The sequence below is a fragment of the Lepidochelys kempii genome, chromosome 1 (assembly GCF_965140265.1).
Source record: "Lepidochelys kempii isolate rLepKem1 chromosome 1, rLepKem1.hap2, whole genome shotgun sequence".
Taxonomy (NCBI): Eukaryota; Metazoa; Chordata; order Testudines; family Cheloniidae; genus Lepidochelys; species Lepidochelys kempii.
Genome location: NC_133256.1, coordinates 38555255 through 38699433, shown reverse-complemented (window position 1 = coordinate 38699433; position 144179 = coordinate 38555255). Strand labels below are relative to the sequence as shown.

The 144179-nt window shown below is 41.3% G+C and overlaps 1 protein-coding gene across 9 annotated transcripts; it reads left to right on the top strand.

The window, feature by feature from the left end:
* Positions 1-32365: 32365 nt before the first annotated feature.
* Positions 32366-141758, top strand: PSPC1 (paraspeckle component 1). Of its 9 annotated transcripts, XR_012158309.1 has the most exons (11): positions 32366-32860; positions 35389-35690; positions 37980-38075; positions 39095-39291; positions 45047-45131; positions 46421-46529; positions 75597-75654; positions 79051-79220; positions 115787-115906; positions 124752-125810; positions 140397-141758. XR_012158309.1 is itself a non-coding variant. In XM_073339445.1 (9 exons), exons 1-9 carry the CDS (start codon positions 32498-32500, stop codon positions 115814-115816), a joined length of 1410 nt encoding a protein of 469 aa, XP_073195546.1. In that variant the 5' UTR covers positions 32366-32497; the 3' UTR covers positions 115817-124651. The 9 variants fall into 9 exon arrangements, 5 of the variants coding, with proteins under 5 accessions (XP_073195546.1, XP_073195530.1, XP_073195556.1 ...); XR_012158308.1 differs by lacking the exon at positions 140397-141758 and having other exon boundaries at positions 124752-126146; XR_012158310.1 differs by lacking the exons at positions 75597-75654; positions 79051-79220; positions 140397-141758 and adding an exon at positions 61378-61725 and having other exon boundaries at positions 124752-126146.
* Positions 141759-144179: the final 2421 nt, after the last annotated feature.

Below are 144179 nucleotides of genomic sequence, written 5' to 3'. Positions count from 1 at the left end.
TGAGTCACATAGGTGTCTATCTTAAGCCTAGGTTGGTAGTTATCTGGGGCCTGTCCCCCTGCCCACCAATGTTCTGGGGTTCTCATAGGTCGTCCCATCATTGTTTCAAATGGGGTAAAGCTGTGAGACGCTATCATTGACCTGATGGCCATGAGTACGAGGGGAAGCCTTACATCCCAGTCTTTTCCCTGGAGAGAGATGACCTTCCTTAATGTGGATTTGAGAGTTCTGTTTGTTCTTTCGACTGAACCAGAGCTTTGAAAATGGCCTGGAATATGGAGGTGCTGTTTTATTCCTAAAGCCTGACATAGCACTTGAGTGATTTCGTTGGTGAAATGTGGACATTGGTCCGAGTCCATTTTGAGAGGCAATCTGAACCTGGAGAAAGTCTCTTCCAGGAGAACCTTAGTGGTTGTTTTTGCTGTGCAATTTTTAGTTGGGTAAGCTTCCACCCATTTAGTGAAAATATCAATGATCACTAGACAATATCTGTGGCCTCTGCCAGTGCAGGGGAGAGGGCCAATATAGTCAATTTGGATTCTACACCAAAGACCTTCTGTGAGATGGTGCTGCAGGGGTCCTTTTGCAATTCTTGGTGTTGCGTTGTTTTCTGCGCACTTTAAAAAGGATTGAATGTGCAAGGTAATGTCCTTCCACATTCCTGGCCACCAAGCCACAGGTGTTATGCGTGCCGTAGTCTTTTTGGGACAAAAATGGCCTTGCTGGTGGGCCAAATTGACTAACTCTTTTCTTAAACAACTGAGCATTACCAGCACTGGAAGCGCGTTATCATTTTTTCTGAGAGCTAGGATAAGCACATGCTTATCTAGTGTGACAAAGTTCCTCCTCTACCTTGGTGGGTCTTGTGCTTATTGGCGGATTTGCTCACCTTGGAGCTTCACAGCAGCCCTCAGCTTGGCCGTTTTTCTGAACCCACAGTCCAGGTCAACTCCTCCTGTGTCTGACCAGGAGTTGGGAGGTTTGGGGGGAACCTGGGCCCGCCCTCTACTCCGGGTTCCAGCCCAGGGCCCACCCTCTACTCCGGGTTCCAGCCCAGGGCCCACCCTCTACTCCGGGTTCCAGCCCAGGGCCTTGTGGAATGCAGCTGTCTAGAGTACCTCCTGGAAGGAGCTGTGCGACAGCTACAACTCCCTGGGCTACTTCCCCATGGCCTTCTTTATTCTCACCATAGGACTTTCCTCCTGGTGTCTGATAATGCTTGTACTGCTCAGTCCTCCAACAGTCCGCATTCTCACTCTCAGCTCTTAATGCCTCTTGCTCCCAGCTCCTCACACGTGCACCACAAACTGAAGTGAGCTCCTTTTTAAACCCAGGTGCCCTGATTAGCCTGCCTTAATTGATTCTAACAGCTTCTGGATTGGCTGCAGGTGTTCTAATCAGCCTGTCTTAATTGTCTCCAGAAGGTTCCTGATTGTTCTGGAACCTTCCCTGTTACCTTACTCAGGGGAAAGGGATCTATTTAACCTGGGGCTAATATATCTGCCTTCTATTACTCTCCTGTAGCCCTCTGGCCTGGAGGGAGAAGGAGGGAGAGGGCTGCTGCTGCTCCCACTGCTGATACTGCTGCTGCTAGGCCCTGGGCTCTCTCTGCTGCTGCTCCTGCTGCTCCAGCCGCTCCCCTGGCTGGGCCAGACACCACCCCCCTTCTTTGCTACCTGGTTGCTGGCCGGCTGCTGGACCACCCCCCACCCTCAGGTGCTGATACGGCTCCAACTGCAGCCCCTTGCCACTGCTGCTGTGGACACCACCACCACCACCTAAGAAGGGTCCTTTCTGCCTACCCGGACCACCACCTGGAGTTCCTAGAGCTGCTGCTGCAGAGTTTGCTGCCTGGAGCTGCTGAAGCCCCAAGGAGAAGAAGAGGACCATCTACCAGTGGGGGAGCACCTAGGGACTTTGCAGACCACCGTGGAGGGGGCCTTTCGAACTGAGTAACTTTCAAACTGTGCTCTTGTGGTGAAAGGGGGTTTTGACTGTCTTTGTAGGGACACGGGGTGTGGCGTGGAGCTGCCCCCCGATCCATCTGTGTGTCCCCCAACCCCCCCCACACCACCACCGCTGCCCCCTCCACCACCTCCACTGGCTGTTTACCATCTGCCTCTGGACTTAGCTGCTTGCTTGGTTTGCCACGCCCTGATTCCACATTTGGGCCAGAAGGAGCAGCCAGCCTAAACAGACTCTTTGTGCAAGCGCACGTGGGCGCACATGCCCCCCCCGGACTGCCCACCTCACCGCTTTGCCCCTTGCTACCTGCCCCATTTGCCCTTTGCAGCCTTTTGCCCCCCTTTTACCCCAGCCTCCTTACTAGCTTCAGTTTGTTTGCATGCCCTGCCCATTTCCCTCTGCAGCCTTTGTTTGCCCCACCCCAGCCTCTGAAGCTAGCCCCTTGGTTTCCCTGTCCTACCTCCAGCCCGCTTAGCCCCTTCCTCCGTGCACCCATGCCCCCTCCCATGCACTTGTGCCATTCCCCTTTTTAGTTTAAACCCTCTTCACTGCACTCCCAATGCTGTTGTATCCCACACTCTCCTAGTGCAGCTAGAGGAGCTGGAATCCCACTCAGTGTTGGTTATTGCCCCTAACCCCTGATTGCCCCCCTGTCCAACCCACCCCCTTTGGCGCCCTCCTCCTCTGCCTGGGGCCTAGCGGGGAGGAGTGGTCGACCTGCTTCCCCTTTCCCCTCCCCGTTCTGGTGTCTCCCCTTCCCTCCCTGCTCATGATGGCAGGGGCCAAGATGGGTGGGGCTGCTCCAGAAAACCCCACTGCACCCCCTCACCTGCCACCCCGATGCCCCTCTAAGCCTCTACCTCTGCTGCCGCAGCCAAACCACCTGCTACTGCCCCCACTGGGGCACCGGCAGCAGTGGACACCAGGGTGACCTCCGCTGCTGCCACGTTCCTCACCCCCTCCGACCCTGGGGAAGCCCCCCCAGCCAGTGGGAAGGGCCAGGGAAAAAAGAAGGGTAAGGGCCCTGCAAAAAGGACCATGCCCTCCATGGCAGTCACTGCCCTCACTACCGCAGCCCTGACATTGGTCGCGGCGTCCCTCCACGCTCTTCCCTCCACCAGCTCTGCGGGTGTCCCTCCCCCGGCCCCCAGGACATATGCCCAGGTGGCGGCAGCCCCCCTCGCCTGCCACTATGTTATCTCTCCTGCCCACCGCCCCTGCTACCATCTATAGCGGCTGGGGCCCCTTTCCGACCTTGACCAGGAAGCACGGCGTCCGTTGCCTCCTGGTGCCCGCTTCACCCCATGTGGAGACCTATGTGCGGGTGTTGGCGAGGGTGGTGGGTCCCATGGCCATTGCGGTGGCCTCCAAAATGTACGGAAAGATTGTCGTCTTTTTAGCATCAGAGGTCGCCACCCAGGAGGCGGTGGAGAAGGGCCTGGCGGTGGGTGGCGTGTTTGTCCCCCTAGAGCCGTTGGAGGACCTGGGCGTCCGTCTGGTCCTGACCTTTGTCCCTCCCTTTCTTCCCAATGCTGCCCTGTTACCTGCCCTCTCAACCCTGTGGAAACCCATCTCCATTGTGAGCCCTCTCACTGGGCTGCAAAGACCCCATCCTCCGTCATGTCCTCTCCTTCCACCAGCAGGTGCAGCTTCAACTGCCGCCAGTGGCGCGTGGTGGAGAGGCGCTCGAGGGGTCATTTCCGGTCCCCTACCAGGGGGCCCATTACCAGGTGTACTACTCCACAGGGGAGACCCGGTGCTACCTCTGCTGGGCAATGTGGCATGTCCAGAGGGACTGCCCGTTGGCCCGGCAAGGAGGGGCATCCGGGACCCCCGAGCCCCAGCAGGGTGCCGGCCCCGTCATCGCCGGCGCCCCTGGCTGCCTGGCCCCCGAAGCCACCCCTCCTCCTTCCCAGTCCACCACTGCTCCCACTGTGCCCAGATGAGCAGGAGAGCCCCGCCTCCACCACACACAATCTGGCGGGGCCTGTGGAGGAGGATGCAGCAGGGATGTTGCCAGGAATGGGAGAGGGTCCACCCCAGGAGGAATCTTCCCTCGTGCTGCCCCACCATTACTCCCCCCGAGTCCCTGAGCCATCGCCCCTGCCCCCTGACTCAACCCCTGTTAGCCAGCCCCCAGATGATGCCATGGAGGGCTGAGCACTAGTACAGGGGAAGCGGGGCAAGCGGAAGGCTTGAGCTCCGCTCCTCCCATCTGATGTAGAGGCCACCCGGAAAACCAGAAAGGTGGGCACCGATGCCAAGCCTTCCGCTTTGCCCACGGGTGCGTTCCATCCATTGGTGCTGGCTGGGAAAGACGTGGCAGCAGCGGAAGGTAGTATCTCCTCTCCACGGGAGTCCCTCCCCTCCAAGGCCCCCGAGGGAGCCCCTCCTCCCCTGGTACCATCTGAAGCCCCTGTGAGCCCCGAGGCGACCGTCGCTTCGGGTGCCAGCGGGAAGAACCCCAGGGTGGCAGAAAGCAATCTCCCCTCCATATATGAGGAGATCGAGGCCCTGGGTCTGACCCCGGTCACCCAGGGGGAGGACGACCCTTTGCCAGCGGGCCTCAATCTGGGGGACCTCACTCCAGCCCCCCTTTTCCCATGCTCCCTCCCCCTAACCGTTCTTTCCACTCCCACCTCCGAGGAGCCCCTGGACTCCTCCATCAATCCAGCCACAGAAGGCACCCTGCTGACAGCTGCCAAACCTGTTGAGGCAGAAAGGTAAACACCAAGATAGAGCAGCGGACCCGCGCTCCACAGGATGGCCTGAAGTGCAGGTGGGAGGGAGCTCGCCTGCCAGCCGTCCCCGACCACCAGGACAGAGCTCTTGACCCAGCTGACCAGGGCGGAGGAGGCTGCCGAATAGATGGCCTGGCAAGCCTGCACCCGTGCCAAGTCGCCCGGGTCCTGGACCACAAGGAGCACGTCGTTGGCGAACGCCGACAGGACCAGCCCCAGCTCCAGCTCCTGCAGCACCAACCCTGTCAACCTCCTGCGGAGGAGATAGAGGAAGGGCTTGATCGCCAGAGCGTACAGCTGGCCCGAGAGGGGGCACCCCTGCTGTACTCCTCATCCGAAGCTGACCGGTTTGGTCAGGGTCCAGTTGAGCCTGACCAGACACTCTGCGGAAGCGTACAGCACCCGGAGAAAACCCACAAACTAGGGTCTGAAGCCAAACGCTTGCAGAGTGTTAAGGAGATACCCGTGGTCCACCCTGTCGAACGCCTTCTCCTGATACAAGGACAGGAGGGCGAACAACAGACCATCCCTACACCCGAGTTCCAAAAGATCCCGGACCAGATATAGGTTGTCAAAGATGCTGTGGCCCAGGATGGTGTAGGGCTTGCATAGAAGGCTCTCGCCCTCCTGCACATCTCCACCAGATCCGTGAGGGGGGTGCCGTCTTCTGCCAGACGCCTCTCCAGCTCTAAGACCTCCCATTCCAACTGCTCTATCGCTGCATCCCTCCGTTGGCTGGCGCCCCGGGTGTAGTTACAGCAGAAGAGCCGGGCGTGTACCTTCCCCAGGTCCCACCACCGCCGTGCCGAGGGATAGGCATGCTAATGCCCACGCCAGGCCAGCCAGAACTCCCAGAAGGATGCCATAAAGCCCACATCCTCCAACAAGCTGTTGTTGAAATGCCAATAGGCCGGCCCCGGCCTCTCTGCGCAGAGGGAGGCCATCACAGTGGCTAAATGATGGTCAGAGAATGGGGCCAGTGGGATGCTGGAGAAGTGGACTCGTGAAAGGTGGAAGTGTGATAAATAAATATGGTCCAACCAGGAGTGGCGCGACTGATGGGCCTCCACGTGGACAAAGGTGAACGTGGAAATGTCATCCGGGTGGTGGTCACGCCAGACGTCCACCAGGGAGTGATGTTCTACTATCTCCCGGAGGACATCCACAGCGGCCGGGCACTGCTCGGTCCCCGAGCGGTCCCGCTCCTCAAGGGTGGTGTTGAAGTCCCCGCCCAGGACCAGGCACTCGTGAGGATCCAAGGTGCTGAAGAAGGCGGACGCCTGCTGATAGAATCACAGCCGCTTCGGTCCCCGCCCCTTCACTGTGAGCCGGCTGCACAAGCTGCAGCCAGTCTGCTTCCAGACCATGCCAAGGAAACATCTACGCTTTACGCCCTCACCCTTGCGTCCTGCCCCAATACAAAATGGCAGGACCTCCTGCCACCTTTGGAGGGTGAGGAGCCCTGGTGGACCAGCCTATATTCCACCTTGGTCCCGAGGCCTGCTGGGGATATCAGTTGGCAGCTCCTTCACGGAGCCGTGAACATGGGCGTGTACTTGGCGTGGTTCACCCCTATCCCAGACACCTGCCCCTTTTGCGGCTTGAGGAAAACCCCGGATGACATATATTTGGAGTGTGCCAGGCTGCAGCCCCTATTCCGGCTCCTCACGAATATTTTATTATGCTTTTGGTTGCACTTTTCCTCTCACCGTCTTATTTATACACTCCCTATCCACGGCCCTACAAAGTCACGGGATCTCCTGGTCAACCTACTCCTGGCCCTAGCTAAAATGGCCATCTATAAAACCAGAGTGAGGAGGTAGGTTGATGGAGTCTCCTGTGACTGTGCGGCCTATTTCCGATCCTCCATCCATTCACGTATCTGGGCAGAGTTCCTCTGGGCGGCATCCACTGACTCCCTTGACGCCTTTGAGGAGCAGTGGGCACTATCCGCGGTTCTCTGCTCGGTGTCCCTTCGTTTGACCCTTTGACCACACTCCTGTCCCTGTTATTTCATTAGTTGTCCCCCGCATTTATTTGGTGTCCAGATCCTGTGGATCCCTCTCTTAGGCTAAGGGGGGATCTTTTAGCAGTGGATCCTCCCCAGCCTAAGAGGGGGATCCACAGGACCTGAAGGGGATCCTTTAGACCACTTCCCGGATCCCAATAGGATTACTCTCCTGTAGCCATCTGGCCCGACCCTGTCACACTAGGTAGACAGAATAACCTTTACACTCCTTCTTTTCCAGCAGACTTTTGATTTGCTGGTCTTGCTGCTGAAGTTGCTTGATGTCAAACTGACTGTTTGCATTAGGATTTGATGGATGGACCTTAGAGACAGGTGGTGACGTGTGTATCCAGAGATGATCTTCGTTGAGAAGTGCAGCTTCCTTTGCTAGAAGGTCCACTTGATGATTCAGCTTTGACACTTCTGTGTGGTCCTTGCTGTGGGCTTTTACTTTACACAGGTAAGTTTGTCCCAACCTGTTGGATGCCAGATCCCAGGCATGCTGAAGGTAATTAGCATACCATATGGGTTTTCTGTCCACCGAGTGCATCTGACGCTGAATCCACACAGGCATCCAGTCACTTAGGGCTCAGATCACCCAATCTGAATCAGAGCAGATGCAAATATCTTCTTCCTGTTTTTCTTCACATAGGACAGCCATAACTGCCTCTATCTCAGCTGCCTGAGCTGAATATGGCCTGACCGTAGTATCCTTTTCGAGGTTGGCTGTACAGCAGCATAGCCGGCGTGGGTTTGGTCATCCCGGTGGTAACAACTACGATCTACAACCCACACAGTTAGCTCCATCTCTTTTCCCTTTATGAAGCTATTCTCAGCTTGAAGGGAGACTCAATCACTGGAATCGATGGTGGCAAGGGCACTCGTGATCTTGACCCTCCAAGAGTAATGCATACAGAATAATACTGAACTGGGGTGACTTGTGAACCTTGATGTCCCAGTTTACTAAACTTAGAGTCCAGGTAGCTAGTAAGGGGGATGACACTTGCCCTTCCTTGATTTTTCCCGACACCACGTACTTAATTGGAGTGTGCGTTGTTCTCAGGACGACTGGAGCCAACCCCATTAATTACTCCCAGTAACTAATCGCCCATACCAGCGCCAGGACCTCCTTCTCACAGGGACTGAATGTACGTTCCACCTGAGTAAGAACCCTTGACCCATAGGCAACTGGGCATAGTCCATTGCCTTGGTCCTGTAGTAACAGCGCACTGATCCCTTCTCCATCAGTAGCCAGTTGCAGGTGAAAGGGATTCTCAGGCTTAGGAAAAGCTAAAGCCGGAGCCTTTGCCAATGCTTGCTTTAAGGTGTGGAATGCGGTTGTAGTGGGCTGGTCACCCGCTCCAGCCCTGAAGGGCTTGAAATCAGCCCTGGAAGAGGGCTGAGACTGCGAGATGACTGCTGCTAGGAAAGCAGCAAGCCTCAGCTGATTGGGGAAACAGCCACAGCCAAAGCCACGCCCCAGTCAGACCCCAGCTGGCTTGCAGAAAAAGGCTGTGAGCCAGAGGCCCAAAGAGTCTCTCTCCAGGCTGGGAGAGAGCAGGCCCTGGGTGCCTACCTGACAGGGTACTGAGAGTGGTGCAGTGCTGGGGAAGGAGCAGGCTGAGCGGGGGTGCTCCAGGCTGGCAACTCCCCAGGCTGTAGGGCCTGGTCCAAGGCCCACAGAGGTACTGGGAGGCAGAGGAAGGCAAGAGGTCTGAACCCCCTTGCCTATGATGAGTGGCCTTTACACTGCAGTCTGCCCCAGGGAGTGGGGGCTTGGTGATGACTGGCAGTAGCCCAGACTGAGGCAAGGTGGGGATAGTGGGTTGGGGGTTCCCCAGGAAGGGGAGACCCCGGGGCAGAGTGTGGGGGTACTGCCAGGAGGCAGAACCCCAGAGAAAGGGGTACTGGGGTCTGTGAGGGTCTGACGGGGCCAGAGCTGTGCGAATCACCGGCCTGCAGAGGGTGCTCCAGGCTGTAAAAGAGCTAATTCCCAAGGACGACCAGCAGGAGGCACCGCAGGGGTGAGTCTGCTCCTTTGTGGCGGTTGATGAGTATCTTCCACCTCCATTCTCCGCCTTTCTGGAACAATCTATAGAGGGGTTTGGCGATGGTGGCATAGTACTCTATAAATTCTCGGGAGAATCCCTTGAGGCCCAAGAATGATCGCAATGCTGAGATGTCTCTGTGTATTGGTAGCTTACAGATTAGCTCAACTCTTTGCCTATCCGGCTGCTTCCCATTTGGGGACAAATGGATGCCCAGATATGTTACTTCAGTTTGTACCAGCTGAGCTTTTGCTGAGTTGACCAGGAAGCCAGTGGAGTGGATTTTCTCCAAAACTGTTTCTAGAATTCGCTGATTCTTGTAGGATTCATACGGGGTTCATGCACTTGGCAACATTCAGGGCACACACGGCTCCTCTCAAGGGCATGAACCTTGGAATCTCGCCCAGATTACATGAACCGTGGGAAGCCTCCCAGGACTGGGCTCAAGGCCCAAGAGCAAGGAATGTGGTAGATAGATATTGGTAAATAAGAATATTATACAAAGCCAGTGTATTCCTTTTATCTGTTGGAGTATGTAATGCGCGGGGGGAGAGAGAGAAATAAAAAAGAGGGTGAAAAGCTGACAGGCAGACCAGCCCGTTGGCAGACCAGCCTGCTTGCTTGCTTAAAGCCTTGTTCTGTCTTGTATTTGAACCGCAACAGATTCTCTTCATGGTCCACTGTGGAAATCAGGATGTTGTCCACATAACTCAATATCTGGTCTTGGTCTGACATTCTTCTCCAAATCCCGGAGACACAGCGGTGGCATATACTTGGGGTGTTCTGCAGGCCCGGGGAACACAAGTAAAAGTCAGTTGACGTCCCCCGAAAGTGAAAGTGAGATTATGTTGGGACTCTTGGTGCATTGGTATACTGAAGAAGGCATTGACAAGTCAATTACTGAGAAATACTTGGCTCCTGCGGTGATGGCAGCCATGATATCAATAAACTTTGCCACTACTGGGGCCAACTGAGGAATCACCCAGTTCAACTCCCTATAATCTATGGTGAGACGCCATGTTTTTTTGTCGGCTTTCATCACCGGCCAAATAGGTGAGTTGCAGGGACTTTCTACTTCGATCAACACATTCTGTTGCACCAATGCTTCAGTTGTCACCTTCAAACTCTCTGCATCTTCTTCTGGGTATCTGTATTGTTTTAGAGGGCATGGGTCAGGTCCTTCTATCCGCACTTCCGCATGTATGCATCCACATTGCAGTTTGTTATTCTCAAATGCTCCAAGGTGTCTTTGAACTACACAATTGACATCGTGCTCTAATTGAGGTATAAGAAGCTCTTCAGGGGCCTTTAAAGCAGACACTCTACGGGAAGCCGGGATGACACCATGCTGTTTACCCTTGCCTTCCATGAGCAGTTGTCTATTGGGGAGATCTACAACAATACCTAATCTCTTTAGGAGATCAGTCCCTAAAATCCCCTGTCCGTCGGGCAATCTTTGTATACCAAAGGTAGCCTTGATGGTAACTGCTGTCAGAGTGCATAATATGGGCACCGTAAATGGGACAGAGCAACTCCCGCCACTATAACCCTCCAGCGTCTTGCTTGATAATATGGGAATGTGATTGATTCCCGGGTTTCCACAAGAACTCAAAATGGAGACCAAAGTGCCAGTGTCAACCAACATTTGCTGACTGAAACAACCAAACCCACCCTTAAACAGAGCCATTGTAGTAGGCCGTCGCCACTGATCCAGGTTAACTGGTGCTTTAACGGGGGAACAAAGGGGGCCTTGGCTCCATCACAAAAGGTTTGGAGATGCCAGTGTTTGTTGGTTTCTGAAGTTCTTTCTATGCCTAACCAGCTTTGCCAGCAGCTCGTCTGTTGAAAGCCCATCAATATCCTCCTTGTGCTCAAACTGAAGCAACTGCCTCCAAATCATGGTCCGGAAAGACTTTGGCATCATCTCTAGACAGTGTTTCCCCTGAATGTTTCACTGAGCTAGGTTTTTGTGCAGCAGGGCTCCTGGGGTAGCAAGAATTTCTTGGGTTATACTGGGGGTTCTCTGCCTTATGCTAGGAGCTTCTCAGGTTAGCTCAAGAACTTTTGGTGTACTCCTTCCCTTTGTCGGTGAACACAGACACCCATTTCTTAAGGGCAGTAGGGAAGGCCTCCTTCTGGAGCTCATACGCCACCCTTACTTTCTCCTCCAGCTCTCATAGGGGAATGTTAGCTGGGTCTATGGATCCCAGGGCAATTCGCATGGTTGATGTTAGACCTTGAAATGCCACCTCCACAAACCCGGAGATGTAGTATGTCTCTGAACTCGCCAGCCAGTATAGCTGCTTTTTGTGACTTAGATACTTTTCGGGGTGTTCTCCGGCTCATTGACAGTTTCAGAGTAATAACGTCCTATTACATTTTGGCTGGGGTAGTAGAATTTTAACACACCCTCGTACAGTTTCAGGCAAGAGGGGACATCAGCTACCTGAAAGTGCAACCCGAAGTCTTCCCCAGTCATACACTCCCTTAACAGAGATGTGGCATCTTCCTTGATAACATTAGGGAGGGCACAGACTTTAGCTAACCAGTCTAGTGCCATCTCTCTGGTTAAAGGGCTCAGGGCTTTACCCATAGCATGGGCCTGATCAGGGGTGTACACCTTCAGTTCCTGTCTGGTTTCTACTGGTCGGGCGCAACCAGGACCAAAGCTGACCACAGTAATGGTCACTGGGGCCATAGGAAGACTCTTCCCCTTCTCACATGCTTCTTTTGGGGGAGCAGTTGGCAGTGCCGTTGGTTTGGCTGTCTTGAGGGGAGCTCTAAGGTACTCCTTCTCTGATGCTGGAGAGCTGCTGTTGTGATTACCGCAAGACGATTCCCCTCTGCAGATAAGGGCCTTGCTGACAGTTCTCAGGAGGCCTCGAGTTTTTTCGAACTTCTTTGTCAGCCTCCTTGTCTCATGCTGACACTCTAGGTGGTCAGTGGGTTTACTTTCCCTGGAGCTCAGTTCTTTAAGAAGCTCCCTAATAGCTGTCTGGGATTCTACCTGTTGGGTCTGATGGGAGAGAGCTTCCTTCTCCCTTTTTGCTAGTGAGATGGTTAGATCTTAGATCTGGAGCTCCAGATGCCCCAGCTGGGACATGTAGGTGGTGTTCTGTGCCTCCAGCCCTTCTAATTTGTACCCCAGTTTTTCTATTTCCTGATCCCATGCTTGCAGTGGGGATTGGAGGTCACTGATCTTGGAAGCCTGTGTCTTTCCGCTCTTATGGAGCTCAATGGCTAAGTACAATCTGTAGATCCAGGCTCTTTTCTTTACTTTTCAGAAAGCAAAGCAAAGCAATTTGGTTTATCATTGGCCATAGCCTGCCATGTATGGGATAGCACACTGAATGCTTCCCGCTCATTAATTAACCCTTCGGACCATGGGTTTTTGCCCTTTCCAAAATAATGGACTCTGGAAAACAAAGAATTTTTATTCTGTTCCTCTTCCTATCCGGTTGCCCCTAAGATTCGCATACCACTCATGGGTAACCTGAGTTGTTCATTTTACCAGTGTTATACCAATAAAATAAAAACCAGCAGGATCTTATTAAAGGGGAAAAGGCAAAATGCCACATTTATTGTGAATACAGAAAGAATCATAGTAAGCAGTTAGTTATAGCTATAACATTCCATTAAATTTCATATTTATTCACACATTCATTCATGCACACACACACAGAGGTTCTGCAAGGTTGTTTTCATAGTTACCAGCCTTAGAGTTGCTCATGCCAAGCCACTGGCCAGGTGGCCTGGACATGAGGAGGGAGCAGGGCCTTGTCAGATGCACATCTGATGCTCCTGGAAGTTGGTTTGCAGAATCAGACCCCAAAGTTCTCACTTTCTAGCGTCCATTTTTATAGGATTTTCTTCCTATGCCAGTCTATGGGAATTGCTTCATCCTACTGTTGCTGAATCAGTCAGGAGATGGCACATTCCTGACGGCTCCGTGCTGCCAGATGTTATCTTGTTCTTTGGTTCTCCCATTCTTGAGGCTGTTGGGTGGATTCCAGTCTGCCCTCCGGGGGTCCTCTGGTTATTTCCACTTGACACCTTCTTCAGCCGATGGACACTGGATTCTTAGGCGGGCACCTCCCTGATCATTCAGTTATTATCCACACCAAGCATCCATCCACATACATCCTCTATCACTATTTTAATCACAATTGTTAACAAAGCGAGATGAATACAACAAAAGGGTGGGAAGTCTCTGGGTGCTGTTTCTGTTGTTACAGAGTATTGCTTTAAGTCTCTCTCTCTGTGTGAGTAGTTTTTGTTACAAAGAATTGATTCATAGATTCATAGATATTTAGGCCAGAAGGGACCATTATGATCATCTAGTCTGACCTCCTGCACAATGCAGGCCACAGAATTTCACCCACCACTCCTAAAAAAGACCTCACACCTATATCTGTGCTATTGAAGTCCTCAAATTGTAGTTTGAAGACCTCAAGGAGCAGAGAATCCTCCAGCAAGTGACCCGTGCCCCATGCTACAGAGGAAGGCAAAAAACCTCCAGGGCCTTCCAATCTGCCCTGGAGGAAAATTCCTTCCCGACCCCAAATATGGCGATCAGCTAAACCCTGAGCATATGGGCAAGATTCATCAGCCAGATACTACAGAAAATTCTTTCCCGGGTAACTTGGATCTTACCCCATCTAAAAACCCATCACAGGCCATTGGGCCTATTTACCATGAATATTTAATTACCAAAACCATGTTATCCCATCATACCATCAAATTGCTTTGAGAACAGACTCTGTCTTAGAGTGTACTAACACAATTAGCAGCTTGCAAGTTTCACACATAGAGGGAGAGAAACAGTACCAAAAACCAAGAGACCTCTTAATTAGTAATACCCTGCAATTTAAACTATGGGGAATCACATTCATTTGTGATTTTAATACAGAACTTCTTTAATATGATCCAACACCAGGACCTTAAAGCTTATTACAGCTTACTGCCATTATCGCTGCTCACTACGGCAGTTCTGCACTCCACAGCTCCTCCTTAGGTGCGTCGGGGTACGTGGACCTCTGGGACAGTGTCCAATGCTGTCCCTCTCCCAGCGTGGGGGAGTCAGATCTCTCTTCTCAACGGGGGATATCCCGCCCTCTGTAGGCCTACTGCCTTTCCCAGCCCTGGCATGTTTCCGGGGCCTTGCTGGATGGTGATCCAGCTGCTCAATTCAAAATGACCGTAGCCAAGTGGGACACAACCACACTCCTTGTGGCCGGTACACAGACGGCCCACTGTGGGAATCAACGGCCCGTGCCACTGGCGTTTCCGCCCACCCGTTGGTCTCTGCTCTGAGTATGCCTGAGTATGTGGGGCCAATGGGGTCTGCAGGAAGGGCGGCCAGTAAGTCCCTTGGCCTGCGCCGCTTCCCGCAGCCCCCATTGGCCTGGAGCGGTGAACCACAGCCAGTGGGAGCTGTGATCAGCCAAACCTGCGGATGTGGCAGGTAAACAAACCTGTCCGGCCCACCAGGGGCTTTCCCTGAACAAGCAGCGGACTGGCTTTGCAAACCACTGCTTTAGAGGATCCAAGATGGCCTTAGGATTTTTACCTCTACAGAGCATACAGGGTAGCAGGCAAGGAGGGGTTCAAGGCAGGGGCAGGACAAAGGCAAGACTGGGTGCAAGACAGGAGCAGCAGGAACAAGGTAACTTAGGAGCAGGCACAGTGATGGGCATGAGTGTTGAGAGGCCATGAGCTGCTGCTACCGCTGGCTTCTGCAGCTGATCAGGTGGTGTGGCTAATCGGGCAGCCTGCTGCAGGCCAGCTGTACTGATGAAGCTGCTTGGAAACTAGCTCTGCTGCAGGCCCTGATTACTGACAGTACCTCCCCAGGGGCCTTGAGACCTGATTTCTCAGGTAAGTGTGGTGAAAGGTGTGTAGGAGTTTCAGGGCATGGATGTGTTCTGCAGGTTCCCATGAATGTTCATCGGGGCCATATCCATCCCAGTTAATTAGATACTGTAGTTTTCCTCAAATATAACAAGAGTCTAGAATCTGCCAAACCACATATTCTTCTTGGCCCTGAACAGTTATAGTCAGAGGAGGGGGGTGCTGAGAGCCATTTAACCAAATTATAAACCCTGTATATATTGGAAACCACTTCAAGCCAGGGGGTGTGGCAGCACCCGCAGCAAGCCTAGTTCCAGCACTTATGGGGACAACCAATCATCCTGATGACAGTTTCGGAAGCAATGTAGGTACTGTTCAAGAACCTGACTGACCCACTCCTCCTGCCCATTGGTGCTGGGATCATAGGTTGTTGAGGTTAAGATCTGAAAACTCAGACATCATAGAAATTCTCACTAGAAGTGGGAAATAAACTGGGATCCTCACTCAGACACCACACCTGTAGGCAAGCCATACAGATAAAAGATGTTGCTCACAAACAGGCAGCGTGTCTACTCAGCAGAGGGAAGTGCTCGACATGGAACAAAATGCACTATCTTCGTTAAATGGTCAACCTCCATTAGAATGGTAGTGTGACCTTGGGAGTGGTGGTAATTCCACGATAAAATCTATTGATATGATGATGACCCAAAGCCAGGGTGGAGTGGGTAAGGGCTGGAGAAGATCAGCAGTCTTGAATGGGGGGTATTGGTCCAGGCGGAAAGGTCAAAAGACTCTGTGTAGGAGGACCCAACAGAGATGTGTATAGCACCCACCGAAAGTTCCTGGAAAACAATTCTTGGGTCTTGAAATGGCCGAAGTGGCCTGCTAGGAGAGCTGTGTGGCAAATTGTAGGACTCAAAACCAAGTGGCCCCTTCGGGCACATAGATGCATCCCTTGTGGTATAGGATCATGTCCTGGAATGTGAAGCCCGTGGAGGTTTGGTTCTGGTCATGGTCTCAGTCTTGACGGGTTTGGATTGCAATAGGATCACTAGGTAACTGAGAACAGATGTAGGTCTGTCATAAATATAAAGGGAAGGGTAAACCCCTTTGAAATCCCTCCTGGCCAGGGGAAAGCTCCTCTCACCTGTAAAGGGTTAAGAAGCTAAAAGTAACCTCGCTGGCACCTGACCAAAATGACCAATGAGGAGACAAGATACTTTCAAAAGCTGGGAGGAGGGAGAAAAACAAAGGGTCTGTGTCTGTCTGTAGTCGTCTTTGCCAGGGACAGAACAGGAATGGAGTCTTAGAACTTTTAGTAAGTAATCTAGCTAGGTATGTGTTAGATTATGATTTCTTTAAATGGCTGAGAAAAGAATTGTGCTGAATAGAATAACTATTTCTGTCTGTGTATCTTTTTTGTAACTTAAGGTTTTGCCTAGAGGGGTTCTCTATGTTTTTGAATCTAATTACCCTGTAAGATATATACCATCCTGATTTTACAGGGGGAATTTCTTTATTTCTATTTACTTCTATTTTTTATTAAAAGTCTTCTTGTAAAACACTGAATGCTTTTTCATTGTTCTCAGATCCAAGGGTTTGGGTCTGTGGTCACCTATGCAAATTGGTGAGGCTTTTTTATCCAACATTTCCCAGGAAAGGGGGAGTGCAAGTGTTGGGAGGATTGTTCATTGTTCTTAAGATCCAAGGGTCTGGGTCTGTAGTCACCTAGGCAAATTGGTGAGGCTTTTTACCAAACCTTGTCCAGGAAGTGGGGTGCAAGGTTTTGGGAAGTATTTTGGGGGGAAGGACGCGTCCAAACAGCTCTTCCCCAGTAACCAGTATTAGTTTGGTGGTGGTAGCGGCCATTCCAAGGATAACGGGGGTAATATTTTGTACCTTGGGGAAGTTTTGACCTAAGCTGGTAAAGATAAGCTTAGGAGGTTTTTCATGCAGGTCCCCACATCTGTACCCTAGAGTTCAGAGTGGGGGAGGAACCTTGACATGGTGGCGCAGTGGTGGGATTAACCTGAAATCATTTTGAGATCCAGTTGAGATTTTTGAACTAGAAATACAGATTTTAAAAAGGAATTTTTAGGAAGTCCAGAAGGCAGCTTTGAAACTGAAAGCAGCTTGGTTTCTCTCTGCTTTGTGGCCAAGCAGAGACAAAAGGGGATTATCTTGTGAATTGCAGGTTTTCTTTGCCTGGAGGCAGGGTACTTAACTCCTGCAGGGAAATTCACAGTCTTCCAACCCAGAGGTTTGTTTTTTTTTTCTTTTCTTCCTAAAAGTAAATAGGGGGTGTGTGCTCTACCCATTTGCCTGGAGACAAAAGTGGCAGGGTTTTTTTTAGGATTTTGATTTTTTTTTTGTTTTACAAGGAGCACAGGTTTGAAAAGAAATTTTTTTTCTTCTTTGGGCTGGGTAAGCAGGTTTCCAAGTAGTTGGAGGTTTTTTGCTTTAATTTGGGCCCAGAGCAGAGACAAGGGAATTGTCTTTTTCTGTAGGCTGACAATCACTATCAGAGAATAGGTATTCTATTCCAGCACAGCAAAATTTTACAGCCAAGTTTTGTTTGTTTATTTCTAAACCTCGGGTGTAAAGTTAGTTAAAAACAGAGAGGTTAGAATGGCCAAATCCTCAGCTCGACTACAGCTGGAATTAGCCAAATTTCAGGCTGAGGAAAAACAAAGGGAACATGAAAGACAGATAGAACTCATGCGGCTCAAGGAGGAGGAGAAGGAAAAAGAGAGGAAGCATGTGGAGGAGATGGAGAGGATAAAGGCCCAGCAGAATATACCAACAAACCCTAGCAATCCTTCTCCAGGTACCACTTCCCATCCCAGAAAGTTCCCCACCTACAAGGCAGGTGATGATACTGAGGCCTTCTTAGAAAACTTCGAAAGGGCCTGCCTTGGGTACAACATCTCTACTGACCAATACATGGTAGAGCTGAGGCCGCAGCTCAGTGGACCCTTAGCTGAGGTGGCAGCTGAAATGCCTAAAGAACACATGAACAAGTATGAACTGTTTAAATCCAAGGCGAGAGTCAGAATGGGGATAACACCCGAGCAGTCTCGTCGGAGGTTCAGAGCCCTAAGGTGGAAACCAGACATGTCATTTACCCGACATGCCTACCACATTGTAAAACATTGGGATGCCTGGATATCAGGAGCAAGTGTTGAATCTCCAGTAAATTTGCCCTTCCTAATGCAAATGGAACAATTCTTAGAGGGTGTTCCTGAGGAAATAGAAAGATACATCCTAGATGGGAAACCCAAAACTGTAATTGAGGCAGGAGAGATTGGAGCCAGATGGGTGGAGGTGGCAGAGAAGAAGAAAACTGGTCGCAGTTGGAGCGGAGACCAGAAGGGACCACCCCAGACCACACCCTATTACCGGGGGCCGCCCAAAGCCCCACCTACCTCCCAAAGAACCCTCCAGACCCCTTATCATCCCACCACCCCGTTCTCCAGCAACCCTCCTCGCCCCAGTGACCCGTCAGCTGGACGATGTTTTAAGTGTAATGAGCTGGGGCATGTAAAGGCCAACTGCCCCAAGAACCCCAACAGATTACAGTTCATTGCACTGGAATCACACCAGAGGTCCACAGGCCCAGATACCTCCCAGATACCCTTGGAGCGGAGGGAAACTGTGAGTGTGGGTGGGAAGAAGGTCACCGCGTGGAGGGACACCGGAGCACAAGTGTCAGCTATCCATGCTTCCTTAGTGGACCCCAATTTAATCAACCCAGAGATCCAAGTGACGATTCAACCCTTCAAGTCCAACTCTTTCAATTTGCCTACAGCCAAGTTGCCTGTCCAGTACAAGGGCTGGTCAGGAATGTGGACTTTTGCAGTCTATGATGATTATCCCATCCCCATGCTGTTGGGGGAAGACTTGGCCAATCATGTGAAGCAGGCCAAGAGGGTGGGAATGGTCACCCGCAACCAGGCTAAACAAGCCGTGAGGCCTAGCTCTGTTCCGGAAACTTCTATCAGGACCCAGTCAGAGGTGATGGACCTGGACCCCAGGCCAATGTCTGCAACAGCAGTAGTGGATCCAGTCCCAGAGACCCAGACGGAACCAGTCCCAGAACCGGAACCAGCCAAACAACCAACACCAGACCCCGTGTCAGCACTGAATCCAGTACTTGCAACCTCAACACCAGAGGGCCCCACCGAACCTGAACTGGCAGCAGCCGATAACCCTACACAAGAGGCTCAGCCGGAGCCTGAATCCCAACATAGTGCACCAGCGGAGAGCGGTTCACAGTCAACAGAAACAGCTCCATCCCCTATATCGCTTCCAGAGGGACCAAGCCTAGGTCCACAATCCCATGAGGAACTGATGTCTCCAGCATCAAGGGAACAGTTCCAGACCAAACAGGAAGCAGATGAAAGCCTCCAGAGAGCTTGGACGGCGGCACGGAGCAACCCACCGCCTCTCAGCTCTTCTAATCGATCCAGGTTTGTTGTAGAAAGAGGACTTTTATACAAGGAAACTCTTTCTGGGGGACACCAGGAAGACTGGCATCCTCAGAGACAGTTGGTAGTTCCAACTAAATACCGGGCCAAGCTCTTGAGCTTAGCCCATGATCACCCTAGTGGCCATGCTGGGGTGAACAGGACCAAAGACCGTTTGGGGGGGTCATTCCACTGGGAGGGAATGGGCAAGGATGTTTCTACCTATGTCCAGTCTTGTGAGGTGTGCCAAAGAGTGGGAAAACCCCAAGACCAGGTCAAAGCTCCTCTCCAGCCACTCCCCATCATTGAAGTTCCATTTCAGCAAGTAGCTGTGGATATTCTGGGTCCTTTTCCGAAAAAGACACCCAGAGGAAAGCAGTACATACTGACTTTCATGGATTTTGCCACCCGATGGCCGGAAGCAGTAGCTCTAAGCAACACCAGGGCTAAAAGTGTGTGCCAGGCACTAGCAGACATTTTTGCCAGGGTAGGTTGGCCCTCCGACATCCTCACAGATGCAGGGACTAATTTCCTGGCAGGAACTATGAAAAACCTTTGGGAAGCTCATGGGGTAAATCACTTGGTTGCCACTCCTTACCATCATCAAACAAATGGCATGGTGGAGAAGTTTAATGGAACTTTGGGGGCCATGATACGTAAATTCGTAAATGAGCACTCCAATGATTGGGACCTAGTATTGCAGCAGTTGCTCTTTGCCTACAGAGCTGTACCACATCCCAGTTTAGGGTTTTCCCCATTTGAACTTGTATATGGCCGTGAGGTTAAGGGGCCATTGCAGTTGGTGAAGCAGCAATGGGAGGGATTTACACCTTCTCCAGGAACTAACATTCTGGACTTTGTAACCAACCTACAAAACACCCTCCGAACCTCTTTAGCCCTTGCTAGAGAAAACTTACAGGATGCTCAAAAAGAGCAAAAAGCCTGGTATGATAAACATGCCAGAGAGCGTTCCTTCAAAGTAGGAGACCAGGTCATGGTCTTAAAGGCGCTCCAGGCCCATAAAATGGAAGCATCGTGGGAAGGGCCATTCGTGGTCCAGGAGCGCCTGGGAGCTGTTAATTATCTCATAGCATTCCCCACCTCCAACCGAAAGCCTAAGGTGTATCATATTAATTCTCTAAAGCCCTTTTATTCCAGAGAATTAAAGGTTTGTCAGTTTACAGCCCAGGGAGGAGACGACACTGAGTGGCCTGAAGGTGTCTACTACGAAGGGAAATGTGCTGGTGGTGTGGAAGAGGTGAACCTCTCCATGACCCTTGGGCGTATGCAGCGACAGCAGATCCAGGAGCTGTGCACTAGCTACGCGCCAACGTTCTCAGCCACCCCAGGACTGACTGAACGGGCATACCACTCCACTGACACAGGTAATGCTCACCCAATTAGGGTCCAACCTTACCGGGTGTCTCCTCAAGCTAAAACTGCTATAGAACGGGAGATCCAGGATATGTTACAGATGGGTGTAATCCGCCCCTCTGAAAGTGCATGGGCATCTCCAGTGGTTCTAGTTCCCAAACCAGATGGGGAAATACGTTTTTGCGTGGACTACAGTAAGCTAAATGCTGTAACTCGCCCAGACAACTATCCCATGCCACGCACAGATGAACTATTAGAGAAACTGGGAAGGGCCCAGTTCATCTCTACCTTGGACTTAACCAAGGGGTACTGGCAGGTACCGCTAGATGAATCTGCCAAGGAAAGGTCAGCCTTCATCACACATCTCGGGCTGTATGAATTTAATGTACTCCCTTTCGGGCTGCGAAATGCACCCGCCACTTTCCAAAGACTTGTAGATGGTCTCCTAGCGGGATTAGGAGAATATGCAGTCGCCTACCTTGACGATGTGGCCATATTTTCGGATTCCTGGGCAGACCACCTGGAACATCTACAAAAAGTCCTTGAGCGCATAAGGGAGGCAGGACTAACTGTTAAGGCTAAGAAGTGTCAAATAGGCCTAAACAGAGTGACTTACCTTGGACACCAGGTGGGTCAAGGAACTATCAGCCCCCTACAGGCCAAAGTGGATGCTATCCAAAAGTGGCCTGTCCCAAAGTCAAAGAAACAGGTTCAATCCTTCTTAGGCTTGGCCGGTTATTACAGACGATTTGTACCGCACTACAGCCAAATCGCTGCCCCACTGACAGACCTAACCAAAAAGAAACAGCCAAATGCTGTTCAGTGGACCGGAAAGTGTCAGAAGGCCTTTAACAAGCTTAAAGCGACACTCATGTCTGACCCTGTACTAAGGGCCCCAGACTTTGACAAACCGTTCCTAGTAACCACAGATGCATCCGAGCGTGGTGTGGGAGCAGTTTTAATGCAGAAAGGACCTGATCAAGAATTCCACCCTGTAGTGTTTCTCAGCAAAAAACTGTCTGAGAGGGAAAGCAACTGGTCAGTCACTGAAAAAGAATGTTAGGCCATTGTCTACGCTCTGGAAAAGCTACGCCCATATGTTTGGGGACGGCGTTTCCACCTGCAAACCGACCATGCTGCACTAAAGTGGCTTCACACCGTCAAAGAAACTAACAAAAAACTTCTTCGGTGGAGTTTAGCTCTCCAAGATTTTGATTTCGACATCCAACACATCTCAGGAGCTTCTAACAAAGTGGCTGATGCACTCTCCCGTGAAAGTTTCCCAGAATCAACTGGTTAAAATCATCCTTGAGATGTGGAAAATATTGTTAGTCTTTATGTACTTGGTAGTATATTTAGAGATGCATGTGTCTTATTAACTCTGTTTTCCTAGAGCTCCAGGAAGAAATCCCAGCCAGTGTTTCACCCTAGCTGAGATTTGGGGGGCGTGTCATAAATATAAAGGGAAGGGTAAACCCCTTTGAAATCCCTCCTGGCCAGGGGAAAGCTCCTCTCACCTGTAAAGGGTTAAGAAGCTAAAGGTAACCTCGCTGGCACCTGACCAAAATGACCAATGAGGAGACAAGATACTTTCAAAAGCTGGGAGGAGGGAGAAAAACAAAGGGTCTGTGTCTGTCTGTAGTCGTCTTTGCCAGGGACAGAACAGGAATGGAGTCTTAGAACTTTTAGTAAGTAATCTAGCTAGGTATGTGTTAGATTATGATTTCTTTAAATGGCTGAGAAAAGAATTGTGCTGAATAGAATAACTATTTCTGTCTGTGTATCTTTTTTGTAACTTAAGGTTTTGCCTAGAGGGGTTCTCTATGTTTTTGAATCTAATTACCCTGTAAGATATATACCATCCTGATTTTACAGGGGGAATTTCTTTATTTCTATTTACTTCTATTTTTTATTAAAAGTCTTCTTGTAAAACACTGAATGCTTTTTCATTGTTCTCAGATCCAAGGGTTTGGGTCTGTGGTCACCTATGCAAATTGGTGAGGCTTTTTTATCCAACATTTCCCAGGAAAGGGGGAGTGCAAGTGTTGGGAGGATTGTTCATTGTTCTTAAGATCCAAGGGTCTGGGTCTGTAGTCACCTAGGCAAATTGGTGAGGCTTTTTACCAAACCTTGTCCAGGAAGTGGGGTGCAAGGTTTTGGGAAGTATTTTGGGGGGAAGGACGCGTCCAAACAGCTCTTCCCCAGTAACCAGTATTAGTTTGGTGGTGGTAGCGGCCATTCCAAGGATAACGGGGGTAATATTTTGTACCTTGGGGAAGTTTTGACCTAAGCTGGTAAAGATAAGCTTAGGAGGTTTTTCATGCAGGTCCCCACATCTGTACCCTAGAGTTCAGAGTGGGGGAGGAACCTGGTCAGAGGCCACATAACTTCAGAAATGAAGTTTGAGGGCTTGAGAATCATGGACATAGTCTCCTCACCAGGTTTTTAGTACTCATTTTTTTGTGACAAATGCATCCGCCTTCTTGTTCCTTGTCCCTGGCTAGTAGGTGACTACAAACTCAAATAGCATGAAGAAGAGAGACCAGCATGCCTGCCACAGTTTCAGGTGCCTGGCCATTTTTAGGTATTGCAAATTTTTATGGTCTGTCAGGACTTGGACTGGGAACTAGCACCCTCCAGAAGATGACACCATTCTTCAAAGGCTGCTTTGATGGCCCCAAACTGGATATGACACAGAGGCGACATGTGGGGGGTGTGCCAAGGTTTCTCCCATGTAGTTGGTTCTGCTATCTGAATGTTGACGGGATGAGGGGTGGTTGTTGGATCATATTAAAGAAGTTCTGTATTAAAATCACAAATGAGTTTGATTCCCCATAGTTCAAATTGCAGGGTATTACTAATTAAGAGGTCTCTTGGTTTTTGGTACTGTTTCTCTCCCTCTATGTGTGAAACTTGCAAGCTGCTAATTGTGTTAGTACATTCTAAGACAGAGTCTGTTCTCAAAGCAATTCTTTGTAACAACAACTACTCACACAGAGAGAGAGACTCAAAGCAATACTCTGTAACAACAGAAACAGCACCCAGAGACTCCCCGCCCTTTTGTTATATTCATCTCGCTTTGTTAACAATTGTGATTTAAAATAGTGATAGAGGATATATGTGGATGGATGCTTGTTGTGGATAATAACTGAATGATCAGGGAGGTGCCAGCCTAAGAATCCAGTGTCCATCGGCTGAAGAAAACGTCAAGTGGAAATAACCAGAGGACCCCCGGAGGGCAGACTGGAATCCACCCAACAGCCTCAAGAATGGGAGAACCAAAGAACAAGATAACATCTGGCAGCACGGAGCCATCAGGAATGTGCTATCTGCTGATTGATTCAGCAACAGCATGATGAAGCAATTCCCCTAGACTGGCATAGGAAGAAATTCCTATAAAAATGGATGCTAGAAAGTGAGAACTTTGGGGTCTGATTCTGCAAACCAACTTCCAACCAACTTCCAGGAGCATCAGATGTGCATCTGACAAGGCCCTGCTCCCTCCTCATGTCCAGGCCACCTGGCCAGTGGCTTGGCATGAGCAACTCTAAGGCTGGTAACTATGATAACAACCTTGCAGAACCTGTGTGTGTGTGTGTGTGTGTATGTGTGTATGAATGAATGTGTGAATTGAATGGAACGTTATAGCTATAACTAACTGCTTACTATGATTCTTTCTGTATTCACAATAAATGTGGTATTTTGCCTTTTCCCCTTTAATAAGGTCCTGCTGGTTTTTATTTTATTGGTATAACATGATGCCAGGAGCTCTGTGCCTGCTGGGCAGTTTCCTCACATGGCCTGTGTAAGGGGAGGGCAAGAGAGCACTGACCTCACAGCGGAGCTCCTGCTTTGGGCCGTTTCCAATAAGAGCCAGGCAGCTGAGCTGCTTCCCAACCCAGGTGAGTGCTGAGCTGCTCATCCCAGTGCATGTGGGGGGTGGGGGCGGGGAAAGAGGATGATGGGACTTCCCCTCCAGAGAGCCACTGGAGCCAGGTCAGACCCACTCTCAGCAAACTCCCCTGGCTCTAGGAAGCTTTGCATCTCCTGCCCCCATCACTTCTCAGCTGTGGGGAGAGGGGTCACTCTATGGAGAGCTACCCTCCCATCTGCCCAGCCCCAGTGCATCTGGACCCCCAGCATCCTCCCACCGAGCTCCCCACACCTGAATCCCCACACCGTCAAGCCTCACCCCTGCATCCAGAGCCTCCCCCCACTGAGCTCCTCCCAAATATAGAAGTCCTTGGATGTGGTGGGAACAGCATGGATCTTGGCAAAGTTTAAGTCCATAAAATTACATGAGGCCTCTGAGTTGTCTAGGGTCTGTAGAGGGATCTCGGGGCTTACTGGTAGTCAGATTAATAGAGGTATTCAGAGAAACTGACTCAGGGATCCTGTTGTGCCAACTGTGGCCCATGGATGCTGGGAACCTCCGAAGTGGGGAGAAGACCAGCTTGGCTTGGACCCACTCCTAAGGGCTGGGGACATGGTCTTTCCCGGCCCCAGTTCTGCCTTAGTCTTCACGGACATGTCAAGGCAAGATGGCCAGGTTCTCCACAATATAAGCACAAACCTAATGCCGAGCATTGGTGCTTCTCCAAGTTGGGGAGGTGCGGATTAACCTGGTTGGTTTGCAGGAGCTCTGATGCCAGGGAAGACCTGCATATTTGCGATGTCAGGGGCAGGGTGAATGGCGGCTTCCAGAAAATAGAGGTATGCTAATGACAATGCTCCATGAGGTGAAAGTTGATTCTGATGCACAAATCAATCAGATTGTTCAAACTGGACAGAGGATCCATCCATGCAAACTCATCCTTTATATCCTCATTTAAACCCAAGCGGAAATGGTGATGCTGTGCTGCCTCATTCCACTTGGTGTCAGAAGAAAAAATGATGAAATTCAGCAGCATAGTTGGTATGGGCTGGCCTCCTTGCCATAAGGTGTAAAGGGCTGCCTTGGTGGTCTGCACGTAGTTGGGATCACTGAAGATGATGGCCATAGCTTGAATAAATTCCTCTAATTGTCACAAGAGAGGGCCGGACTGTTTCAGGAAGCCAAGGCCAAGGCCTGAATCAACAAATTTAAGATGAGCCTGCAGGGGCCTTATCCATGGGAAATGATTGGTGGTGGAGGAGAAAGAGTGGCTGACATTGGTTCAGGAACCTCTGAAACGTGTCCCAATCTCTGTCAAATTTGGCAGGAGGAAGTCCCCCAGAACTTACACCAGCAGTTGAGGTATATCTGTTCGGATTGATGGGCGAGGCCTGCTGCATTCTTCTCTGGCCATATGCAAAGTCCTCTGGTGGGGTGGTATTGGTGGAGCCTCCTCGAGCAGTGCATCTTGAGTTAGCATCTCATTAATGTGAACGGGGCAGTTTCTCCTCTCGGATCTACTGTTTTAGGTTGTCTGCAGACATTGCTGCATCAGTTTTGTCATCCTGTGTTCATGTTTAGGAAACAAAACTTGAAAAAAGGAGAGCTAAACCCTTTTTTTTAAAATGTAATCTGAGATTCTGATGTAATCACATGTCTCCTGGAGCTGGGTCCTAGGCACAGTCCTGTAGTCCTGCCACAACCTGACAGAATGATTGATACTTTGGGGCTTCTGTCTACTTTTATCTAGCAGAAGGAAAAGATAATTTCTGACATCTTGCAGTTCAAGATGGGCCTGCTGGCCTGCTAGGGGACCATGGGCAAGTCAACTCACTTCTGTTCCCCATACATAAAATGGGGATAATGTAGTTACTTCCTTTCAGTCGGTATCAAGCGGAGTGCCTCAAGGGTTGGTCCTGGGGTCGGTTTTGTTCAATATCTTCATTAATGATCTGGAGGATGGCGTAGATTGCACCCTCAGCAAGTTTGCAGATGACACTAAACTGGGAGGAGAGGTAGATACGCTGGAGGGTAGGGATAGGATACAGAGGGACCTAGACAAATTAGAGGATTGGGCTAAAAGAAATCTGATGAGGTTCAACAAGGACAAGTGCAGAGTCCTGCACTTAGGCCGGAAGAATCCCATGCACCGCTACAGACTAGGGACCGAATGGCTAGGCAGCAGTTCTGCAGAAAAGGACCTAGGGGTTACAGTGGACAAGAAGCTGGATATGAGTCAACAGTGTGCCCTTGTTGCCAAGAAGGCGAACAGCATTTTGGGATGTATAAGTAGGGGCATTGCCAGCAGATCGAGGGACGTGATCATTCCTCTCTATTTGACATTGGTGAGGCCTCATCTGGAGTACTGTGTCCAGTTTTGGGCCCCACACTACAAGAAGGATGTGGAAAAATTGGAAAGAGTCCAGCAGAGGGCAACAAAAATGATTAGGGGGCTGGAGCACATGACTTATGAGGAAAGGCTGAGGGAACTGGGATTGTTTAGTCTGCAGAAGACAAGAATGAGGGGGGATTTGATAGATGCTTTCAACTACCTGAAAGGGGGTTCCAAAGAGGATGGATGTAGACTGTTCTCAGTGGTAGCAGATGACAGAACAAGGAATAATGGTCTCAAGTTGCAGTGGGGGAGGTTTAGGTTGGATGTTAGGGAAAACTTTTTCACGAGGAGGGTGGTGAAGCACTGGAATGGGTTACCTAGAGAGGTGGTGGAATCTCCTTCCTTAGAGGTTTTCAAGGTCAGGCTTGACAAAGCCCAGGCTGGGATGATTTAGTTGGGATTGGTCCTGCTTCGAGCAGGGGGTTGGACTAGACGACCTCCTGAGGTCCCTTCCAACCCTGATATTCTATTATTCTATGATTCTAAGAGAAGAGGAAGGCGATGCCTCCTATCCCTGATGGATTATTAAGCTTGCCAAATTCATCTGGCTTTCACCTGTTACCATGACTGCAACACACGAACAAGGCTGATTGCCTATACTAAGGGCCCTACCAAATTCACGGTCCACTTCAGTCAATTTCACGGACATAGGATTTTAAAAATCGTTAATTTCATGATTTCAGCTATTTAAATCTGAAATTTCATGGTGGTGTAATTGTAGGGATCCTGACCCAAAAAGAAGTTGTAGGGGGAATCGCAAAGGCTATTGTAAGGGGGGGTTGCGGTATTTCTACCCTTACTTCTGTGCTGCTGTTGGCAGTGACACTGCCTTCAGAGCTGGGCAGCTGGAGGATGGCAGAGCCGCCACTAGCAGCAGTGCAGAAGTAAGGGTGGCATGGTATGGTATTGCCAGCTTTACTTCTGTGCTGCTGCTCGGGGGGCGCCGCCTTCAGAGCTGGGCGCCCAGCCACCAGCCACTGCTCTCCGGCCATCCAGCTCTGAAGGCAGCACAGAAGTAAGTGTGGCAGTACTGCAGCCCTCCTAAAATAACCAGGCCACCCCCCTGCAACGCCCTTTTGGGTCAGAACCCCCAATTTGAGAAACGCTGGTCTCCCCTGGGAAATCTGTATAGTGTAGGCTAAAAGCACACAAAAGACCAGATTTCACGGTCCATTTTTCATGACCAGGAATTTGGTGGGGCCATACCTATACTGAGTGCCCCAGAAAGAGACTTCTTTTTTCTACATTAGCCATCCTTTTTTTCTCAGCGACTGCTGTGGCCACTGGCTGAGAAATCACCATCTCAGAGATTTTCTCCTCTTCTGCTCCAGAAGACTGGATATCAGAGGCAAACAGATACAGGAAAATAACTGCTTTTGGTTGCATTTAATGTGGAAGGGGAGAATACATTGCAGTGAGTATTCTGACATACCTATTTTGCTTCAGTCTTCACTAAAAAAGTTAATTATGGTCAGGTGTTTAACAGAATTAACATTAACAACAAGATAGAAAGAACAGGTTAATGCATGTTTATATAAGTTAGAGGTATTCAAGTTGTCAGGGCTTGACAAAATTCACCCTAAGGTATTGAAGGAACTAGGCGAAGCAATCTCTGAACCATTAACAAATTATTCAACAGTAATCTATGCTGCTGTACAGCCAGCCTCGAAAAGGATACTACAAGGCATGGTCAAGCCATATTCAGCTCAGGCTTCCGAGATAATGGCAGTTATGGCTGTCCTATGCGAAGAAAAACAGGAAGAAGACATTTGCATCTGCTCTGATTCAGACGGGGTGATCTGAGCTCTAAGTGACTGGATGCCTGTGTGGATTCAGCGTCAGATGCACTCAGTAGACGGAAAACCCATATAGTATGCTAATTACCTTCAGCATGCCTGGGATCTGGCATCCAACAGGTTGGGACAAACTTACCTGTGTAAAGTAAAAGCCCACAGCAAGGACCACACATAAGTGTCAAAGCTGAATAATCAAGTGGACCTTCTAGCAACCTTCTAGTGGGCTAAAGGATCCCCCCCCAGGTCCTGTGGATCCCCCTCCTAGGCTCTTATTCAACAATCAGTTTGCAAGCTCGTAGGAAATTAGATTGGTTTGGCATGACTTCTTGACAAGTCCATGTTGGCTATTACTTATCACGCTGTTATCCTCTAAGTCAGTGGTGGGCAACCTGCGGCCCATTAGGGTAAGCTGATTGCGGGCTGCGAGATGTTTTGTGGACATTGACCATCCGCAGTCGTCCTTGCAGGTCCAGACGTCCTTGCAGCCCGGGTCACTTCCCGCAGCTCCCATTGGCTGGGAATGGCGAACCGCGGCCATTGGGAGCTGCAGGGGGCCATGCTTGCGGATGGTCAATGTCCGCAAAATGTCTCAAGGCCTGAGTCAGCTTACCCTGATGGGCCGCAGGTTGCCCACCACTGACTTAGAGGATAATAGGGTGATAAGTAATAGCCAACATGGACTTGTCAAGAAGTCATGCCAAACCAACCTAATTTCCTTCTTTTACAGGGTTATGGGCCTATAGCTATAGACATGACACATCTTGATTTTAGTAAGAGTTTTGACACAATCCTACATGACATCCTTATAAGCAGACTAGGGAAATGTGGTCTAGTGAAATTACTATATAGTTGGTGCACAGCTGGTTGAGAAAAACATACTCAAAGAGTAATTATAAATGGTTCACTGTCAAACTGGGAGGATGTATCTAGTGGGGTCCTGCAGGGGTCTCTTCTGGGTCTGGTAATATTCAACCTTTTCATTCATGACTTGGATAATGGAATAGAGAGTATGCTTTTAAGATGTGTGGATGATTCCAGGCTGGGTGGGGTTGCAAGCACTTTGGAGGACAGGATTAGAATTCAAAATGACCTTGGCAAATTGGAGAATTGATCTAAAATCAACAAGATGCAATTCAGAAAAGACAAGTGCAAAGTACTTTGTTTAGGAAAGAAAAATCAAATGCACAAATACAAAATGGGGAATAACGGGCTAGGCAGTAGTACTGCTGAAAAGGATCTGGAGGTGATAGTGGAACACAAATTGAATATGAGCCAACAATATGATGAGTTGTGAAACAGACTTACATAATGTGGGGTATATTAACAGGATTGTTGTATGTAAGACATGGTTAGTAATTGTCCCACTCTGCTCAGCAGTGGTGAAGCCTTAGCTAGAGTATGGTGTCCAGTTTTGACACCACACTTTAGGAAAGATGTGGAGAAATAGGAGAGAGCCAAGAGGAGAGCAACAAAAATGATAACAGGTTTAGAAAACATGACCTGAGGAAGGGTTAAAAAAACTGGGTATGTTTAGTCTTGAGAAAAGAAGATTAAGGGGGAATCTGACAACAGTCTTCAAATATATTAAGGGCTGTTATAAAAAGGACGGTGAGCAATTGTTCTCTATGTCCACTGAAGGCAGGACAAGAAGTAATGGGCTTAATGTGCAGCAAGGGTGATTTAGGTTACATATTAGGAAAAAAATTCTTACTATAAGGATAGTTAAGTTCTGAAATAGGCTTCCAAGGGTGATTGTGGAATCCCAGTCACTGGAGGTTTTTAAAAACAGGCTAGACAAAGATGGTCTAGGTATATTTGATCCTGCCTCAGCAGGGGGATGGACTAGATGACCTCTCAATGTCCTTCCAGCCCTACATTTCTATGATTGTACCACACATTTCCCTGCTTGACTGGGATACAGCTGCACAAAAAGTTCCAGATGACTTATTTGTTTGTTTGGGTAAACTGCCTGCCCAAGTCCATCTCCTATTTTTGAACACAGTTTAAGTGACTGGTAAGAAATAGCTGAGTGCATATTATATTTCAGATGTTGCTGCATTACGCAGTGGAAGGATTAGTACACTGCTTTCTATTTTAGTTGGGAGTCTGATTATATCTTTCTTGTAAGCTGGAGTACAGGCAAAGTACTTTAGTTGGAAAATATTGCCAAACACATATTCTGTGACCTAGCAATGTTTGTGAGGGATACAGCTTTCAAAGTTATTTCTTTAGAAAAGCTAGGATGCTTTCCTCAAGCTCAAACTGGTGAGTCCGACAATCAAATTTCTGGCAGCCTTTGTTTCCTTTACCAAGATCAGCATTACTTATAGGAGTAAAAGGGAAGGCATATTCAGAGACACTGGCTTTCCCCCTCACTTTTTCCAGATTCTAATGATGGCCTGCAAAGAAATGTTGTAATAACTACATTCGGTTGGGTTTGATGGAGCATCTTGTAAAGGTGGTATGTTTAGAAGATTACTCTCTCCATTTAGACCCAGCAGCCATCCATTGTATAATTACGTTTAGTAGTGAATTGAACAGAGAAAGGAAGCCCACTAATACATTTTAAATTAGAAGTCCTCATCATCTTATTTCTCTAAGACTACAAAGGATAGACCAATTTATTCTAGGTTTCCTATTTTTTCTTTCCAGGTAATTTGATTAAAATTATTGAGACAATCCTGGATTTAGTCACCAGATGGCACTATAATGGTATTTTCTTGTAATCATAGAATATCAGGGTTGGAAGGGACCTCACCTCAGAAGATCATCTAGTCCAACCCCCTGCTCAAAGCAGGACCAATCCCCAATTTTTGCCCCAGATCCCTAAATGGCCCCCTCAAGGATTGAGCTTGCAACCCTGGTTTTAGCAGGCTAATGCTCAAACCACTGAGCTATCCCTCCCCTGCTTTCTGAATAACTAAAAATGACCCATAACATTGTCTACAATGAAAAATTATTGCAATTAAAAAAAAAAAAGAGTTCTAACACCTCCAATGTTTGCAATTTTACTTTGAACTTTGGCATGGAGATAGTTCTTTATTGGCCTCATGAAAATCCCTTCAGATTTTTCCAAGTTAAAGGTTTTGACAATTGCCCCTGCCTGTCTTTGTCTCACATGCAGCACAGGTATTTTTGGAAATACACCAAAATCCCATAACATGTCATTGGCATGGCACATGGAGCTTCCTGTCACTTCAGCATTTTCCATTCAGAGCTGAACCTTCAGACGGGACAGACAAAAATGCATGATGATGGTCTTCATCCTCTTCAGCCTGCTGCAGCTTTTCCCTATCCCTATGCATTTGGGCCTAGGTCCAGGAGAATATATAATGTACTAAAACCCAGCCCTCGGTAACCACAGATTCTAATCTAGACTCACCTGTTTTACTAACTGGTGTCAGAGTAGCAGCCGCGTTAGTCTGTTTTGTGAGCTACAGCTCACTGCATCTGCATCCATGAAGTGAGCTGTAGCTCAGGAAAGCTCATGCTCAGATAAATTGGTTAGTCTCTAAGGTGCCACTAGTCCTCCTTTTCTTTTTGCGAATACAGACTAACGCGGCTGCTACTCTGACACCTGTAGCGAGAGAGCCGCTCAACCACAGCCGCTTCGATAGAGGCTGGCTGCCAAGGAGAGTGCGGCGGGGATTTAAAGGGGCAACCCCCAGCTCCTCTGAAAAGCGCCATAGGACGAATATCCCAGCGCAGCGAGCGGGGCGTCCCGCGACACAAGCAAACCTGCCCCACCCCTAGTCCCAGCTTCCCCACGCTCGCCTCGGACGGTCTCCCCGCCCCCTTTCTCCCGCCGGTGGGAGTCACTGCGCAGGCGCAACGGTGGAGCAGTTGGTGGGAGGGGCTTTCCTCAGAGACGTTAACTCGTTCGGGCTGGCGCCGCCGCCATTTTGAATCCGCTCGCTGGTGGTCCGGTCAGTGGTTGCGGCGGCTCCGGGACCCCCTCAGAGCGTGAGAGAGACCGAAACATGGCAGCGAACAGCCGGAACTTGAAACAAGTGCGGATCGAAAACAGCTCCCCGGCGGCCCCGCTCGGCATGGTGGGGGGCGGCGGCCTGAAGGGGATGCGGGGCCTGGAGGCGGACAGCGAGGTAGGGGCCATGGCGCCGGGCAAAGAGGCTGGCGACGAGGAGCAGGAGGTCGGGTTCACCATCGACATCAAGAGCTTCCTCAAGCCCGGCGAAAAGAGCTACACGCAGCGCTGCCGCCTCTTCGTGGGGAACCTGCCCACGGACATCACCGAGGAGGACTTCAAGCGCCTCTTCGAGCGCTACGGGGAGCCCAGCGAGGTCTTTATCAACCGCGACCGCGGCTTCGGCTTCATCCGCCTGGTAAGGACCTCTTCCCCCATCCGTGTCTGCGAGGGAGTGGGACAGGCCTCGTCCCTCCGGCCGCCTACAGTATTCCGGTACTGACACCGTCCGGGGGGCAGTGGGAGAGGCCTGTCTCGGTGTTTGCATGCCGTACAGGCATTGCGTGGGGGGGATTGGGACGGACCTCGCCCCTAAGTCGCCTAACCTACATCTCCCTGATACGGGGGGGGGGGGAGTGGGACAGTGCTTGTGTCGTCGCCCCCCCCCGGCCTCTGTGTGCGAGTTGGGGGCGGAGTGGGACAGATGTTTCCCTACAGCCTCGTCTCCTTTCCCTTGTCAGTACAGTCAGTGCTAGTTTCACAGCCTGATTGCTTCTCTTCTGCTCCTCCGCCTGGTACAGTTCTTTCTTTCATGCCTTGCCATGGTTACTCTTCCATACACTAAAAAGAAAAGGAGTACTTGTGGCACCTTAGAGACTAACCAATTTATTTGGACATACCACTGAATGCATCCGATGAAGTGAGCTGTAGCTCACGAAAGCTTATGCTCAAATAAATTTGTTAGTCTCTAAGGTGCCGCAAGTACTCCTTTTCTTTTTGCAAATACAGACTAATACGGCTGCTTCTCTGAAATCTTCCATACACTGACTGCCACTTGCCTCACCGCCTCCATTTCTATCCCCAAGTAGTGCACACTATTGCCTGTCCACTTACATGTCCAACTGCCTTCACCTCCCACCCACCAGCCCCACTTGTTCTGCACAGATAACCTGATACTCTTACTGCCTTTTAATTTTCAGTAGTAGAAAATGGAAAATGCTTCTTTGAATAAGAAAGCATGTTTAGTTGGGTTGAGATGGTTGGTCCACCCTCGTACTGCATTATTTCCAGAAGTTTCTTTGTGTGATTAATTGGATTTTTCCTGTTTATGATGTAGCATGAATTAAGTTTTATTATACTTCAAGGAGGAGCTCTGGATACTTCTCCCACTCCTTTTGTTCTTTATTTCTTGGAAAGCCAAATATGTGGCGTCTGAGCCAGGTAGGATTATTTGCTGTAGGCTTCCATTCATGAAAGAATGAGGCTCAATTTCAGAGGTTAAGTTATACCATTTGCATTTTAGTGAAATATATTGTGAAATACACTTACTGTTTCCTTGAGATCCTTTTGAAAAGAAGAGCCTACATTTTCAAAAGCTACTAGACTAGTACCAGTGTTTTTGCATGCCCCACTTAATGGTCTCCACTCTACGAAACCTTAAAGGGGGCTGCCTGGTTTTTGGATTATGTGTGCTCATCATTTTTGAAAATCTGGTTTCTGGTGTATCATGAAAAAATTGAGGCAGTCAAAGCTAGCTTATTGCCCACAGGTTTTAACATATCATCAGTCTGTCTGCTATGCTGGGATGCTTTTCATAGTCAAAGCTGCTGTCAATAGAGAATGCACAGGGTGGTGGGCATAGAAAAGCAGAGTTAAGATTTTTTTGGGTACTTAAATTGTCAGTTTCCAATATTTTAGATTTTTTTTTTAAATTGTAACTTTGACATTGATTTTTCTAATGTGTAAATACTTGTATTTTTTTAAAATGTTGCTATACAGAGGCTTTTTTTTCTTGAATATATAACTGGGATAGAATACTGTCCCTTTGCTAGTAGTAGCTGAGAGGATTAAGGAATGGAGCATCTCACGTCACTCTTTTGTAGTCTTTTTGGCCAACTGAATAATTTTGCAGAGGTTGTGAAGAAAGCTGTCTCCCACTTTCTTTGGCTTGATTCCTTTAGTACAATAACTTGGGATATAGGTGAAAGAAGTTAAAGGAAAAATTCCAGGATAAGAATGGGAGGGCAATGTCAGGGAAAATTGACACTTGGGTTAGATAGATGCAAAAGGCACAAAAACAAGTGAAGGGTAATAAATACAACAGGCATAATAAAAATCCCTAGAGAAAACAAAATAGTGCTGCTAGAATGTAGATCGTATTTGACTTTAGTTCAGCAATCAGTTCAATCAAAAGTGGTAGTGGATAAAAAGAATGGTAACAAAAAAAATAAAAAATTCCCTATACATTTTAAAATTTCTGTCAAAGAGTGAATGAGGGGAAACTTCCCCCCTCCCTCTCACAGAGGCAGAAACGAAAATAATATATATGTCCCTATGAAAAAAAGTTGTGTGAAAGTTCTGAACTCACTTTGACTGTCCATAAAGAATTGCGTACTTTTCTGCTGTAGGAGTGTTTGGGGAATCATCCTCTAGCACATGTGAGCAAAACTAATGGATTTAAAGTACGACGTATTAGAACAAATTGTATGGAAAAACAAATGCAGATTGCTGAAATCATTGAACAAACAGAATCTGAAAAGCTCTTGCTTTGGGAAGAGGATACTTTGAATGTTGACCAATCCCCCCCTTAATTTTAATATGCTCATAACTTTAAAAAAATGTTTTAAGTAATGGTAAAATAGCTGAAAACTAATAAATTGACTCAGTATCCTTGAGGCAAGTATAGAATGGATTCATATAAAATGTTTTTTTTCCCCTCTTGGAAAGGAATCTAGAACACTGGCTGAAATAGCAAAGACAGAACTTGATGGTACTATTTTGAAGAGTAGACCACTTCGAATTCGATTTGCTACACATGGAGCTGCCTTAACAGTCAAGAATCTTTCACCTGTGGTTTCCAATGAGCTTCTGGAACAAGCTTTTTCTCAATTTGGTCCAGTGGAGAGGGCTGTTGTTGTAGTAGATGACCGCGGCAGAGCTACAGGAAAAGGTTTTGTAGAGTTTGCAGCAAAACCTCCGGCAAGGAAGGCTCTAGAGAGATGCAGTGATGGGGCATTCTTACTAACAACGTAAGTTACAGGTTTTTTTTTTCTGGTCAGATTTGTGGGTGAGAGTTTTATAATGTATAGAAAACTGCAACCAAGAGCATGGTCAGACCTTTTATTGTGTTCTCAGAACTTGGACACCAGATTTGCTTTGGTTATATGTAAATTTATTTGGTTATATGTAAATACAGTATGTTCATGGGTAGGTGTTATTTTCTTTGTAGGTTCTTTAATTATTTTCCTCTAACTTTTACTTTCTCCATACCTATTCAGAATTCTCCAAAGGTAATTAGATTGTTTTTGGTTTCATTCTTGACCATGAAGTTTCCAATAACAGTAGTGAAAACTGACAAGACTCTAGTTGGTGTTTACTTTGCGGTATCTTGGCAAAACTATAAGAAGAAGCGCTGAAGTTTTCTATTTGCAGACTTAGGAGGAACATGACCCTGCATCTGTTCATATTTTGACGGTTATGTTAACAACTGTATGGTTTCCTACTAACTGGGCATGTACATTTTTCAAGTCTTGCTATTATTGATAGCACCTCATCACCTTTTTTTAATCTCTTCCTTCATACTTTTGTAATTCTGCCTCTCCACACTTTGCCATAATGGCAGAGGACTATTAGTGGTGGTGTGACTGCTTGCCTACATGTATTTGCCATTAGCAGTTTTATGCTGCTTTGCTGAATATGGTTGAAATTGCAACTGCTTAGGAAAAAATGTATTGTGCAGTTATCTATAACTTTTCTCATTTAGGTGAGTGACATAATGTTGAGTGAATAAAAACACATGATTTTGGCCTGAATTAAAAATCCAAAATATTCCCTAATGGACTAAATTACAGGCATATTTAGTAGGTCCCTGTTGTGGCTGCTACATTGTGTTGCAGGCACATTACATATGGCACTCGTTACAAGATGTAACTGATAATGGAATCATTATGCAACTGTTTTGTAAATATACTTTTGTGGAAACTGCTGTGCTACAAAGATATAGGATAGGGAAAGAAGAGCCATGGAAAGAACAGTGTGGCTACCAGAACTTTACATTACAAGTTTTAGTATTCCAGAAAACTATCATACAATGAAACAATTTGTTACACTCTAATTTATGTAGCTTTTTGGGTTCTTTGTGAAGATCTATATAATGGGATGAGATTTTTCACATTTTTTACTCACCCAGATTGGTTTATGCAATTGTATTGAAAAACTCTTCTATTATGTGTTGAATGCCCTTAATAATCAGGGATTGAGGGGGCTTTTCAGACCATTGAGGGCCAGATTTTGCCACCCTTGTGTTTCTATCTTGCTCTGCCACTATTTCCATTGAAATCAATAGTCCTGCTCATGAAGCAAGGTTATTTAATTTCAGTAAGGGTGGCAGAATCAGGTACTCATGGTTTAATTTATTCTTTTTTCATTAAATCTGTTCTTTCTTCCATTAGCATTTGATTCTCTGCATAAGTTGAACATGAGTATGCCCTATGTTGTAATGGCTATGCCATCCTATTACTTTGAATAGTATTGTGCAGTCCTGTAAGGTTTTCATTATTTGAAGCCGCTTTACTGTTCGTAAAATAACAATATTAAAAAGTCTAGAACTGACGATGTTGGGAAAGTAATGAATTGGCTTTCCCACAAAAGCAAATCTCTGTAATTTGTAGCTTGTTTGTGTTTGATACTCTGATGTGTATAGCTCATGAAGGGAAGATGTTGATTTCTAAGAATATGGCACTTTACAGAACAGGACATTTAAAAAGTCAGTTATGCTGAAATTATTTTTTAATTGTAGTGGGAACTCTGATGTCCACTTATCAATTCTATTTTTAATTGTGCAGGTAACTTTCAAAAGCATCTCTGTATTTCTTGTATATCTGAACAAAGCTGCTGGCTGTTTGTATTGTGATAGCTTCTAGGAGCCCCTCTCATGGACCCAGACCCATTTTTCTACATTTGTACAAATGCATAATAAAAACATGATTGCTGCACTAAAGAGTTTAGTCGCCTGTAAACAGTTATTTTTAACTTTTTTTTTTCATTCTTTAAATTGCTCAGTTTATTTTTCCATCAGAAGGGCAGTAGTGTTTTCTAGATAAAGTTGGCTTATGTGTAAGACAAATTTATTCACTAAGACAGTGCTTTTTAAAAATTTCATTAAATGTGAAGGAGTTGTACCTAACAGACCCTAAGAAGTCATTTTTTAGAATGTTTCCCAACAATATTACAAAATGTAACTTGTTTCAATGTGGATTTCCTTGGTTTGTTTAATGAATTAAAATATTAACACAGAAAACCTTTAATATTTCTTTCAGAACACCTCGACCTGTTGTTGTAGAACCTATGGAACAATTTGATGATGAAGATGGGCTACCAGAGAAATTAATGCAAAAAACACAACAGTATCATAAGTAAGTTGGATTTAGATTCAGATTTCCTTAAACATTATTAGGTTAGCTTGATGAACAAAAGTTTATTAAATTTTACCTTCATGTGTAGAGTGAGGATGGGAAAGAGAGTGCTGTTTGTCTAATAAGCAGATTTTTTTTGTTTTTAAATATATATACAGTTGTTAGGCTTTCCTGATTATGAAGTGCAAACTCAGATAATAGGCACTCAGTCCCTGATCCTGAAAAGATTTGTGCACATGTTTATTTTTACTCTGAGCAGTCTCATTGACTCTGTACATCAGTGTTCCTGCAGGATCAGGGCTTCAAATACTGCAGTGATGGTTGCAATAAAGTAAACTGTGTAAGTCTTGAGTGTCAGGAGAAACCAAAGTTCTTTTAATTTTAGTGTTGAAATTTGAGACTCTCCCCAAGAAATCCTGATTGCTGGAGCCAAAATGCTTACTCAGATGACAAGCAAAAATAGAATGATTTTTTAAAATAATGTATGAGATAAATATTTTGGTTCATTGCTCTTTAATGAATTATTACAATAGAACAAGCATTTGAAAAGGGTATCGTGAACTAAAATTTTGATGGGCTTTAGTTTTTGAAGTCTTTGAGTAATATGTTAATACAGCAAGCCATGACACTTTTTCAAACATTGGTGTTAAAAAAAATCATGTTTATAAGCCACTTTCTTAGCAGCCTGATAATTATTAGTTTAGTTGCATAGTCTTCTGCTAAAGCATCAGAAATTTTCAATATAATGCAAAACAAGTCTTCCTTAAAAACGAATAAATTTACATGGGGTTTGATTTGGACTATTTCTCTGGTCATGCAGAGTAATCTTACTGCAGAGTCCTGCCATAAAGTTTTGGGACTGAGTTCTGAAAATGAGCTGCTAATTTAAATTACAGAAATTGGCAACTTGATTTAAAGTTAGAAATTAAATCAGAATGTTTGATCAGGAATATATTTTGCTACTGCAGCTACTTTATAAATAAATTTCCATACATTTTAACTGTGTGCATTTTTATTAGGGAAAGAGAGCAGCCTCCACGTTTTGCTCAACCTGGAACATTTGAATTTGAGTATGCTTCCCGATGGAAGGCTCTTGATGAGATGGAAAAGCAGCAGCGAGAACAGGTTGACAGGAACATTAGAGAAGCCAAAGAGAAACTAGAAGCGGAAATGGAAGCAGCTAGACATGAACATCAGTTAATGCTGATGAGGCAAGGTAAAAATCGGATACTCCGCCAACTATAAAAAAAAACCCTGTTTCTCAAAAAAGGTTCCTTTGCATAACATATTGAGTGATGAATCTCAGTTGTGTGTGACACATGTAAATGAGATTTTGTTAGACTAAATATTTCTTGGCTTTTTCAGAAAATACTTAGAGGTGGGAAACAGTTTTTCATTTGAACCAAAATCAAGTCTACTCATCTTTTATTTTCAGAGTACAATATAATCAGATGTAAAATTAACTCCACTTACATCTAAATACTGTGTGTGGAGAGGCTGGGTAGCTTCACAAATTCAGTAGGAAGGGTTTTTTAGTTTAATGTTGATTGTGATCCTGGGCTGAAATAAATTAGATTTTGCACACTGTATAGAGAAATTGTGTGACTGGTGCTGCTCTATTATTTTCCATTTCTTATACATATGAGTGTTGAGGGAGATAATTTTATAGTTTTAATAGCTGAAAGCCTTTTGCTTTGATGCCCAACTTAGGAACCTGGTGATTCAAGGAGTATTCCATCCTCACCTTCTTGATTTTTAGTTTTTTTTTCTGCACAGTTGGAAGGACTGTCAGACTTCTGAGTAAATAACACAATAGCATGTTTCATTACAAAGGATCCAAAAGCTTTTAACAAACCAGACACGTACAGCACTGAAACCTGTTGGATAGTGGCAGACCACTGGCACAATGCACAACAGTGGAAGTAGGGGAAACTGGCCAAGTGTATCTGGGTAAGCCCTACAAAAAGTTTTATGGGATCTTCTGATCCACATTGGGGAGATAATAGCTGGATTTTCAAGTTCTTATCCAAAAGACCACTACACTAAGCATCATGCAGTTTTATTCTGTTTACCTGTTACTGTTTAGGCTGAAAGTCTGTATCAACACTTAAGGGATTTGAACCTCCAAGAGAAGGGAAATTATACGGTCATGGAATGATCACTTGTTAAAACTAAACATGAAGAAAAGACACACAATTGTGACAGAGGGGACATATAAGTTGCCTAGGCTTAAGGTTTGAAACACCTACATGCTCTGAAACCTTCATTGTCCCCTGGCTTACAAAGCTTGACCCAGTCAGGCAAATCCACATTCCTTTGTCTAAGGCAGGCTGGTTTATCAACTCTCTCAACAACATATCTCATTGACTTTAAGGCCAGAAAGGACCACCATGATCATCTATTCTGATCTCCTGTACGTTGCATGCCACAGAATCTCTCCCTCCCACTCCTGTAATAAGACTCATAAGCTCTGTCTGAGTTACTGAAGTCCACAAATCATGATTTACGTTACTGAGAATGCACCCTTTGCACTAGTTAAAACTTGCAAGTGACCTGTGCCCCATGTGACAGAGTAGGGGGGAAAAAAAACAACAAACCGGGGTCTCTGCCAGTCTGACCTGGGGGAAAATCCCTTCCTAACCTCAAATATGGCAAGTCAGTTGGATCCTGAGCATTTTGGCAAGATCCAACAGTCAGACTCCCAGAAAGAATTCTGTAATAACTCAGAGCCCTCTCCGTTTAGCGTCCCATGACTGGTCATTAGGGATATTTGCTACTAGAAGTCGCAGATCGGCTGTATATCATTGTAGGCAGTCTCGTCATACCATCCCCTCCATAAACTTATAAAGCTCTGTCTTTAAGCCAGTTAGGTTTTTTGCCCCCCACTGCTTGTCTTGGAAGGCTGTTTCAGAACTTCACTCTGATGGTTAGAAACCTTCATCTAAGTTCAAGCCTGAATGTGTTGATGGCCAGTTTATATCCATTTGTTCTTTTGTCAGCTTTGGCGCTTAACTTAAATAACTCCTCCCACTCCCTGGTATTTATACTTTTGATGTATTTATAGAGAGCAGTCATATTTCCCATAGCCTTCATTTGGTTAGGTTAAAGAAGCCAACCTCTTTGGAAAGCCTACATTGAGATGAAAATCATTCCTCTGATTCTAGTAGTCCTTTTCTGTACCTGTTCCAATTTTGAATTCATCATCTGGAGACCAGAACTGCACACAGTATTCCAGATGAGGTGTCACCAGTGCCTTGTATAATGATAGTAACACTTCCCTATCTCTACTGCAAATATCCTGCCTAATGCATCCTAGGATTACATTATTCTTTTTCATAGCCACGTTGGCAGCTCATAGTTATCCTGTGATCAACCAATACACTCAGGTCTTTCTCCTCGTCGCTTCCAGTTGATACGTTCCCAGTTAATAGCAAAAAAATTTCTTGTTGTTAGTCTCTAAGTGCATGACCTTGCACGTTTAAATCCCATTTCATCCCATTTCTGTTACTCCAGTTTTCAAGATCGTCCAGTTCTTGTATGATGTGTTAAGATAAAATATCTTAGGAAATATGTTCCTAACGCACACCTGTAACTCGTTGTACAAACACCTGTACATAAATTACACACTATTCATGACCAGCATGTCACTAGCTTTCATAAAAGACCTTACTTGATGCTCTTAATTCAATTGCTTATTCTTTGGGGTTCAGATCCACCGTTCTTCCAGTGGCGTGGATGGACCCTGATTGTCACACCTTACTACTAAGGCTAACATCCGTTATCTCTTGTTCTGCTTCTGGGTCAAACAAGCCCCAGTGTTTTTTTTGTGGAGTCCTTTCTTGAACTGGAATTGGGAATTCTTCTACACATTCTGTCTGATTCTGCTGGTTTGGAAGATCAGCTGAAACTGAGCCAAGCCCAAAATGGGTTTTGGCAGCTTTGTCTTCAGATGTCGTAGGTCTGATGTGAGCACCACTTTCCAGTTTACTGGACCTTCATTTTCAGACTGGAGTAAGAATATCCACTTGAACCTCAGTCTTACAAGTTCTAGCTCAATTTTGGATTACTGATATGCTTGATGAGGATGTTTTTTAAAAAGTTGATCAAGTACATTTGAGAGTTCTAACAAGCTACCTGAGTTGTGGTTTCAGCTTCCACCTTCCATGCTTAGGCAACAGTTCTCAAATGGTAAAAGTCCAAGAGTTTGAAGGAGCTGTGTTAAGTCTGATATTAAATATATTAACAGTCTGGGAAGTGTGTGAGCAGTGAGGTAACATTGTGCAGATTGCAAGTTATTTAGGTTATTCATGTCCAGAGAGGACTTCAAGGAACATCATAGGGATTTAACCAAGTTAGGTAAATAGGCAATGAGATGGCAGAAGAAATTCAAAGTTGGTAAGTGCAAAGTAATGCACGTTGGAAGGAAAATTTTAACTACTCATACACTTTACAGTGTTCTAAATTAACTGTATTGTCTCAGGAAAAGGATCTGGGCATCACGTTGGCAGCTCAGTGAAGACCTCTGCTTAGTGTACAGCTGTAGTCAAAAAGCAAACAGATACATAAGAAAAGGAATAGGAAATATGAGAAAAATATCTTATTATATAAATTCATGGTGAGGCCTCATCTGAAATATTGCATGAAGTACTGGTCACCTCATCTCAAATTAATGTTGCAGAATTAAAATGAGTTCTAAGAAGTGAATTGAGAATGATTAGGGGCATGGAAAAACTCACATGAAGAGGGATTGAAAAGGCGGATTGTTTAGAGGAAATATGTTGAAAGTATATAAATTAATGAATGGTGTAGATAAGGTAGATCGAGAGCTTACATTCTCTCATAGCACAAGAAGAAGGCAAGGGGACGTTCAGTGAAATTGAAAGTTGCAAATTCAAAACCGATAAAAGGGAATGATTTTTCACACTGTGTGTAATCAGACCATGGAACTCATTGCCACAGGATGTTGTTGAGTCCAAGAACTTCTTTGTATTAGATAAGGTCTGGATGCTTATATGAACAAGAGAATCCAGAGTTTTGTAGTTAATGGGAAACATGATGATGATGAACTAAAAGAGTACTGTAAGGGAGATCAAACCAGGTTTTAAATTATTCTCTGTTTGGGATTAAGATGAGCTCTTCATTGAGGGGCAATTACTTTACCTGTTTCTTCCTGTTTTGGAGGTTCTTGTACATTCCTTTGAAACATCTAATGCTGGCTACTGCTGGAGACAGGAATTGCTGTATTAGATAAGACCCATGGTCCATTTAAAAAGAAAAGGAGTACGTGTGGCACCGTAGAGACTAACAAATATCTTAGAGCATAATAAATAGTCTCTAAGGTGCCACAAGTACTCCTTTTCTTTTTAGGGATACAGACTAACACAGCTGCTATTCTGAAAAATGGTCCATTTAGTCCAGTATCCTATGTGCTCTTGGCCCTAAGGGTAAATTACATTAGTTAAATGCATTGACCATTTTGATATGAGTTAGTAGCTTGTTCCTTAATCACATTCAGACTAAGTAATAGAATGGTAATTTTCTAATTTAAAAATAAAATCACTTCGTAATGGTGGTGACAGGGTGGATTTGATTTAAATCAAATTGATTTAAATCAGTAGTCAGGAAGACTCAATTTAATCAAAACAAGCATATGAATTTTTGAATTTAGTTAAATATTCAAGTTTTTAAAAATCAAGTTTGTCAATTTAATATTTCATTTAACTGTTTTAGTTAAAACAATTTTAACAAAAACAATCAGCTGTGTCAACGTGAGAGACTTAAAATATTGGCTTCTGCAGCTAACTCAGTCGTCTTCACCTTTATTTTCCTGTTTGTTCATAATCTGGAAAAGAAAAACAAGTTTTCCTAATTTTTCAGGTCCCAAACAGTTTCCCAATTTGGAATGAATTAGTCCAAAGGAAGAAAATATTCTTTCTATACTGGCAGAAGAAGCTACTGCTGTTAAAAGTGAGATTATCACTTCAACGGTCTCTGAATCCAAGTGCTTATGTGACTTCTACCAATTCACTGGTGTGACTTTCTTTAAAACATCATCAGCAAACATATATTTCTTGAATGGTTTTTATTCTTTTACAGCCTGTTGCCATTATAGGTTTTCCCTTCTAATGAGAGAATGGTATGATAGATCTCAAATCAATGAAGGCTACACTCAGAAAGACCTCAAGGCTTCTGAAATTTGCTGCTCAAACAGTTTCACTTTCATTTCTGCTGCCTGTCCCTCCCTTCTCACATTTATCTTCAGACTTCTCCTTGTCCAGATCTATTCCACGCCAACAATTTTCTATTATTGAACTTTATGAAACTTTGCAGTTTTAGAGAGAGGGGAGGGATTGACTCTGTGTACACAAATTTGCAGAGGGACAATAGGGTTGAGGTCTGTTATTTCTCACCTGTGTGTGTATGTATGTATAAACAAACATTTTTGCTCTAACAAGCGTGTTAGCTCTGGAGATACAAATCCACAGTTTGAGAACTGCAAAACTAAGCATCTCTGTTGGTATCTTCTAACTGAGCACTGAGTCCCATTGGATAGATAGAAAGATTAACCTGACTAATCTATACAGAAACCCTTGGAACCCCATAAGATTGGGTTCCTAATCCATGAACTACTGGAACTCATTTACAAAACTTCTTAAACATTATGTGAATATGTTGTCTCCTACTATAAAATTAGAATTTATAATCCCTATTCCATGATGAGAATATCTTTGAGCTATAACATATCTTAATTAAAACTATCTTTAGATAAAATGCTTTTTGAGGAAAAAAAATCTATCTAATTTAAATAAAAAAAAATCTGATTTTTATTCTTTTTTAAAATCATTGATTTTTATCCACCCTGGGTAGTGAACATTTTGCAATGTGCATTCCACTACTGACACTGGAACACTTGCAACCACTGAAGTCAAAAGAATAATTGAGGGCCTTGTATAATATTTAACTTTTTGCAGATCTCATGAGGCGCCAGGAAGAACTGAGACGTTTGGAAGAACTTAGAAATCAAGAGTTACAGAAACGCAAGCAAATACAATTGAGGTATTTTGTTTTATTTGGTATTGATCCAGCCATGTGCTAGACATTCTAAATATATAACTGATATTTTAGGTCTAAGTGAATGAAGGTAGGTATTTTAGTTTATAGGGACTGATTATGAAATCTAGTTCAAGCAGTGTTTTAAAAAGAATGCTAGAATAATGCTTCTCTGCAGGTGCAGAAGAATATAAATATGACATTTCAATCCAGATATACTTAAAAATAAACAGAATTTGAAACAGAGGGCTTACACCAATTAGGAAGTAGTATGTTGAATAATTCTGTGGGTTTTATTATTTCTTATGGTCAGCTGCGCTCAGACTAAATAGCGTAGGATTATATTAATTTGTTTTCTACATTCCTTGTGCCAATTTCTTTTAAGATTATATAAGAGGTGCATTTGTAGTCAGATATGAAGTTGAATTTGACTCATTTTGGGGCACTGTTCTTCAGTTAGATTAAAATGATAATACAAAATGATGCAGTCTTTAATTTGATAGATTTTTCTGCAATAATTACCCAGTTATAACTTTCTCATATGCACCTCTGTGCTCTGACATCTGTCTCTGAATACTAAAGTAAACATTCTTTTTTAAGATCTGTTTTTACAAACGTGGATGATACTTTATTAATGTGCTAAGATTAAATAAAATTGGAGAAGGGGCTTAGTTACTTGAATTGAGTTTACCAATGCCTTTTGGAAGAACTGTTTTCTGATGCTCCTATTGCTTATTTTTGCATTTCAAAGTAATTTACTGTAGTGAAATATGTACCAGAATGCAAAAAACAAATTGCAGGAGTTATTGATAAATTGTAGTTTTTAATGTTGTTAAAAAAAATCCTTTAGGATTCTAAATCGCTATTGGAAATAATTGAAATTCTTTCAGCAGAGACTGTTCTGTATTTATAAATCTGAACTTGGTAAAAACTGAGCTCCCCATCTTCCCCCCCCCAACCCATTTTTTCCCTCAGTTTTCACTGTTGACAGTACCATCATGTTTTCAGTTACCCAGGCTTAAACTATCATAACCATGGCAAGCAGAGCACACACCTATAATGCTGTTAGGTATATATCAGGTGTGTGCCAAAATACTTCAGTGAAATGTCAAAGCCCAAAAGGTGGAGTGGAGGACTAGTAGTAAAATGTTATGATGCTATATAATGATTTAAGCTATAAGAAGTTGTGTTTTTAATTAACTTGAAATTCATTCACTTTAGCCCTGAAAGTCTATTGAAACTCATGTATGAAGAGGTCATGAACATAATTTACACAAGTTTATGAATAATTTTAGACATGAAGAAGAACATCGACGTCGTGAAGAAGAGATGCTACGCCAGAGAGAACAGGAAGAACTGAGACGACAGCAGGAAGGAGGATTTAAACCAAATTTCTTGGACAATGTAAGTAGAAGTCTATTTGATTAAAACCTGAAGTGCAGAAGAACCTTTAGTTTTTTTTTCTGTATTTTCAAGAATGATCATATTGAAATGACTTCCTCTCCTGGCTACTTTCATGTGTATGCTCTTATTTCTGTAGCAAAGAGACCACAGTGATCAATAGTATGGTCTCATTTTATCCCCCATGATTTTGCCTAGGGTTCGTATTGACAGTGCTCTTATTCCTCCAGGTCAGTTATTCAAAATTTTAACTAAGCGAAGGTTTTTAGATATTCATATGTTTTGTACATTCAGGAAGTATTATCTCCTGTATAATCCCGCAATCTAAACACACTACCACTTTTTTTCCAAGGTCAGACAACAGTGTTTCACTTCTGAATGGAAATGCAGATAATAGCTAAGGCCATGTCTACATGGAGAGTTGCACTGGTTTTATTAAAGGCATTAATTTTATATCACTTGAGCTAAAGTGGTGCAAACCCCTGTGTAAACACTTATTTTAGTTTGAGTGGTATATTTTGGTTTAGATTAAGTCTGTTAGGGAAAATAAGCCACTTTTAAACAGAAATAAGAGTATTTACACAGTGGCTTGCATAGTTTAACTAAATTGGTACAAGGTTGTCTGTAGACAAATCCTAACATATAGCCCATCTTGATTCTATCAATGTGGGTGAAAAAAGGAGAATCTTTTTAAAATTAAGCCTAAATATCACCTGCAAAGAAAAAATGGGCATATATTCCTCTTCATGAACGGGGTTAGGTGGCCTAGTTGTTAGAGCGCTAGTGTCACCACCCAGTGGGTAGGTCTTACAGTTCAGGCCCTCTTTTAATTAGAGGTGCTGTGAGGTGGGCAGATGGCTTGGATTTCTCCTGTAGTAGAGGCAATGGTGTGGGGCCTGGGCCTGCCCACTCAATCAGGCTCCAACCTAGGGGCCCTAGGAGGGTCAACACCATGTGACCCACAAAAGCACCCTCCAAGTTACTGTCTGCTTCCCCCCACCGCCCCAAGTCCAATATAAAGTGAAAAGAAAAGGCAACCAAACTATCAGCCCTCAGCAGGGCTCTGCACACAGTCTTATTTCCTCTGGGAGTCTTCTCCAGCTCCTTTGTCAGGAGCCTTCAGGGTAGGTCTGTCTACCTCCCTCCTGAGCTGGGTTGTTCCCTTTTCAATCCTTTCTCTAGTTGGAGCATGCTCTGGAGGGGCGTGGAAACCTGGGCCCAGTCCTGTCTTTTAACCCCTTTTGGCCCAGTGTGGAGTTTTTATGCTCCATCACATTTAGAAGATACTGATGTCTGGAGCTCTAGTGAAATGATGACATCATGAGAGAGAGAGAATTTTAGACTCTTAGGCCTGGTCTATGGACAATTATTATACTGATCTTTCAGTTGGGGGAGGGGTGACTTTTCTACAGAAATACTTAAATCAGTACAACACCTCTTGTGGACACAGTTGTAATGTTAAGTTATAGCTATCATCTTTGGGAAGGGGTATAAGATATGCATGTATAAGCCATCTTTATGCCGATATATCTGCGTCTGCATTATGGGACTTGTGCCACTTTAAATATCCAATATATTTAAAGCAGTACAATTTATGTATAGACAAGGCCTTAGCTTTTGGGTTGTTTTTACCATGTTCCTCAATGATTTCATATTTTGGAGAAAGAATATCATTGTTAAATATTCAGCACCATCACACTAACTATTAAGCCTGAAGAGAACCCAACATGCATGTTTTGAGACATCCCAGGAAGTTCTTTAGCAAAACTATACAAAACCATGTTTGCTATTCCAAGCAGAACCCCCTTTTTTCACCCCCCCCCCCTTTTTTTTTTTTTTAGGGGATGGTGGTGTTAGGAATGGAGCTAAAAAAGGCATAGGTTATAGTTTTCTGCCAAGTGCTATTAGAGGTTTTGGTCAGATCTATATTTGATTACACATCTCTAAAAAGCTTGTTGCAAAAAATATTTCAGATTTTTTCCTTCATTTCTATACATGCTTGCATTGTGAAAAAGAAAATGTGTATGCATTGTGCATGTTTTTTCTTTTGGGTGAGGGAAGTGATAGAAGAAAAGGAGGTTTCAGAAATCTGAAGGTTAAAATATTGCTATTGCCCCTTCGTGTGTAGTTTTTAACGTAGGGTTATATAGGATTTATGTATTATAAAACTTACAAAATTATATTTAAATAAAGGGATTAAATATTTTAATCGGATATTTATTTAAACGGATAATATTTAAACGGATCTTGAGACTGTACTTGTAATGCCAAATTTGACTCTAGTTCACATTAGTGTCTAAAGGACCCATAGCATATAATCTGTTACATACAGCATGTGTTTTACCTATCATTATCTTTAAGGCTGTATGAATATGAACCTCAGATCCTGTCATTTCACTGAAATTTGACCCTCTGTTAAAACTGATGTCCTGAACATATACCAGAATGTAGCATGAGAAGAGAAAGGGATGGCTTAAGTGGAAAGTATTTTAATTTATGCTGTTTCACACATTGAAGTGGTCAGGATGCCTTTTTGGGGGAGCAAAGCGGTGGTGTACTTACTGTAAGTTCTTTTTGAAGAAACTTGGGTAACTGTTCCATTGAGTGCCACTCTGAGTAATTTGTGATCACGTGAAACAGTGCTGCTGCAGGAAATTGTATGTATATTTTGTAATAGTCATACAGTATGAAGCTACTACAACTGGTATGAGTTACACAAAAATGGTTGCACGTAAATTTATTTTAAATTGGGATATGTCATGTGAACTTGAAGTGGCAGATTCCAAACACTACTATTTAACTAAATCATGGTTTTCAGGTCACGTTTAGTGATTCTAGTATTGTAGTGATAAGGTGGCTTTCATTCCAAAAGCATTTTTAAAGCTGTGCAAAAATTAAAATACAGTAATTTACATGATTATGGAACTTTTTCTCTAACAGTGGTTTCTAATGGAAGGAATCCATATTATACTTACACAACTTTTACTTTTGAATATAGCAGATGAAACCAATTTCATATATGTACATTACAGCACATCTGTAGATAACTATAAATAACAGTAATTTTAAAATGTGAACAAGAGCTTCTTTATTAAAAACATCTGGTTTTGGAATAAACCGGAAAGCTGAACAGCTAATTTCAGGATATCGTGAAGGGGTGAATCTGAATTTCTGCCATCAGATTAATGAATAGGGTTTTTTTCTATGATCATATTCCCTTTAAGTGATCAGTTTCTAACTCAGACTTGTTGATTGTAAGAAGATTTGATCTGCTAATTTGTCTTTGCATCATACTGCCATTTTATCAATATTGAGAATGTTTACTTCTGTATTCAAAGCCTCAAACTTTGATTGTTGTGGATGAAACAGTAATTTCTATAATATGAATATATTCATGGATGGTTTTCACTGTATCCAGTCTTTGCCAGCAAACTGTAATTATGGCATGTTTCTTTAATCCTTAGAAGATCATACACTCTAATATCATTTTTGTATATGGAAAGAAATTAGTAATTGTTTCTAATACTTGTTTTTGTTTCTTAAAAGCTTTGAAAATATAAGCTTCCTTCACTTATATCCTATCCTTTTCACTGTTCAGTTTTAAAGAAGGACCTAAATGGTAAGTGTAATAATTACCAGAATTGGAACCCTTCATGCAAGGATCTTATATTAGGCTATCTTCATTCACTAGGTTACTTTCCATATCTCTAATTATTTTTTCACTCTTAAACTTTGATTAATTTTGAAAAGAGCACTTCTTTTGAAAAGAGTTTGATTGCTATTTTTTAATATGCTCTGCGAATTGCATTTGATTCAGTTATTAGTCAGTGTTTCTCAGTTTTATTTTTAACTGACAAAAATATAAGCCAAACAACATTTTCTGATTTAAGCTGTTTTAAGTCTTTGAAAGGCTGATTTGGTCTGCTTCCTCAAAGAAGTAATATTGAATTTACAAAATTAGGAATCTGCTTGCTCTCTGGCTTAATGGACGACCTTTTGCAAGGGTTGTCTAAGGATTTACTTCAGTAATTAGTGTTACCTGTAATGCAGCGAGAGTTACCCTTAAATCCCATTTTTTATACTGTTTAGGGTTCTGGTTTCTTAATGTCTAAAGGTTGGTGCTCACAGAAGTCTGCCTTTATAGCTCAAAGATCACTATATAAATTCTATACAATTTTCAGTCGTTGAGTTTTGTTCTAATTTAGTTTGGGAATTGTTACCTTTTTCCTGCTTAATCTCTTCAGATAACTTGCACTTTGCATAAATACTGTTCCTTGCTAGAAGGGGAACTTGTCTACAGTGGATAACATCTTATTTATTAGCACATAAATATTTGCTTTTTAGTGTGATATTTCTTACCCTTGAGCACAAATAACTTCAAAAATTATACTTTTTATCATAGAATCATAGGCTTTAAGGTCAGAAGGGACCATTATGATCATCTAGTCTGACCTCCTGCACAATGCTTAGTGAAGCTATTCAAATTGCATAATGTTTAAAAACCTCTCAATTGGATGCTAAAGTGAACGTTGTGTGCATATGTATCAAAACCATTTCCCCAAATGTTCGTTTCAGTGCTTAGAATCTGTTCTTTTAATTCACTTTCCTCTTTGGGTGGGAGACGTGGAGATGATCATTCTGAACCAGTACTAACAAAAATATTGAGCCTTCTGGGCAGTCTACCAAAAATAGGCAGAATATGCAGGAATTGTGTTCTTAGAGATGGTTCTGCAGCAGCGACATAAGAAAAAGTATATATAATAAGATCAAATGGAGTATTGTAACCTGATAAAACACTAGTTACAAGGATTGAACAGTGCCATTGCACTTAAGATCTATGTACTGATCTTTAAAAGAGGAAATCATGGTATAGACTTTGGTGTTTTTGAAAATTTTACCCCAAGTTCTGTTTTCAAAAGTGACACAGGCGTTTAACTGAATGTCATAGAAAGTTAATGGGATTTAGGCTCCTAAGTCACTTACTCTTCTAAGAATTTTGCCCCTTGGTCTTTTAAAAAATTGTTAATTGTAGATGTTTAGTTGACTTCCCATTTGTTTTCTTACCTGAACAGTGGGGCTTCTACCTATGTTCCATAGGCTTCAGATTAAGGAGCCCGCCACAGCCGAGGTTGCATGAATAGAAGTGTCTCTAGTAGGTTCAAAACGCAGAAGCCCTAAAAGAGCTGGGAGCAGAACAGAGAAAAAGAACTTATAGTGCCATCCTCTTCTCTTCTCCCCCTCCCCCACAAACAAATGGTGGCAAGTGTTTTTTTAAGGATTTTTTCCTTCCAACTCCATTCCAAAACTGAGTGTAGGGAAAAAACTTGTTTCCTCGTTTCTTTTCTCTCTTGAAGGTGCTGCTGTTGTGGCTGGCCCTGTCTCATGCTGATGAACAAATAAACACTAGTAATAAGCATGAATTCTACTTGTGATGAGATAGAAAAGGAGAGGGTCAGTTGAGGGCCCCTAAACAGGAAAAACAGGATTGGTCAGTTACACACACTGGCCCTTATGTAAAAAAAAAAAGAAAAGAAAAGACATTAGTGAATAGAACTGTACTTCAATCATTCTGATTTTCTTGTATATCTAAAGGCCATGCTAACTTTGTAAATTTTGAATGCAGGGTTGGGCACTTGTGGTAAAACTAATATTCTTTTCTTCTTTTAACCCTTTTTTGCCCTTTGAAGAAATTGTCTCTTGTGCCACATAAATACTTTAAGTAAACAAGGTCAACTGAATGTCTGTTCAAACCAGTGTGTGACAGCAAGCCGTCTGCTATCAATAAATGCCAATTAGCTTCTATAATAATTTGGTCAACTTAGAGTGTGCTTTTCAGATCCTGACTCATCCAAGTAGTCCATGAATAGTACTCTCTGTTCCTCAGCATAAACTGCTGTAAATTAAACAAACTGCTTTATAAAAATGTTATTGAAGTGTTTCACTTAGAAATGTTCTCCTCATTGTAATCCAGTATACATACAGATGCATGTAATGATAAATTGTTTGACACCTTAATAGCTTTTATAGGTCTTATTAATGTAAAACTGCGTTCTGAAAAGACAGATTTGACTAAATGAAACTGACAAAACTAAATGAACAAAAGTCATGACTGTGACACTTCCCTGCTCTGGCTTTTTATTCAGTGGTGGATCAAGTTTATTTCCTGGAATATAGTCCTGTAGGTTGGGGGTAGGGCAAATGTTTTTAAACGTGTGGCATGTTTCAGCATTTCTTTGTAACTGTGTTAAATTGGTTTGGCAATATGATTAAAAAGTTTCCTTTCAAAAAGATGGTGGTGATGCACGCTATAGGGAAAGCATTTACTTTTTTTTGCCCTTACGCTTCCTCCATGCACAAAACTCCCACTGAAATATATACTGCAGCCTGTAGATGGTAATGGACACAATTCTGCAACAGCCATTAAACAAACATTAAGAATACATCAGTTTTATTTTCAGAAACAAAACTTCTCTGTTTTCAGATTGCAAAATAATTAAAAGCTATAAATGGTGCAGTTATCGTATTTTCTTACAGTAGGGAAGAACACTGCATGCATAGCGTAGATCCCACTTTTTACAGCAAAATGTCTATGTTTATGTATTTTTCATATATATATTTTGTTTAGCAAAGCTATATGAAAGTGGTCTTCCAGTTTTGCAGGTAGCTGCTGTATTAATGAAAGTAAACATTTTTTGAGTATTGGTATGGGAGGGTACTGTCTAAAATTCTTAACCTGTTTCTCTCCTTTTCTCATTGTTTCTGCAGTGGGAGGGGTGTAAAGCAGGTAGTCACCACCCAGCTACACGGGAAAGCTGCATGTTCATAGAGAGAGCGTGCTTTTATTAACAAAAATGTAATTCCAAAATAACACTATGAAATCTAGTCTGAGCCTTCTCCTTAGAACTGGGTGCTCCTGAAGTTCCTACCACCAGGACCTGTCTGTTGTAGACTGTAGTCCCCTCTGCCAAAGGTTTATTCCCACATTCCATATATTCAAGATGGAGTCAATAATTAGCCTGAAATTCCTTACAGGTTTCCAACACCTGCTAAGATCAATGGTTCCAAAACTTTACTGGTTGACACATCTCCTTATTTTTATTTTTTTTAAAGATATTTGAAGTACCACATTCAATTTTATTTCTTTTGTGCACGTTTATTTTTGGCCTTAATAGGTTTACTTGAATATTCACAAACTTGTACTAAAATAAATTTTTGAATTTGTCTGGTGGAGATCTGCCTGGGAAAAAATTAGAAGAGAAGGGGGATTAGCTGCGGGGGAGTTTGGGTGGGAGAGTTAGACGACAGTTGGTCAGGAATTATTTGACAAAACATTTTTTGTCGGGAAATGCCAGTTCATTGAAATTGAAATTTTTCAGGCACCCACCTGCTTTGACAAAACTTCAGTTGGAAAAAGATTTCTCGAGTTCAAGATGGAAGTACTGGTGCAAACCAGACTCTCACCCATCCCTGAATAGCTTGGTGGTCAGGGCACTCTCCTTGGATGTGGGAGACACTGGTTCAGTTCCCTGCTCTGCCTAGTTTAGGTGCGTGCCTTTAACACCAGGCTATTTTGGGATTTCTCTCTCTTCTGAAGTTTGTTTTTGTGAAACAACTTCAGAAGCTTTAATTTTTGTCCTGATGCACAGTGGGAGAATTTTTTGAAGTTAGAGGTTAGACTGAGTGTAGTTATTTTGTTTGGAGTACAGGGAAGGCTCTGATGGTGGGTATGTGGGGAGTGCAAGGAAGGCTAAGAAGGGAGGAGCGCAGAGGTGGTAGTTGGGAATGCTTTACCTGGGAATCAGGCAGCTTCAGCTCCTATCATCCTTGTTCCTGGTTCCCATCCAGTTCTTTGAACCAGAGATTTCTTTCAATTCCACTGCAGCCCTAGGCTTCCGTGGAAACTTTCCCACAGATTTCCTCTTGCCCTGGTCCCTGGACTCACAGTTCCTTCCTCTTCGTTAAGGGATTCCATAGCCCATCTTCACTGGATTATGCTAGGATTCAAGCAGGCTTCCCCAGCCCACCGGTATCTAGGTTACAGCCGTTTCCACAGAACCTCCCTTGGTCCTTGAATTGACGCACTTTGTCCTCTTCGTCTCAGGCCCCCACAGTTGTCCTCTCTGGCAGGAGTGGTCAAACTTATTAACCCTGAGTCACATACAGTAATATTCAGAAGTTGGAGAGCTGCAAGATGTGCACAGCCTGTCCCACTGGGCGGTGCCTGCCAGGGTGCAGAGCTTTTTCCCCATTGTCCGTTCCTCCCCACTGGGCTAAAGCCCTTAGACACCACTTGCAGGGCTGAAGCCCTTAGTCCCACCACCCCACTGCAGAGCAAAAGACCCTAGTTCCACCACTCAGCTGCAGGGCAGAAGCCCCTAGCTCCACCCTGCCCAATCTTGTAGTTGAAGAATGGGGAGGAGGTATGTGGGGGGCTCTGGGAGCTGCACTTTTAACTGTAAGAGAGCCACGTGCTGCTCACAGGTCATAGTTTGGCCATGCCATGGGTTTGGGTGGTGATTCAGGCAGGCTTCCCCAGCCTACCAGCTTCCCTTCTGATTCTGGTTCCCCTGTCAAGGAGTGTATCTCCTGACTCAGTGCTCCCCTGCCATTCTGCTTTCCAAGATGTCCACCCTCTTCTTAATCTTCTTGGAAGTCACCTAATAGCTGGATTTTATGGTATTAAAGAGGTAGCTATCTAACACCTGGCTCCCATGCCTCAGTTAGTTTGCTGCTCTCCTGAATATCTTTTTCCTTAGAGGGGCTATGTAATGGAACAGGGTTTGGCTGGCCTTGGGCCTCATTTCCCCTTAAAGGGGGACAGACCACCCTGTTCCAGTGTACCACTTCAAACAAGGTTATATACACAGTTTGGGAACGTCAGTAATAGGTCAGTAAGAGAATTCCAGCATCCTGCTTTGTGGTAGGAAAACTTTCAAAAACAAATCAAGCAGAATTTTTTCCCTTGCTGAGATAGTATTTTATGCAGGTGGGGAACTGATTTCTAGTCTTATATTGGGCTTCTAAACACGTGTCATTTTTCAATAATATAGTAACCACCAACTTTGGTTCAGATGTACTCATTTAAAGAAAAACTTGAATTTTAGTTGTAACTCGCACTTCATACAGGGTGAGTAGGAATGTTTTGATTCTTTAGAACATAGTATTGAGTAAAAAGGTTTTGATTTTCCTTTGATATGTGCAAAAATAGTCTTACCCAGGTTATTTGGAGGTATTCAGTATATGGTTTTAATCTTGGTTAGTTCTTTTTAGTTTAATGTTGCAGTCATATTTTCAGTGTTTGTACAGAATATTTTTGAACAAAATGTACATTAAATTTCAGTTTTTTCATAAGAACATACAAACAGGTGACTTTATAAAATAGAATTTAGAAGACTTGTCAGTTCATACATACTAAGCTTTTGTCTGCATCATGCAGTGGGCAGGATCACAGTAAAATAAGCAGAAATTACTAGTGTTAATCCATGCAACTGTTTCTTCAGACTCACAGTTTTGTTGAGTGTTGCAGAAGGCACAGAGGCTAGTCTCTCACCAGTTCCTTTTTCTATACTTTTATATCTAGTTTTCTTGGTTTCGTTCTTTCAATATGGTTGACAAATCAAGAAACTGAAGAAAAGTTCTTGTAAATATATTTCTTGTGTATGCAAATGCACTCAAGGTGAGTTGATAAACATCTTGTTTAGAGCCCTAGACAGCACTAGCATGCCAACAGAGACCTTAAATACAGCTGACACAAATATTTTGAGTTAATTGTGGTTTGCATGCTCATTTTATACTATCACATGATTTTATTTACTTATGATGTCCTGCTTCATCCATTTTGTGTCTGATAACGGTGAAGCCCCCTCCTTTTCTGTGAGGCAGATGAAATCAAATGATGCAGTTTCATTCCAGCACTTACTGTTAATGCTCAAGTCCTGGACAGTAAATTTACATTGCCAGTTATGAAGCTCTCCATAAGTGACCACCAGAAAAGTCTGATTCCCAACATTGGACTCCTGCAAGAGCATACTGCTCCAGCAAATCTTTTCTCTCTGATAACACTGCTTCCAGAACTTCATCAGCAAATTAGGGCAGCTTTTTGAAGAGGATCAGGTGCTTTTTTATATATAGAGAGAGAGGATCAGGAGATTTTTGAAGAGGATCAGGTGGTCTGTCACTAGAAAGTGTAAATCTGTTTTTTTTTAAATGGGACCAAAATTAGTTATTCGCCCAGCCCTTTTCTCCTCCCTCCCCCAATTAGTGAGGATCAGTTTGCTTTGATCAGTTTCCCCCCATATATATATATATAGATATATACACACACACAAGCTGAGAAGAGAGAAACTTTTAGGTTTTAGCCCGATTTGTCCATCTGTCTGAGCCATAGAAATCATATCTGTGCAGATTCTCTTGAGATTGAGAATACTTGGCTTGATTAACAATCCAGTCTCCTGTTTCTGTGGTTACGAAAGTTTGTAATTGTTCTAAGAACCTATTATCTAGAGTGAGGGATAATCTACCATCTAGCAGGTAGGATAAGTATATCCAGGGGAATGGTATCTTTTCTTGTCAATATTCGCATCTCTGGAATTCAGTTTTGGCACCCATCGATGGAACTATTAACATTCTCAGTGAATACAAGGAAACCTGGTTTGCAGATCTGGGTTACCTGTTTAGATACGGGTGCAGACTCTCCCACAGCTTCCCATCTTTTTTTTCTGGGACATAGACCTTCTCTTGGACTTACAGATGCTAAGGCTTGATGTGTGAAAGTAACTATTCAGTAACAGTGGGGTTAAATTACTTAATTTTAGGAGAACCAGGATTTGCATTATATGATGATTTTGTGAGTGTCTTTTGATGTCAAGTTGTGTGTTGTCCTTTTAAGTAAAAATCCTCTATCTTTTTTGTAACTGTTTTGATTAACATTGAGAATTACTCAAGCTTTAGTTTTGTGCTTTACAAACCTAAGCTTTATGCTGTCACCGGTTATTCAGTAGAGGCTAATGCTCTTATTGTCTGATAATTTTAATCTCAGACCTCCCATAAGAAATACTGAAATTAGTTCTTGCAGCTCTGTGTATGTCTCCCTTTGAGCCTGTTGGCACACTTTAAATTTAGTTCTAGTTGCCATTGTTTTCCCTAGAGTAGTGAGTTGCTCTTTTCTTTTAGCAGCCTTTTACATGATTATTAAGAAAACAGTAAGTTTGTATATTAGTTCTTTTTCATAAGTGTTCAGATGAATGTCTGACTGGCTCGATGAATCCAGAAATAGTTTTAAAGCTTCCAAAGGCTGTCAACCAAATGGGTTGAAGTCTGCAATTTAAAGAAGCTTGTTTTTAGAAGGTGCCGACTGCAATGTTAAGGGTCACTCAGTGAGATCAACAGCTGTCTTGTAAGATAAAAGGGCATACATTATAGAATTTTATGCTGGAACGCAGTTGGGAGCACTCGGATTAGATAACATGTTGCTGAATACATCTTGGTGATCAAAATAGATCAGGATATGTTCTGGTCAAAATTGTAATCTGACTTGAGTGCTCCAAGTTAAAACAAATAAAATTTTCTAACAAAGACCAGTCCAGAAAGAGGAGCCCTTCATGGATGAGACCTACAGAGCTGCATTTTGGTCCTCAATTCAGCCTATGACAGGGATTAGAATCCTACCCTCACTTTATTGACACCACTACGTGCGTCCTGACATCTTGCCCTTGCTTATGTATTACACTTATATCTTTAATTAGGTTAATTGTAAATTCTTTATGACAGGGATCATGTTTTTCTGTACATTTGCGTAATGCCAGGTGTAATCCACTAAAGTTTGATTTTACAAGTACCCCTATAATTCCATTTTACTGCAGGAATAGTGAGTGGGTTCAGTCTATTTTGACAGTGGCACGCCCACCTGTAAATCGTAACAGAGAAGATAAATGTGCAGATTTGGACAGTAGTGGATGTCCATATCCTGAGTTGCTCCGGTTTGAAATAAGAGCACAACAATGTAGTAAAACTGCTCAGACTAAAAATTATGGGAAGACAGTGTGCGGGTTAATTAAGAGTCCTTATACATTTAAACATGATGTTATAGCAATACAGTAAATACCGTGCAAACAAAAACAGTATCAAACATACTGTACTGTGTGTGTTTGTGTTGTATATGTAATTGGGAGGAGGGTGACGGGGAGAGGGAAGATTTCTTCAGTACCAAATGGTACACGGGACACAAATCCTATGCATTTAAAACTGTGATCTGCTGTTTGGGCATTTATGTCACTGCACCATCCTGCTCTGAACAAGTGACAGGTGCCCAGTTCTTTGAATAGGCGGGAATCCTTCTCCTTGTAGTTATTTTCTTACTGCAGCTAGTAAAAGTAGGTCTATCACCATTAGCCCTCAGGGCAAAGAACTTCACCTCTCCTTCATAATGGCTGTCTTCCTCTGGGTTTGGCTGAACTCACTCAAGGATTTTGAGCAGCTGCTCCCTTCCTCCTCCCCCCCTCCCCCCATATATACATCACAAACACACACAGTACAATATTCTTAAACATCTAACAGTAATTCCTAACAGGGAATCCCTAACTAAGTTTGGCTCCAGTACATACCTGCAATTTGTAAAAACAGGCCTGCAGGCATCAGCAGTCAGGGCAGAGATCTCAGTACCTCTCCTTTGTAAAGCTACCTCAGATGTTGGGATGAAAAGTGCTGTTTTTACGCTTAAGCAAGATTGTATAGACTGGTCTGAATCAGTGAGGATGTCATTTTTAAATTTTAAACAGTATTTCACTTCATTTGGATTAGTCCAAATTATCAACTTACTTTTTTTTTTTTAGTACTCACCTCTATTTTAGGATAGGTTTTGCTTACCATATAGTCGGCTCAGTTTGATGTATTGCATTTTTGTCTCGTGAATAAATTAAAACACTTTTCTGTATTAGTTTCATTCATATAATTTGCTTCCTCGTTTGCTGAGACTTGTGTTATACACCCTTCTCTCTCAGTTTGAATAGTTAACAGTCTTCTAATCTGTATGGCAGTGGTTGTTGGAAATTTAGGGAGAGATGGGATGGTGCCTGGCTTCGTGCCAATAAAACTTGTCATGTCATTGGTGCTTCTTTCCGCTTTACAGTGTGTGGTGTAGTTAAAGGCGATGTATGTATGGACTGACCTCTCTAAAACCTGTCAGAGAAATATAATTTGCAAGTAAAATATTTTTACTTCCCCAACCAGGGACACATCCTTTCAGTCTGCAACATTATTTTATATGTAGGTCCCTACCAAATTCACGGTCCATTTTGGTCAAGTTCATGGTCATAGGATTTTTAAAATAGTAAATGTAATTATTTCAGCTATTTAAATCTGAAATTTCATAGTGTTCTAATTGTTGGGGTCCTGACCCAAAAAGGAGTTGTGGAGGGGTTGCATGGTTATTGTAGGGGTGGGGTTGTGGTACTGCTACCTTTACTTCTGTGCTGTTGGTCACAGCGGTGCTGCCTTCAGAGCTGGGCAACTGGAGAGCGGCGGCTGCTGGCCGGGTGCCCAGCTGTGAAGGCAGAGCTGCTGCCAGCAGCAGCATAGAAGTAAGGATGGCATGGTATGGTATTGCCACCCTTACTTCTCTGTTGCTACCTGCAGAGCTGGGCCTTCAGTCAGCGGCTGCCACTCTCCGGCCACCCAACTTTGAAGGCAGCATCGCAGAAGTAAGAGTTGTTTCAGAGTAACAGCCGTGTTAGTCTGTATTCGCAAAAAGAAAAGGAGGACTTGTGGCACCTTAGAGACTTGCCACCCTTACTTCTGCACTGCTGCTGGCGGGGCACTTCTTTCAGAGCTGGGCGGCTGGACAACAGTTGCCACTCTCCAGCCACTGAGCTCTGAAGGCAGTGCACAAATAATGGTGGCAGTACTGCAACCCCCCTAAAATAGCCTTGCGAGACACCCCCCCTGCCTCCCCCAACTCCCTTTTGGGCAGGACCCCCAATTTGAGATATGCTGGTCTCCCCCTGGGAAATCTGAATAGTATAGGATAAAAGCACACAAAAGACCAGATTTCAAGGTCCGTGATGCACTTTACATGGCTGTGAATTTGGTAGGGCCTTATTTATATGCAAGTTATCAGTTCAGTATATAAAGATTTATGCTGAAAGTATCCTTATAAGAACTTCAGTGTGATTATGAGAGTTGCGATGTTTCCACCTCTGTTTGAAAATTTGGCTTTTGCCTATATTGTGGTATACAATAAATAATTTGGTTGTGGTGATGCATGTCCAAAATGTTTGGCACTACCCAAGTTGATTGTATGATAAAACATATTAGAAATATATAACTAATTGCCAGTATATACTGTGAAACAGTACATGTTCCATTGTAAGAAAAACATTTAAACTGGAAAAATAGTTAAGCTTTCTGCTGAAAAGAAGTATTGTGTTTGCCAGGCTTTGAAATTGGCTCTGCTCCTCTTCCTCTCTTTCAAAATTTTGTAAAGATAAGGCAGTGGGGTTATATTTCACGTTTCATCAAAAAATAGTACCAGAATTTCATTTTGTGTGTCTGTTGCACTTCAACTATGAGAAGTGATTTTTTTTTTAATTTTTTGGGTGTTCTCCCTGGAACCAATTGGGTATACTTTTAATTCGATTTTTCTATCTTGTCATGGCATCTCATATCTTAAATTTAATCTTCAGAATATAGACAGTTCTTTTCAAGTATCTAAAGCCCCCTCTATCTGGGTCCAAAGACTTAATTAGCTCCTCTGTCATATGCATTGTTAATGTATATAATGTATTAAACATTGCATTGTTTTAAAATTTCGTAACTTTAAAGTTAAGATTTTTTTGCTGTATTTCTACATGTACAGGTGGTACAGTTAATCCAGCTTTCTCTCTTACTGGGTAAGACAGCTCTTCATCTCTGCAGCCTCCACAGGTGGGGATTTGTGGAGTATGGAATTAATTGAAAAGTTTGTAACTGAGGTTCTCTGAAGGTAATCTATTCTCCATATTGCAACACATCCTCCAGTTTTCCTTGAGATTCAACTACTATGATGTCAAACTACTACTGTTAGTTAAATCAAATATAAAATAAATGACTGGAGGATAAGTTATTGCATAAAATCCTTTAATATCCATTCCTGGACATTTGAACATCAGGACACACCATGAGCTTGGATAAAGTGGATATTGCTTTTAAATAACTATTTTTACAGGTAAGCACTATTTTATTTCTCAAAATAGTTGATTTTTGTCACTAGTACATTGTAAGCAATAAGTGTGTATGAAACTCTGGTCACAAATTGGTATGATGTTTATCCTGTGTTTAAATAGCAACAAATATGGTAAGATGGATTATTATTGAATTTGTTTTTTTTTTGGTAAGTTTACATTTTTGGAGTAATTGAAATGGTAGTGAGGAACATGAAGCTAGATTTTTTTCATGCCTGCTGCTTCCTTAGTTCTTAAGCTGTGCTTTACAGCTCCTGGGAACTAAGAATAAAAATGTAGGAACTGTTTGATTCTCATTTGCTTTTAAAAAATGTGTTTTTTAAAGTGACTTGCAAACACTTTTTTTAAAAAAAGAATTGAGCTTATGCCCTCTTAGTTTTGATATATAAAGAAGGCCTGAAAGACTTAGTTGTTTAAGACGAAAAACATAAAAAGATTTACATCAGGAATGTAAAATCTAAACTTCTCTTGTTTTGATGGATAGATCCAATAGATCAGCAAGAGCTCTAAGAGATGTTTAGTGTGAGCTCTTTATATTTTAATTGAAGTTCTGAGGGTGTTGAATCAAGACTTTCGTTATTGAAAGGTTAGCTGTTAAAGTTGGATTGATAACAAACACAGTACTAAAATTCTCTGGGCTCTTGTGGTGGTGTAATTTCATTAGCATTCCAGTCAACATAGTCTTCGAGATAGATCCTGAATTTCTAAGTAAAAAGCAGGTTTTTTAAATAAACCCTTTCAGTCCTAGTTTATACACAATTAAGAAGCAAAAAAGGGCACAAGTCCAGTTTTTTCCTTTGCGAGGTTATCTTGAAGTAGTTCCCAGAAGCAAAGGAGAGCTAGGCAGCACAAGCTGCTTTGTGAGCTTGGGATGCGGTATCCTCTGTGGGAGAAGGAGCCTATTTCGAATGGTGCTTTGAATAATGGGGAAAAAAGGCAGGGGGAGAGAATAGAAATGCCTGTGTGATATTAACTTCTGTTTTTTAAGAGAGAGTACCCATCTGCGTACCCTCTAATTTTTTCCATCCATGTGTGGAATGAATTTTGTTATGTGCACCATATCAAGGTAATGTGTGTCACCAGTAGAAACCAGAAAACTAGATATGATATATATATTTTTAAAAAGTTAACATAGGGGTAATTATTCCAGCAAGGCCAGGTTAGGCATTTTAGAACTCACTACTCAAATAATTAAATTTAAGCATAAGAGAGAAATAAAAATTATGAAATGCATAGACCAGTCAAAAAACTAAAATCACACACTTTGAAAGAAGTACAGTATCAAGAAGTAAAAACAACAGTACAAGTATGTGTTGGGAGGTGAGCGTGAAAGACAGAGTGCGTGTGTTTGACAGACACACAGCGTGTGTGTGTGTGTGACAGACAGATGCTCGTTGCTCCTTTAAGTTTTCTGACTCTACTTTAAGTACGCTGCCCTTTTAAGTGGATCAGCAAGTTAAGACACAGCAGCAGCTGCCAGCAAGCTCCTTCTCTCCCCTCCCCTGCACTCTGTGGAGATGGGATACAGGGGCAGGGAGAGAGGAGGAGACCCTGACATCAGCACCTTTGTTTGAAAAAGGAGTGTAAATAACCAGTTATCTGTACAAAGAACACAAGTTGTCTTCTCTATAAGTTGGTATATATACACCCACAGTTATACATTGTGTGTGTGTGCGCGCGTGTGTGTGAATCAGTATGTATACTTAAATATTTCCCTAGATAATGGGAAAACATAGGGTCTGCTTTAAAAAAAGAAAAAAACCCCAAACCAAAAACCCTTCAGCTCCATAAAATCATTTTGTTCCATTTAGTGAGCACCAGATCTATGAAGTCCTGCACAATGGACATTAAAAAATCTTTGGGGCTGGGGGATTTTCTTAACAGATTAGATTCTAGTGGCTGAGTCTAGAAGAGGGGGACAGTAGGGCTAGAGCAGGGAGCTGAAAATTGGGGAAACTGGGATTCTACTCCTCTCTAAGGTGCCACAAGTATTCCTTTTCTTTTTACTCCTGAGTAGACTGTGATGGTGAGCAGTTCATATAGCGGGAGATTCTTCCACCCATATTTATGGACAGTATAACCTTGTTTTGTGAGAACTCAGTCAATTGAAAACAACTTGAGTAAAAATGGCAGAATCTGTCTTTTAATGTGTCTGTTCCTAATCTTCTCCATCTGTAAATACCCACCTTTTGTATAGCACTTTGATATCCTATGAAGGAACAGCAAATGTTTATTATTATAATGTAAAAAGACCAGGTATAAAAATTTACTCCAGAAAACTTCTAAATCTTAAGGCTAATCCTAAATATACTTTTCACAAATGCAGGAAAGTATAAACAATTACAGAAAAAAGGCTGAAATGTCAATCGACAAAGAATATATAAAAATTTCCAAATTTGGAATGAAGTTTTGTAATAGATCAACAGATTTTAAACCTTTCCTAGTTTTAGGCTACAAGTTTTGGGTTTGAATCAACAAAGTTCTAAGCATCATCAGAATAAGAATATAAGGAAATTCTTGCCATCCATTATCACTTGCATTTTTGGTTTGGGATATGGCATTGTCCAAATGAAAGATTTTTGTTTGACTATATGAAATTTTGTCTCAAATTTTCTGTAAAGCGTCACAGGAATCAAATTTAGTTTCTAGAGCCAGGATGGTATTGCACAGTCTGTCAAAGGAGACTCCAGGTTAAGAATTCAAAAAGACCTTGGGCAAGAATGTAGAGTGAAGTTTGCCTGGTCTTCTGCGGTGGGGCTGGATGAGAGTTGTCTCTGAATAGGCAAGAGGCACTTAAGCAATAGTCTGACTGAATTTCTCCAGTGCTCCTACAGTAGACTTTTTCTTGGGTGCCTCTTCTGCACAATCATACAAAACAGTATGTTGTTTAAGAGTCAAGTTTATTTCAAAGTGATCAGAGGAAAAAGTCTCCTTGTGAAGACAGTAACTTAGTTCTGCTTAATTGTACACTAAATTGCCATTGTACACTAAAATACATTAAGTGGGGTATAAACTGTAGTAAGACTGAGCTTTTGTTCAGAAGAGTTGCATTTTGTTGTCAAAAGTTTTTATATTTGACTGTTTTAAATTTGAGGGGAATTTTTGCCGGATCAATGAGAAACCTCCTTGCATAGTCAGGGGAGAGACTTATACCCCAGTATGTTGTCCTGGAAAATATTTCTGGCTCAGACTGCCAGTGCTGTCATTGGGCTCCTCCACCCTTCACTTGCCCAAGCAGGCACGATGATGGCCAGTCATTGTCCGCAATTTTCCTGCTCTGAGTTCAGTCTTACGCTTCTCCAGTCAGATTCCTGCCTTACTTAGAACAACATACAGGAAAGTGACCTCTCTGGCTGCTTCTGACTCGAACTCAGCAAGAAGTATTTTTCCCATCCTGTGATATGAGTTTTTGAACATTTTTCCCATCCCTTATCACATCAAAAAATCAAAATCTCAATTTTTTGTGAATCAAAAGTCAGTTTTTTACGCTTTCATTTTTTACTGTAAATTAACTTAAATATTGAAAGTTATATGCTCTGAAAAAGTTTCATTTAGAAGATATCAAAATGGGACATTTTGACAATTTTGAAACTTTACAAAAGTTTTTAAACTGGAAATTTGTCAAAACCAACCTTTTTGGTTTTGGCAAATCAGCATTTTCTGAGGAATAACATTTTGTTGAAATATTCCGGACCAGCTCGACTTCCCATGTGACCAGCATTTGTCTTTTGACCACAGAAGGCTAGAAGAGAAAAAGAAGAACCTTCTCCTGAATGCTACTTACTTTTCTGCAAGAGTCTAAAGTGTTTTCTGTGGTCTCCTGCTCAGTGACTGAAGCAATTTCTGGAGCTATGACTAGGGGGGGGGAAAACCCCTAAAACAAGCACTTGGTTTGCCTAAAGGGTAGAAAAGCTCTGCTTAATGCAGCAGTGGAGAGAGGCAGGTTCTGGAATAGTAAAAGAGAGAACTCCTCTGCTGTCCCCCTACAAAAAGAAATTCACAACAAACTGTGAAATACTTTGTATCCTTCCTGGCTACTGATCTTTAGTAGGAGGCATTAACTTCTTCCAGGTATTGCTTAAAGTCTGAGAGGGGCTTGTTGGGCTACTCTGTCATTTTAGCCCTGTTTAGGTCGTATGTAAACCCTTTACTTAGTGAAAGGTTTCAGAGTAGCAGCTGTGTTAGTCTGTATCTGCAAAAAAACAGGAGTACTTGTGGTACTTTAGAGACTAACAAATTTATTAGAGCATACAACCCACTTCATCGGATGCACAGAATGGAACATATAGTAAGAAATTTTATATATATATATATACAAACACATACAGAGAAGATGGAAGTTGCCATACAAACTGCAAGAGGCTAATTAATTAAGATGAGCTATTATCAGCAGGTGAAAAACACTTTTGTAGTAATAATCAAGATGGCCCATTTAGACAGTTTACAAAAAGGTGTGAGGATGTACATTGGCCAAACCAGACAGTCTCTGCGTAAAAGAATAAATGGACACAAATCTGACATCAGGAATCATAACATTCAAAAACCGGTAGAACACTTCAGCCTCTCTGGCCACTCAGTAAAAGATTTAAGGGTGGCAATTTTGCAACAGAAAAGCTTCAAAAACAGATTCCAATGAGAAACTGCTGAGCTTGAATTAATATGCAAACTAGATACCATTAACTTGGGTTTGAATAGAGACTGGAAGTGGCGGGGTCGTTACACATATTAAATCTGTTTCCCCATGTTAAGTATCCTCATACGTTCTTGTGAACTGTCTAAATAGGCCATCTTGATTATCACTACAGAAGTGTTTTTCTTCTGCTGATAATAGCTCATCTTAATTAATTAGCCTCTTACAGTTTGTATGGCAACTTCCACCTTCTCTGTATGGGCATATATATATATCTTCTTACTATACGTTCCATTCTGTGCATCCGATGAAGTGGGCTGTAGCCCACGAAAGCTTATGCTCTAATAAATTTGTTAGTCTCTGTGGTAGGATGGTGCCCGACTCCCATGCCAGATTGGGCTATGACAGGCCAGAGTGGCTGTGCAAGGCGGCAGCCAATCAGGGGGGGCCTGTTAGAGAGCCAATCAGGGCCAGTATTACAGCCAGCCAATCAGGGCTAGGCTAGGCCCTATATAAAGGCTGCCCAGGAAGAGAGCAGGTAGTCTCTCTCAGGCCTTCAGAAGGTGAAGGTCTGTCTTCTGCGTGAGGAGACTAGCACCAGGGACAGCACAGCACCAGGGACAGCACAGGGCAGGTGGAGGGAGCAGAAGGGAACTCCTGCTGGGCTGTGGGCCCTGAGAAAAAGGGCCTAGCCGGTGCAAAGGGGCCAAAGGGGAAATGGCCCAGGGAGAGAGATGGACAAAGGGAGAGGAGGAGGGCAGGCAGGAAGGCTGCTGCCAAAGCGTCCCTGGGTCGGGACCCAGAGTAGAGGGCAGGCCTGGGTCCCCCATCTTCCTCCTTGCACGTCCACCTGGCCGTTTGGAGTGGCCATCACGGAGTGCATCAGATCTCTGCCAAAAGGGGGTTAGACTTTGGGGTGTAGTTGGCCATTGTGACTGGGATGAAGAGAAGGACTGCTGATAACACCAAACCCCCGGAAGGGGGTGAGACCGGAGCAGTGGGCACTGCCGGAGGGCATTGTCCTGAAGAGGACGCCGCAAGCTGGGAGCAACGTGGGTTGATCAGCCAATCTAGGCCGAGAGACGGACAGGACACTACCGGCAGAGGGCGCTTCGCATTAACTGAGCTAATTCCCAGAGTGAACAGGAGGTGCTGCGGTGGTGAGTCCCAGTCCCATCGGTCTCTAAGGTGCCACAGGTACTCCTGTTCTTTTTTCTTAGTGAAAGGATCTCCCAAATTTCTGGTAGTGAGCTTCTCAAGTTTTGCTAAATCTGCTCAGGCACTGTGTATCCTTCTAAAGAATTATGGAAATAATCGGATCTGCTTCCTTAAAGTAGATTCTGCATTTCTTGCTCATGAAGAAGAGCTCTGTGTAAGCCCAAAAGCTTGTGTCTGACCGAAAGAAGTTTGTCCAAAAGAAGATACTACCTCACCCACCTTGTCTATAAACTCAGACATCCGTGTGTACTCTAACATCAGCTGAAAGGCTATTCAGGGTAGGAATAAGGAGTCTCCTAGATAGCTGCACACAAACCTTGCACCTTGGCTAAAAAATTAAAACTATCCAGGAGGCCCTTTCACAGTTAGGAGCCTGACACATATTATCCAGAACTCCCTCAGGATTTTCACTAACATCCTCAGCTCACTGAGCATGATAGATTTGGATAGATACTGTGCTCTGAATGCGCAGGCGACTCCAGATAGAGTAATTGACCACGGAGTGATTACAGCTGGGCTTCTGTGAGAAGCTTTTTTTTTTTGTAGAATAGGCAAAGAGGCTACAGATTCCTCTTTCTATTCATTCCCCTCCCTTTTCCTCAGGATTTTTCTAGTTCAGCCTTGTCTCTTGTTCTCCTTTGATGTTTTCTAGTGCTGTTAATCGCAGTTAATGCATATTGTGATTCTTTTTTTTAATTCTCACGATTAATTGCGACTTTTTTTAAAAAATAATTTGACAGCCCTAATGTTTTCTTATAACATCTTTCTGATCAGAAACCAATTCCTGTGCTGTTGTGGACCAAGTCATAAAAAGACAAATTATATTTCCCACTTTTATTGCTCGTTGTGATTCTAGACGCTCCCGTTCTTCCTTGCTTCAGTAAGAGAATTGCCCTCTCTCTTACCAAGGTGTAGCAGGCCAGCAGACTTTTTTCCAGATGGATGGCATCAAAGTGTAGAAGCAGGAGAGGGGGAACCCTGTGAGCAGGAAAATCTTGGATGGTGATTGCTTGTTACCCTGCTTGGCAAAACAAATGAGAGGAAAGAGCCCAGCGTCTGTGTTGTCTTGAATGATCCACAGAAAGCATATTACCTGGAAAATGGGAATATTTTCTTTCCTTGCCAAGGCACAAAAACAGGTATGTTCTAATAAAGAACTTGAACTGCCTTTATACTTGCTGGATCAGGTTTTATAAAAAACCTGTGAAATCTCACAAGGCATATAATGAGATTCAGCCTTTTAAGAAATTGATAGCAATGAAAAACACTGCTCACATCAGCAATTATATCTCTTATACTAGTCAATAAACTTACATTATTTGCTTATTCAAAATTTGCAACCATCCAATCAAATCTGCTCTCAAATAAGTGAAAGGTTACACTGACAGGCTGTCCAGTGACCCAAATAATCACATTAGCTGAGTTTTTTTTATCATAGAATCATAGGCTTTAAGGTCAGAAGGGACCATTATGATAGTCTAGTCTGACCTCCTGCACAACACAGGCCATAGAATCTCACCCACCCACTCCTGTAGTGTTGGCATGTAAAGCCTGGTATACATTAAGGACAGTTTGCTAAAATTTCTCATTGGGGCTAGAACTGTTCAGTAGCAGAGGTGTTAGCAAGGATGGGAGCCTTTCTGTTGAGCTGCTGCTGCTCTCCTGTAGATGAGTTGTTGGCTACTGTTCATTAGATCTGCTCTCTCCATGGTTAGATTACAGCATGTTTGGCTCATATGCACTAGGGCTGTTAATGTGCTAACATTAGTGGAACTGAACCAGACTTGGCAATAGTGATAATTTTTTGCAAAAATTTCCTAGTGTAGTCAAGACTTAAGGGATCAAAATTAGAGGAAGTTAACACTTTTCAATGTTGGGTATGAAAGGGCACCCAAGATAAAACATTGCATCTGTTTTTCATGGTCAGGGCAGGCGTTCCACACAGGAGTTTAAAGGAAAACGTATATTTCTGTGGATGCACAAAGTCAGCAAGAAGACCCTAAACCAGTGGTTTTCATCCTTTTTTCATTTGCAGACCCCTAAAAATATTTCAAATGGAAGTGTGGATCCCTTTGGAAATCCTAGCCCTTGTCTGCTGCCCCCAGTGGTCTGCGAAACACAGGTTAAAACCACTGCCCTAAACCTAGTGTTAATGGAATTAGTATGCTAGCTGATTTCTTGTTTCACCTGATGCTCCGTTAATTCTTTTAGATATAATTATTAAGCTTGCACTTTACCAAATGGTACTGTTGTTTCCTGGGAGCTGAGCCAATGCAATAATATTTTAAATGCTTTCTAGAATTTATTCCCATATTTTAGGAAAGGGTAGTGAGCCATGCTGTAGAGCAGTAAATCAATGTGTTTTGAAAAAGCGGGTAACATCTTCAACTAAAGTAGCCCAAATAATTTTTTTATTATAGAATAAAAAGTGGAAATTTGTGAGCAAAGCCTTCAGAGTTTTGGAAAACAATTTGCACTTTCTGTTGGTTTCAGTATATTCAAAATATTTAAATGTTTTTACAAGATGAAGTTAGTTTTACTTTAATATCCCCACACACACACACACATCTAAAGGCATTTAACAACCTATAGTTTTTAAAATGAGAATTGGTGGATTTTTTTTAAAAAGCTGTGGATTTTTAAAGATGGATTTCTTTCCATCTGAAAGTAGATATTCGTCTTACCAAACCCATAAGATAATATATTGAATTTCATTAATTTGTATATTCCCGTTCAGTCTTTAATGGCCTGCCAATGGGTGAGACACTAGGATACATTTATGAAGGGGTTTATTAATAAAATAGTACATTACTAATGAAACCCTATCTAGCTTTTGGGTTGGTCGTGTGCATAGTATTTTTAGCATTAGTTAACATTTAAATTATTACGCATATTTTTACTGTGTATTTTTATACAGCTTGACTTGCATGGTGTTAGACTTAAATATCAATGTGTATTTTCAATCACATTGTAACTTTTTTTAGCAAATTTTCTCTTGGGAAGTGTTAAAATATGGTGTACTCTTTCTGTTCAAGGAAATATCCTTATGTGATTTTAACTTCTGTTTGTAAGACTGGCTGAAGACTGAACACTAAATACTGTAGGCAGCGTTAACTGGTCTTACATGCTCTTCGATTCTATCTCAGCTAGGATCTAGACTGGGGAGTAAGGGAAGGTTCCACAAAAGTGGGTGACATCCCCCACGTACGTACCTCCCAAAATAAAACATACAGGACAAGGGAGTTTAGCATGGAGGTTTCCTTGAAAGTGATAACTTGTGGGGAATGATGAGTTCCTCTGTAAAAGTGCAGGCCTAAATAACATGTACTGTTTTTTCTGCTATTCCTGCCCACCTGATTTTAAGGAAGTTGTTACATTTCAATTTTCTCGCTCCCTCTGTGTGTGTGTATATATATGTGTGTGTATTACACTTAGGACAGATTATTAATGTATCTTTTTTCCCTAAAAGATCAGATTTTTTGGCCAGCTATCTTTACCCTTATTACTAACATTAGTAATATTTTTCCCAACATGAAGATTTCATGAGATGTCTGTTTGTGAATATTTTATATAAAGTAAATGTTGTTTGTTATAGGTTTCATTGATTTGATTCTTACAGTATCCGCATTTGCAGTAGTTTGTAAGTTGGTTGAATTTAATACTTAAAGGCAGGCTTGGCAGAATTAGTTTTTTATAATTTCAACAGATATCAGTGTTTATTTGTGGGGGGGAAATTAGACTTTGATTTAAATTTTCATAATTGTGGGAAATTCTGGGGGGATGTCAGACAGTAGTTCTTAATGACAGCAGATATTAAGATTCAAAAAGTTAAAACACAAATTGTATATTTTGACATGTGATGTTGACAAAGTATAAAGATCCTTATTCGAACTCTGGTAAGTTCTTAAACAAAATTTTTCTTTCTTTTATTAATCTGAAAATTTTAATTAACATTGGTGGAAATATTTTTCATCTGTTTTCGTGTGTAGTGAAATTGATGTTTACCAATATTTGCTGATAAAAATCTAATCCTTTCAAGTCTACTTCATCTGTTTGGTCTTAAAAGCTGACCTAATCGAAAATTTGGTGTAATACAACAGTTCATATTTGCTGTTCTATTTCCAAAAATCTGGGTTGGGAGGGAAGGGAATGGCTCCTTTTTAGGAGCAGTAACCCCAAAATAGAATTTCATGTGCTGCCCAAGGTGGTCTCTGGAATGGAGTTAATATTGCCACTCTACGTTGAAGTTTTGAATGAAATGGACTGCAAGCTTCTGAGCTGGTCATTTTTCTACTAAACAATACATGCTAGTGCACAAAGGATTATGTTCAGTCTTATAATGGAATATTGACTATTTTTTCCAGAGTGTTTCTTTTAAACTTCATGGGAGATACTGAAGTGCTAAAGATTTGTACTTATCTGACATTGTAGTCAAAGTCCCCTCTGTTGTGGAACAAATCCTCTTTTCTATTTAACACATTGAATATCCTTACAGTGAGAAAAACATGATGTCACCGGAGTTTTGTTTTGCTTGAAAAATTAAAATGGTCTGATAACTGCATCCATATTTTAAAAAAATAACTTGATTTTAATGGATAACATTTAAAGTGACTTCACAGGAAGTGTTCTGGGACCAAAATTGCAGTGTTTCTTTTTGAATTCCCTTCTTTTCATTTTGCTACTCTTGTGATCATTAATCTCAGCTGGGAAGGTGAGTGGTCTTAGATTGGTCAAGATTTGCATTCACTGCCACTGGGTGCTGTTGAGAATTACATGGTTTGCCTTCTGATATAAACCCAATATAAATATTACATTGCTGGTATTCTTGCTTTCTGCCATTGTTGTTCCACAGAATAGTCCATTTCAAATATATTTCTATTTACAGCTTTATTATGATGAATAATGTAGCATATGTAGACTTGAATTTTTTTGGTTCCTTAGGCTACTGAAATTGGAAGGCAAACTTCCTAGGAAAAAATGTGGTGATTACCTTGCTTTGGCTGTACTTTAACTCTTGCATTCTGATGCTTTTTTAATACTAAAGGGGAGATGACATTTAATGATGATGGAGATGCTTTCATCCCTCATCTCAACAAACTTTTCCCCATACCTCTTAATTTCATGAAGTTTTATAGCAATTGACTTCAAAAATTCTTTTAATATTTTTATATTTTAAAAAAGCTGTGTATATCTTTAAAGATTCTTAGTGTATTTATGTAGCCCAGTGGTACTGATATTCCTGTTTTTAAAGGTCTTTTGTGTGTGTGTGTGTAAAAATTAATACAGAGGAATGGCAAGCTGCAAGTAGATTTTAAATTGTATATTAGGGTACATGTTTGGTACATGCTCCGGGAATTTCTTTTGTATAAAATCCTAAAAAAGGGGGAGAATGCATAAAATTAAAATTCTATGAAGATACAAAAATGCAGGGAATACAATGTAACTTCTACAGTGTTGAAATAAGAAAGTCTAAAACCTACAAGAAAAACTCTGTTTTGGGTTCATGTGACTCTTACAGCTGCCCAGGACTATAACCATAATTGCCAACATACCAAGAAGTTTTCTAGGGACAAATTTTTCAGATAAATCGGGGCCACTGGAGGTTTTTAGTTGCATTCCAGCACGTTTTAAATTTATTTTCTTAGAAGTGTGTGAGAGGCAGGAAAGAATAACCTAACATTTGCAGTTAAATCACTCTAGACCCTTGGTTTATTTGAAGAGTTGTCCTTTGAAAATTGTGTTGCTCCCTTCTGTCCCCATTATTCATTCTCTGCACTCCATATGACTCCTACTATGCTCTTCATGGTCCAGCCTTCTCTTCCCATGGCTTCTTAATTGTCTTCCATGGCTCCCAGAGTCCCATAGGATTGCAAACTCTGTCCCCTCCCAATCTCTTGGTTGCTACCTCAGTTTCTCAGCCCTCTTTTCCGATCTTCTCCCCAACAACTCCTATCCCATACAGGCTCCTGTGTTGGCAGTTTAGATGTTCCTGCCCACCTTTCCTTCTCAGTATCAGCTGGCTCCACTTTAAACCCCTGCTGTGCACAGCTGACAGGTGTCTGCAGGGGCTAGAACTGGTTCTGCTGGCAAAAGGACAAGCATCCAGAGAGAGAGAAAAGGGCCCAGTGATCTGGAAAGGAGCAATTTAGTCCTGCTTTTGTACTGTCCTAAGGTATTCTGGGACACCATTTATGTGGGATAGATTTTTTGACACTCATGGCCAAATCCAGACTACTGTGCTGTAATTCAGTAAGTGGTCTTATTCTGAATAAATGATTTTTAAGGATAATATGGCTGTTAATAATTATATCAGTCAAGCCACAGACTAACCCTTAATATTTAGTGATTTTTTGTGAAGCTAAATGCCTCCTTTTGTCACATTGATGTGTTTTTTGTGTCCTTGTGTTTTATTTGTACCTCACAAAACAAGTGAAGAAGAGAATGTCCCAGCTCTGAAGAGTATAAAAACTAAAATTTAACAAGACACTAAAAGTTTGTTACAACCAGACACAACTGGGGAAGATGAGAGAATAGATTTGTTACAATGATAACAAACAAATGGACATCAAACAATCTGCAGTCAAATTTTGTGGTCCTTTGGTCTGCAACCTGAAACATTACCTCTCTCCTTTAAAAGTCAGCAGCAAAACTACAATGAAAGTAAAGTTGAATAAAACCCAGTAGATACTGTTGAGTACTCTCACTAACCAGTTTTTTTTGGGGGAAAGGGGAGTTAGTTTAAAAAACAAACAAAAACCCCACCCTAAACCATCACCTTAAGTGAAATCCTTTAGCATTAACTGCTTTACTGAAGACATGCAGTATTACGTAGCAAGCCACGTAGTGCTGGTGTGATTGACTGAGGACGAAAAGATTTTTTAAAAGCCTAAATTAAAACATAATGTACATGCTAAATGCTTCCTGTCTCCAACCCCCCCCAAAAACAAACAAACAAAAAAACAAAAACAAACAAACAAACAAAAAACCCCTACCCCTCAAAACCAAACACCAAAAACTGGTTGCTTTTGGATATTCACTGGTTTTGATGTAGTTTGTACATTTGATGTAGTTTGTAGTTTGGTGTTCAGTACCATTGCAGCTTGCTTTAACTAAACATTTGGGTCTACATTTGGCTCTGGCACAGCACCTTTCATCAGACTTGCTATGTGCAATGGAGTCTGAGATGCTGTAAATTCTAGTCTTGCGTGCTGTGGGAATTGGTAGTGCCTCATACTAGATTGTGTAGTAATTCACCTAGATGTTGCTGACTTCCAAGTCTGTCTTTAAGGGCAAAATAAAATGGGTTGGGACTGGTAATGAAATGTGGCCCATTTCATCTCTAGGTCACCTGCTTCAGTCTAAGCCAGCACTTGAGTCAGCTGTAACTGAAAGTCATTTTCTGCTTGGTGTTTTGTGGCCCTTATGTATTGGTGGTCTATGCCTAGTTCCTAACTGGTTACAAAACCAAAAAATATCAATACGATTGGCACAAATTGACATCTCTGCTCCTTGTGGTGATCTTTTCACTTCAGTAGTGAGGCAAATTAACAGAGCAGTGTGGTACTGCTTCTGTGGATAAGTGGTTGACAAGTGTTTCAGGATATGAATTGGCACCTTGTAGGAACATTAATTTTGCCTCCCTCCCCACCCCCACCCCCTGCAATAGTGCAGACTATTTTGAGAGAATACTCTAAAGCCGTGGTCTAAAAACAGAATTACTGTAGCATCGTTAGACCTTTGCTTCTGTTTAATGAAACTTCTCTGTAAGATTTGTATTAGGTTTAAGGGAACTTTTAATAAGACTTACGTACTTTTGTCTTGTTTGTTTATTACCAAATAATCCCAATTCATATCAATTGAAGAATATATTTAATTGTATTTCCTGTATTTTTTGTAAATATGATGAAAGAAATTAAAACATAAAAGAAAATTGTGCTTTTTTTGTAGTAGATGGGAATGTTAAAATAATCATGATAGGTTGACCATGAAAACTATGTTTACTTTCAGAGAGAACAGGAAATGAGAATGGGTGATATGGGTCCTCGTGGAGCAATAAACATGGGAGGTAGGGATCTGAAGCAAATAGGCTTCTATAATATAAGACTACAATTCTTTGGGACTGTACATGTTACTCATTGGTATTATACATTAGTGACAAGAGCTAGTGGTAAGGAAAAAACATTTTAATGATGGGTAATGTAAAATCTCATCCATTTTGTCTCTGAATAACTGATTCTTGCAGTAAGTATCTATTTACTGAACTTGCATTTTATTTTAGTCTGTGTGTGGGAGAAAAATTTGGATATTTACAAAGTAGGAAAACAGGCGAAGGTAGTGAAGATGATATCCTGAAAAATGTTGTTTGATGGAAAACATGAAACAGTTTCTGCTGTTTATAAGTAGTCTTGGGGGGGGGGGGGGGGGACATTTTGCATCTGAATACAAAAGTTAAATATAATGTATATTTAAACAGATTTAGCATAGTTCTGTTCATGGCTTTATTAAATCACTTCTTACTGCTGTGTTACTTAACAAGAAATTAAATACTTTGTGGGGGCTAAACTTTAATAATTTTATCCCAAGTAATAGCTGGAAATTGTCTTGCAATTTTATTGTTGAACTCAGTGATATTGTTGCTGTTACAAACCTGCTTTTATTAACTGAATGTTCAGGCTAAAAATATAAAACTATTTTGTATATATAGCTTGAGTAATCACCACTTCTATTTCATACTGAATCAGTCAATGTGAAAAAAGTGTTCAGTTAGACTAAGCAGAATATCTGCTTTTAAACTACACTAAAATTCAAGTAGTCTGTCTCGTGAAGAATCAATTCTATTAAAATAGATTACTCATGAATATGTATTTTCACTGAGCTTCATAATCTTTGATTAAAAAATCTTGAAATAAACTTGAATAGTATTTGTTAAGAAATAAAATTGGCATACCTTTTAAACTTTAAATTATGTATGAACCATACATCATTCATCTTATGGCTTTTAATACTTTTTGACACTTGGTAAAGAAATATTATTTTCGTTTTCAAAATAAGCTGTATTTTACATCTTCTCTGTTGTGCCTTTTAAAATATAACAGGCTTCGAAAATTAAATTTGACAAGTATACTCTAAACTTGAATCACAGGTTTACATTAATATCCAATGATACTTGATATGATCTAATCCAAGTTCTAAATATATTGGTGCCTATTGTCACATACACCAATAGAAAAAAAGATTTACAACTTTAACATAACCTCATTTGCCTTTAAAAATGTATCATCCAAGAAATAAATAAGGAATTCAAGGAAGTTCAGAAAAAAAATGAGCTAGAAATGTAACATATCTAAAAGACCATTTGCCTTGGATCTAATGCTCAAATCATTGAATATATTACATTTAAAAAGGGATTCTGCTTATGTTCGTTAAACTGAATATTCTTCGGTTTCTTAAATAAGAGCCAGAACTTCCCAGGGTGTAGCTCATACACTCTCACAGGTGTGTGCCCATGTAGAAAAAGCATAGTCTGTTTTCTTAGTAGCATTGCAATAGTGATGCTCTGTGCTAGTTGTATATGCACCTATTGAGTCACCTGTGATTCCAGCACTGAGCACTGCCATCATTATAGGCAGTGTGCTGCTACTGTCTGAAGATGCATGTGTGCGCCTGTTATGACTCTAGCAGTAGTATTAGCTCCTCTCCCTTTTCTTTTTCTATCTGCTCCTCTGGAATGACAAGAGTTAGCAGAGGATCCATGGTATGCTCACAAGGATGGATACTCAGAGCAGACTGTTCTTGTGGACTGAGATTTCTGCTCCTCTACATCCCATGAACTAATCTTGCTCATGGTTGAGTGAGAAGCTCCTTACCCTCCTGTTATTCTCCACCCTCTAGAGCAGCATCTCTCTGTAGTGGGTCAGGGAGACATCTGCTGAAGTTCACGTGGAGGAACAACCCTTCAGAACTGTGATGAGTTCAAACTTTTCTTTAATTAAAGACTAGTACCTCTCCTCCAAATCTTCTAACAGAAAGTCCTGTAGCACTTATCACTAGTACCACAGATCCTTTGCAAAACCTTTTCCTCCAGCGGAACTAATATAAGAGGGTCAGGGTGAGTCTGATTTTAGCACTCCTCTAGTATCAGAATCGTGCACATACATCTTTGGGGGCAATGATTTGCTAGTTGATCACTGTGATAACGAGCAGTCAGTGCTAATAACACAGAGGAAGTGTCATGTACGTATGTATAGTAGTAGCAATATGATAATAGTCCTGAATGACCTATTTACAGTTAATGCATTTATTATAATTTCTTCCTAACGTGAAAGGTAGTAATCTAATGGAGAATGGGAAGGACTTTACTAGGTATTTCAGTCCATCCAACATGTTTGATCCTTGGATGGAATTCACATACTACAGTGACTGACATGGTGTAAAACCTTGGAATTTGGCACATTTTTTTCTGTTTTGTTTATTGTCAAAGAAAATGGATGCATATAGTTGGCTGAACAGGATGGATTGTCCATCTGAACAAATACTGTTCCATTCCCGTTCTATTTGGATTTTTTTTACATTACATCTCATATGTCTAATTTACATACCAAGTTTTTTCTTCCTTATAATGCAACCTTGCAAATGTATACAATTAGTCTTACTGTATGTGCTGATTAGTTTAGTTGTTACTGACGAATCATATATGGTAGCTGAATTTTTATTGTAGATAAACTTTCTGTCCACCTCAGATTGCTGTTTCTTTTGTTTTTGCTTCTACTGTCTTACCTCTTTCTGTTCCAACAATGGATCAAAAGTTTTAATGGGTTAGTGTTAAATGTTTCATTTGTTTTGTTGTATCTTCTTAATTTCAGAATCTATTGATGTTTGTAATATTAGCCATAAATCTCTTTACAATCCTGTTCTTAACTTTCCATTATCCAACACTTCTGTAAAAGAGCATGTTTTTAAAAGAATTGGAAAACCTAGGTTTCAGTATTGCAATTGATTTGTAATATGGAATGAAGTAGAGTGTTCTCTTTTCTGATATAAGGTGCTTGAAACCTAAATGGCCAAGTTGTGTAAAAGTTGGCCAGTTGCAAATTGACTAATTTTTCTCATCTATTGTAATTGTGTATATTACTCACAAACTATAAATACGTTTAGTAAACTTTTGTTCAAAACCAGTAGAAGTACATTTATTTGCATACCTTGAGCTTCTCAGATTTAAGGAAGAAAATGTTTTTGTTCGGAAAGCAAGTTGTAGAATAAAAATCGTTTGAGCAATAACTTAAAAATGAAGATCAATATAAAAGTAGATTGAGATAAATGTACAGTCTCAAAGAATAAAAGCAACTTTTATATTTCAAGTAATGGAAGTCTTGTATAGTTCGTTTCTTAAATATTATAAATTGTTTGTTGCTTCTTGTAAAATTCAGATAGGACAGCTCTAAGTATAGATTGTTTTGCATAGATGCGTTTAGCCCAGCACCTGCTGGTAACCAAGGTCCTCCTCCAATGATGGGTATGAATATGAACAACAGAGGAACTTTACCTGGCCCTGCACTGGGTCCTGGTCCTTCCATGGGACCAGAAGGAGCTGCAAATATGGGAACACCAATGATGCCAGATAATGGAGCAGTGGTAATGTATCATTATAAAACTTAATTACTTTGAACAGTTGTCATGTCTCATGGCACATCTTTTGCACCAAAGTTAACTTCACACTAAAGTGAGTTTATAGTATCTCACATTTTTAATCTAGTGACAATACTTACCTGAAAACATTTTTAGGAAGTTTAAACAAAAACGTTCTGAGTCTGTTAAAGGCAACTGATAGGTAAATCTTTTATATGCTTAAATTAAATATTTTTGCACAAGAAGAACCTTTTTCACTTTAAAATCTGTTGAGGATATAAACTAGGAATATTGAAAATCCAGAATTAATCCCCATATCCCCCCCCCCCCCCCCCCGGCACAGAGATGATTATCTTCAAATGGAAATGTAGCTATTAGTGGACCAGTCTTCTAAGAAGTTGTCTGGTCCTTACTTTGAATGAACCTTAGACTAAAATTGTCACTTGTAGTAGAACTGTGAATGTAAAATCTATCATGTAAAAATACATTTAATCTAGCAAAATATTAATTTTGTGAAGTGTATTCTTCATGTGTTAAATATACTTAAATCATTATTTTATGTTACGTTTTCTCTATTCTGTTATTAAACTAAAATTATTTATTAATTTTACTCTGTTATGAGGTTGAATTTTTTAAATAACACCAAATACAATTGTGATTAAAGGTGTACATAGTGTGAAGATATCTTTGGGTAAAAATCTTTTAAAAATTATTTTAGTATATAAGCACATTATTACAAGGGCACTGGCTCAAGCACGTGAAAGAGTTAAGAGTTATGGCAGTGATTTCATATCATTATAGAATAGCTACACCAGCAAAAATTATGTGGGATAATTGATGTACCAGGCTAGGAAAAGTCCTATTGTCCAGAATATCAGGGTGACCAAAAACCTGGTCTGGACAGTTGGAATTTACTTACTGAACAACAGAAGAACTCCTGGCCTGCACTTAAAAGGAATGGTTATCTTGGCTCTGCCCATTAACTGATGCACCCTCTTTTCCTATCTAATATCTTTTGGAGAGAAACAGCCATCTGTTTTTAATAACTTTTTAATATTACATATTTTCTGTGTTTCTGGATGTTTTCATGTCTGAGGGGATGTTCTGATGGCAATATATGAAGAGTAGAACAGGCAGCTTATAGTATTCCATGATCGCTTTGCTGGAGCACTGAAACATGTAGCTGATTTTTTTTTTTTCCCCTCTATCAGTTTCCTCAAAGGAAAATTAACTTGAGGAAACAATATACACTGTCTCAACAGCTGATTTGGAGAGGTAGATGCTGACAGGAATGCATGCTCCTTCAATACCAGACTCACATTTTTGATTTTTCTAGTGAGAATGGAGAACCTCTTTCACCTTCTGGACTTTTACTATCAGTGCTCACAGGAGCCAGCTTGTTCCCTCAGTAGTGAATATGAGAGCGGCCATACTGGGTCAGACCAAAGGTCCATCTAGCCCAGTATCCTGTCTTCCAACAGTAGCCAATGCCTGGTGCTCCAAAGGGAATAAACAGAAGAAGTGATCCATACCCTGTTGCTCATTCCCCGTTTCTGGCAAACAGAGGTTAGGGACACCATCCCTGCCCATCTGGGCTAATAGCCATTGATTGACCTATCCTTTATGAACGTATCTTTTTCTTTTTTTTTGAACCCTGTTATACCTTCACAACATCCTCTGGCAAAGATACTGTCTCCTGGAAATGGCTCACTTCCTTCTCTATGGGACAGATCAGCCTAAAAGCTAGTGAAGAGAGTAGATGCTCTCATCAAGGTAACAGACTGTTGCTGGTAACTACTGCACTGATTAAATGGGCCTTTCATGCATTTGCCAAAGTTTTGGCTTCATTGTGCTCACTGAAGTGAGCTTCTCCAAACTGGTTTCTTAAAGAGGGAGTGCAAAGGAGAAAAAAAGTATATTAACTATTGCAGTGATCCAGCAAAACTGTTGAACACTGAAAAAGTCCTTATTCTGCTTGCTCAGCTTACCTCTGGAACACACCCTTAGGGTTGCATAAGATCAGAAACTGAAGGCAGGTGTGGAAAAAGACAAGATTTTATTTTAAGTGTATTTAAAAATAACCCCCTGACTCTCCTCCCATGGTAATTTCAAATATTGACACTTCAAAACTGCTGGATATGATGACACGTCAGTTTGATTAGCCTAAAGTTGAAAATTAAAACTGCTGACATTTAGAAGGAAATGGAAGGTTAAAGAGCAGAATAAGTGGATGATATGCTCATCTGGCCCTCTAATTTTAATAATTCCTTTTTTGGCTTTGCTCAGACATTTATTTTTGTGTTATGTGGTGAAAGGAATGTAGCTGGCTAATCCTTGTGTTCTTCTCAAAGGACTGTAATATAGAGTATTTGTCATTTGGTGGGTACAAGAAAACAGAGAATGGGGGATGGAGGGAGGGGAATCCAGTTTTCATTTTCAACTTCAGATGGACATGCACCTAGAATTTTTTTTAAGTGCAGGTGATATCAGCATCTTGTTATTGATGTAGACATACAACCATAATTTCATTTAAAATAAAACACCTCACTTTGGCTTCCATAAATGTTGGACAGCCATATTTTCTTCATGCACAACCAAATTTGAGATCCAGGTTGTCATTGAAGAAATCACTTTAAAATGTCCTAGCTTGGCTCAGACCTTTACCATAGATACTTAATAGTCATAGTTCATTTTTCAGTCTAGAAGTAGAAACTCTAATTAAAATACCCATCATTAGCTTATGACTATCTGAAAATTAGACCAGCAGTCAGACCTTTACCATAGATACTTAATAGTCATAGTTCATTTTTCAGTCTAGAGGTAGAAACTCTAATTAAAATACCAATCATTAGCTTATGACTATCTGAAAATTAGACCAGCAGTAAGAGTTATATTATTAGGAGTATGGGAACCTTGCATTTAGACAAGCCATTCTTTCATGTCTGGGTATATTCAGTGTTGGCAGATTTGAGTTGATTAGAAACAAGATTTTATTGAAAGTACTTCCTTATATTTTAAAATTAAATACCTGTGTAAATAATTATCTCCCAAAAATTACCTAGAAGGGGGAAAAAAGGAGCACTGCAGCATTAAGAATTAGGGGCTAGATTTTCAGAAGTGGTTAGCACCCACAATCTGGCCACTTCATTTAGGTGTCTAAAGGGGCTGAGCTCTTTTGGAAAGTCTGACCCAATATGTAACAGTACATATTATATCCATATTGTATTTAGATAAAACTTTTTAAATGTTAGTGACTAGAGCCCTTATCTTGCAAATGCTTGTTTGTTTAAATTAGAGTACTTAGATGTGTAAGTATTTGCGTAATTGGGGCCTAAGAGAAGACTTTTAAAGGAGGATTATGGTACCCACATCTGTATTAGTTTATATTTAACTTTTAATATGGTTCAGGGAGCGAAATAAAATATGTGGCCTAGAACACGAATCTGATTTATATCTTACATCTGTATTTCAAGTTGGGCTACATTTAAATCTGTCTGAAGAAACGTAGATGTATAATATTCTCTGATGGGAGAAACTTTATTCCTTGAGTCAATAAACTTTGGAAACATTGAAGCTACAACTCACAATCTCATTTTTTTTCTACTTTGACAATGCTTCAGTTTCTGAACAAGCTAGTGAATACAGGAGCATTGAAATATGGGAAGAGTCGCATAAAATGTTTGCTCCCTGTCTTCTAATAGGATAAAAAAAATTTTTACGTTTACATGGAGAATAAGTACGGCTTTGTGGAGAGGCAAGCTTTAGAGTGTAAATTTTAAATTATATGCTCTATAAAAGTGGTTGCTGATACAGTCTGAGTGGGATGCAGCTCTTTAGTATTTATTTCATGTACCTTTGTTTTAATTTTACAAAGTTGGAGCATAGCATTTAATAAGCTTTTATTTTCAGCTCCTTTTTGAATAATAACTAATTTAATTGCTCCTTTCTTCCTTCTATGTATGATCCTGATTCTGCTGGACTATCTGCCGAACTTCATGACAACACCACTTGGGGTTTTGCCATTTTTGTTATAATTTACATTTGGCGCATTCCAAATGGACTTAATATTCATTGTATGTTGTTAGCATAATGAGAGATTCCCACAAGGAGGCCCATCACAGATGGGTTCACCTCTGGTTAGTAGAACAGGCTCCGAAACCCCTCAGCCGCCAATGAGTGGTGTAGGTGCCGTGAGTGGTGGACCTGGTGGCTTTGGTAGAGGAAATCCAGGGGGCAACTTTGAAGGACCTAACAAACGTCGCAGATATTAAAACTTTCTTTCATTCCTTACTGTTTAGAAAATTCAGTACAAATATCCGGTGGTATGCCTTTATAATTTTTAGCTGTTATCTGGAAAGCAGTTTTATTGTTAATGTAGTCTTTAAAACAATTTATTTTGTAATTCCTAAACTTTTTTGTATTCCATCTTAGGCTATGTAGTGTAGAGCAGAAATGATGTGCATCATTATGTAAGTCAGCTGTGTTTGTGACTTCTGCAAAGTATCAATGTGTGACCATGCTGTAAAACTTGTGCAGTTATTTGATCACAATAAAATATAAAACAAATTACTTTAAAGGATTTTGGAAATGTTATTACAAATACTAATTCATTTTAAGTTTAATTGTAAACAGCTTCATTTTCATTCATCTTATTACTTAGGAATTTGCACCTTAAGTGTGAAGAAAATTCCATACTTAACTGCAATTGTGTGGAAATAGAACTGTGAGTTTCAGTACGTGTCAGGAATACTTGTTATAACAAGTGATTGAAGCTAATGCAACTTTTGAATGGTATCCCATTATATATAAACCCTTAATGATCTGTACAAAATACTGTTAACCTGTTTCTCACCTTCCTGTACAAACTTAATCACAATAGGATTGTCAACAAAATATGTTCTGTGTTGAATTTTTCAAATAAATATTTTGAACCTTGGAAAATAACTTCTTACAGAAAGTAAATCTTCACCTGTGCTTATTCATTCATAAAACGCAACAAATGGTATTAAGGATATTTTACACAAAATAAGGTTTTATAAAAATTAAGTTGTCATTTCTGTGCATTTGTGAAATATGGTGAGCATTAGTGAATAGTATTAAAGTATCCTGTTATAACAAATAATGGTGCATTATTTACACCTAGTTTATTTAAGGCCTTTTATCAAGTTACACACTGGGCAGATTTGTGTCTCCTTCTAGCAGCTGGTCCATATAGCAAATATTCATTTACCAATGGCTTGTAAAAAGACACTAACTATATCAGTGACTTTCCCATGTTTATTTCAGAGAGGGAAATCATCTTTGTTTTTCCATTTATTATTGCAATTACTGGCATTTGCCTCCGGTGTAGAATCAAGTATTTTTTATTTAGAAATAACTAAATATTAATACCAGTTATTCTAGATTTTGAAATGAACAATTACAATTTGATCATTTAATTAAATGTATTCTGGATAAAAATGATTTATTGAAGTGTAAGACTTAAAACCCCACTTCCAGCACAAGTACCCAAGAGCAAGTAATGAGACAGAATTATTGGGAAAGTCTGTTATGATAAACAACTTGTTTTTGTGGAAATCCACTTCTGTAAATGATGGAAGAGATGGAATGACCTATTAGATTATCTAATCCTCTGTAAAGGCAAGTGGGTCTAAATCTTGACTGCCTTGCACTTTTTTGTCACTTTCGTCTGTGCAAAAATGGTATAAAATGCTACCATTTTGATTTGGGATGATTTGCACCCATTTTGCACAGGTAGAACTGACTACATGGGGATTTATGTACACAAGTTGCACTGGTTTAAAGGTATGATGTTACACAGATTAAGTTAAACACTTCTAATTGAACATATCTTTTAGATAAATAAGTGCAAATTCTGTGTGTAGACCAGGCCAAGGACACAAGGCAGCTGATAATTGGGCCCAAAGGCTGTATGTCATGTTAAACTTTCAATATAGAGGTGTGGTGATCTTGTTGAATTTCTTTCTAAATAAATGGATAGCCATTTAAAATTAGAAGTAGTGCCAGGAATTGAAAAATACTTTTATGCACACCATGTTATTGAATTGCTTAAGGGACATATTAGCTGATTGCCACAAACAACACAAAAATCAAGAATACTGCTCAGCAAATTTACAGCTGTGTAATTTGTGACCACTATAGCTAAATCCATTAGCGACATCCTTTCTCTTAGGCTATTGCTGTATTTTGTATAACAGCACAAACTTGATTGTTTCTTACAGTTTGCTATGCAAAACAATTAGTTTGGTTAAAAGTTTGGTATATTTTTGTTGCATGCTACAAATTGCAAAAAAGAATACCCATTCTTAAAAGTAAGCTGCACCCAATTTACTGAGCATATTATCCTTAAACTTAATACAGTGAGAAACATTGCTACTTGTCCTTGTATTAAGTGTAAAAGCTTTCCTACTTGGCACTCAGTCTTGTCAGAAAATGACATTTGTAACAATGCTATTGTGGGGGACCAATGTTGGAGATCAACTTTATCCCATCCTTTCAGGCTGCATTAGTTGAAGATGGCAAATTTTGCCTAAAGATTAAGAAATATATTATTTTTACATTTAAGCTGGCCAATGATAAATATTTTTCCAGTGTGTGTTTACATTTATAATTTGAATGAGAGGCATAATGAGATCTTCATCAATTGATAAAGATCCAAGAGGTTTTTTTTTTTTCTTTTTTTCCTAGGAGGGGGTTTCATTCTGAGTGTCCTGGCCAAATCCTTATGTATTAGTCAGGCTTATGTATGGCCATCATAACTGTAGTATCTGAACATCTTCCAGAAGCACATTAAGCAGTGTAACAAGAATCTGTCATGTGGTTCTTTCTTTTTTCTTCTTCCACATGGAGAAATTGTCTTTTTTCAATATGTGGTGTTACACTGATTAGCAAAAGTTTGTTCAAAGAAGTACACCTTGGATTTAGAAATGAGGTTTATGGTACATTTTAATTCCTGTGGGAGTTAGTTCCAGTGTCTTGAACTGGTCTCCCCCAAAAAAAAGTCTCCTGCACACCCTTGTGGTGGGTAGTTCCATGGTGCCTGAGGAGTAGAGCTGTTGTCTGCTGTATGTGTGCCCAAACAATAGTGATCTTACGTGAACTTTTAGGTATTCTGGGCCAAAACCATTGGCTGCCTTAAAAATAACATAGATCTTGAATTTGACACATTATTCTATGAGAAGCCATCTTAGAGAATAGAACACAGGTTTGAAGTGTGTGCAGTTCCTGGGTTGTTGAGACAGGCTGGCACATTCTGTGCCAGCTGGAACTTCCTAAATGCTGCCTGCTTCATGCCCAGGAAGGTATCATTCTGCAGTCCTTTGGGAAGGTGGTAAAAGCAGGTATAACTAAGGCCAGCTGTAAAGTGGGGGTCCTAAAGTATTTCAGATGGTAAGTAGAGATGGCTAAGGCTGCTGGTGTGTTGACTACTGCCTGTCATGCCTATCAGTATTGTCTCATTGTTTCCTTTTACTCCCATGTCTATCCGTCTATCGTCCCTTGTGTTATACTTAGATTGTAAGCTTTGGGAGCAGGGACTGTCATTTTGTTCTGTGTTTTTGCAACACAATGGGGTCCTGCTTCATGACTATGGCTCCTAGGCTCTACGGTAATATAAACAATAGATAGTAGTAATATATATTTTTATTCTGTAAAGGAAATAAGAATTTATGTAATTCACATAATAGTTGTCTACTGTAATGCCTTCGAGTTATACATGAGGAATCAGAAAGATGTTCCTGAAATTTCTTCCCAAAGTGACTTAGTTTTTGTGAGACAGTTTATCTTCCTGTAGTGTTGTCCAGAGGTTTGAACAGCATTAACATTCTATTTAAACAAGTCACAAAACTTGGTAGAAACTACCACACTTTTCATTTTGATAGAATACAACAAACTTGAGAGATTTTGCATTTTGGAGTCATTGAAAGCTGTTCTCTGTACTATTGTGCTGAAAACTGTTATAGTAATATTTAATTTTCTGCTTTGGAAAGAAAAGGAAAGATAGCATCCATGCAGAAGAGGACACAGTACATGTACAGGATTTAGAAGAAATATGTCAGTTCTTATTGTAACACAATTTTTTCCCAACTATCACAGGCCTTGATGCATGATGATGTGTGGCATGCAGATGCCTCATTTGAGTCTCAGTTACTTTGGTTTAAGGAGGACTATCTGGCTTACATATTACGACTTTGATTTTCACTTTTGAGTTCATTACTATTTAGTACCTACCTGCCCAGATTTCTGGTTCTTAGAAAAAATAATTTTTTTATTTGGAAACTAATTTTTGTGCTTCAGATCCACTCTGCTGGATTTCTCACAAAACAAAATATTTAGAAGAACATCCTGAAGACCTGTCCAGATGAGTGAAAGTTCCTGAATGTGCAGTGCTTTTTTTATTGGCTACATGTCTTTCAGACAGAAGAGATCCAGTCGGACATAGAGATGCAATAAAAGTTGAAACCAAATTTTTAAACGACAGACCTTTTCTCCTTCTCTTATTTACCATTTTGAATATTGTACTAATTATGTACTAAGAACATGTCCTCCTGAATATAATACAAGCCTTGTAATAAGATCAAGTAATCTGAATAGCACTTAAAAATATTTAGTATTTACATAGTTCACTGACATAATTACTTAATTCATTATAACATATACTGTTTTGTTTCAGCCCTACTCTTAAAGATATTTTTCTATATAGTTCACTCTTCTCCCTTACCCAATCTTCACTTTTATTTCTTAATCTTCTTCCTGGCTTGAAAAACTAGAACCATTTTAATTGGCCTTTCAGTTGGTTTCAAATAGTTTTTGTGAAGCACTGCTTTCTTAAATAATTCTTGTATTCTAACTGGAAATAACCTCAGGAGTTATAAGAGGCACAACAGTAACTTTGTGTGATAGAAAGTCCATTGTTAGGACATGCTCCATACTTGCAAAAATAATGCACTTTTTAGAAGGTGTGTGCTCATCTGACTCCTGCTACATAATGCAAGAGCTAGGTAAGATGTGATATTACTATGATTTGCCTGTGATGGGGAATGGGAAAATTTTGCGTGATGAGCAGTTGTAGGAAAGCAACTTTTTTATAGAATTGTTCTACTATGTATGTTATGTTTATACAACAAGGTGAATGAAAATTCCTTTGAAATCCTGTTTTCACATTTTAAACAAATCGTGAAGTAGGCTTCTGAGTCACAAAGCGAAATAAGCGTCTTGTATCTTCTTTCTAGGCTACCAGCTATCATATGTTACCTTTATAGCAAATGTCTCAGAGACTTTTCATTATTTGGATTCAATCATTTTTACTAAAATCCATTTGAAATGATATATACAAATGTAACAGTAAGAGAATTGCATAAAGAAACTTGCACTATTATTTAAACTTGTCTATAACTTGTATTGAATGTTTAATTTTGATTCCTGTGCCTCTCAACATAAATGATACTTACCTTTTATGGATTTTTTTAATAGCAGGTAATGTCTTCTCACCAATGCATTGTGCTGATATGAAGAATTAAAGCATAAGTTTATCAATAGATTTTTTTTCTATAAAACATCTATAATCTTAAAAGCCTCACTTCAGCTATATAAATTTCAGAGCTTCATTTTACTTCTGTGACAGTCCATGAGATGTGATACTTTTACCATGATTAATCAATCCATGATGAACTTCTAACTAGTAAAACTTCTGTTGTAACTTTCTTAAATATAATAAACAAACAATACTTTTGAATACATTCTGAACATATGGAAAGAAACCTTTACTATAGATACATCTTTTATCTGCATTTTCAAGAGGATAGATTTAATAGGTCTTTTCCATCTTAAATGTACTTTTATCTACAGTAAAAGTTAAAATCAGATTTAAAGTTTATATTTTAAAGCATTTTTTATGTTCCTGTTTTATAGAATGGTTCTACATTTGAGTCATGCAGCATTAAACAGCTGGTTGACATGAGGAAAAATCCTTTTCTGTCTTTTGTGCTGTCCCATTAATTAGAACAAAATGCTGCTGTAATCTCTAGCAGTAATCAGAACAAACATAACCTTGGTATTTCATGCACACACATCTGAGCGTTAATATATTTTTTACTTTCTTTGCTAGTGCATAGTGAATGTATTGATCTAAAAACTTCTAACTGTGCCTAATTGTTTTAGTGCTTTCATGTCTAACTCTTGTAGATCTGACCACTGTCAGAAGACAGGATACTGGGTTAGATGGACCATTGGTCTGACTCCGTATGGATGTTCTTGTGTATAATTTGATTCCTTCGTTGACTGAGAGTACTTATTTCTGCTATCCTGCTGGATGTGGGGCATAAGTGTTGCATTTTTTAAAAAAATGCACTGAATATGGGGTGGTGTTATTGCCCCGATGAAAAAGGTTGAATATCTGAGAAGAACATAAGCACAAACAGTTGTGTGTAAACTGCAAAAAGTGGAAAATAAACAAACATGCAATGAAAATAAAGCAAGACTATGGTTTAATTTTGTATTTATATCAAATGTACCACCATATACTTTTTGAAGTTTGTCATACATGGAAGTTTATAGGGGAAAAAATTGCTGTCGGGGATACCGGAAAGAATGTATGTTTTGAGTTACTTTTCCTGTTAGTATCTAAAATACTTGGTTACATTTAAAAAAAAAAGTTCATCTTTGTGTACATTGTCAAGAAATATCAAGAAAAGTACTAGATACAGAGTAATTGAAACCAATTAAATATCTTAAAATAATTTTGCTGTGAAACAAATAGTGAAATTTCTTGCACATCACTCTTAAGGGGCTGGTGGGTCAGACTCAGTTTCATGGCTGAATATTTTTTGCCCACAAGAGTAGCAAAAGATTCAAAAAATGTAATTTGAACCCTTTCACTGTTATGTCCAAATGGTATAGAATATGACTCTCCCTACTGACTTTATTATAGTTGAAAAAATGTAAACAGGATGGGGTACAAGAATATAACTTGGCAGCTAACAAATTTTAAATCTAGGTACTGAATAGAGCTGGGATGTTTCGGGGCCAGGGTCTGCAAATGCCCAAGCCCTCTCTTCAGCCTATAAATTCTAATCATATGGTTAAAAGGGAAACTAGAATATTATTTCAAGTGAGGATGTTTAAAAGAGGCAAACTAAAGTTAAGTAAAAGTTCAGCCTTCTGTGTACCCAAAAATGTTTACCAGTTAACTTAGGTAGCAGAGAAAATGTGTTATCAATAGTCTGAGCCATAGAAGATTTAAAAAAGAAACATGAATGTTCATTATAAAATAAAAAGAACAGGAGTACTTGTGGCACCTTAGAGACTAACAAATTTATTTGAGCATAAGCTTTCGTGAGCTATAGCTCACTTCATCAGGTGCATTCGGTGGAAAATACAGTGGGGAGATTTATGTACTCAGAGAACATGAAATAATGGGTGTTACCATACACACTGTAAAGAGAGTGATCACTTAAGGTGAGCTATTCTCTTTACAGTGTGTATTGTAACACCCATTGTTTCATGTTCTCTGTGTATATAAATCTCCCCACTGTATTTTCCACTGAATACATCCAATGAAGTGAGGTGTAGCTCACGAAAGCTTATGCTCAAATAAATTTGTTAGTCTCTAAGGTGCCACAAGTACTCCTTTTCTTTTTGCGAATACAGACTAACACGGCTGCTACTCTGAAACCGGTCATTAGAGACTAACAAAATTATTAGAGCATAAGCTTCCGTGGGCTACAGCTCACTTCATCGGATGCATAGAATGGAACATATAGTAAGATATATTTTTATGTATACATACAGATAAGTTGGAAGTTACCATACAAACTATGAGAGGCTAATTAGTTAAGATGAGCTATTATCAGCTGGAGAAAAAACTTTTGTAGTGATAATCAAGATGGCCCATTTAGACAGTTGACAAGAAGGTGTGAAGATACTTAACTTAAGGAAATAGAGTCAATATGTGTAATGACCCAGCCACTCCCAGTCTCTATTTAAACCCAAGTTAATGGTATCTAGTTTGCATATTAATTCAAGCTCAGCAGTTTCTCCTTGGAGTCTGTTTTTGAAGCTTTTAATATGCAAACTAGATACCATTAACTTGGATTTGAACAGAGACTAGGAGTGGCTGGGTCATTACACATATTGACTCTATTTCCTTAAGTTAAGTATCCTCACACCTTCTTGTCAACTGTCTAATGGGCCATCTTGATTATCACTACAAAAGTTTTTTTCTCCAGCTGATAATAGCTCATCTTAACTAATTAGCCTCTCACAGTTTGTATGGTAACTTCCAACTTACTGTATATATATGTGTGTGTATATATATACACACACATCTTACTATATGTTCCATTCTATGCATCCGATGAAGTGGGCTGTAGCCCACAAAAGCTTATGCTCTAATAAATTTGTTTAGTCTCTAAGGTGCCACAGGTACTCCTGTTCTTTTTGCGGATACAGACTAACACGGCTGCTACTCTGAAACCTATAAAGTAAGTTATTTCTGTGGCTAATTATCCTTACTCATTTTGTGCTCCCCACTATGCCTGCTCCCTTGATTTTCTTAGTATCCATATTGGCTATATTAATTCTTTGATTAGTGAATATTAATATTTCCTCTGGAGTTAAAAAGATACATGTTTGACTGGCATATTTTAATCAGACTGTTGGATCATGGTGGTCCAATAGTCCATATGATTATTGTTTTAGAAGTTTTTCTATTTTGTTATTTCTCAGGGAGATAAATCAGGCATTTTACTTATAAACATCTCAAATGTCTGTAACCACCCTCCCCAGCACTATCTGCATCCACCATCCACATTGTTACTTCCCTCCTCTTATTCTTTAGCACGTCGCATTTTTAAAAAAGATATTCTCTGGCTGGAATTGTGCTGCTGACGAGCCTAGATATTTGTTTAGCATAAAATTGAAAGAGTTCTATGTAAACCAGCTACTTCACTGTCAAAATGTAGTTCCAATATAGTTCCAAACATAAGTGGCCTCTTAAACTGTTAGTACATGTGCTTCATGTAAAGATTTTTCTGTTAATTAGAAATGATTAAGCAACATTGATGTCTAAAATCTAAATATTCATGGATCCAGCCTAGCTAGCATGAGTGAGCTGCTTGTCAGATATTACTAATTTTTATTTATTGGTAGATCGTCCATCTGGTTGTGACTGAAACTGTAAGGAAGCTGTTTTCAGTCATAGGTAAGAAGCTTTGCCTGTAAGTGTCCTCTGTCCGCAGTAAATAAATGTTTCATGAGTAACTGCCACCTTTGTCTGTGAAACTTTTTCTGGTTCAGCACCTATTGTGCAATAGGAACTATGAAAATAAATAAATATTCATTGCTATCATGTCCTGTTTAAATGTCTTTTCAGTACTATCAGGCAAATACTTGGCTTAGAAATGAGTGGATGAGAAATGAGTTGGGAGCTTCAGTCACATTCTTCATCTTCAAATGTCCACATTACAGAAAAATCATAAGTGGTACTGTTAATGTCAGTCTCAGCAGAGGTCAAGAATTAAAGGCGTGGAGATTTAATTAACCTATAAATGGTCCCTCCAGATTTTGCTTGTGTGCTAGCTGTGGGAGGAAGCTTGCCTGTTTACTGCCTACATTTTTATTCTATGTGTGGAAAAAATGAGAGCTTTGATATTCAAAGTTCGCAATGTATTATTTGTCAATAATGCTAAAATTCATGTGAAATATTTTTTTGTGTAAGAAATATAGTAATGGTAACGAATGATTCATAGACTCCAGGCCAGAAGGGACCATTATGATCATGTAGTGTGACATGATATGTATGTAATCACTTAGGGGGATAAAGTATATAACAGATAAGATACAGTTTTAATCAATTTGAAGCAGAAACATTGAAAGGAAGAAGAGAACTGAGTATAATATGAAGCAATAGTTTTATGTCCTCTATTTTTGATGCAATTTAGACTTCAGACTACTAGAATTTACTGCATTATCTGTAACTGTCCTGCATCTGAACTTGTTTGGAATAACCAGTGCTGTTCCAAGTAATACAAATATTTTTGATTTAGTGTTGGGGAATGTGATTTTTCACTTTTCAAAGTACAATATTTAGAGATCAGAAATCTAATTTATAAGAGAATTACAATGGTATATCAACATGTAAATTATTACAATAATCACATTAACAGATGTTCATATTTTAAGTATTTTGATTTACAGTAATGAAAGTGATACACAATTTAACTTCATGTTGGCATGAGCTGTGAATATTGTAGAACCTTTATAATGTCAGTTTACTGTTGCCTTATGTCCATCTGATGTCTGATTTTCTGTTCGCATTTTTGCGTTAATACAATTTCAGCACAATTAACTGATATACACTGTGTGCAGTGTACATACATCCTACCCACCCATAGCTTTGAATGCTAATGCACCAGTGTGGGATCAGTTTGTTAGAGCATTTATTTCAACCTTCCTACTAGGACTTACTGTACTGGTAACTATGAGGTTTTTATTGCTAAACTTGCTTTCCTTTTTCCTTTGAACAATGTAAATGTTTTGTGGATGTTGAACCTATTGCACATGAGGATGGATAAAACACTGATTATTTAAAAAATCAGATTTGTATTTAAATTGGATTTTTTTAAATTAAATTTATACAGATTTTAAAAAGCCACCTATTTAAAATTAAATTTAAAGTTGACAACTTATGTTAAGGCTTAAACTTCTTATAATTTGGTATTTAAATTGAATACCAAAAATAATATTAAGCAGTATATGTTTGCTTCCATGTTTTAAAGAAAGACCACTGAACTCATTGCCTAAGCATCTGGAACCAGAGTTTTTCCAGTGATAAACCAGTGTTTGACAGCTGTAGCTTCTTCTGCAGAATATTTTCTTCATTTATTCAATTAGTTCAGTTCAATGACTAGTTCATTCAAAGCTAAGAAATGAGTTGGGAGTTGAAAAAAGAAGGAAAGCTTGTTTTCAACTTCCAATCTCTGAATAGATATTAGGTGTGAAAGGATGAGATCTAGTGCTAAAATCTTGGACAGGGTGACCAGAAACAATCAGTTCACTAACTAGGAACAAGATTTCCTTTTTAAATAAATCATTTAGTTTTAAAAGCACATCATGCTGTGATATACTTTCTGAAACTTTTTTCTTATGTAAGCAGCACATTTAAGGTAGCTTTATATATATAACTAGTTAATCACAATTAAAATGCTGTTTTTGTGCATTTTTAATTGAATTTGAATTTCTATCCAAATAGACCTTGACACAAAACAAGGTTAAAAATTAATCTAGTAAATAAGAAATGCATCATTCACCATTTTTCATCACAGTAAAAATTAAAAATCAGAATAAATGTATGTTAAGATGTATAATTGCTTAGACAATATATATACATATAGTGTGCTCTCTTGATTAGCAAACAGAAGCACTAACTGTAGTGTAAAGGCTATATTTAATAGCAAATAAACATGTTTTAATGGTCCCTAACCAGGGAGAAGGAACCTTTCTTTAGGAAAATAACTAAACATACCAGTGCAAAAGCTTATTTAAATCAATGATTTTATATTGTAATTTGGGGAATTCAGATATATAATCACAAACTACAGTTTGAGTGTAGTCACTTTCACCTTTAGAACTGAGAAAATAATTGAAGATGCTGTGTGGACTAGGATGATCCACTGTATAAAACTAGTCTATATAAAATATATTTGTGGGGGAATAGTAAACTTTCATAGTTTGTGGGGGTTTATGAGATGCCACTGGCCATGTGCTGTAGTACTTGGCTCTTTCATTTTGTTTTATTGGGAAATACCACTTTACATTGCAATGGGATTTTTCATTATAAAAAGAGTTAACCAACTGGTGTACGAAGAGAGTTGAAATCAAGAGGTCCAGTGACCATTCTTAAGTCCGAAAATGAACCAGCTGGGTAAATTGAAACTAATTATGTCAACATCTCAGGCAGTACAATGTCATCTATAGTAATAAAAGCATGCTTTGAGATGAAGAAAAAATCACAGTAATGTCAGAAGTCAGAAAACAATTGAATTTAAGTGATGTTTGCACTTACTGAATATTGTGATTCATTTATATTCAGTGTTTCTAGTCTAAGACTAGATGAGGATTTTTCATATTTTTTCCCTCATGGCATCATTATGGAGCAGAGCTAAGGTTGTTTGGGTGTCTTAACTGTGCAATTGTGTGCTTTAATATGTTGGATTTCTTTAAAGTTGAATCTTAACTCTGACTTTCCAGGGTTTGTAACACTTGCTTTGGGATGATTACAGCACTCTTGTACCCTTTTACCCTTAAATTACTGATATGTGATCATAATCTTAGACCCAAATCCTGTAAACACTTAGACTATGCTTAACTTTACTATAGTAGGAAAGTTTTGCATATGTGTGTTTGCAGAATCAGGGTCTTAATGTAGATCTTACATCTGGGAGTAATTATATATTCATATATATAATAGCGTCTAGACCTTGGAAGGAAGGAAGGATTATAACGAATACATTTTAGAAACCTGAATATTACTTAAAAAGCTTTTTCATAACATCTCTCTCAAAAATTGGATATTTTGGGGACTTTCAAAGGCAACAAAATCAAGTGGTGTATCCCATTTGAAAGTTATCTTTCTTTTCCAAAGATACTAAGTTTTTGTGACATATCAGAGCCTTAAATCAGTATAACAGGATGGTGGGGAAGGAGACTTACACGTTTTGGGGGAAGGACAGAATTTTTTGGAAAGCTGGCTTCAAAAATAAAAGTGGTATCTGTTATGCAGGAAGGCAACGTGTCCTAGTGGCTAGAGCATGGGACTCAGGAGACTTGGGTTTTGTTACCAGCTCAACGACTGGCTTGCTAGTCACCTTGGGCAAGTCATTTCCTGTCTTCATGCCTCAGTTTTCCCATCTGTAAAATGGGGTACTGATACTGTGACCTCATCTGTAAAGTGCTCTGAGATCTACTGATGAAAAGCCCTATATAATTGCTGGGTTGCTTATTATATAATTCAGAGGATTGGAATAGTAAACCAGGCAGAATTTGATTAGTGGGCAGCTGAAGAAGAGGAGTTCAAAGTGCACGGTAAATACAGTTTTATCATATGGTCCTGCAGGATATCACCCCCACCTGTGTATTCTGTGTGTATCTGTGTTATACCTTGTGTGAGTATATGTATATTTTATTTTAACCTTTTAATTGAGGTTAAAAAGGGGTTGTGAGAGGCTTTGGTGTGCTGTAATCCCTAAAAGTCAATACTTCAACTTCATTATAAGGGTTCTGAACTATAGTTATGCTAATGAACTCCCAAACGTTGTACATTTGCACAAGAATTGAGCTACAGAATATATTATGGCAATTCTAATTAAAAGTAGTAGGTGATATCTCTTCACTGCCTCATGGAATGCTTAGGGTTATTCATGTGAAAAAAGCACCATTGCGAAATCTGATTTGACTTACCATTTTTTCAGTTTCTTTATCTCCCCCTCATTCCGTTAAAAAATTTGGAAGTCAAAAATTAAAAAAGCAAGCAAACAAACACCACTCCAAACTAAGCTGATCCATCTCTTCATAAACTTCATCTGTGTAAAATTTTTCAAAATTTTAGAATGTTTATTTACGTAAGTACAAATGCATTTAATGTACACAGAATAAATAAATATATGTACCATATGCTATGGTGATCGGCTCTTTTAGGCTTTAATTAAGCCGTTCAGATATGAAGAAGGAAACTAGTTAGTTAAAGGGTATTACTCATTACAGGGCAAAATGAGGCAACTCTAGAGATTTCTCAAATCATCTTTTCACTGAAATTTGTTTTGGCAACAAACAGACCCACCTAGGTGGAAATTTCATGAACACTTGAAGACAGTCAACTTATTTTTCATAATTCTAATGAATTTTACTTTATTTTAATATTACATGGTGCTGAAACATTACATAAACCACAAGTTGTATACTTAATAAAAATTATGTTGGTTTCCTGGTTTGGCAAATGATGAGGATTATAATTAGTAAACCAAATACCTAGCAAATAAGAGTCAAATTGGTCACAAAGCTAGTAGGGTATGACCATTGTCAGTGCTTCTGATGCTTTTGTATCTTGTGAAGGTAATGCTACTACTTTCTTCATGGATGTTAGTGAAATGGGTAAAGAATTGTGACATATAAGGGAGAGATGAAGACACAACCTGGGACCATGCTATAAGTCAAAGGGCTGAGTTCAGAACATGTGAAACTGGACACGTATGTTCTATAGAAAAGTGGAATGTTAATGCCATTTTAGAAAACTCTTCACTTCTTTATAGAAACAGACACTGCACAGCAGAAGTGCTCCTTGGAATTCTACCCACCTCTGCGATAGCACTGATATCATGGTGGAAGCTGTAATTGGTGACTTCCAGAACAAGAAGAAGAAATACATTTATAAAATTGCTTTGGCAGAAAAATTCCTCCTTCAGAGTTATAGGTTTGGAAAAACTAAGGTATACTCTTTTACTTCTCCCATTCCTATAATACTCGAGTTTCTGCCAGTAACAAGTAATGTGACATCATTCTCAGTAAGGGATAGACTCAGTTAAATAGGAAATATAAATTGAACTGATTACCACATCCCAATTATACAGAAATGTAGATAAATGGAATGTGGCAACAGGCAACTCTCATGGGTTTAAAATTCCTTATAAATTATTTTAAGGCAAAAGCCATTAAGCTAGTATTACCAGTTTTATCAACTCTTTAAGTTTTAAAAACACGTCATTCAAGTAAAGAAATGGAGCCAGACTGGATGAATGTTCCTCACTAGATACATTTCTCAAGTCTTCCAATAAAAAAGTGAGGTCAGAATTAGGAGTAAAAGACTCCTTGCCTTTCATTCTCCAAAACACAATCCTAGATTGTGTTTTGACATCTATATTTGTTACAGTTTTAGTTTATATAAAATCTTGGTGGTGATAGGGCTTTTTCTGGTCATTTGCTGTTACAAGATTTCATACTGCCTTCACAAGAGAGAGAGCAGAAATAGGACTTAAGTAGTAATTAAGAGTAAACCTGTTAAAGGTGAGCAGGAATATGAATGTAGAGTGAAGGAAGCATAAAGCTCATTGAAAGATTTGCTGTTTTAGCACCACTCAAGGAGAAACTGATGTCACAAGAACAAACCATGCTGTAATCTTGATAACAGCTTTATGTTCTATTCACTTTCCAAACAAACCAACTTATCAAGTTAAACAAGGCTGTATATTTCATTTGCTCTAACAGTTCTCTTATGACTCAGCCTGAGATAAACTTATGAATTGAAAACTCCGTGTGCCCTCACAGTAGAGAAGTTTTCAAGGTGGATGGCAATGCATGCTAAATTGTACTAGAATCAAACATAAGATTGGAGAGCATTCCTCATTTTGCATGATGGCAGTATACAGTGAAGGTTAGAAAAAGGTAGCTATTAAGCATTAGCTCTCACTTAACTGTCTATTCCACATGCTGCTTCATATATATGTTTATTTTAAACGTATAGTTGATGCTTTTTTGAGTAGTGTCCCTGTATGTGCTCCACTGCAGGTGCACCTGAGCCCTATGCCTTTGATTGAAAATTTTTGGTAGTAGTGACTGTGCTGCCTGCTCATTTATACCCCACACATTCTCATGCCTGGTGCTGAGGCTATTTGGGGCTGTGTAGGCAAACTGCCCTCAGTTCCTTCAGAGCTCCCTTTGGCATCTACTGTGTGCCTGTTCTCTAATATTTAGCTTTTTCTCACTTAGTTACCTTATAGTGATAGTTGTTGGAACAGTTGTTCCCTCGGGGATTTTTTTTCCTTAAAAAGGCCAAACGTTTTATTCACAGAGACAGTTATATAGTTTGGAGATTTCCCCTTCCAGGGGTTACATTTTCATTAGTTTTTCTTGGGACAGCTGGTCTTCCATTCAAGAGATGCCTCTACTATTGTGTGGCTATTCCAATAAGTGATGAACATTCTCAGTGCCTCTGCTGACTGGATGATACTCATATCCCCAATAAGTGCAGGATCTGCACTTTCTTCAAAGATAGATTTTAAAAAATAGAGAAAGTAAGTATCAGCTCCTAATGATGGAGAAAGCTTTAGGTCCTGTGTCGGATGTAGGAGTGGAGGATCCACTCCTCCACCCCCCAATACATTGAACTCCCAGTATAGCTAGTGCCCCGTTCACATCAATGTCTGAGTCACTGGAGACTGGTAGAGAGGTAGGCAGCACTGTGGCACAGAGTACATCTATGGTCCTTATTTACATCTGGCTCTAAGCAGGAGGAGGAAAGGAATAAATCTCATGCACAAATATGGCTATTTAAATTATAACAAATTATATTCTTTAATGAGCATCTGCCAGAAGAACATCAAGAGCAATTTAAGTCCATTATACAAGGGGGTCAGCTCCTGGCATCACTCCAGGCCCCCTTGGATGGGGCACATAAGACAGCACAGTCTAACTCCACTGCAGTGGTTATGAGAAGAGCATCTTGGCTATAGCTGTCGAGCTTTCCGAGAGAGGTTCATAGTACTGTCATAGACCTCCCCTTTGACAGTCGCAGTCTCTTTGCAGACTTGATGGATGCCTCTCTCCACATTTTAAAAGACTCAAGAGCTACACTGTGATCACAAGGGATTTAAAGATCTGTAAATAAAAGATTTAGTAGGTCTGGTACTGCACAAGGAGCATACCAAGCCCTGTATTCAACATACCATAGACCAGGAATATTCAGTTATTTTTGTCAAGGTTCAAATTTCTTGGTGAAGTTATAGTCAAAGTCCAGTCTGCAGAGAAAATAATAAAAATGTTGGGGTCTATATAAACGCATCTGGCGGTCTGTATTTGGTCCGTGGTCTGCCTGCTTGACTACCTCTGCCCTAGACCCTTTGAACCCCCAGCCAAGGGATGAAGATCAGATGTTTTGTCCACCAAATGACAGTTTTGATGGCTTGGTTGAGAGTCTCAACCATCCAATCAACAGAATAGAGGGTGGAAGCCAATTTTAGACTTCAGGTCTCTTGACCAATATGTAAAGCAACAAAAATTCAGGACGGTGACTCTGGCAGCAATAATTCCTTCATTAGAAGTAGGAGATTGGTTTGCAACTTTCAACCTACAAGAAACATATTGTCATGTCTCTATTCACCCTTTTCATTTTCTAATAACAAACACTGCCAATACAGGGTGCTCCCTTTAGGTTTATCTTCAGCACCAAGGATATTTTCAAAGATTCTGGCAGTAGTTGCTGCTCACCTACGGCATACTCATTCTCCCATCTTAGACAATTGGTTGATCAGGGGTGGATCATATCAGGAAGTGTTGATGTCAGTAAAGATCATGTGTTCCCTGTTTCACAGCCAGGACCTTTGGCGGGGGGGGGGGGGGATAGCTTAGTGGTTTGAGCATTGGCCTGCTAAACCCAGGGTTGTGAGTTCAATCCTTGAGGGGGCCATTTAGGGAACTGGGGCAAAAATTGGGGATTGGTCTTGCTTTCAGCAGGGCGTTGGACTAGATGACCTCCTGAGGTCCCTTCCAACCCTGATATTCTATGATTCTATGAAATCAACCTTGAAAAGTCCATTTTGACTCCACTACCATGTCTAGATTTCATAGGAACTTTCTTGGATGCAGTGACAGGCAGAGCATATCTACCATTGAGCAGATTTCTCACACTAATGAATCTCATCTCAAAGATTCAGCATATTCCTCAAGTAGCAGTAAGAGATTGTCTTCAACTGCTGGGACACATCAGCTTGTGTCACTGTAGTGCAGCATGCCTGATTACACCTCCTAAGTCGACAGGGATAGTTTCAGTTTGCAAACCAAGCAAACACAGTCTAGTCAGGTTACTGTCTGTTCTCCAGTGGGTTCTGCAATCACTCAGTTGGTATAAAGACCAGACCAAAACCTGTGTAGGTGTTCCGCTCTTGCAGATTCCCCCTACTGGAGTGATAATATCAGATGCGTCACTTTTGGGTTGGGTGGGCACATCCGGGACCTCATAAGGTATAAGGAAAGGGACATTATAAGAACAGCTTCTCCACATCAGTCTTTTGGAATTGAGAGCCATCAGAAATGCTTCTTTATGCTTTCTACCGCTAATCAATTTGAAGTCAGTAAAGATAATGACAGACAGGCATTCATGTATTATGTCAGTTGTCAAGGAGGTGCACTTTTCCCAGCAGTCTGTGCGGTAGCAGTAGAACTCTGCAACTGGTGCATAGCCAGCAACACCGTCATCTCAGCTTCTTACTTCCCAGGTATTCAGAACACCATGGCAGATGACCTCAGCATACATTTCTTTCTATATTACGAATGGGAATTGAAGAGTCCTCCGCAAGATAGTCTTACCCTGGGGGTTCCCGCAGATCAGTCTGTTTGCCATAGCAGCCAATAGAAAATGCATCAGGTATTGCTCCATGAGAGGGCTCAATCCTCAATGCATTGGAGGCATGTTCCTCATCTCATGGACAAAAGGACTTCTCGGTCCATAACTACTGATACCATTATTATTAAAGGTTCTCAACAAGATCTAGCCAGAGTCATACTGATCGCACCAATGTGGCCAAGACAGATTTGGTATCCCTATTTGATCAGATTCACTTCTTGCCCTTTGTGGAGGCTATTGGTCAGTCCTTATCTACTGACCCACAATGCCAGTCCATCACTTCACCCCAACCTGCAGATTTTGAGGCTACAAGCATGGTTCCCCAGTGGTTCTCAGTAATAGCGATACCCTGTTTGTCAGAGGTACAACATGTTTTATTAAATAGTAGAAAAGAATCTACAAGAAATAACTTTAGAAAATGGAAACAATATTATCTTTGGTGTAACATTCACCAGATGTTGCCAACTCGCTGTCCTCTTCCCAGGGTATTGAATTCCCTATTGGAACTGAAAACATTGGGTCTTTCTCTAAATTCCATAACAACTTTTCACATATCCATAGGGGTTTTTTCACTCTTCACTTACCCAGCTATGGCAAGATCTCTAAGGGGTTTATTGAATATCTCCCCTACTCCAAGCTGGGACTTGAACCCAGTACTTACTTGCCTTATGAAACACCCTTTTGAGCCACTGACTACATCTTCTTTGGTAAATTGATCAACAAAGACAATCTTCCTGATAGTAATAACTTCTGCCTGAAGGGTGAGAAAACTGGGGACCTTAATGGCAGACGCAACATTTTACAGTATTCACCAGAGAGAAAGTGTCAGTACCAGGCACTTTCAAGTTTTTTTTACCTATAGTGTCCTCTGAATTTTATATTAATCAAACCATTCCTCTCCCAGATTTTCCCCCCAAAACCACACTGGACTACTCAGGAAACCATATTTGATAGCCTAGATGTCATGAGGACGTTAGCCTTCTACATAGTTAGGACTAAACCATTTAGAAGATCCCTTAGACTATTTATATCCATTGCAGACAAAAACAAGGATTCAGTAACTTCAAAACAGGTTATCAAAATTGATCTCCGGTTGTATTAAGATTTGTTATGACAGAACTCATGTTCAATGCCCTTCGAGAGTGGTAGCACGTTCCACAAAAGCACTATCTACATCTATAGCCTTACTTAAGGATGTACCAATTGCAGACATCTGTAGGGTGGCAACTTGGTCATCTGATCATATTTTGCTTAATCATTATGCTTTGGTACCTGCAGCAAGATCAGATGCTGCTGTAGGCAATACAGTTCTCTCTTCATGTGGACTCTGCTCCAAACCTGCCACCTCCTTTAATGGGGGTACTGCTCACAAGTCACCTGAAGTGGAGAACCCCCAGAGACACTACTTGATGAAGGAGAAATTCTGAGGACACCTTAGGTAAAAATCTTGGACGCTTTCTCACCTTGCACAATAGCTGGAGTTTGAGGTGTTTGGTGCTACACTACCCGCCCTCCTTCCCCTCTGTTTTGGAGTCTCTGTTATGGGTCTTGGTGGTGGAGAAGGAACTGAAGGTGGCTTACCTGTGCAGCCCCATAGAATCTTGGCACAGGGCACAAGGATTTGTGGGGTACCCATGCAGGCTGAACGGGCACTGCTACCAGAAATCTCTGATCAAAGGTGCAAGGCACAAGTGAACCTGAAGTGGAGCACCAACAAGGGGACATATCTCAAAGAACTCAAGATGAGTAACCTCTCCCTCCTTCCTCTGCTATGTGGCTGGTACAGGTGTGAGCTATATAATTGATTTGACACACTAATACTTGAGCGTTATATTAAGAACTTCTTATATTTTGAAAGTGAAATTTTGTTGAATGCTATATACAGTACCAAATAATGCTTACAACAGTTCTGTACTTTTTGCTTGAAATATTTCAGTCTGGGTAACAGTTTTACAAATAATAGTTTAATCTTTAAACTGGTATCAGCTGATCTGCACTTGGGTGGGAAGAGGGGAAACCGTGTATTTTTGCCTCTTTCAGACCATAAATCAAGGGCTAGTGCTGGGGAACGTTGTTTTGCCATGAAAGCACTTGACTTGACTTGACTTGACTTGGTCTGCCAAGGCATATTTAGGCATGGTAAGTTGCTGTTGGTTGAAGGATGATTTTGTGGTGAATGGCATTAGACTGGGAGTCAAGAGACTTCTGTTCCCAGTTCTACCACTGACTTGCTGGTTAATCTTGGGAAAATCAGTCCTTTTGCTTCAGCTTTTGCCAGCTGTAAAATGGGGATAAAACTTACCACTTCTCTGTGTTGAGCCTTTTTTCATAGACTGATAGCTTTTAAGGTGAGAATGGGCCATTATGGTTCTAGAATTTCATCAAGCCCAGTAATTTGTGCTTGAACTAGAGTGTATATTTAGAAAGTCATCAAACATGTCTTAATTCATGTCTGTAAAATGCATTGAGATGCATAATAATGTTACTAATATTACTGCTTTTCTATTATTATCAGAACTTAAACTCACTTTATTGCTATCGGTGTGCTTTTCAGTCCTCAGTTAGGACTTGATATTAGTGATTGTCTCAAACTCCAGAAACTAAAAACTAAGGATCAGATTTTTAAAAATGGATTTCAAAAGTTATTCCTAATTTATAGTTAACAGTTTACACCTATTTTAAAAATATTTCTGAAATAGTGTGAACATTGATTTCTGGTTCTAAAGATAGTGGCAATTCTATCAGAATTGGTATAGGAAAAAAAGCAAGATGAGAAACTGTTGTGATGTTACTCTGATAGCTCACAACTTGCCAGGCTGTAAATGGATGTGGCATAATAGTAAATCTGAGAACCAGCCTCTTCTTTGAAATGTTACATGGGGCATTAAATTCTAGCCCTAATATTTCACAAGATATCCAGACTTAACTTTATCACTTGTTCCTTGCTTTTAGTAGTGCTGTTTAGATGAGGGTCCAAGGCTGAATATCAGTTGTCCCAGATTTTGTACTAGTGCAGTTTTTGTCTTAGTGCAAACACATATATGCCTCCATCCCAACAAAATATGTATGTTGACTATTTATTTGAAACATCTATATTTAATTTTTTCTGTTTGTTTTTTTTATAAGCTGTCGGGTAAGTCACATCTAGATAGACCTATAAGAGGTAAAGCATTTGTGGCATATGCTACCATTTATTAAAGAAGCTTGTGTATTTTTTGTGGCTATCTTGAAATACTGGCTTAGTTCCTTGTTTCAGATCAAATTTAGAATTTTTTTTCTTTCAAGATTATAGTAGAAGCTTTAAATAGTTACTGTGTGCTTATATCATGATAAAGAAATAAATTCTTATGAAATGGAAGAGACTGCATATGCTAGTGAAGCAGTGTAGGGAGTATAGGACTTCACTGCAATAAAAATAATTCATTTCAAAATATAGGTCAACTGAGATACATAAAATAAAATTTGGTCTAATTTTTTGACCTGTGTGAATTGGTATAAATTATACACCTGCTGCTAAATTTGTTTCCTTTTGCCTGTTCTCCTTTTCATGCTTATATGTATGTATTCTCAGTATCTCTATAGATATTTTAATTTTAAATTAAGGATTTAAAAGATGGGGGTTCTTTGAATAAAACTTCTTGAAATTGTTGATCTTTACAAAGACATGCAACATAGCCCTTCCTTGCCCTTCCCCCAGAACATTCATGTCATGGTTTAAGAAGTTGTAGCCCTACAAAGACTTTTCAAATCTGCTGTCATTATTTGGAAGAGGATATTAGAACACTGGCCTTACTTGATACCTCCTGCAAAATGACAGGTAAGAAAAAATACACAGGAGGGAATGGGAAGCATTGAGTTTATTTGTATAAAGCAGCAATATTAAAATATTCTGAAAATTATTTTACTATTTTAACATAAGAAATGCATTTAAATAACTTATATATTGCATACTTTGAAATGCTGACCTGATTTATGACGTACAGATAAACTCAGATTATCTGTAACTCAGATTATTCAAAATTCAGAAATATCCCCTGAATTATAATTTTGTTTTCCAAAATGTTATAGTTTGCATATTTACATAGTGTTACTAAAGTGTAAATATAAGCACACCTTCTCCTAGATTTTGTCTACACACAAATCTTGCACTAGTTTAACTAAAATCAGTTTTAAAATTCCTGTAAACAGGTACAAAACTTTTCATGGAATGACTTAAATCTGTTTACCAACTAGCTTATATCAATATGGTTTAATTTGATATGGGATTGTTTTAAATTATAATGTAGAAATCAGTTGTAGGTCAAGTTTGCTGTTTGTACAGTGCCTAACAGTGGAGTCCTGGCCATAACTAGGGCTCCTAGGAGGTATGATAATACAAATAATTAATAATTTAAGTGGATCCAGGTTTGTGCTAGTTTAAATCTATTTCAAAACAGACTTTAGGTATATCAGTGCAAGTTCTGTTTGTAGATTACACTTTAATCTACGTTTCTGTTACTGGAAAAACTGTCATTCAGAATACTGTAGGAACATAATTTTAAAAAAATCCTTAAGTTTATAAATACAATTTTAAGACCATGATTGATTGCACTGACTTGAGGTCCCTTTCATCCTAAAATTTACTGATATATTTTTCATTTGAATCTAATTATGTCACAGCTACACCTCAGAATATTTGCAAGTGAGAGATTACCATGTTGGGGAGAAGGCTGTATATTCTCAATCTCCCTCTTTGAGCAACTTTGTATTTCATAGCTATCGAATAATAATATAATAATATGCTTGTGTACAGTTAGCAGTTAAGTGTAAAATTGATTGGTATTAATCACTGCGTGTGACCTTCTTGAATGGAAAAAGCCTCCTTATTCCTTTCAAGATACCATTATCTCACATTTATAGTGTGGAAATCATATCAAATGCCTTTTTAAAATTCCCTTTAAAAGTCCCCTTGTACATATGTAAAGTGTATAAAGAACTATTGTAAATACACACAGCTGTTTTCTAATAATTCCAACAGATATTTGTAATGAATGCTTACAAAAATCACTTGGTGATACATCAAAGTATTTCACTGGGGGAGGGATAGCTCAGTGGTTTGAGCATTGGCCTGCTAAACCCAGGGTTGTGAGTTCAATCCTTGAGGGGGCCATTTAGGGATCTGGGGCAAAAATTGGGGATTGGTCCTGCTTCAAGCAGGGGGTTGGACTAGATGACCTCCTGAGGTCCCTTCCAACCCTAACCTTCTATGATTCTATGATATGTTAAATGAACAGTCTGACCACAAATGTTATTGACTCAGCAGAATAAACCAACAGTTCAGACTCATATCTGTCAATCTTGAGATCTAGTAGATCCAGATTCAAAATGTACTCATTTAAGACCCATTGTTTCATATACATTTATTTTAAAATATACCATTTCAGTTATATTTATAGACAACTTAAAATCCATAAAGCTTTTTGTAAATATTGTGTCTTGTATCATATCTTCATTACACATCACATGGCAAATGGAAATCTTTGTGATACAGACTGCATTGTCTTTGCTTTTTCACTGATCTATTAAAGTCAGTTTTTTAACCGTTTATTTTTGCTGGTCAGATCCAAAGCCCACTGAATACATTGGGAGGCTTTCCATTGACTTCAGTGGGCTTTAGATCAGGCTCTAAATTTAGGCAAAGTAGTTTTTGCTAACAATTGTAAGATACAAGGTCTGACATCTAGAAACACCTGATTACAAGTAAACAAATTGTGGGATTTTCAGGAATTTTTTTTTTAATGTCCAAAAATCTACAGCGTGCTGTAAATGCCATTTTATCTTCAAATCTACATTTCAGTTAAATTATGTTGCGTAAAGCTCTGCAGCTGCTGGGTTTCAGGTTTCATAAATATTTTCAAATAAGTCCAAATATTCTTCAGAAAGTAATTGCTTTAAATCCTAGCATGAATAAAATATGATCTAATAAAAGGCTAAATATAGTGAATGAAATCTTTCTCTTGAGCATGCTGTCTTTTATCCCCACTGACATTTGCTTTAACATTATTAAATCTCCCGTTTTTTCTTATGATTAAAAGTTCCTCTGGAAAGAAAATAGTACTGTATTCACATTTTCTCATTCCTTTCAAGAATGGTAATTTTGCAGATATCTCCTAATCTGTAAACTGAAAGCTGTAAAATAGATGGAAAATGTCTTTTCAATTTGTAAGCCCTTCTCTGCCAATAAAAATGATTGTTTTTGTTTGGCATCAGTTAACGCAGTATTTACCCTTGATATATACAACAGTTCAATTTTGGTCTGTACTGTGTAATAAAGTTTTAATTATTCCTTCACATATCCCGCCTTCTCTCAGCTGTCTGCTGATATACATTTGTTGTTCTTAAGGAACAAATTATGCTTGTTTTATTGACGGTAATGGACCAGTTTGTTTCAGTAGGGTCTATACTCATGTTTAAGTTAAGCAGGATTCAGCCCTGAGTGAATAAGAAATACTTAAGTAAAAGTGATAGCTAAGGGAAACAGAGTCATTGGTTGACAATTTTTAAAATGTATATCGTATTTTTTTATTGCTACTTCAGCAACCAGCGTTGTTCTCTGTCACCTTTTGCTAGGAAGTCAAATGGACAAATGCAAATACGAATATAGCTGTGCAGAATATCTGGCTGAAGGTTTCTTTTGGATAACATCTGTTTCCCCAGATACATAATCACATGTCCTGAGTGCATCTCAAAAATAGAGTTCTTCCTTTCTGTGTGGTGGATAGTGGGTATGCTGATCATAAAATGATTGCTTTTCTTGCTGGCTAAGTCAAAGTGCCATATGGCCCACTTCAGTGGAAGTAAATTTGCTCTGTAGTTATATATCTTCAGATAAATTTTATCTAGACACACAGTAAAGAGGTGGGTCAGGGTGGAAGGGGAGACCAGATATAAAAATTACCATTAACATTGTCATTTATGTTAAGAAAAAAGTAGGAAGCAACCTCAGCCTGTGCATTCAACCAAGCCAATGAAGCTGTGTAAGGAATTATGTCCGGAGAGAATGAGGGCACAGTACAAATGTTAAAACAGAAATACAAGACTCAGAAGGTGCTTGGCTGTAAGTGATGAGTGTGGTATAAAATCATAGATATACTTCTGCTATGTATTTGGGATTTTAACTAAGAGATTCATACCAAAATTGTGTATTAATTTTTAAGGAAATAATATATTTTAAAGAAGCTCTTAATTAAACTAAACATACCAATATTTGCAAGTTATGTGCAACTCATGCACTGAAGAGCTAATGCTTTCATTAGATTACTGAAGAGAATAACCTCCATGAGCCTTAGAAGGAAGTAATATTTTGCTGCAGTAGTATACTTGCAAAGAGTCAAGAGTGTTTAGCTCTTATATTCATTCTACTCTCTTAACATAGAGCATATTTTTTGTGCTCTATAAGTGTTTAAATAATATTTAAGTATTACTACTTATTGAGTAAGTAACCACATTCTGGGCTTAAAAACCAAAACCAAACCTCTTTAGCTGAATTAACATGATGAAACTTCCAGTTATTATACCAAAAAGTGATCTTTCCTCATCAGTGCACTCCATCTAGCTATTATAAATCTCTGAGCTCAGCTGTTGCCATCAGAATACTCCATTCAGTCCTCACTAAGAGTAATTCCTTTTTAATTAAATTCTACCTCACAGTTTGGGTTAGAGTGACAGGGAGGGGTCAGAGTTGAGCGGGCATAGCTCATTGTGGGGATTTGGTTCTGATGAGAGTAGCCAGTCAGAGCACAAAGAGATATAATCATAGTTATCCCTGTGCTCTCACTAGCTGAGAAAATTCTATTTTAGCATTATACATGCTTTTTAATTAAAATAGGTGTACTTAAATACATTTTGTGTAATCAATTTAATGATGGAAAAATACACTCTATAAAATATCACTTCTTACAAATTTGTTTATTAGCATTCAGATTGCTGAAAGCCACTGACACTGGTTTTGGTTAAAAGGATACCTACCTATTTATTTTTGCCCTTGTGGTTAATCCGGTTTTAGCTAGCCTCACTTTTGGCCAAAGAGAACAGTTCTAAAGCAGGACTGACCAATCTTGGCCCTTATATAGTAGGTGAACTGCTTCAGATGGAGATTGGCTATGATGGGGGAAGGCAGATTGAGGACTCTTATCTGTTAGTGTGGTACATGAGAATGTGGAAGTTGTAAAGATCGCATTGCTTGTAATGAGTGTACAGGATGGTTTTGGAAGCTGGGAGGGTAGTAAAATTTGGAGGTTTGCTATGGCATCTTTTGGAGGCTGGTTCATATTGGGAAAGTTACTTTCATTGTGTCTTAGACCTTTCACCCTTCTCCCTCCTTTCCTGTCACCTACGTCTGAACCCCTCATGCTTCAGCCAGCCTTCACCTGCATCACTGGCCTCCGTAACTTGACCTTGTGGACCAGTTGAACCTGTGCTGACATACACAGCATTTCTTTTTTAAATCACACCCAGAGCCTTTCATGTATCAGATATATGTGACAGCTGCTTCTAACAGCTCTTTATTTCTGATCCTGCTGCATTTAACGTATTTTGGAGGATTTTTAAAACAATACCTGAATGTAAACATCTACAATGGAAGATCAACTGTGCATTTGAAAGTGACACATAAATGGCTGATTATGAGAATCCAGAATAAGGGTCTATTACTAATTTGAATACGATACATATATCCTGGGTGTGCAGCCGATGAAGTGAGCTGTAGCTCACGAAAGCTTATGCTCAGTTAAATTGGTTAGTCTCTAAGGTGCCACAAGTACTCCTTTTCTTTTTGCGAATACAAACTAACACGGCTGTTACTCTGAAACCTTAAGATTAAGGAGGTTTATGGAAAAGGACTAAGATTTGGTTTAATGCGGGAGAGAGTTGTTTGGTTGTTTCCAGAAGGAGAGAGAGGTTTTAAAGATTAAATGAGATAGGGAGGTTGACGAAACAGGATCGGAGGTGTGTGTTGGACAAGTGTTGAAATGGTCTTTTGAAGCTTGACCAGGAAGTTATGTGGGAGCCTAGTTCCAGCAGCTTTGTTCCTTCAGTAGCTACTTCTAGGTGGCTAAGTAAGTATATCAGTGATTCAGAGTAACAGCCGTGTTAGTCTGTATTCGCAAAAAGAAAAGGAGTACTTGTGGCACCTTAGAGACTAACCAATTTATTTGAGCATGAGCTTTCGTGAGCTACAGCTCACTTCATCGGATGCATCTATTACAAATTTGAATAGGATACATATATCCTGGGTGTGCATCCGATGAAGTGAACTGTAGCTCACGAAAGCTTATGCTCAAATAAATTGGTTAGTCTCTAAGGTGCCACAAGTACTCCTTTTCTTCTTGTATCAATGCTATCATTCACTGAGAATCTGATAGGAAGTTGAGGGGAACTCATTGCAGGCTTTGGGTTCCTCAGGCTTTGTGGTGATGGGTAGTGGGAGGATCAGGAAGGAAACAGCAAAAAGAAAATCATAGTTACAGGCTAAAATGCATAATCTCTGTTTTATTAGCTTTGCTAGGTATAGACATGGCTCACAAGGATCTTTGTCTTTACTTGGAGTTGTCGAATGGATTTCCCTACTGCACCGCATTATTCCTTAGCTGAATTTTAGATACCTCACTAAAATGGTGTTGGAAGCGATGGCAAATAGTGGTGATGCTCACAGATTTTAATATCTGTCCAAATGACAATTCATCTAGATTGATCCAGGAGTTTGAGACATTTATGGGAATTATCCCACATAGTTTTTGGCTCTATATGTATAGCAATATAACTAGCCACATTCTGGATCTAGTGTTTGGAGGTTGGAGATGTAATGTTTATGTCCTTATGGGACAGCCATTACCTCCTGTGGTTTGAGGTTGGGGTTTTCCTTTATTCCATTGCGGGAAAGGGACATGATTTGTTAGTCCATTCAAGGAGATCGATGAAACTGGATAGGTTTCATGGGCTCTGTGAGCATGTGTTGTGCAGACAATGGCATACGTGATAGAAGGCTCCTAAATGCTTTCTCCTATAGTTTTGTCCTTGCATGTCATCCTGCTTTTCAAATATCTTGCGATGGATGAAATGAGGGAGCACAGACAATGTGAGTACTGGAAGTCCTGAGTGGAGACCAGCCACATATGATATAAATCATTTAAAAACACTTAATCCATGGCTGTGCTGGCAAGAGTTCCTTTGCCTTAACTGTAGACCTGTTGTTATCTGAGGTTTTCAGAACCCACAGCAGTGGTAACTTCGCTGTTTCACTCGAGGTGATGTCAGGAATAAATCAGTGGAACACAGCCATTCCATCTGATGGTAATTGATACAAGTGTGCTCTTGTCTAAAACTGCAGTTTATTAGATTTAAGCATACACAGACATAAGCAGTAGGTTTAGAACAGCCCAAATATTTACTTAAATTCTGGCATGATATTGAGTAATTAACAGCAGGTCCATGATGGCCATTCGCTTCCACCTCGAGGAGTAAAGATGGCAGAAAAAAAGTCTCTCCTTGGATAGCTCCATAGGACTGCTCTAAAATACATTACATTAGCTAATCTTTTATAACTAACTTTTACAAAACACATAGGTCATAGTGATCTCTACTGGGTCATCACTTTTCCACATTTCAGAAAACTATGTATCCAGTGGTGAGCTGGAGCCAGTTCGCATGAACCGGTTGTTAAATTTTGAAGCTGATTTACAATCGGTTGTTAAATGGGGTGGGCAAACTCCGGCCTGCGGGCCAAATGCGGCCCGCAGGACCGTCTTGCCGGCCCACTTGAGCTCCCGACTCACCTGGTGGCACTCCGAGTCTTCGGTGGCACTTCGGCAGTAGGCCCTTTATTCGCTCAGGGTCTTCAGCAGCAGCTACTTCAGTGCCACCGAAGACCCGGAGCCACTGAAGGACCCTCCCCCAAAGTGCCGGCAAAGACCCTGAGCGACTGAAGGAACCGGTTCTTCAGATTTTGGCAGCTCATCATTGTATGTATCAACAAACATTCCTAGCAATCTTAGTCATAATAAACTTTCTATATCGAAGGCGTCCAGATTCAAGGCTTTTTGTTCACTTACTTTATTTCAGTCTCAGTTTTAATAACTTTTCTCTCCTTTCCCCCCTTCTGATTACAGAACCTGCCAGCATACAGCTAGCATTTGACCTTGCCTTCAAAAGCTTGCTTATTCCAATTAACCCTCAACTCGATGGGTTCTATTTTATTAATTCACCGTGGTTGAATGTGCATAATATGGTTGCAATTAGTTTAATCACATTCTGGAGTCCACAAACCCCTCAAATCCAGGGCAACACTGCAAAGTCTCTCTCAGCGAAATTCTACAGTGGAAGTGGATAGTTTGGTAAACGTGAGCTGTCTTCATCTGGGACCAGTTGAGTTTTTCTTAGCGAGGATTTTTCTGGTTACGTTGCAAATAAAAAAACCCTGGGATTTCACATGGAACTGGTCATATCTGAGGGTGCAGAGCAGTGTTTTAATATTCAAAAACCAAATCTTCTCTGATTGAATTTTGACCAGTGTTACTTACTAAACACCTGGAAATGTTGGGGCACCTGCTTATTGCAGCCCTGTCCCCCTGTTTTATAAAACTCAGTAGTGAGAAATGGGTACTTTGTTAGTGGAGATTGTCAATTCCTCCTTATCTGAGAGTGGAGTTGGGACTGCTACATAGGAAGGAAATCAAGTTTTGACCTTGATAATCTCACCCAGGGTGCAATTGAATCTCCCATGTATGAAAAAATTTACAGAAGGTGGCGGTGAAGCAGAATAGCAATATTTCCAGTATCAGAAGGGTAGCTGTGTTAGTCTGTATCCACAAAAACAACGAGGAGTCTGGTGGCACCTTAAAGACTAACGGATTTATTTGGGCATAACCCTGGTCAGTCTGGGTTTAGATTTGGATGTGGGAATAGAAACTGCACTAGTGGTGGTAGTTGGTGTTCTTCTGGGTAGGGTATTAAAGGCATGCCCAGGCTGATTTTATTAGAGAGATGTATGTATATAGTCTACTTTTGATACACTTGATCATGAAATAGTGCTGCTAGAGCGGTAGTTCTTTGTAGTATGAGCCCTTTAGAAGTGTTAGTAAGAATATATGGGCTATAGTGTCTGCAGTAGGCAGAGGATACCCAGTTGAATAATTACATTATGGCTAGTTCTCACTGGTGTAGTGGAATGGATGACCATATGTCTATGGAGAATGATGTGAATGAAGACTAGCTAGCTGAGGATCAGTCTAGATCACGCAGAAATAATTTTACTGTAGAATAGGGGAAGCAATTGGAAAAATTGGCTAGAATTATATTAGCATTTCTGATTGGATGCATCTATTATTTATGAATCATTTTTCAACTTTGGAGTCTTATTAGACCCAAAGCAGCTTGTGGATGATTATGTAGCAACTATGTGTCAGCTGTACTTGGTATGGATATGTGACCTTTATTTTGTGTGTGGACCTGCTTTTGTAACTTCAGTTGAGTACTGTTGAAATGTATTGGGCCTCCACCTTGCAATTCAAGCAACTGAAGCTAGTCTAGAATGCTGCAGTCTGCTTATGTGGATATTTACTTTGGGAGTACATAACATAACAAGATATCCTAGGTGTCTGTCAGCTTCAGACTAGAACTCAAGGTGTTGGTAAATGATAGTTTTAAAAAGCCCTGGATGGTTTGAGTCTAGGTTACTTGGAGCACACCCATCTCCTTGTGTCATACTGCTGTAGTTGTAGTGAACACAGACCCTCAAATCAGTTCCTTCGTGTAGAAAGGAGGGTTTCCTTAGGGCTTTTTAACTTCGGAACATGTGTTTCTCTCCCTCTGCCTCCCTGGTCTTCCAGTGCCACGATTTGTAAAAGACCTGAATACTCTGCAGTGTTTTGTTTTGTTTTTTTTAAACCCTCAAGTGTTTGTGGAGAGAAGATGAGGGTTAAAAGGGTCTTCTTTTTTTTGTTTTTGTTTGTTTTTTTGTAATTAAGTTTTGGGGCCAGATTGATTTGTGGGGGCAGTGGATTTAAGCGGTCTGAATTTTTGATGATTCTGGATGTTAAGTGTTCTAAGAGGCATCCAGAGTTTGGGATGCATACCCCTGTTAGTTTTTAAAATAACTAATTACTTTGACTTTTTTGTGCTTTATAGTAACATTCATTGTAAAATATGAATTAGTACTTTTAACAGAAATAAAATTATAACTTGTATTATGAATTGCTCTTTAAAGTTGTGACTAATTTATATTTAAAGTGAGCAAATCTTGTATTTAAGCTGAATATATATTTATAAAGAATTTTAAACCACAAAACAAATGTCTTAAACTTGAGTATTAAACTTTACAGTTTAATATTAAAGATCTGCATGGATTAAGTATATCATTTTAAAATATATTAAAAATGATTCTGCTCCAAAATGTTCCTAAAAAATATGGTGGTTCCTTATGCCACATATTTGCTCCCTGTTTGCAATTCAGCAATATCTGCTGATTTTAGATAGTGTTTACTGCTTTGTATATCTGCTAGTTATATTCATTCTGTGGAGCTAGAGGGGAGGGAGCTGAATTCTATTCCTGCTTGCACACCATCAGCAGAATTATGTACAACATTGCAATACACTTGTGCAATTCCACTGAAGGCACTGGGATTGCACAGATGTTACTGAGGGCCTGCTTTGGCAGAATCTTTTACTAGTGGTAACATGAGAAGAAAAGAACCGAGTTTGATTCTCAGATCCTTCAGTGTGTTTGAGTGGGCAAAGGGAACTAATGTCATACACATTTTTCTTAGTAGAACTGCACTTTGAGCTGAAATGTTCATAGCAATATAATGACAAAGGAACTCATAATGACTGAAACACCAACTGGCTGTTAGCTGACTGGTACAAGAACAGATTTTAAAGATCTTAGTAATTAAGAGTAGGGAAAACTGCTTATAATGGAGGGAATGGTTCGAGATGAAAATGAATTTGTGAGGAGGTAATTTCAATTTTGGTCACATGTGTCCTACAATAATTCTACCTTTAAAAAATTCATATGTTAGGGAAGAGTTATTGTACTTTGAACAGTATAGGGCCCACTATCATGTAGATAATTGTTTTATTTTGCTTAAAATGCCCCAGATATTTGACTATAACGACATATTTTTTTTCCTAGGTTAAAATTAAAATGCTAAAATGCAGATGAAGATTGGTTTAAAAACAAAGTTCTACTCTGTCTTAAGAGTACAGAGGGTCAAGATCCTGAAGCCTTTTTTTTTTTTTTTTTTACGTTCAGGTATGTATTTGTACATTTGGCTTTTTATTTAGTAATTACTTACAGTTATGAGACAGATGGATTTTTTTGTTTTTGCATTTAATTTGATGAAGGAATTTGTTCATACACTTGAACCAATACCTTTGAATCTTACTTTCAGGTAATAATTACTATATCCTTTGACACTTATAATTTCTATCAACCATTATGTTAACAGACTTAGTCTTTTAAGATGTTGTTGAATTTGTGTTTCCCTTTGCTTCGTCTCTGAGGAGAGGGCTTGTGTAACAGTATATTGCTCTAATACATATACAGGACATATGAAAGGCTAGTGTTGTGGGACGCACAGTGTGTAAATGCATGTTGTGGCACCAAGTTCTCCCACTTGGTCTAAAACTGAGGCTTTGTGTATATTACAGATTGCACCAATTTAACTAAAGATGTGTTTTTAAAATTGATTTAAAGTGGTCCAAACTCCTATGTGGACACCTCAGTGGCATAAATCAATTCATTAAACTAAATCCTTATAAGCCAGGTTTAGAGCATGCAGGCTTGCACTGCTTTAACTGTATTGATTTTTAAAAATCAGACTTTCGGTTAAACAGCTGCGACTTGTGATATAAACAAGGCCTAAATAGATTCTATGAGAACTTCATCCAGTCTAAAATGTGTCTAATCTCTGAAGATACTCAACAAACAAATGTTTGATTCACATATATATTGAAAGATAATTGGAGTTTTATCTGTTACGGCATCTCCCATAAAAATAGAACAGAGTATTCCAGATTTTTACCCCAAAAAATATATTATGGAGATGAGATAATTGTGATTGCTTGGATACAGTGTTGTTTGGTGTTTCATTACTTAAGGAATCTTAAGCAAGATTTGCAAAGGTTGAAATGATCAGTCAGGAGGAGTTCAGATAGATAATTATTTCTCTGTGGTTTTTATACTCTGCCTGTCACTGTGGGGTTAGAGAGCCTTCCCAGTGGTTTTGCCATCATCAGTAAATAGATAGGGAGAGGAGAATTAAGAATAGCCCAGTGCACCATGAATATGGGGTGCGGTGGAATACATAAGGTTAAAGGGTGAGGCTGATCAAGAATTTTAAAGCCAGTATATTAAGGCTATGGACAAAAAGTGTGGATGAGAAACCGTAAAACTTGCGGAAAGTTGCATTGGCAGGGAATGGATCTAACAGATCCTTTCCATTTCTAACTGCTGAGTCTGTTGGGATGGGGTTTGTAAAGGGTAGGGAAGCTGAAGGGAGATGTCAAGAAGAAAAAAGGAACAAGAGAAAAATTCTAGGGCAATGGATAGGGTGAGAGCCAGGGTGGTGGTGTGACGGGTTGGATTGCAGAAACCCCCTTGTGGCTGCCAGCTGATGTGCCAAGACTACTACTTCCCCTGCTTTCCAGCCCTGGCAGCTTGCGACTTCAGGGCTCTGCCTGATTTGAGCCAGACCCGCTAGCCTGCTGCAAACCCAGACCCAGGTCTGAACCACGTCCCCTAACAGCTGTAGGCTTAATTGAAAGCAGCTTGAGAAGTGTTCCTGTCTTTAACACTCAGATGCTCAACTCCCAATGGGGTCCAAACCCCAAATGAATCCGTTTTACCCTGTATAAAGCTTATACAGGGTAAACTCATAAATTGTTCGCCCTCTGTAACATGCTTAGAGAGATGCACAGCTGTTCCTCCCCACTCCCGCCCCCCCAGATATTAATACATACTCAGGGTTAATTAAGTAAAAAGTGATTTTATTGAATACAGAAAGTAGGATTTAAGTGGTTCCAAGGAGTAACAGACAGAACAAAGTGAATTACCAAATAAAATAAAACCCACAAGTCTATGCCTAATACAGTAAGAAAACTGAATACAGATAAAACCTCACCCTCAGAGGAGTTTCAGTAAGTTTGCTTTTACAGACTAGTCTCCTCCTAGTCTGGGTCCAGCAATCACTCACACCCACTGTAGTTACTGCCCTTTGTTCCAGTTTCTTTCAGGTTTCCTTGGGGTGGAGAGGCTATCTCTTGAGCCAGCTGAAGACAAAATGGAGGGGTCTCTCACGGGCTTAAATAGATTGCACTTGTGGGTGGACACCCGTCCCCCCCGTGTAGAATCCCAGATATAAGATGGCATTTTGGAGTCACATGGGCAAGTCAGATGTCCATGCATGACTCAGAACTTACAGGTAGCAGCCATGGTTCACATGCTATCTTGAATGTCTCCAGGAAGCCTTCTTACGTGGATCGGAGCCTTCTAAGAGCCATTGTTTAAGTGTTTCTTGATTGGGCACTTAATTTGCACATTCCTTTCTCAAGAAGCTGACCAAATGCTTTACTAAGGCTATTTAAAAATCAAGCAAGTACACAGCCAATATCCATAATGTTGAATACAAAAATGGTACATGCATACGAACAGGATGAATAGATTCAGTAGATCATAACCTCTACAGAGAGATGTTACATGGCATATGTAGCATAAAACATGTTCCAGTTATGTCATATATACGTTCATAAGCATATTTCCATAAAGCCTTATGGGGTGCGCCGTCACAGTTGTTTTTGAGGAACACTGAGGCACCCCAGCACAACCTGTACAATAAAGCTAACATGCTAGAAAATTTGATTCATAAAGTATATGGATGAATATAAACATTGGAAAATCACATATGGAATCCTAGAATTATTCTGTCTTGGGAGTGAAAATTAGTACTTTTTGTTACAGGATCCTTAGAATCATAGAATATCAGGGTTGGAAGGGCCCTCAGGAGGTCATCTAGTCCAACCCCCTGCTCAAAGCAGGACCAATCCCCAATATTTGCCCCAGATCCCTAAATGGCCCTCTCAAGGATTGAACTCACAACCTTGGTTTTAGCAGGCCAATGCTCAAACCACTGAGCTATACCTCCCCCTTCTCCTGCTTAAACAACTATTTCTCCCTATAAGCTTGAGTCTCCTATTCCTACCACTCCTGTGGAGTTGCAACTTTCCCATATGCCCCTACCACTCCTAGGGAGAGAACTTCAATTTTCAGGTCTGTATATCCATCATCTTTCATAAACCCCTAATTCACTGAGTAAAAAATAGGGCTGTCAATCACAGTTAACTCATGTGATTAATTCAAAAAAATTAATCGTGATTAAAAAAATCAATCATCATTAATCACACTTAATAGAATACCAATTGAAATGTATTAAATATTTTTGGATGGTTTTTCTGTGTTTTCAGTATTGATTTCAATTACAACCCAGAATACAAAGTGCACAAGTGCTCACTTTATATTATTATTTTTTATTACAAATATATGCACTGTAAAAATGATAAAAGAAATAGTATTTTTCAATTCACCTCATACACTCTTCCATGCTTCGGCCACCATTCCAGAGAACATGCTTCCATGCTGATGATGTTCATTAAAAAAATGTGTCAAATAAATTTGTGACTGTACTCCTTGTGGGGGGAATTGTATGTCTCCTGCTTTGTTTTACCTGCATTCTGCCATATATTTCATGTTACAGCAGTCTCGGATGATTACCCAGCACATGTTTGTTTTCAGCACACTTTCACAGCAGATTTGATAAAACACAAAGTTGGTACCTATGTGAGATTTCTAAAAATAGCTACAGCACTTGACCCAAGGTTTAAGAATCTGAAGTGCCGTCCAAAATCTGAGAGGGACGAGGTGTGGCGTATGCTTTCAGAAGTCTTAAAAGAGCAACACTCTGATGCAGAAACTACATAACCCAAACCACCAAAAAAGAAAATCAGCCTTCTGCTGGTGGCATCTGACTCAGATGATGAAAATGAACATGTGTCAGTCCGCACTGCTTTGGATTGTTATCAAGCAGAACCCATCACCAGCATGGAAGCATGTCCTCTGGAATGGTGCTTGAAGCATGAAAGGAATCTGGATCTTTAGCACATCTGGCATGTAAATACCTTGCAACACCAGGTACAACAGTGTCATGAGCACTCCTGTTCTCACTGTCAGGTGACACTGTAAACAAAAAGCAGGCAACATTATCTTCTGCAAATTGTAACCAACCTTGTTTATCTGAGTGATTGGCTCAGTCCCCAAGAAGTGGGACTGAATGGGCTTGTAGGCTCTAAAGTTTTACATTGTTTTATTTTTTAATTCGGTTTTTTTGGTATATAATTCTACATTTGTAAGTTCAACTTTCATGATAGAGATTGCACTACAGTACTTGTATGAAGTGAATTGAAAAATAATTTATTTTTTACAGTGCAAATATTTGTAATAAAAAAATATAATTGAGCTCTGTACACTTTGTATTCTGTGTTGTAATTGAAATTAATCTATTTGAAAATGTAGTAAACATCCAAAAATATTTACAAGAAATGGTATTCTAGTGTTGTTTAACAGCACAATTAATTGCCCTGGTAAAAAACAAACGGGGGAAATTTAACAGGAAATGAGATTCAACCTGAGGATTTTCAAGTTAAAAAAGAATCTGAAGAGAGATACTCAATGAGAGGAAAAATGCCTGCAAAATAGTAATAGTTAAATGACTATGGCTACTTTTTAGTCATTGGTATTTTTAGTGAAGTCATGGACAGGTCACAGTCAGTAAACAAAAATTCATGGCCCACAACCTGTCCATGACTTTTACTGTATACCCTTGACTAAAACTTGGACTTGGGCACCACCTGTGCTGGGATGGGGGTTGGTGAGGCTGGCAAGCTCCCTACCCAGCTCTGACTGACATGCCCCTAGAGTGCATGGGGGGAGGGCTGTCGGGGGGCTCCGTGTGCTGCTCCCCCCAAAGTGCCAGCTCCGCAGCTGCCAATGGGAGCTACAGGGGTGGTGCCTGTGGGTATAGGCAGCACACGGAGCCCCCTGGTCCCTCCGCCTAGAAGTTACAGGGACATGCTGGTGGGAACCAGGGACCCCTCCTCTTCCCCCCCCCCCCCCCCAGGTAAGAGCCACCCCAACCCCGTGCCCCAGTCCTGAACCACCCCCACACACCCAAACTGCTTCTAGCCAAGCCCCGGAGGCAGCACCGGCAGCTGCAGAAGTTATGGAGGTCACGGAAAGCCATGGAATCCGTGACTTCCGTGACAGACACACAGCATTAGTCATGACAGATTGATTTGATGTTCACTGTGGTACATTGTGGAAGGGAAAATAAGCTTCTCTGACCTCTTACTGGGGCTGTTGAGAAAACTATACTTGTTCTAGGTGTAGAATGGACATGCCATGCTTGTGTACCTCAAACCTGAAGTAGAAGAACCATTGTGGGGGGGTGAGAAGGTAATCAGCTATATCTATGTCTGTTCAGTCCTGGTCCCTCTGAGGGTATGTCTACACTATGAAATTAGGTCAATTTTATAGAAGTCGATTTTTAGAAATTGATTTTATACAGTTGATTGTGTATGTCCCCACTAAGAGCATTAAGTCAGCAGAGTGCATCCTGAATACTGGGGCTAGGATAGACTTATGGAGCGGTGCACTGTGGGTAGCTATCCCGCAGTCTCCGCTGCCCATTGGAATTCTGGGTTAAGCTCCCAATGCCTGGTGGGGCAAAAACGTTGTCGAGGGTGGTTTTGGGTACATGTTGTCAGTCGCCCCTCCCTCCGTGAAAGCAACGGCAGACAATCTTTTTTTCCCCGGGGTTACACGTGCAGACGCCATACCACAGCAAGCATGGAGCCCGCTCAGCTCACCATTGTTGTTGTGAGCATTGTAAACACCTTGCGCATTATCCTGGAGTATGTGCAGAACTGGGCTAAGAGAAGCCAGCATGAGGATGACTGTGATGAGGACATGGACACAGATGTTCCTGAAAGTACGGGCTGTGGCAGTTGGGACATCATGGCAGCAGTGGGGCTGGTTGATATAGTGGAATGCCGATTCTGGGCCCGGCAAACAAGCACAGACTGGTGGGACTGCATAGTGTTGCGGGCATGGGATGCTTCATAGTGGCAGCGAAACTTTCGCATGCATAAGGCCACTTTCCTTGAACTTTGTGAGTTGCTTTCCCCCACCCTGAAGCACAGGAATACCAAGATGAGAGCTTCCCTGACGGTTGAGAAGCGAGTGGCAATAGCCCTGTGGAAGCTTGCAATGCCGGACTGCTACCAGTCAGTCGGGAATCAATTTGGAGTGGGCAAGTCTGCTGTGGGAACTGCAGTGATCCAAGTAGCCAATGCAGTCACTGATGTTCTGTTATCAAGGGTAGTGACTCTGGGAAATGTGCAGGTCATAGCTGCAGTGGGGTTCCCTAACTGGGGAGGCGGTAGACGGAACGCATATCCCTATCATGGCACCGGACCACCTTGCCAACCAGTACGTAAACTGCAAGGGGTACTTTTCAATAGTGCTGCAAGCACTGATGGATCACAAAGGCCGTTTCATCGACATCAACATGGGATGTCCAGGAAAGGTGTATGATGCTCGCATCTTTAGGAGCTCAGGGCTATTTGAGCAGTTGCAAGAAGGGACTTGCTACCCAGACCAGAAAATTACAGTTGGGGATGTTGAAATGCCAATAGTTATCCTTGGATAACCCAGCCTATCCCTTGCTCCCATGGCTCATGAAGCCATACACAGGCAGCCTGGACAGTAGTAAGGAGCAGTTCAACTATAGGCTGAGCAAGTGCAGAATGGTGGTAGAATATGCCTTTGGACGTTTAAAAGCTCAGTGGCGCTGTTTGCTGACTAGGTTAGACCTCAGCGCAACCAACATTCCTATTTTTATTGCTGCTTGCTGTGTGCTTCATAATATCTGAGAGAGTAAGGGGGAGATGTTTATGGCGGGGTGGGAGGTTGAGGCAAATCGCCTGGCAGCCGATTTTGAGCAGCCAAACACCAGGGCGATTAGAAGAGCACAGTTAGGCGTGCTGTGCATCAGAGAGGCTTTGAAAACCAGTTTCATGACTGGCCAGGCTATGGTGAGACAGTTGTATGTGTTGCTCCTTGCTGCAAACTCACCCCCTTTGTTGATTTTAATTCTCTGTAAGCCAATCACCCTCCCCCCTTTGATCACAGCTGGCAAAGGAAATAAAGTCACTATTGTTTTGAAACCATGCATTCTTTCTTTATTAATTAAAAAAAAAAGTGAGATAACTGACAAGGTAGCCTGGGTGGGGTGGGGTGCGGTGCAGCAGGAGGGAAGGACAAGGCCACATTTCTTATTGTAGCCACACTACAAATCAAAACTGTTTGAATGACAGCCTTCTGTTGCTTGGTCCATCCTCTAGAGTGGAGTGGCTGGGTGCCTGGAGCCTCCTCTTCCCCCCTTCCTGCCCCCACTCCCCCCCTGCGTTCTTGGGCATCTGGGTGAGGAGGATATGGAACTTGAGGAGGAGTGCAGGCGGATATACAGTGGATGCAGCGGTGGTCTGTGCTCTTGTTGGCTTTCCTGCAGCTCCAACAGACACTTCATCATGTCCATTTGCTCCCCCATCAGCCTCAGCATCGCCTCCTGCCTCTGCTCTTCATACTGCTTTCCTGGCCTCTGCTACTGAATGCCTTCATGCATTAAGCTGTGCCCTATCAGTGCGGGAGGATTGCATGAGCTCAGAAAACATGTCATCACGAGTGTGGTTTTTTTGTCTTCTAATCTGCGATAACTTCAGGGACGGAGATGATAGGGGGAGCATAGAAACATTTGCACCTGGGGGGAGATAAAAAGGGAGAGTAAAATTTAAGATGATACATTTTTGAGAACAAGAGGGAGACTTTCAGAGTGAATCAAGCAATTCACAGCAGGCAGCACATGTGCTCTAGGTACAAGGTCACATTTTGCCTTTTATTTTGAGTGCCTGCCAGTATGGTGACACATCACAAATGGCTAGGCAACAGAATTCGGTTTCCAGGCAGCCAAAGGGTACACGAGGTTGGCTTTTTACATCTTCATAACATGTGGGAATAGTTTCAAACTGCAGCACCCTCCTTTCCCATAGCAAGCAATGCCAGTTGGGTTTCACATTTAAAAGGAGGGGCTGTGGTTTTCGGGTGGATGTGCAGCACACACCTTCCCCCACCCCACCACATGGCTATTCTCTGGGATGATCCCTTCACCCCTCTCCCTGTCACATGGCTATTCTCCGGGATGATCCCTTTTAGCCAAGCACAAACAACCCAGCATGAACGGGGTCCTTTTACTGTTCCCTTACAAAAATTCCCCTATATGAACCAGGTGACCATGAATGATATCACCCTCCTGAGACTAACACAGAAAGATAAAGACCGAATGTTGCTTGGGTGCGACCAAAACCCAGGACTATTTGCTGCCATGCTTTGTGCTGCAGTGATTCCAGAGTACTTGCTTTGTGTAATAAAGTGTCCTACCCTGCACTTATGTAGCACTTCTAGCAGTCCTCTTCTTGCCAACTTCTGTGAGTGGGGCTTGCCTCTTGCTCACAGCCCAGCCTTTGCTTAGCAATGCCTGGAGGTACTTTGGTTCAGGCTTCAGGCCTCAGACTGGGCCTCTGATACAAGAGTTTGTTTCAGGGCCTCATCTTACTACAGCCCTTGGCCTGAAAACTGCTCTGGGACAATACTCAGATCTAAGCCAGTTCTAATTAATTTTTCAAGGTGGAATGAAATGTTTTGATACTTCCTTCCTGTACTGTAAGTGAATTAAAGGAAGACTTTGTAGCGAAAATAGTATCTTCAGAATAATGATTGGCATTCTCTGTAGCTCAATTCACAGAGCAGAAATTATCATTGTGCTTAAGGCCTATTCTGTTTTGCTTCTGAACAGCTGCTACATATTAAAATAGCACTGCACTGATGGTGGAGAGTGAGGAAATAAGTTGTTTGTAAAATGGTGGAGAGCAGCCAGGTAGTAACCATTCACCTGGAGAGGTTTATACTTAAAATATGTGTTGTTTTGCAGGTTGGAAAAAGGCAGTAATGAAGTCATTCATCTTCACCCTGAGGAATACTGTGAAGAGCATTGAGCAACAAACATACTATTCTCTTAGTGGGAAGGAGCTAGAGCTGAAGCATGTCTCTCACATCAGCATCCTCAAAAAAAGAAAAAATATCCAGCTTTTTTCAAATAAAACAGTGCTGAATCAACAGTGATTTATAACTTTTGATTTATGATGTGGGAGCTATAAGCACGGAAAATACCGTTAGTACCTCTGTTCATAGTATTGATAGCAGGGTTTTTAAGTTTGTAGACAGTATAATCCAAAAAGCTCTTTATTCTGAGATAAAACTTGTTATATGACTGAACTGCATTTATGGTGTTTCTCCAAGATAGAGAAATAACTGAGTTAAATGACACCATCAGTTCTTATAATCAGGAAAAGGATGGGAGTTGTGTGGTAAAATTAATGGACATTGCAGTAAAATCAGCAAACTTAACACCCACTGATATACAAAGTCTGGAATAAGTTGTTATATGCTATACCTCAAAGTAACACCCTGTAACCCCCATATTCATCTTTTGTATATCATTGTGATATTTCATAAAAAGCATGCCGTGTAAGATACCAAAGCTGCTGAAACTCATTGTTCTGTCAAACTGTGTGTATTGCTATTGTGTATGAAGTTTGAGATTTTGCTGTGTGGCTGAAATATGTTGAGAGTTTGGGAGTCGCCCACTGCTAGCTCTCCAGTGACTGAGGGTGGTGACCCACACCCAAGCTGCTGTTAAAACTACAATTGATCAGAATGGTAAATAAGAAATCTACAATTCAATAAGAGACAGTTACCCAAGAACCACACAGTTAAGATTGCTCAGCTCTCTGACTCAGCAAGGCATGCCTGGCCAGTTTCTTTTCAGGGACATGGACTAAGAGTATAAAATAAGGGACAGACGCATCATGAGACAACCTCACTCCTCCCCTACTTTCGCCGAAGGCAACAAGAATTCTGGGAAGACAAAGACTGAGAAGGAAATTCAGACTGTATTAAGAACTGCAACCTACCTGCAACATCCAGTGGGGTGAGAAAAACAGATTCAACTCTTGGTTATGCTTTGTCTACACTACCACTTTTGTCGGTCAGGGGTGTGAAAAAAACCACACTCCTAGCTGACACAGCTAATGCGGCTCAATGGGGGTGGTTTAATTATGCCAGCAGAAGAGCTTTCTCCTGCTGGCAAAGAGCGAGACTACATGGGAGACTTTACAGTGGTACAGATGTGCCACTGTAAAGTCTGTCATGTAGATGTAGTCTCAGTGTAAAAGTTTAGCATTTAAAATGTGTGTTTACTTTTTCTCTGACTTGTGTCTGCCATGTAAAAAATCTATTTTCTGTAGTTAGTAAACTTCTTCTTCGAGAGCTGTCCCTGTGGGTGCTCCACTCTAGGTGTTGGTGCGTCCCTTCGCTCAGAGATTTTTACAGCAGTACTCGTACTGGTCGTGTGCGTGCAGAGCTTGCTCGCCCTCCCTGAGTGTATCTTAATGGTACACGTGCACGACCGGTCCCCTCAGTTTTCTCTCTACTGTCCCCAGCCTGAGACGGAGCTCAGCAGACTCGTTAGAAAACTCATTCTCCCTTGTTACTCTTACACTTTTAGATAGTTAGTTTGTTACTAATAGTGTTAGTTATTAGTGTTACCAGTAGTGTTAGTTTCGCTTAAAAAAAAAATTCTCTTAGTTCCTGTCAGCGCAGCCGCTTCTGACATGCCTGGCTCCCCACACTTTAAGCGCTGCTCTAATTGTAAGGATACCATCCCTCTGTCTGATGGCCATTCAAAATGCATAAATGTTTTGGGGAGTCCCACATCCCCCAAAAATGTGCCCACTGCAGCAAACTTAAGTCTAGGGTACGAAAGGACAGGGAGTTGAGGCTAAAGCTGCTCCTGCTGCAGAAATCCTTAGGGTCAGCTTCAGACCCAGGTGCTGAATCCAGCTCTGCTCCACACATCTCAGCCCCCCTGCCTCTAACACCATGAAGAAAACTTCAAAAAAAACATCACCTTCTGTCACCTGCAAAGCGAACTTCGCAGGAGAAGGCTTCTCCCGGCAGGTCTGCTGCCTCCCTCCCAGTGCTCCCTCAGCTGAGCAGTTTTGACGTGCTGCGCAAAACCCACTGCAGCAGTAGCGCGAAGCTCTGGTGCCGAGGCTTCAGGCTTCCAGTTGCCTGCTTCTCAGATGGCACCTTCGGCACCTCAGTGGAAGCGGTGCCAACACGTGCGGACATGCTGGACCCCACGCAGGCTATTACTGCTCTCCTGGCACGGCACTGACACCCTCTGAGCTGGCCGGCAGCCCAACCACTTTAAAGACACCAGTGTAGAGGAACTTTTCATCGCAGCAGATTCCTCTCGCAAGGCTCTCACCACACAGAGGAGCTTCAGCACTCCAATTTACTCAGTCAAGTGACCTGCTTGTGTCACCCATTCTGCTGACACCCTTACTGAATGCCTACTTTTCACCAAATGCTCAGCCAGGGTCCAAACAGCCTTCCTCCAGTGAGGAGGAAGCTGGTCTCCAGGAAGATTTTTCACCATATGAAGTCTCTCATCCTCAGACCCCAATTAATAGAGGTCATAGAAACATCACCTTGTCCTACTCTCAGGATCCTGCCCTGTGGTGTGTAAACCCATGCATGGCACCACCTATGCCCTTCCCACCACAGTGACAATATTGGGCCCCGTGGGCATCCTGTCCTTGAGACCACACTCGCTATGCCACCTCAACCAGGCCCGACACCGGCCCAGCACCACAAGCTTACGAACCTGCCACTGATGCCAGTCACCAGACAGCAGAATCAGGCACGACCTCTCTCTATTCCAATAGACCCAGTTGTTACGCTTGACGAAGACCTGCTTCCTCCTCCCCTGTCATCTTCAGATGACTTTTCAAAATTGCAAGACCTTTTCAAAAGAGTGACCAGTGAATTAAGAATTAATCTGGAGGAGGTTCCTGAACAGCAGCATCAGTTAACAGACATCCTCCAGCCACCACCACCTTCCAGGATTGCATTGCTGATCAATCCAGCCCTTCTGAAACCTGCCAAAGCCATCTGGCAAACTCCTGTTGCAAGCTTACCTACCTGCAAACAAGCAGACCACAAGTACTTCATCCCTTCCAAGGGCTCTGAATTTCTTTTCACTCATCCAGCACCTAATTCACTGGTAGTTGACGCAGTCAACCAAAAGAAGAAGCACCAGTATCCCCGCTCCACCCCAGCCGATAAAGACAGTAAGCGTTTAGATTCTCTTGGACATAAAGTATACACATCTTCCACCCTACAATTTCGAATTGCTAATTATACAGCTGTTCTGGCAAAATACCGCAAAAATTACAATACATTCATGGACTTTATTGAGGACATTCCAGAAGCAAATAAACAACAATTCACTGCTTTAGTCTCTGAGGGACAAATCGTATCACGTACCGCTATTCAAGCGGCCCTCAATGTGGCCAATACTGCAGCAAGATCCACCGCTACAGCAGTAGTCATGCGTCAAGGGTCTCTTCTTCATTTCCTCAAGAGGTCCAGACTACTATTGAAGACCTTCCATTCGACTGCGACGAACTCTTTGCCTCTACAACGAATGACGTCCTTCACTCTGAAGGATTCAAAGGCAGCTCTCCGGTTCTTAGGAATACAAACCCCTATGACCAGAAGGCGACAATATAGATACCAACCCTACCACCATCCACGCTACCCCACATATACCCAGCACTTCCATAGATCACTCAACTAACAACAGCAACAACGCCAGTGTCGCCGCCCCAATTCTGCGTCAGTGTTTCATCCCCCTCCACCTAACAAGCAGATTTGAAGCCTTGGTTGAGGGTTTAGAAAACAATGTTCCCACTTCAGTGCTTACATCGCCTACGGCCATTCTTCCATCAATGGCAGAACGTTATCACTGACAAGTGGGTTTTAGAGGTCATCACACTGGGCTATTCCATCCTCTTCCTATCCATGCCTCCTACTCACCCACCCTCCCCGTCCCTCTAGCAATCTGCTCCAGCAAAAGACAAAACTACATATGGCATCAGTTTTGAAAGAGCTGTCATTCTGATAAATATTTCATACTTTCACACTAGAAACAAATTTTTCCATTTTTTAATATGTTAAAGACTAGCTGAAATTTAGTGTGTGTATGGTTTTTACAAATTTAACAACTAGAAGTAGGAAATATCCTTAACATGAATCAGAAACAGACCACCCTTAAATCTTATTGACACAGCGTAGTCTACATTTCTTTCCCTCCCTACCCCCCATGAAAGCCCATATGGCTTCTTCTGCATGTATTGGAAAATGAATACTGCTCCTCCAGGCTATGATCGTGCTACAAGGGGTATTATTTCCCCAGTTCACCTGCATGTATTTATGCTAGCTCTCACAGCCAGTATGAATATAAAAAGCAACGTAACACAAGTAGTAGCAGTGGCAGCACAGGTGAACTGAGCCAAGTACATAGGTACTAGTGCTACCGGAACTCCGCTGCTATTTATACTTGCATTACCTTGATGAGAGCTACTGTGAATATCTGTACAGCAGCCAGGGAATCGTAGCTCCCAATCTAGCAGTAGCCTGATTGTGGGAGAAGTTTCCTACTCTCACTTCTGTAGGATGAACAGATATGGTAACACACCTGAGCTGCTTGTCATAGCCTCCTATGATTTATCTATAGCATTTAGAATTTGTTCTGATCCCTGCCTGGATTTAATACTTACCCATAAGGAAAAAGAAAGCCAGTTCAAAGACTGCAGGATCCTCACTCTTGGAAAGACAGCTGATTTACAACTGTGGTTAAAGGCATCACAGTAATCTCACAAATAATTAAATGAAGTGTTTAATGTGAGCTGTGTTAGGGGGCTTATTCCTTCACCCATTTACTTCCCTGGTTCTTCTCGCATGAACAGAGAGCAACAATACGCGAAGTCCAAAGGTGCAAACAATTCAATGTTTATTGGGGTGAACTTCCAGCTCATTACACTTGTCCTTTTTGCATCTTGAAATAACAGTTGCAGTTTTCTGGAATTCCTTCCATGGTAAGTCAGTAATACAGTCACTTTCCTAAAGAAGGAAATAACTTAATTCTTGTTTGAGTGCTGATACAGATGTGTAATGCACTTCTGGGTATGCATGTGCTCTGTGCAACTGCGATGGGAGGTTTGTAGCAAGTAGTATGAATTGGTCAACACAGTGTTGCACTCATGCGCCAACACAAGCATAGGCACCAACTCTGTGGGTGCTCCAGGGCTGGAGCATGCATGGGGAAAAATTGGTGGGTGCTCTGCACCCACCAGCAGCTCCCTGACCTGCCCCACCCCCAGCTCAGCTCAGCTCACCTCTGCCTCTTCCCCTGAGCGAACTGGCCTGTCCTGCTTCTCCCTCCTCCCTCCCAGCGCTTGAAAGTTGACACCTATGAACCGCTCTTCAGTTCCAGCTCAGACCATGCAGCAGTAGGAGAGAATTCTGGGTCCAGTAGAAGTTGTCTGTTTTCAATAATGTAAAAAAAAAACAACTATTTCCAATCTAGAAAATTTAGATTTTTTTTTACAGTTAGTAAAGTTAGTTCTCCACCCCTAAGGAGGACTATGCCATGAGTCCCAGGATTTAAGAACTGTCTTCTGCCCTGTCTCTTCTCAGTGACAAAAACCAGTGAAGGCCTTTAGTGGATTGGCAAGGCTCACATTGTCACCAGCCCAAATGGACACGTTTCACTTCCTGGGCCTAGCATCCTGATGCTCTCAGACTATTTCCTCATTTGTAAGGCCTCTGAGCTCTCTCAACTCCATCGAAGTGCACGTAGCAGCTATCAGCACTTTGCAACCTCCTGTGGAGGGACATTTGGTTTTCACTCACCCTTTGACTGCCTGATACTGGAAGGGCCTTAGCTCAGTGGTTTAAGCATTGGCCTGCTAAACCCAGGGTTGTGAGTTCAATCCCTGAGGGGGCCATTTAGGGATCTGGGGCAAAAATTGGGGATTGGTCCTGCTTTGAGCAGGGGGTTGGACTAGATGACCTCCTGAGGTCCCTTCCAATCCTGATATTCTATGATTCTATGAAATACCTACCTATACAGCCTATTGCTCCTCAGACCTCAACCTTGTCCTTCCCACATTGATAACCTTACCCTTTGAAACTCTGGCCTCCTGTTCCCTCTTCCTTTCCTCTTCACTGTTACTTGTGCAGGAAGGGTTGGCAAATCCCCTTTTCTCCACATTCCATAAGGACAAAGTCTCACTGAACTGGCATAACATATCTACTGACAGTGATTTCTTGCTTCTACCTCAACCAATCCATAGATCTGTTGACCTTCTTTCTCAAATAGCACACTTCAAAGGAGGAACAGCAGCTTTACCCCCTCGATGTACAAAGCCCTCACTGCTGAAAACAGGTTGGTGTCTAAGACATCACTTTGAACACCAGAGGACACAGCTGATAACACAGCTAGAGCCATCACCATGACTGCAGTCATAAGGCTTCATTGTTTGGAGTTCTGCAGGGAGATCCAGAGTGTTCTTGAGTGACTTCCCCTTTGATGCATTTAATCACTATACACACTCCTCTCTCTAGGCATTTACATCCAGCCCAAAAGAACCACCATGCAAATGACAAAGGGTTGCGCAGCAGCTTTGACCTCTGCCAGTCCCATCTAAGGATTTCTCTTTTGATAGGACATTCAAGGTCTGTGTACTTATTGGTGCCATGCTGTATTGCTCCTCATCTTGGTGGGTGCCTTAATCACTTTACACACACAATGAGAGGATGGCAACAACAAGTGAGTACTAGAGATCATCTACTTTGGCTACACAATCGAGTTTCTCACCTCCCCACCACAAACTCCCTTCCTGGCCCCTTCTCAGGAGGAAATCCTTCAGCAGGAGGATAACTCTACTCCAGAGAGGGACCATAGACCACATATCACCCCAACCAAAGGTGTTCTACTCCCCTTATTTCACAGTTTAAGAAAAATGGAGGATAGAGACCAATTCTCGATCTATTCAAGTAAATGTATTTATGTGCAAGATTTTCATGATAACACTGCCATCAATAATTACCTCCCTGGACCAGAACACAGGGATCACGACCCTTGACATGAAATGTTTACTTTCATATGGATATTCACCACTCCCACAAAAGGTTTCTCAAATTCATGGAAGGACAAGAGCACAGTCAGTTCAGAGTGTTCCAATTGAGGCTGGTAACAGTACCCATGGTCTTCATGAAACTCTTCTCTGTGGTAGTAGCCCAGATGCGATACAATAGCTACAGGTCTTGTTGTATGTGGATGACTGGCTAGGAACAGGCAAATCAAGCCAAGAGAGCCAGTCAGCAACCATATTTGTACTGCATCTTCTGCTATCATTCAGAAGTCTGTGTAAACAAAAAAAGTCAACTTTGACTCCTACAAGGACTACAGATTTCATAGAAGCACCTCTAGACTCAGCCTCCAGGAAAAAAAAAAAAAAACATTACCTCTCTCTAGGTTGATTTCAGTTTTTTGGCAGCCTGATAGAATTAAGTCACCCTCAGACCTCACACCACACTCAGACCCTGAGATCCTTCAGAACTCTAGAGTTCTAAAGGAACTGAAATGTGAAATTGCAGAACTACTAACTGTAGTATGTAACCTATCATTTAAATCAGCTTTTGTACCAGATGTCTGGAGGATAGCTAATGTGATGCCAATTTTTAAAAAAGGCTCCAGAGGTGACTCCAGCAATTACAGGCCCGTGAACCTAACTTCAGTGTCGGACAAACTGGTTGAAACTATAGTAAAGAACAGAATGATCAGACACATCGATGAACATGATTTGTTGGGGAAAAGTCAACCCTGTTTTTGTAAAGGGAAATCATGCCTCACCAATCTACTAGAATTCTTTGAGGAGGTCAAAAGCATATGAACAAGGGGGAATCCAGTGGATATACTGTACTTAGATTTCCAGAAAGCCTTTGGCAAGATCCCTCACTAAAGGCTCTTAAAAGATAAAAAACAAAGGGTAGGAATAAATGGTCAGTTTGGAGAGAGGTAAATAGTGGTCCCCCACAGGACCAGTACTATTCAACATATTCAGAAATGATCAGGAAAAAGGGTAAACAGGTGGCAAAATTTGCAGCTGATACAAAACTACTCAAGATAGTGAAGTCTAAAGCAGACTAAAGAGTTACAAAGGGATCTCACAAAACTGGCTGACTGGGCTACAATATAGCAGATGAAATTCAGTGCAAAGTAATGCATATCAAGAAAGAATCCCAACTATACATATAAAATGATGGGGTCTAAAGTAGCTGTTAACACTCAAGAAAAAGATCTTGGAGTCATTGTGGATCGTTCTCTGAAAACATCCACTCAATGTGCAGCGGCAGTCAGAAAAGCTAACAATGATGGGAATCATTAGGACAGCAATAGATAGTAAGAGAAAATATATTGCCTCTATATAAATCCATGGTATGTCCACATCTTAAATACTGCATGCAGATGTGGTCTCCCCCTCTCAAAAAAAAAAAAAAGATATATTGGTATTGGAAACGGTACAGAAAAGGGCAACAAAAATTATTAGGGGTATGGAACAGCTTCCATATGAGGAGAGATTAATAAAACTGGGACTTTTCAACTTGGAAAAGAGATGACTAAGGGGGATGTGATAGAGGTCTATAAAATCATGACAGGTGCGGAGAAAGTAAATAAGGAAGTATTATTTACTCATAACACAAGAACTGGGGGGGGTCACCAAATGAAATTAATAGGCAGCAGTTTTAAAAACAAACAAAAGGAAGTACTTCACACAACGCAGTGTCAACCTGTGGAATTCTTTGCCAGAGGATATTGTGAAGGCCAAGACTATAACAGGGTTCAAGAAAGAACTAAATAAGTTAATGGAGGATAGGTCCATCAGTGACTATTACCCAAGATGTGTAAGGATGGTGTCCCTAGCCTCTGTTTGTCAGAAACTGGGAATGAGCAGCGGGATGGATCACTTGATGACCACCTGTTCCATTCATTCTCTCTGGGGCACCTGGCATTGGCCACTGTTGGAAGATGGACCTTTGGTCTGACCTTGGGTTAAGAACGGCCATACTGGAAGTGTTGGATCCAACAGCTGCCACGTGCATCCTAAGAGAGTCTGAGACCTGTATCTCCCCAGAGGACATTTTTGCTCTGCCTTATCTTCAATCCTCAGCTCTGACCTTATTTGGAGATATTGTTACATTGAAGGAAGAAACCTCCACAAAGATACAGGGTCAATCTCTTCTCCTATCTCCAAACCCCGGTACCTATCCGTTGGTACAGATGGTTATGCCAATCTATTGGGAACCAGCCTTCTGATTGGATGAGTCAGCAGACCAAGATGAACCTCTACCATTACATTTGGAGGCAAGCCTGGACAGAAGCTCCAGGAGAGATTGGGGTTCCCAATGCTATGGGATCCACCCCAACTTGTGGACCTCTCATACTGGCACTACTATGGCCCCCGGGGGCTCTCACTCTAGGCACCTTGGTTCTGTGCATGAATCCTTTGTACCCTGCTCTACCTGACACCAATCTCCATCTGAGTATGAGGAGGAGAAAGTTGAGCTGGATCTAATGGTTCCAGTGGCTCTCTCATTGTCCTCCCCAGATGAGGTGCGGACCCAGTCTTCACCATCTCTGCCTGATGATCACAGGCACAAATCAGGAGCTCTTAGAGTGGCATTTGAGTTCCAGATCTAGTTCAAAGAGGTCCTCCAAGAGCTCAACATTGACTACTGGACATTTTGCAATTCTTCGTTCCAGTTGAGTGGCTCTGCTGGTTAATAAGGCAATTATGGTTCCAGCCAGCATAGTGGGGCACACTTCTGCCTTATATGCTCCTACCCCCAAAAAGGCTAAGAAGCACTACTTTGTACCATCTAAAGGAGAAGTGTTCTTGTTCTCACACCAAGCATCCAATTTCCTGATGGTACAAGCAGCCAGAGACCTAGGCTGAAACACTCCAAGATAAGGAGTGACACCTTCAGATAAGGGTACCAAATGCCTCCATCTCCTATGAAGAAAAGTTTCTCCTTAACAAGACTTAAATTTCAATGGCTATCTACCAGGCCCTGTAAGCAAAATACAATTTCACCAATTATGTGAAGATTTTGGACTTAAAAAGACAAATCCCACAAGATGATAGAGCCCAATTACAGAACCAAATAGATGAAAATATAAACTCATGGCCAAAACATCTGCAATCAGTAGTGGATGCTACTGATACTGCTTACAGAGGGAAGACTACTCCAATTGTTCAGAGGAGAGAATCCTAGTTACAGTCCTCAGGTACAAAGTACCACTGAAGACCAGCCCTTTGATAAAATTTACTTGTTTAATGAAAAGACAGAATCTTTTCACTCTTTTAAGGACTCTAACAACCACTTCAACTCGCTGGGCATCTGTACCCCTGCCCCAAAAAGTAAGCACCAGAAACAGGTGTACCGGCTGTAACCGTGCCTCAGCGGGTCACAACTGAGGATGCCAAATTCAGGATGAACTGCTGAGAAATAGGGCAGATACACCCCAAGACTGGAGGCTAATTCCCCATAGAATATACCAAACCAGCAACAAAAGTAAACTTCTGTTTCACTATAGTAGCTAACAAGAAGTCATAAAAGCAGTTTCCTTGGGCATTCCAGTTCTTATGTCACCACCAAAAATACTGGATTTAGAGATGACTGGTTCTTTATAACCAGTCTCATCAAATAATAGGTTCTTCTGATCCCAAAGGACCAGCCACACACCCAGATCAATATAGAACTCAGATCTTACCCAAAAATCACGCTGATGCCAACTTTAGTATTTAAAATATAAAGGTTTATTTATAAAAAAGAAAGAAAGAAGGGTGAGAGTTAAAATTGGTTAAAGGAATTAAATACATACAGTAAGTGCAAAGTTCTTGGTTTAGGATTTTAGCAGTTATGAAATAAACTGCTGGCTTAATAAGTCTCTGGTTGCTTCCAAATCATTGGAAGGACCTCAGTCCCTTGGTTAGAATGCTCCCATTAGTGTAAGTCCACAGTCCAGAGATTTGAGCAGGACAGAGGCAAAATGGATGGGTTTCCAGGGCCATTTATATACTGTTTCAAACAAAAGCCTCAGCACAGGTAGTGGAGAATCACAGGTGACCAGATAGTGTGTGGATTCAGATGAGCAAGTCACATGTTCATGCCCAATTTTGCTTAGTCTTTGCAGGAAGCCATTACCTATGTTTCAGACAGCACCACTCAGTGTGGATAGGCGTTTCCCATGGTCCATTTTGAGTTAAGTATCCTTTTGATGGACCACTCAATTTGAATAGTTCCTCCAAGATATGCTGGCTAACTACTTCGTGGGCACACATTTGAAATCCAGGTATTAGAGCCATATTCATAACTTCAAATACAAAAATGATATATGCATACAGATGGCATAATAACCAGCAAATCATAACCTTTTCATAGATACCTTACATGCCACATTTCGTACAAGATTTGTTGCAAATATATAATAGTGGTTGCAACAATGATAACATCACACAGGCCAACACAGTTTCCTCCACTGTTTCACCATCAGCGCTGTCACAAATTACCCCGCAAACAGCAGGATACAGAGACAGATGTACACAGCTTCTTTGACACCTACTGGCACAGGTCATCCTCCACCCTCCTCAACCAAGAATTTCTTTTAATGGGACATTTGAGATCCATGATCCTTTGTTGATGCCTCATTATTCTGCCCCCCCTTGTTTTTAATGCCCCCCCTTCTCCAAAACTGGAGGGCAACAACAACAGACAAGTGGATGCAAGAAATTATTCACTCCAGCTATTCAGCTGAGTTTGTCACCTTCTACCTACAAACCCCCTTCCCTGTCCCTTTTCAGGGACCAATCTCACAAGGAAATCCTACATCAGGAGATGGACTCTTCTCCATCAAGGAGCTGTAGAATGCATGCCACCTCAAGATCCAGAGAAAGGGTTCTCATCTTATTTCTTAGTCTCCAAAAAGATCAAAGGATGGAGACACATTCTCATCTGAATATTAAAATTCTGCATGGTCACATTTGCATCAATAATCCCTTCTCTGGAAGAGGGCATATGGTTCATGGCTCGACATGAAAGACACTTACCTTCAAACAGACATTCACCCATCCTACAGGAGATTCCTAGGGTTCCTCCTTAGGCAAAACCATTACCAATTTAGAGTCCTCTTATTTGGACTAGTTGCGACAGCAAGGATCTTTACAGAAGTCCTTTCAGTGATGGTGGCTTAGATGAGAAGAGACTGCTTTACCTGCTTTCCATATCTCAATGACTGGCTCCTGCCAGGCAGATCCAGCAAGGAAGTCCAATTGGGAACCTTATTCCTACTCAACCTATTATCTTCCCTGGGAATCTGCATCAATAAAGATGCACTTTGATTCCCACAAGGATCACAGATTTTATAGGCATGACCCTGGACTCAACTACAGCAAAAGCCTACCTGCTGATGGAGAGATTTCATGCCACAAGTAATTTGATAAAACAGGTCACCCTCAGACTACAGTCAGGGTCTGCCTTTCCCTTCTTGGCCAGATGGCTTCATGCACCCACTTAACGTTTGCTAGGCTCCACCTCCACTGGCTACAAATCTGGTTTCAGTCTGACCACTCACCAGAGAAAGACAACATAAATGGCAGAATAATTACCTTGGCCAGTGTCACATTTTCTCTTGTATGGTGGGCAACCCAGGAAAAACATTTAGGTGGGAATTCCTTTTATCTCACCTATAGGCGAGGCAACTATCATCACAGATGCTTCCCTCTTAGGTTGGGTAGTCCACATGGACAATCTCATTGCAGAAGGCACCTGGACCCCTAAGAGACCAGGATGCATATCAATCTACCGGAATTAAGGGTCATCCATCGAGCCTGCAATACATTCCTTCCACTCATTTGATCCAAGTATATCCAGATAATGTCAGACAACATGACAACTGTCTTCTACATAAACATGGAGAACAAGATTCCTTGCTGTGTTAATTGGTACATCAGAAACCACATAACTCTTTTGGCAGTATACCTACCATGTGCACAGACAAGTTTCCATAGACCACCAATAGGAGATTCATGATTCCATCCTGAAAGATTTTTTTACCCTATGCAAAACACTGTCTTAGAACCTCTGCCTCACAGGCAAACAGGAAACTCTCCCTGAAATGCGCTAGAGGAGCTCTGGGCAGGGGCTCGAAGGGCAACGCCCTTCTGCTACCTTGCATGGACTACCTCAGATGTCAGAGAGGTAGCCATGTTACTCTGTATCCACAAAAACAAAGAGGAGTCAGGTGGCACCTTGAAGACATTTATTTGGACATAAGCTTTCAGGGATAAAAAACCCACTTCTTCAGATGCCTCTCAGATATGCCCTTTCTCCCATCCTACTAGTATTAATGTCTAGTTGGCAGCCAGTATCAAGCGGAGGGGTCGGTCCTGGGACTGGTTTTGTTCAACATCTTCATTAATGATCTGGATGATGGGATGGATTGCACCCTTAGCAAGTTTGCGGATGACACTAAGATGAGGAGAGAGGTAGATACGCTGGAGGGTAGGGATAGGGTCCAGAGTGACCTAGATAAATTGGAGGATTGAGCCAAAAGAAATCTGATGAGGTTCAACAAGGACAAGTGCAGAGTCCTGCACTTAGGACAGAAGAGTCCCATGCACTGCTACAGGCTGGGGACCAACTAGCTAAGCGGCAGTGCTACAGAAAAGGACCTGGGGATTACAGTGGACAAGAAGCTGGATAGGCGTCAGCAGTGTGCCCTCGTTGCCAAGAAGGCCAACAGCATATTGGGCTGTATTAGTAGGAGCATTGCCAGCAGATCAAGGGAAGTGATTATTCCCCTCTATTCGGCACTGATGAGGCCACATCTGGAGTATTGTGTCCAGTTTTGGGGTCCCCACTACAGAAAGGATTTCGACAAATTGGAGAGAGTCCAGTGGTGGGCAGTGAAAATTATTAGGGGGCTGAGGCACATGACTTATGAGGAGAGGCTAAGGGAACTGGGCTTATTTAGTCTGCAGAAGAGAAGAATGAGGGGGGATTTGATAGCAGCCTTCAACTACCTGAAGGGGGGTTCCAAAGAGAATGGAGCTAGGCTGTTCTCAGTGGTAGCAGATGACAGAACAAGGAGCAATGGTCTCAAGTTGCAGTGGGGGAGGTCTAGGTTGGATATAAGGAAACACTAGTTCACTAGGATGGTGGTGAAGCACTGGAATGCGTTACCTAGGGAGGTGGTGGAATCTCCATCCTTAGAGGTTTTTAAGGCCTGGCTTGACAAAGCCCAGGCTGGGATGATTTAGTTGGGGTTGGTCCTGCCTTGAGCATGCGGTTGGACTAGACGACCTCCTGAGGTCCCTTCCAACCCTCATCTATGGTTCTACCACAAACTCTGCAAAAGATTCGTCACGACAAAGCTCAGGACATCTTCAGTTCTGGTTCTCGGACCTGCTGAGGATTTCAACCCATCCTCCCATCAGCATCCAACCACTTCCAGATCTACTGATGCAACCAGGCATCCCAACCCAGGCCCTCTACAACTCTTGGCCTGGTATTCGGATAGGCATCAGATACAGAAGGCTTGTGTTCGATAGCTGTCCAATCCACTCTCAACCAAAGCAGCACCGATTCTACCAAAAGATGTTATCTGGCTAAAAGGAGACATTTCTTTGTCACAACAGCACAGTTGTCTCCAGAATCCACAGGGATTCCTGTCATTTTATACTACCTACTCACCCTTAAGACATTGGGCCTTAATCATAAGCTTCTTATGGGTCCATCTTGCAGAAATCAGCACCTTTCATTCTCCACCTGACGGCCATACTACCTTCACTGAAACAACTAGATTCCTGAAGAGACTCATCTGAACTTTCACACTGGTGATGAAACCAACACTGCAAGGGGATTTTGATTTTGTCGTTTCAGTATTTAAGACCCTTCAAACCAATAGCCACATGTGCTGTGTCCCTCCTCTCGATGAAAGTTGCCTTCCTAGTCACCATCACATCAGCCATAAGGGTGAATGAGCTGGAGCCTGTGACATACTGGGGTACAATTTAGAGTAGTGGGAGGCTGTGTTACCCCTGCCCTGCAACCTTGGATGCCTTACAATGCCTTGCTGAAGTAGCTCCCACAAACCCTCACCCTGAGGGTCTGTATAACTGCAGTCTGCGAGCTACACCCTGGCTCTCAACAGCCTTGGTTATACTGCAGGATGACCCCAACACACCCCCAGTCCCAGATTTTCCCCCAGAAACGCATGTCCTGTACTCCCAGCCCTCTCCTGGACAGTACAAATATATTAATCCCATGCCACAATATGCCACTTTATTACTTTAAATAGTTATCCAAATACTTCAACACAGTGGATTAGATAAACAGTAAAACAAGTTTATTAACTACAAAGAGATTTTAAGTGAGTATAAGTAATGAGACATAAAAGTCAGAATGGTTACAAGAAAAATAGTTATTAGTAAGCCTTTTATCTTTACTTAAGAAACTCTTAGTTGCAAATTCTCTCACCACATGCTCCAGCAGATTACTGACCAAATTTTTCAACAGCTGTTTTCTTTTGTCCTCTCAGGTGCAGAGAATGTGATGGGCAGGGAGAGAGAAAGAGAGATGAGCTTCTTCGGAGTGTTTGTACCTCCTTTTTATAGTTTCAGTCCCCCTCTGGAAAAACATTTCTATCTGAGACCCAGGAGACAAGTCTACATGGAAGAATATTCCCTGCTGTTTTTTTTCCCCACCAGTTTGAACTTTCTTTGTTTTCCCTCACTGCTTGATGACCCTGTTTCCTGTTTAAATGCAAATTAAGGCAAGCACACATTCCTTCAAGACAAACCTGACTTCTGCGTGGGTGGGGCTGTGGGGTTTGGAACATGTGTTAATATCATACAGGGAAATCTTATAACTTCAAATACAATGTTGCCACACATTTTATTAGGACAATACTGACCAGCAAATTATGAGTTTTCTAATGATACAAGGCATACCTTGTACAAAAATTTTGACAATAGTAATAGGGTGTGAATTCTGCCAAGCCCAGAGAAAAGTCAGACCCTCGTGGCAGATCCAACTATACACCACTTTTCATAAAGAGAAGGTCTCTCTTCACCGCCATCCAAAATTCACTCCTAAAATAAGTTTCTCACAAAATCAAACCATCTGCTTACCGGTATTTTCCACAAAACCTCATGCTTCTTGCCACAAAGAAGCCCTCATGTCAACTTTGTTGATGCTTCAGCTCTCATATTCCTTAATCTGTGGGAGTTTAGAAAAGTCTATCTCAACTCCATCGCAGGCTATAGAATTCATAGTAGTGACCGTAGATTCAATTTGGGCAAGGGCTTATCCCTCAAACATCAGATTCCACTCCCTCAGCAATCTGACAGACCAGGTTATGTGAAACCCTTGAATGTCAGTTTGGATTTGCCTCTCTCTCCTGGGACACATGGCTTCCCACATTTACATCACACTGTTCACCAGATTCCACCTTTGCTGCCTGAAGGCTTGGCTGTGAACATTATACACATGAAACACACACAATAGGAATACCATAGTAACAACTTCCTCCAGTGTCAAGTCCTCACTACCATAGTGGGAAGATAACGAAAGAGTATGTATGAGTGCTCTATTCCTCTCCCCCACACCTGACAAGAAGATCATTATGGACAGTCACAGGGCTCAGGGCACTTTGGACACCCCAAGAAGAATGCACATCAATCTTCAAGGACTCCAGGCAGCCCAGAAAGTTTGCAAAGCCTTTCTACCATTCATCTGCTTTAATCATGTACTCAAATCAAAGCACATTGTGTAAAGAGTTGTCACTTTGGATGGGCTATCACCAGCAGGAGAGTGAATTTGTGTGGGGGGGTGGAGGGTGAGAAAACCTGGATTTGTGCTGGAAATGGCCCACCTGATGATCACTTTAGATAAGCTATTACCAGCAGGACAGTGGGGTGGGAGGAGGTATTGGTTCATATTCTCTGTGTATATATAAAGTCTGCTGCAGTTTCCACGATATGCATCTGATGAAGTGAGCTGTAGCTCACGAAAGCTTATGCTCTAATAAATTGGTTAGTCTCTAAGGTGCCACAAGTACTCCTTTTCTTTTTGCGAATACAGACTAACACGGCTGTTACTCTGAAACAACATAACTAAGTAAGCAGGAGCAAGAACTAGTCCTCTCTATGTAGAAGCGGTCACTTTATGAAACTGGTGCATCAGAAACCAGATCACCCTATCAGTAAAGTACCTTCCAGGAACGTAGGATTTATTGGTAGACAGCCTCAGCAGACATTTCAATATTGCTCATGAGTGGAACATGCTCACTATTGAATTGTGTAACATTTTCTTTGAGTGGGGAATGCCACACTTTGGACTTGCTTAAGTATCAAATAGGAAATGCAGCATTTACTGATCCGGGGAGCTCAAAGGCAGCACTCCAGAGGCAATGTTCTCCTAATGCCTTGAATCATGCCTTCACATCGCACTACTGCCTCACATCCTACAGACGATTCAACAGGATAAGGCATGAGTCATCATCACTACCCCCAGTCATTCCAGGCAGTTCTGCTTTCCAAGTCTTCTATGAAGATCATCCTGACTGCCAATCAACGTTCAGTCCTTCCTGAATCTCTTGACCCAGGAGAGTGGCAGGGTCCAGCATCCCAACACTGCAAAAGTTCATCTCCTTGCTTGGTATTTGGCTGGGCATCACATCCATAATGTCCCTTCTCCAAAGCCATGTAAATTGTCCTTAATAGCAGAAAGGATCCCACCAGAAAATGCAACTTAGCTAAGTGAAATGTTTCTGGTATCTGGACCCTGCAAAAGCATACATCTCCAGCAGCAGTGGCTATTTGTGTTATTCTACATGATCTTTTGCTTAAAACAACAGCTCTCTCCCTGAACTCCCTGTAGGTCCACCTGTCAGCACGTCACCCATCAAAGGATAGGTACTCAATTTTTATTCACCCAGTAACAAACACCCAGTAGAATCTTCCCTCCAGTGAAGAAACCAACTCTTCACTGGGACCTTACCGTAGTACTTACAGCACTCACTAAGTCATCCTTTGAATTGCTAGCTACATGTTCCCTATCCCTCCTGTCAAGAAAGATTGCATTCTTCATTGCCATCACCTTGGCCAGAAGGGTAGGTAAACTCAGGACTCTAACAGCTGGTCCTCCATACACACTATTCCATAAAAACAAAGTCTTGCTATGACTACACCCAAAATTCTCTTGTAAAATAGCTTCAGATTTTCACGTAAGCCAGTCAGATTAATTTACCTTCATTTTTTCTGAAGCCCCATGTGTCGTGAGGAGACATTATTTCAACATGCGACAAGCACTGGGGTTTTACCTGCCAATGAGCGTGGGGCCAAACTATGCTCAGAGAATTGACCTGGATCTCTGGTTGTATGCTACTTTAGTTGGCACAGCTTTTCCCTCCACATGGGGTAAGGGCACAGTCTAGCAGGGTACAAGAAACTTTAGTGGCATCGTTCCTGCCCCTTATACACTTGTTTTGAAACACAAGGAGATCTGGGGCACAGGTACAGACCAACAGATACAGCTGGCAAAAGTTTGCAGGCTCCAGGCACATGTATACCTACAATGGAAGACAGATAGGGACCACACGTCAAAAAACTCAAGTGACAAAAAGGTAAGTAACTTCCCTTTTGGAGAGCCCCTTCTCTTCTGTCCTGAGACAATGCTATATAAGCTAGTGCAAAACCAACACCTCTCATGTAGCAAGCAGCTACAGAAAGAGTGAATAATTAAACTAAGTTTCTGGGGGTCATGTACTTCTAAGAGTATTAAACATGCTGAGGCCCCTGGAAACTACTGCTTGAAAAATAAGATCATAAGGTAGAAGAAGGCAGGCTCCCTCCCTCTCAAATTACCCCCTTAAAGCATAATTGAGCACCTCACTCAAATACCAGTCCAAAAACCCCATTGCAAGGATTCTCAGCAAAACCACCACAGCAGTATTATCTGGGAGGAAAAAAAATACTGAATGCACAGATTCTGTTTCCACTTCCTGAGCCAATTAATAGAGAGGTTGCACCCGTGGAAAATTGCACCCCTGCCCCATGTAAGAAGCAAGGAGGTGCAGCTAGTGCTTTTCCAACAAGACATAGCAATAGGAAGCACTAAATGTGGGAAACAGGATTACACCATGGACAGCAAAGAGAAACTCTACCAAGTTAAACTGGCTGCCACAGGGTGGGAGGGAAGCAAACAAGACCTCAGATGCCAGCGTACTGGCATTTTGCTGAGAGAAGCTAAAACATGCAAGAGGAAGTAGCATATGTTTATGGAGGCTTTGTAAAGAGCTGAGGCAGAGCAACACTAAGAC

Bases quoted from the DNA above. Each gene is read 5' to 3' on its own strand.
- PSPC1 (XM_073339429.1), top strand. From the start codon at position 32,498: ATGGCAGCGAACAGCCGGAACTTGAAACAAGTGCGGATCGAAAACAGC. The intron at 32,861-35,388 runs GTAAGGACCTCT...CCTCTTGGAAAG, and splicing joins GCTTCGGCTTCATCCGCCTG to GAATCTAGAACACTGGCTGA. The intron at 39,292-45,046 runs GTAAAAATCGGA...AACTTTTTGCAG, and splicing joins GTTAATGCTGATGAGGCAAG to ATCTCATGAGGCGCCAGGAA.